This window comes from Scyliorhinus torazame, chromosome 21, assembly GCF_047496885.1.
Source record: "Scyliorhinus torazame isolate Kashiwa2021f chromosome 21, sScyTor2.1, whole genome shotgun sequence".
Taxonomy (NCBI): Eukaryota; Metazoa; Chordata; class Chondrichthyes; order Carcharhiniformes; family Scyliorhinidae; genus Scyliorhinus; species Scyliorhinus torazame.
The window spans coordinates 97,575,401-97,719,579 of NC_092727.1; the positions used below are offsets into that span (position 1 = coordinate 97,575,401).

Sequence of the window (144,179 nt, forward strand, 5' to 3'; positions counted from 1 at the left end):
CAATTTTGCAGGTCATTGGTGGACAGGATGCACCATTGACATCCAGCTGGCTCCCCAGCCGAGAGTCCCGAGGAGCGTGGACCTGGCAGCTTGCAGTCTGAGATAATGAGTGACTGTTTAAATGGTATAAAAGAGTACAGATGAGCATATTTGCACTTTATTAAGGGAAAACTTTAACATAGAATGAATGTCAAATAGGTTTTAAAGGCTGCAGATGGGGAGAGCCTCCCCCCCCCATGAAGGACTCCCCTCGGCACCCTGGAGGGTACTTGCCACCCCTCGGACTGCAAGGTTGCCAAGGGGCAGGGCCTGGCCAGTGATTAGGGTGGAGTGGTGCCTTGCCTGTGATCCGGGTGGGGGGCTCCAATAGCTAATGGAGATCAGAGCACCCCAATTTCAGAGGCACGGGACCTGTCCGAGAGATTAGTTCCCATCCCTCTCAGTTGCAGTGTTGATCCTGGCGTGCCATGAAATGGCACAGAAATCCTGATTTGCAAAAAGTTTTTTCCAAATGTCATGGAATGGCATGTTGGGGACATTCCAGTGCCAGCAGAGACCAGTCTCGACTCTCCACCGGCAGGAGCACTTGAATGGAGTTCCTGAATAGAGAGTCCCGGCGAATGTTTCTGAAATGGCCGCGCCCGTGTCTCTGGACTCCTGCTTTGTTATTGGGAAAATCGCATCGGATTAATCCTCTAGGTGCCTGCTAGTGTTACTTGTCTGTCATTTTACTTTCATCCCAAATTCAGTCAATATCGCTAACTTCCCACATTCTTGACAAAGCCCTTTCACAAGTTCCCCAACTCCCATTGACTTGAATTATACCAGGTTGTCTGGACACCACACTCTGTCAAAGGCCTGCCTTGATAGCATGGACAGTCACACTTGCCCCATCTTTGGAATTCGGGTCTTTAATTTGAGTCTGTAATAAGGTGTGGAGTTGAGTGGCCCTGGCAGAGCCCAAACTGAGCATTAATGAGGAGAAGGTTATTGCTGAGTAAGTGATGCTTGATAGACACTATTGATTACATGGTCCATCATTTTGCTGATAATAGAGAGTAGGCCGATGGGTGGTCATTAGCCGGATTGGATTTGTCCTGCTCTTTGTGGACAGGACATATCAGAATACCTACAGTGCATCTGACCACAGAGTCTGCACCTACCCTTTGAGAGGGCAATCTATCCAGATCCACTGCTCATCCACACCCCCATCCTATCCTATCCCTATAAGCTAACCTGCACATCCCTGAACAATAAGGGGCAGTGTAGTATGGCTAATCATAGAATTTACAGTGCAGGAGGCCATTCGGCCCATCGTGTCTGCACCGGCTCTTGGAAAGAGCACCCTACTTAAGCCCACGCCTCCACCCTATCCCCATAACCCTGTAACCTTTTTGGACACTCAGGGCAATTTAGCATGGCCAATCCACCTAACTGGCACATCTTTGGACTGTAGGAGGAAACTAGAACACACGGAGAAAACCCACGCAGACACAGGGAGAACATGCAGACTCCGCACAGACAGTGACCCAAGCCGGGAATCGAACCTGGGACCGTGAAGCAACTGTGCTAATCACTGTGCTACCGTGCTGCCCTAGTAATCTACCCAGCCGCACATTTTGGGCAATTGTCCCAGTGTTGGGTAGATTCCAGTGTTGTAGCTGCATTGGAACAGATTGGTTAGCAGTGTGGTTAGTTCTGGACCATAAATCTTCACTGCTCCAGCTAGGAAGTTCACAAGGCCCAGATTCTTTGATGTGTTCAATTACTTCAGTCGCTTCTTGATATCACCTAGAGTAAATCAAATTGGCAGAAGGTTGGCATCTGTAATGCTCGGGACTTCAGGAAGAGGCAGAGATTGAAAGTGAGTCTGGGGATTTAATAAGGGAAAACAGGGAGATGACAGATGAATTGAACAGGTAGTTTACATCAGTTCACTATACATGAAACAAGTAACACCCAGAAATAGCTGTAAATCAGAAAATGGGAGGAACTCAGGAGAATTATCTTCAGGGAAGTGGTACTTAAATTGTTGGAGTTGCAGGCTGTGAAGTCCCCAAGTCCTGATAGACTTCAGCCTAGGATCTTAAGTGGCTCGTGAACTGATGTGTTATGTACTCTGGGATAATACAGGCTGCAACTGGATGCACCTTTACCCAAAAGATACTCCAGACCTTGAATTTAGTTCAATCTGATTTATTGAACCAGGAACAGTTCTCTAGGAGTTCGACACTCTGCTAACCGAAGTGTGGTTACTCTGTCTGACTGAACCAGACCAGCTCTTAGCCACGTGCTGGAGGTGTGATACTGTACATACACCCTGACTCACTCTGTAGATGTTCATCAATGGAAAGAGGCGGAGTGTGAGTGCCTCGTGCCTTTTATAGTGAGATACCACTGTCCTGCCTGGTCATGTCCTGTTCTGTGTTCATCAGCTGCCTGTCTGTGCATCATGACTCATCTTTCATTCTCACTCCACAGTATAAATATTTCCCACTTTCTCTGTCTGTTAGCTTTGACAAAGAGTCATCGGACTCGAAACAGCTCTTTTCTCTCTACAGATGCTGCCAGACTTGCTGAGATTTTCCAGCAGTTTCTCTTTCGTGTCTGTGCATCATTATCTGCATGTCTGCATCTCATGAGTGTGAGTTAGTTCGTGTGTTGGTTTTAATTTTTCAAAATTGCATGGATTCAGGCAAGACGCCTTAAATTTCAAAATAACAAATGTAGCTCCTTTATTGAAAAAGGGAGACAAACCAGGAAACTACAGGCCAGTTTACTTAACATCTGTCATAAGATATTATGGCAAGGCACTTTAGAAAAATTCAAGATAAATCAGGCAGAATCTACATGGTTTTGTGCAAGGGAAATTATATGTTTAACAGATTTATTGGAGTTCTTTGAAGGAGTAACATGTGCTGTGGATTAGGAGGAACTAGTGGATGTACTGTTAGAGATTTCCAGAAGGCATTTGATAAGGTGCCACATCAAAGGTTATTGTGGAAAATAAAAGCTCATGGTGTAGGGAGCTATATATTAGCATGGATAGAAGATTAGCTGGCTAGCTAACAGGACAACAGCCGACATAAATGGTTCCTTTTTTTGGTTGGCAGGATGCAACAAGTTGTGTGCATCATGAAATCCACTGATCTGCGTTAAATGAGCAGTCAGGGCGATAGTCACATTTAACCAGAATTGGTTCCTGCCTAGTAACAAGGGTGGGACTCTCTGGGAGTGTTTTGGTAGGTTACAAGATCAGTTCAAAGGTCAGTGAACAATCTCTTCTTGAAGCACAGGAACATAGGAATTAGGAGCAGAAGTAGGCAATTCAGCCGCTCGAGCCTGCTCTGCCATTCAATCAGATCTCTTCCTGGTCTCAAATCCAACTCCCTGCCTGTTCCCCCATATTCCTTTAACCCGTTTTTAAAATCAGAAATCTATCTCCTTCTTGAAACCATTTAAATGATTCAGACTCCACCACACTATTGGGGAACGATTTCCACAAATTCACCACCCTCTGCGAGAAGTAGTTCCTCCTCATCCCCGTTCTAAATCGACCACCTCTCAACCTATATGTGACCTCTCGTTCTAGATTACCCCACAAGGAAGAACATTTGGTCTAATCAATCAGTTTTAATATTTTATATATCTCAACCAGATACCCTCTCATCCTTCTAAACTCCAGCGAGTATAAGCCCAAATTATTTAATCTCTCCTCATACATCAACCATTTCACCCTCGGAATCAAGCTCTGAACTGCCTTGAATACCACATGTTCTTCCTCAAATAAGGAGACCAAAATTGGACACAATACTCCAGATGTGGTCTCACAAGCACTCTATACAATTGCAACATCTACAAGCCAGGACACATCACAGTTAAGTTAACGAGCTAGCTGCTGGGAGCAGGCTTTTAGGTAAAGAATGGTTTGGGACAAAGTTACCCCTTTGGAGCAGAACTGCTTGACACGGCCGTAGATGTGAAATTGCGCCCAAAGCACTCAGGAATCCTGGAAGAAGCAACCTCAAAAGGCGAGATTGAGATCCTGTGAGGTGGGCCATGGTTAATACTGTCCAAGTAGGACCGGCCTTTGGAGAAAACTCCCATGGAGAAATCAAAGGTGAAGCTGAGAATCCCTCAAGAGACAGAAGTTCAACAACAGTTTTTGACTTTATGTTTACTGAAGCCTGGGTGAGTTCTTGTGAAATCCATGGACTCTGTCTTGGCTGAATCTGTCATTTACTCTGAGGTGTGCTCAACGACAATTTGTCTGCTAATTGCCAAGTGCCTCATACTTACCATAAATATTACACTACAAGATACATACTGTAAATTGTTTTTCTTTCTGAACTTTTATAGTAAAGTTTGTTTTAATGTTTGTTCAAAACCCATGGAATCGTGGGGCATTATTCCAAAAGCAGATTCTTGAATCTCAACCTTCATCTACCTTAACCAGATCGCACCCCATGTCCCGAGTCTGGTAAAGGATCATAAGATGTGCTACGGAGATCAGTCCTGGAGCTTCAGCTTTTCACAAATGATCTAAATGTCTTGGATGAAGGTACGGCTGCTAAATTTCCTGATGACACAAGCTACAAAGATATAAATAGATTGAGTCGGCAAAGGACTGGCAAATGTGAAATGTCCATTTTAAGGAAGCATATTATCTAAATGGCAAGCGGTTGCAGAGTTCAGACTCAGTGGGATCTAGGTGTCCTAGTGCATAAACCACAAAAGGCAAATATGCAGGTAGAACAAGTAATTATGAAAGAGAATAGAATTTAATACGAGGGGAATGGAATACAGAAGTAGGGAGGATATGCTTCAGCTTTACAGGGCACGGAGACCACACCCGGAGGACTGTGTACAGTATTGGTCTCCCCGGTATTAGTCCCTTTATTTAAATAAGGATGGAAATTAATTAGCAGTTCAGAGAAAGTTTACCAGGCATTGCCAGGAATGGTCAGGTTGCATTGTCTTACAAGGAAAGGTTGTGGCAAGGGCAGAGATGGAGACATTTTTTCTCCCAAAGGGTAGGGTGTCTTTGGAACCCTCTCCACAAGAGGTAGCGGAAGCAGAGTCACTTTAAGGCAGATAGATTCTTGATAAGCAAGGGCCTGAAAGATTATCACAGGTTGGCAGGAGGTTACAATCAGATCATCCATGATCTTATTGAATCAGAGCAGGCAGGCTTAAGGGGGCGAGTGGCCTACTCCTGTTCATCATTCATATGTTTGAGAATGGATCGTACAGTCTGCACTTCTGGCTGAAGATGCTATACATGCTTCAGCCTTGTCCTTTGTACCGACATGCATGGCTCCTTCATCATTGAATATGGGGATGTTTGTAGAGCCTCTTGTCCACCACCATTCATGACTGGGTGAGACAGGACTTAAATCTTTGGCCTCATCCATTATTTATGGAATCGCTATCTGGACTATGACATGCAATCATGTGTCATAGCTTCACCACCTCAGTATCATTTTTTTTTTAGGAATGCCTGGTGCCGTTCTTATACTTATTGTTGAAGAAATGTTAGTGTAAGGGATATGCTAGGCCACAATTTACAGATCGTTGTACAGTACAATTCTGCTGCTGGGTTGCACAGTCCCTCAGGGACATCTAGTTTTAAGCTGCTAAATCTGATCTGATTCTTTCCCATTTATTCCATTTAAGGTTTCATTGATTCCGGTTTTATTTGCATGCTTATAGGTTATGCTGACTTTGGCTTCTGTTCATCCTCGGGTGCTTTAGACTTCCCAGGTCTGGAGGATTGGAGCTTTATTAGTTCGGTTTATGTTACATTAATGAGCAAAGTCTTTAGTAAATGTCCAGGTCTGAAGTTGAGAGCTTTGAAGAATGAACTTAAGTTTCCAAGCGTTCCAAGAACAGATTCAGTAGCATACATATACAGACAAGCAGCAGAAGCAGAGAAGAGGATAGAGATGCAGGATAAGCAGAAAGAACACTTTGGTGGCAATGATCAGACCATGGACGAGCAAAGCAAATGAGGCCAGTCAATGTTTGCTGGGAAGATGTGAATGTGTTTTGCATAATTGGAGTAAGGATAATGAAGTCATTTCTGAAAGTGGAATTCACTCATCGGTGTTTAATCTGGATCTAACATTTGATGCTAAAGATTGATCACCCCATATAACCTGACAGCTTGCTTGTTATCCATGAAGCACATTACTCTTTTCCCTTAATAACACAGACATAAATTGGAAATTCGTAAACCAAGCTTGGCAAGGCAGGTCTTGGGTTTAAGCCCAGGTATTGAAAACCAGAATGGCTGGAAGTTGCAATAATATGCACACACACTGACCACTAGCTGGTGCTATTACCCTAAATGTCAGTCTATCTAGCAGTGCAATTGCTTTGCAGCTGCAATGGTTTTGAGCTTCAAGACCTAGCAATACAAAAAACTTTAAACTTAAAAGGAGCTGACAGAACAACGGACGGTATTCTCAAAACCGATGTGAACAGGTCAAGTTAACATCATGGTTTGTCATTACGTGCACCTCTGTTAATCTCAAATACATAGAACAGCTGAAGTGACAAACAGAAAATGAGGCAGGCAATGCCCCAGCTGCTAAGTGGAGTATTCGGAAGAACATTTCAGTTATGAAAGCTCCAGTTCACCTTGCCTAAAGGCAAATGGGTCTCCAGCTCAACGAATGTAGAATGGCACTGGAGTCCAGAACAATATCCCTTACAGAAGCAGAAACTACAGAATAAGGAGTCTGGAAAAGTAGTACGGAACAGAATTTGTGACAGGATCAATGAATTTTAATTGCCTGTTAATTTAAGAATTTGGTCCACCAATAAAGGCTCCAAGTATTTCTAAGTCAAAGGAACAAAAATATTTCCAGCAAAATCCATATTTTAATTAATGTCCAAAATCAGCATTCTTTTCTCATTTATACAGCAAAATTTAGCAAAAACCCTCCGGCTTCAACTGAATAATTACAAATTGTAAAGTAGATTAACACTTCAGTTCACTTTACATGCACTAAAAGTATATTTTACAGTAATGCAGGATTCTGTTACAGTATATCTGGCCTCACTTCCAAGCCAGATTTATAATCCAGGAGAAAACATCTCCTCCCTAAATGGAGGTAATATCTGGTCCTAATTGAAGTGATTGCTGTCTCATATTAATCCAATTTCCAGTGGACATGGAAACAGACTTGTAGCTCACAATTATCGGCTGAAGCAGAAACAAAACAAATAAATAATAAACCAGCCTGGATTCAATTCCATGTTTCGCACAGGGCCGTCTAATGAGGCTCTAAAGAGGGGTGAAAAATTCCTCTGGCAGTTCAGCCATCAGGCAATCAAGACCATCTGCAAAAGAGAAGTAAAATTTCAGGCAAATAGATTATTTTAATTTCAGGTTAAAAACATACATAGGAAATAAGCAAAGTATAATTCATAGATTTCTGCAACGACACCAGAATAAAAATATATTTGCCTAATGGCAGAATAGTCAAGGAAAAGTGAATATTTAGGCATGTACAGATGAAACTGGTGTTAACTATTTTATTGATGAATTATATTCATAAATTCCTTAAACCCATACCAGTAAACAACTTTGGACCTTGAGGGAGAATGGTTTGTATTTAGGTGACAAATGGGTGGGGAAGGGCACACTACAATGCAAACTAAAAGTGAAAAGCACAGACAAGATGCCAAAATAATAGCCGGAAGGAGGGCACGGGAAACTATAATGAACTTGGCATGTACATGAACAGAGAACAAGGAGGAGAATACAGGCGAAAGACGGGAGAAACGGCTGAAACGGAGGTGAGCGCGAGACAACAGCAGCGAGATCCGTCTGGGAGAAGCAAGTGACAACACCAACACCAGACCCGTTCGAGTATTGCCCTCTGTAATTGATTCTCCGGCACCCAAATGTATATCTACCTCCCCAGTCTCCACCCCCCCCCCCTCCACAAACAGTTGCCTACTTATGTATTGTAAATAATTTTGCCAGTTGTACAGAGTTGCTGCTGTCTCTGCAAAGGAGGCTTACGTTGGGTTGACACTTGGTCACAAAGAACATAAGCCAGGGGCTATGTTGCTATCTAGGGCAATCATGGACTAATAGAAGTTTTTGTCAAAGGGACAATGAAGCTCAATAGCAGTGTACGTAGCCTGATAATGGATGGCTGAAAGAACGGTGCACCATATACGATCAAGTTTACATCTCAGGGAGAAATAACAAAAGCCATATTAAGAGATTGAGCAAGATGAAGGTAGAAAAGGTTTTTCTGGAATATGGGCATTGAAAAGCAGATGAGGAGTGGCTAAGAGATTAATGGTTGCAGAACATAGAACATTACAGCGCAGTACAGGCCCTTCGGCCCTCGATGTTGCGCCGACCTGTGAAACCGCTCTAAAGCCCATCTACACTACTCCCTTATCGTCCATATGTCTATCCAATGACCATTTGAATGCCTTTAGTGTTGGCGAGTCCACTACTGTTGCAGGCAGGGGATTCCACGCCCTTACTACTCTGAGTAAAGAACCTACCTCTGACATCTGTCTGATGTCTATCTCCCCTCAATTTAAAGCTATGTCCCCTCGTGCTAGACCTCACCATCTGAGGAAAAAGGCTCTCACTGTCCACCCTATCCAATCCTCTGATCATCTTGTATGCCTCAATCAAGTCACCTCTTAACCTTCTCTCTAACGCTTCTTCTTTCCAGTGCTTTCACATCCTTCCAATAATGCGGCGACCAGAATTGCATGCAATACTCCAAATGCGGCCGCACCAGAGTTTTGTACAGCTGCAACATGACCTCATGGCTCCGAAACTCAATCCCTCTACCAATAAAAGCCAACACACTGTACGCCTTCTTAACAACCCTCTCAACCTGGGTGGCAACTTTCAGGGATCTATGCACATGGACACCGAGATCTCTCTGCTCATCCACACTGCCAAGAATCTTACCGTACGAAGTCTTACAACACCAGGTTAAAGTCCAACAGGTTTGTTTCAATGTCACTAGCTTTCGGAGCGCTGCTCCTTCCTCAGGTGAATGAGGTCTGTTCCAGAAACACATATATAGACAAATTCAAAGTTGCCAAACAATGCTAGGAATGCGACCATTAGCAGGTGATTAAATCCTTACAGATCCAGAGATGGGGTAACCCCAGGTTAAAGAGGTGTGAATTGTATCAAGCCAGGACAGTTGGTAGGATTTCGCAGGCCAGATGGCGGGGATGAATGTAATGCGACATGAATCCCAGGTCCCGGTTGAGGCCGCACTCATGTGTGCGGAACTTGGCTATAAGTTTCTGCTCGGCGATTCTGCGTTGTCGCGGGTCCTGAAGGCCGCCTTGGAGAACGCTTACCCGGAGATCAGAGGCTGAATGCCCTTGACTGCTGAAGTGTTCCCCGACTGGAAGGGAACATTCCTGCCTGGTGATTGTTGCGCGATGTCCGTTCATTCGTTGTCGCAGCGTCTGCATGGTCTCGCCAATGTACCACGCTTCGGGACATCCTTTCCTGCAGCGTATGAGGTAGACAACGTTGGCCGAGTCGCACGAGTATGTACCGCGTACCTGGTGGGTGGTGTTCTCACGTGTAATAGTGGTATTCATGTCGATGATCTGGCACGTCTTGCAGAGATTGCCATGACAGGGTTGTGTGCTGTCGTGGTCACTGTTCTGAAGACTGGGTAGTTTGCTGCAAACAATGGTTCGTTTGAGGTTGCGCGGTTGTTTGAAGGTAAGTAGTGGGGGTGTGGGGATGACCTTGGCAAGATGTTCATCGTCATCAATGACGTGTTGAAGGCTGTGAAGAAGATGACGTAGTTTCTCCGCTCCGGGGAAGTACTGGACGACGAAGGGTATTCTGTCGGTTGTGTCCCATGTTTGTCTTCTGAGGAGGTCGGTCCGGTTTTTCGCTGTGGCGCGTTGGAACTGTCGATCGATGAGTCGAGTGCCATATCCCGTTCGTACGAGGGCATCTTTCAACGTCTGTAGATGTCTGTTACGCTCCTCCTCGTCTGAGCAGATCCTGTGTATACGGAGCGCTTGTCCATAGGGGATGGCTTCTTTAATGTGTTTAGGGTGGAAGCTGGAGAAGTGGAGCATCATGAGGTTGGCGAGACCATGCAGACGCTGCGACAACGAATGAACGGACATCGCACAACAATCACCAAGCAGGAATGTTCCCTTCCAGTCGGGGAACACTTCTCCAAGGCGGCCTTCAGGACCCGCGACAACGCAGAATCGCCGAGCAGAAACTTATAGCCAAGTTCCGCACACATGAGTGCGGCCTCAACCGGGACCTGGGATTCATGTCGCATTACATTCATCCCCCGCCATCTGGCCTGCGAAATCCTACCAACTGTCCTGGCTTGATACAATTCACACCTCTTTAACCTGGGGTTACCCCATCTCTGGATCTGTAAGGATTTAATCACCTGCTAATGGTCGCATTCCTAGCATTGTTTGGCATCTTTGAATTTGTCTATATATATGTGTTTCTGGAACAGACCTCTTCAATCACCTGAGGAAGGAGCAGCGCTCCGAAAGCTAGTGACATCGAAACAAACCTGTTGGACTTTAACCTGGTGTTGTAAGACTTCGTACTGTGCTCACCCCAGTCCAACGCCGGCATCTCCACATCAAGAATCTTACCATTAGCCCAGTATTCGGTCTTCCTGTTTTCCTTCCAAAATGAATCACCTCACACTTTTCTGCATTAAACTCCATTTGCCACCTCTCAGCCCAGCGCTGCAGCTTATCTATGTCCCTCTGTAACTTGTAACATCCTTCCGCACTGTCCACAACTCCACCGACATTAGTGTCATCTGCAAATTTACTCACTCGTCCTTCTACGCCCTCCTCCAGGTCATTTATAAAAATGGCAAACAGCAGTGGCCCCAAAACAGATCCTTGTGGCACACCACTAGTAACTGGACTCCAGTCTGAACATTTCCCATCAACCACCACCCTTTGTCTTCTTCCAGCTAGCCAATTTCTGATCCAAACTGCTAAATCACCCCGAATCCCATACCTCCGTATTTTCTGCAGCAGCCTACCGTGGGGAACCTTATCAAATGCTTTACTGAAATCCATATACACCACATCAACTGCTTTACCCTCATCCACCTGTTTGGTCACCTTCTCAAAGAACTCAATAAAGTTTGTGAAGTTCTGTGATAAAGGGAATGCCAAAATGACTATTTTTAAAAAATTCATTTACGGGATGTGGGCGTTGCTGATTCGACCAACATTTATTGCCCATCAGAAGATGGTGGTGAGTTGTCTTCTTGAACCACTGATGTCCTAGAGGTGTAGGTACACCCACAGTGCTGTTAGGGAGGGAGTTCCAGGATGTTGCCTCAACAACAGTGAAGGAGTGGCGATACATTTCCAGCCCCATTCTTGGGCTCTTTAATAAAATTGTGTTGGTGAAATGGTCATCAATTGATGGAGTTGCAAACTCCAAAACACTATAAAGATTCCAGAATCCCATGTAATCACAGAATCATAGGAGGTCATTTGATCCACTGGGCCTGCGCCAGTATTTGTTCCCCACTTGGCCTGCACCAGCATTTGTCCCCCCTGAGCCTGCGCCAGTATTTGTTCCAACAGGGGATAATCACCTGTTTATATCCGCTTGGAACAGGTTTGTCACCCAGCACTAAAAAGAGATATCGTTGCTAACTATGTCAAAATCTTTCAGAACATAATAAACTTAAAGTAGGCCCGTCTTAACCTACTTTATTCAAATATAGACTCAATTTTCCATCTCTTCAGAACTATAATCTCTCATTCAGATAATACCCCAACAAATTCTACGTATACAACTTTATGATTGTGTACCCAGAACTGTATCCAATAAGTTAGTAGCCTGCCCAATGGCTTGTCCAAATTCAACAGTTTCCTTCCTTTTATGGTCATTGACCTCAGAATCGCAGCTGCATTTAATCTTTGTTTTAAATCAGCACTCAACACTTCAAAAGATCAATAAATTAGTACCTCTAGAAATCTTTGCTCCTCCATTTTGTTAAACATCTTAAATTTAAAACGTGTATATATTTTAATATTCTTTTCTCAATTGCACTCATTTATGATAAATACCTTCCAACTAATACCGCCCAATGTTCCTCAGTTCGCTATTCTCAGAAAACAATACGCCTTGTACCCGTAGTCTAAATTATATATAAAATGGAAATGGAAAACAGAGTCCCAGTGCAAACCTCTGGTGCAAACCATACTCTCATCCCTCCTATCTGAATGGAATCCATTAACACTTGTAGCTTTACACTTGTTAGCTGTCCATCTGTGCAGCTACATCCTCCTCAGTACCATCTGCTTACATTTTCTTCACAAGTATTAATGTGGTATCATGTCAAACATTGTGCTCAATAATGATCCAGCTCAATGTAGGTGAGCAATACTCATTTTCTTCAATTTGACAAAAGCACAGTGGACTTAAACTGAGCTACACCGATTTACTGTGATATCCAGTAGGAACACGTTGTACACAAGATGCAAAAACCTGCATCAACCGGAGATTTAATGAGACAGACATGCTCTGGGGAGTGAAGTTCATTATGATTCTCAGAAAGAAGGGTTAAAAGAAAATAGATAGTGTTATGGAGAGATTCACAAGCTCACTTAGAAAATCTTCCCATTTCCCATATGGCCAGTTTGGCCTTGCACGCAGCTGGTAAAGGATTTCAAACAGACTAGAATCACACGGCAAGTAGACAATGGATTTCCAAAGCTATTATTTTTATTGTCAAGTGTTTTGAAATACATGTTCCAGAAAAGAAATTGAGAGCACTTAAATACCAAATGACAGCATATGTTTTCATTCTTAAATGATTTCACTTATTACAGGATTATATGCACATGGGGAACTGAATCTTCAGCATGGTTATTGCCCAAAATAGGCCGGATCAACACAAGATATCTTTTTCAAGCACAGAACCCATCAGATCTACTTGTCGCTGGCAGCAGGGGATGCTGTTTCTCCATTATATTTAATACAGGAAAGAAACCGCATCTTTTGTCTTCTCTTTGATCAATAAACTAATTAATTACACTTTTTCAGTGCCTTTAATTAAAAAATACGTTCAGGATGCTTTACTCAATCAACTTCTAATATTTATAACCAAATATTACATATTGGTGACTCCCTTCACATATAAAAAGAGATAAATGCACATAGGAGCATGAATTGAATATGAATGTAATATTCACAGAATTAGGAACAATGTTTATGGAAAAGGTTCAAACCATTCCAGATAACATGCCAGCTGAGTAACCCCTTCATATGTTCACTCTTGAACAACATGACTAAATTACGCACATTTTTAATACTATCAAGCACAATAAATTATGCAACTGGTTGCGGTGCAGATTCAGGCAATGGCAAGATAAAGTTTTGGTTCTGTTGCCGATTTTGATGAGTGGAATACTATCCCACCAGCATCACTAATAACAGTTGCCAATTCTGCACCGGAGATGCCAATAATGTTGCCCTTCTTAATATTGAGCGGTATTGCTGTTCAGAGTCTCCAGGTATCAGATAATACCACCACAAGGTTCAACTGGATATTGATCAAAGACCCAACAACCAGTCAGTTAGTTCAAGTTCAATAATGGTTTATTTACACACAAGATTAACTCACACATGCAACATAAAAACTCTACAAGCTAAATTACACCTAACACTACATCAATCTGTACTTAACTTTCAGGCACCTGGCTTTGGCAGAGGAACAAGGCCTTTGTTCGGATCTGGAGTGGCTGGGTCTGGAGAAGTAACTTTGGTTCTGCTGGGCTCATCTGTCTGGTAGCGATCGTTGATCTTGAACTTGCTTCTGGTCGTGATGCTGCAGTTGGCTTCAGGTATAGGCCAGGCCGAAGAGTGCCGGTGTGCCAGGGCCAAAAGAGATGGAACACATGGCAGTGTCTCTCTTTATCCTTTGGGGTTTCGTGCACTTTTGGGCGGTCCTTGGCTTTGGATCCAATAATTCGGCAGGCTTCGATTACTGCCTTCGATTTGAGCCAATAAAGGGGCAGGCGCCTTGATGGCTGGGCGTGTCCTGAGTGGTCATTGACCTTGGCTGTTTGAGCTTCCTGGGTGAAGGGAGTGGCGCCAATGTGTCTGGAATTGTATCTGATACCCGAGTACCAGTCCTTTGTCCTGGGGGAATGGGTCATTAGAATGCAAAGCGACTAGGGATTTCGATACTGTCTGGTTCTTGGTTAGCAAATATACATTTAGGCTCTGGGTTTGCCGGAATCCTGTATTGGCCATATTTCCCTCAAGACTTTGCGAGTATTCATGTTTCCTTTGTAAGTGGCCATCCCAGATGGCTACAGTTCTAAATAAGGCAATGCATACAGCACCAGTCACTTAAAATGTTCGAGGAGTTTGTTCCAACCTACTAATACACTAGATCCTCTATTATGCTGGCTCTGGAATGGGCTGGAGAATAGAGAAAGCAACTCCATCTGGTGAAGGGATAAATTCTTCATTCAGCATGAAGCTATTAATAATATATTTTGTATCAGATGTTATTTAATTCTTAATGGAAATGCATTAAACAATCGTCAGATCTTTGCAGTGAAGAGCTAATGAATTAACACAAAATTGATAATGAACACTCATGTCTAGGAAATAAGTAAGTAACCAGCAATTGACTGTAATGTACTCTTAGTACAGCAAGGCAGAAACTATTTATCTGCAGAAACAGCTTAACTTGTTTTATTTTGTATAAGTCGTCAGACTGACTGTAGACGGAGATCGATTATGATGTCATGAAAATACTGTATTCGATTTCAGGTTGCTCTCATCTCTGCATTTCGTATGCTTTGAAAGATGGACTTTTAAAACAAATGAGGACTACCTATTAACCTTTCCTCTTTCAGAATGCCTTTGTTCAGGAAGATTATTCACTTTTCCTTTGAAGTGTTTCACCTAAACATTGGCAAAAGTAAATCTTTATAAATTGGCTGGCTGTTTGGCGGGTGTATGAATGGAAATGAGCAAGGGACAGACAGCATCATTACGTTTAACATACACTCATCTTTCACGAACCTGCATCTTCAGATCTAACTATCTAAGGTGAGCGCAGATTATGTTCCTGCAATTTTCTACCCAAGTAGTTTTGGCACACAAGCCATGATAAAGCATCATCTCACTCTTACACCACAAAACAGGAAATGATTTGGGGAGTGGAGGAAACTTCTATATTAAAAAGAAATGTATATTGGACCTTTATGATTTGAAATGTGTATCTGTAGGTTTGGGGGCGAGTAGCCACTGATTTATAGACATAGCAATACACGTTGAGCGATACTGAATCAATGAATCAGATACCATATATTTTCCATAACAAGTTAGCGTGGAATAATGCTATCTGAAACTGCAGGAGTTCCAACAACTTATCAGCTTGAAAATCATGTTTTCCCACCGTAATGCTGCATTGCTGGCATTTAAAACAATACCCAACTCATCAAAAAGACAGCAAACTGCTGGATCTTAAACACATGCAGCTTAATTCAAAAAAAGATTTTTCATAAACAACGGTTTATTAGGAATCAATGAATTATTTGGCATGATTAATTTTATGGATTTTAGGAGTTCCATTATGGAATTAGTGCTTATGCAAGCATTTTGCTCAAGATCATCTTAGGACAATGCACAATTCTGAAACTTACCCTGAACCAATAACGAGTATTTATGTCATCTGTATGCAAATGATTTAAACACGTTCCAGGAACATCTGACCTACCTGCTTCCCAGTCTTCATTACAATGTTCTGGCAATGCAGCAGCTTTACATACAGATATTTCCATGCTTTCCTTCCCTGTACTGGAAGGGAGTGTCTGAGAATCACATGATGTAGTGGCTGTGCAGAAATTTTGGTTTGTGATCAAAGAATCACATCTAGGTTCAGAAGGAGACTTGGCCAGCCAGTCAAAGGTGTGTGCAATGTGGTTCTGAAAATAAGGAAAATATCTTAAATCAAATTGCCCTCAAGATCAAATTTCTCCTGGAGAAACACTCCACTCACCAAGATGAGGTAGCAACACCAGCTGTTGGGACAACTACCTGAATCATTCAAGACCTCTACATAAAGATATCATGCAAGCAGCTCCAGGGGTTCAGATTTTGGACATGACGGGCTCAAAAGTTGAAAAGTATTCCTCAAAAGGGTCCCCCAGCCAATTTATCTTCGCTGGCCTAATTTGTTAGTTTATCAAAGGGCCTTGGCTCACCACAAAATATATTCACCTTGTTTCTGCTGATAGTTCCATGCAGGTAAATGCTCTGAGAAATATGTTACAAGTCTCTGAAGCATAATCATCAGGTCATTATGATTTGTGTGCAGGGGTCTCAGGTTCGATTCCCTGCTGGGTCACTGTCTGTGCGGAGTCTGCACGTTCTCCCCGTGTCTGCGTGGGTTTCCTCCGGGTGCTCCGGTTTCCTCCCACAGTCCAAAGACGTGCAGGATTGGCCACACTAAATTGCCCTTAGGTGTCCAAAAAGGTTAGGAGTTATTGGGTTAGGGGGGATAGGGTGGAAGGGAAGGCTTAAGTGGGTCAGTGCAGACTCGATGGGCCGAATGGCCTCCTTCTGCACTGTATGTTTTATTATTAGGAATGAGAACAGCATTATAAGATTGGACAACGTCAACACATTTATGTAAGGGAAATAATGTTTAACAAAAGAACCAACTCCCAACCAATTTGAGGTTGTAACCAGCAGGGTAGGAGAGAGAGAGAGAGAATAAGTGAGCATAGTGTGATTGGATTTTCAAAATACATTCAATTGGGTGCCACACAAGACATCACTCAAAATTAGGACTCATGGGATTGGAGGAAATTGTGCACCAACAAGAACAGACAGCAGAAATAAATAGGTTGTTTTGGATGGAGCAGGCTCTATCTCACGGGGCACCGCAAGGATAGTGCTTGGGTCGGCTACTTAGTCGACATCGATATCGACATCAATGACTCAGATGAAGGGATGAATATGTCCAAGTTTTCTGACTATAGAGTTAGGTAGGAAATCAAGCTTGTGGCGAGGATGCAAAAGTTAATATACACGATAATGGCTCAGGATTTGGCGGTAACATGTTAGCATGAATTAAATTGGCTAATAGACAGGTAGTAGCAAATTGGCTTGTGGTAACTGCTGGAGAGCACAAGGATTGGCAGTGGGGTCTCAGCTTTACTATATATTAATGACCTAGATGAAGAGGCTGAGTAATGTAATCCATTTTGCTTATGATTCAATGCTAGTCAGGAATATAAGCGCCAAAGAGGGCGTAGAAGTTGCAAAGAGATAAGCGAGTATGCAACAAGGATGCAGGTGAAGTGTATGTTCAGAAGTGCGAGGTTATTACTTTTGGTAATAAGAATGGAAAAACAGAGCCTTTTAGTTTTAGTCACAAAACTTTGAAAATTGGATATTCAGAGAAACTTATGCCCTAGTTAGCAAGCAATGTACAGCAAGCAATTAGAATGGCAAATAGCAAGTTGGCCTTCACTGCAAAGGGATAGAAGTACAAGAACAAGAAAGTCTCAACATAATTGTACAAGGGCTCTGGTGAGACAACACTGGAATATGGTTTGCGGTTTTGGTCTCCTTACCCAATGAAGGATAAATCTAGCTTGGCGGCAGCTTGGTGTAGATTTACTAGATTGGTTCCAAAGATAATTGGTTCCTGAGATGAGAGGTTGAATAATTGGGTGGAGTTTAGAAAATGAGATGATCTCAGTGAAGCATACAAGATTTTGAAGGGGTTTGACAGGGGAGGCACAGAGGTTGGTTCCCCGAGTTTAGGAATTTCAAACATGGAGGAATCGCAAGATAAGGAGTCAGTCAGTTATTTAGGACTGTGAAGAGGAGCAATTTCCCTACCCGGGAGAGTTGTGGAGGCTCCATCGTTGAGTACATTCAAAGCTGGGATTGATCAATTTTTGAACTCAGGGAATCAAAGGATTGAGGAAACAGGCAGGAAAATGGAGAGATCATATTCGGAAGGGGCCATATGGTACTCTCCTGCACCTATTTATAATGTTATGTTCTAGCCAGCAAAGGGAAATATTACAGATTAAATAAAAGCGCAAGAATGAAGCAGATGGAATAGAATAGGGAGAAAAGTGTGAAGTTGTCAGGTACGATAAAAAACAAAAAGTGTTAAAAAATCTAGTAAAGCAGAACTTTTGTTTTAAATTGGTGGGAGACTGGGAAATGTTAGTATGAGGGATCTGGGTGTCCTTGTACACAAATAATGTTAATATGTGGATATAGCAAGCAAGTCGGCAAGCAAATGGCACATTGGTCTTTGTACGAATTGGAGTAAGAAAAAAGGTCTTACTGCAATTATATAGGCCCTTAATGAGAGCATACATGCAGTACCATGTACATTTCTATTGACTTAAGAATATACTTGTCTCGGGTGGAGTGGAAAGATTTAGTAGCCAGATTTCTGGAATGAGGGAAGATTGGATAGACTGGTAGATGCAAGCACACTACGTTCAACAGGTCAGTACAGGTTACTTTTCTTTTTCTTTTATTAGGATGCCAATTCACGATTATAGTGCAGAATATCATTAAAACTGGGAGAGACAAGTTACACCACAAAATAGTGATTAGTTAACAGCATGGATTTTAACTGCTTTAAGAGTACAAGTGACAGGAGACTTGGCAAACAGGGAGTTTCATAGCAAGAGTTCTGGGGAAAAAAAGGTACGCTCCTGGGGGCAGGTTTGTTAGCAATCTCAATGTAGGTCCACTCATGGATACAGTGCTACTACTGGCCAGTTACCTCTTTCACACAGTACTGCAGTATCTACTCAGTTGCATGAAGTACATACTAATATTCTTACCTGGGGACTCTGTACCAGCTGGTAACGAATGCATTCACTAGCATCTTGTGGATAAATTCTTATCACGTTGCTTGGTGTTATATTCAAATAATGATTTCTAAGTGATGGAGAAAATACACCAACCTAAAACCAGAAGTAAAAATGCTGGTTAGTGTTGAGAAAATGGTCTTTTCAACTTCAGAAATTACATTTAGACTCATTGCAGACAGTCAACTGAGGATTATTTACATCCCATAGAAAGACAAGCCAAATCAAAATTGTTTAAGGTGCATCTTTCAGGTATTTAACTATTTTGGGAGATACACCTGTAAGAATATATTATATTTTACTTAGTTGACAGGCTAAAGCACCACTGATCAAGATTTATATATTGTATAGGTATGTATACCATCTCAACAGCTAACATTAGCATCCACACAGGTGGCAACATCATATTCTAGTGTACTGCTAGTGCACAAGCAGTGTTAAATGCTTTATGATAATTGGAAAGAATCCGCAACATCATGCCACCCAAGTTAGCTGTTTTCTGTGACCAAGCTACACTGCCAATCACAAAGCTCGTGCTCCCAATGTTACTCAGCAATCTTTCTGGAGTTGCAGCACGAGCTAGCCATCTATCCAAGCAAAATGATCCTAATTAGTTGACAGGCAGCATCAGATCACGATTCATCATCTAGCATTATAAGGGCCAACATATGGACAAAGGGAAATTGAAAGACAATGAAGACTCGTCCGATAATTGCCTGAATTTCTATTTTTGCTTCACTAATGTTAATCATTCACGGAACATTAAACTCACATTGGGCACAACTGGCATTATCTGCACAAGCCGCAACACGCCCCAATAACTTTCTACAGTTGGCATTGATAGTAAAATTAATTACCCCATAATTCTAAAGAGTTAAGTATAGAGCTAATAACCTGTTTCAAGAGAAGCACTGTTCCAACCTTTAGATTGTTCAGTTGTTCAACTAGAAGCTGTCTGTGAATGGTGCCTTGCATTTCTCCTGTGCAAGTAAACAGAAAAAACTAAGTTTCAAAGAAACAAATTCCCAGCAGCCATCAACTGCCAAACAAGAGACTTTATAGCCTCCATCATTTATAATGCTCCAATTGTACAGATGCCTCTGGAAGGCCTTTAAGCATGTTTATTCTTTAATTTTTCTAAAGGGGAATAGAAAGCAAGCAGATAGTTCTCAGAGTACTATCAAATTTTGATTACCAATTTCAGGGAAGATACTGCCAAATGAAAGATTTCCATGGTCGATTAACTTGACAGATCCTATGCTAGCTGACTTCTATTAATTTGATCAAGTATCGGATTTGCTTTCCTGTCCTAGATGCTAATCTTGGTGCTTAAATTTGAATACAAAATTCAGGACCAGCTCAGAACTTTGTCTTGCTCCAATCGCATTTGGAATTTTTTAAATTTTGAATGTAAATCCATCTGTGGTGGAATTAAAGCAAATAATTATTTTGAATCTTAAAACTTCAGAATACACTATGTTAAGAAAAAGACACCTGGTAAAGGATGGCGAATATGTAGACAGAAACCACTCCACCCCCACACATCCCTTTCCAAAGGAAAAACACGAACCAAATAATTTGTTCATCTTGATAATCTGTAAACCACTTATCCACAGTATTAGAGATATCTTTTTTTAAAAATGTTTAAAAAAAAAAAAAAAAAAAAAGTGCCCAATTCATTTTTTCCAATTAAGGGGCAATTTAGTGTGGCCAATCCCCCTAGCCTACACATCTTTGGATTGTGGGGACGAAACCCACGCAAACATGGGGAGAATGTGCAAACTCCACACGGACAGTGACCCAGAGCTGGGATCGAACCTGAGACCTCGGCGCCGTGAGGCAGCAGGGCTAACCCACTGCGCCGCCTTATTAGACATTTCTTTTGTCATATATCAGAATTTTATGGCCATTCTTCCAGGAAAAAGAGATATAAAAGTAATTTTCTTCAAGTATCGCCTTTAAATGGTTGATCTGCCTATGTTTAAAAAGGAAATCACGGGCATTTTACATAAGACAATAGGGGAGTCGCATCATCTCAGGAGGTTCCCAGCTGTCGGTGGATGAAACACTTTTCAAATGAAGCTAGTTTCAGTATGGAAAAGCAGATTTTTGCTAGGAGCTTGTGGCCAGGACAATTAAGAGTCAAGAACCAAGGCCCAGCTTGCAGTGCGAGAAAAGCAAATTTTTTTTTACATTAGTAGTCAGGATTTGTTAAAGGCAAGGGCTTTCAATGAGGCAAAGTGGTTAGAAATGCTCAAGGATAGTCAAAAGACACTCGATTAAGTCAAGTAAGAAACCACCGATGTTGGGGGTGGGGGGAGCATGGCAGTTGTACTGATTGCATTAAGTGAAATCTGATCATCATTGTTATACTTTGTATGTTCCCTTGCTGTGAAATGAAACAGCTTAATAATTCACTCAAGCTTCATTTCACCTTGCAGATTGAAATACATATGTGAGACACGAGTAGTGTATTCAGGTTACAAAGGAACATTATTGTTTTATATCCTTGGGTGATGCTATTATACAAGCAGATCTGTGGCAGTGAGATTCAACTTGCAGAAATGCACAGATTGCTGACAGGAGTGACTGATGCTACTGAACCCAAGAATGTTTCAAAAGCAACAGCCAATTTGCACCAAGCAAAGCATCCCAAACAGCAAGATGATAAATGTCCAAAATCTGTTTATAGTAATGTTGATTCGGCAAACGAACACAGGAGAACTTTTTTTTGTTTTGATAAGTGCCTTGTGAGCTTTTATACTGGTAAACAGAACCCAGTGTAAAATCATCAGAAAGACATAACTAACAGAAGAAAACAGTAATATTCTAAAAAGGTATTCTTTTGCAATAGTTAGTGAATTATCTGCTTTGAGGGGCATATTTTTGTCTTTGCATGTTAATTAAACTATAAACTGTGCCACAAAGCAAGTATTTTTACATCTGGCAATATAAAGACCAATGCTGAAAAGGTGCCATGTTGGATGATGCTTAGACCAGATTTGTCTTCAATTATCAGAGTCAAAAAGCCTGCTGACAAATGTTAGCAGATTTGGACTGGTTGTTTGGGAGCTCCCTTGATGGCTGCTAGTTCACCAAGTAACTTTCTGCCTATATTGATAGGCACGTTTCAGCTTTGACCTTTGGTCAGTGCAGAGTTACCCAATTTCTCCGAGGCAGTAAGGATATTACAACTGATCTTAATGCATACTGTAAAAAGGTGGAATTAGTGGAATTCTTAATCACTACCAGTGATCCTGGTGGATGTCAGTCGTGAAGTTCCCTGCAGCCAAAATAGTGTGCAGTCTCGATTGAGCTGAACCCATTAATCACTGCCGATCAGCAAGGTGTGGCGGGTGTTGTGTTCTGTTGTCTTGCTTTTGCAATGATGCTCACAGAACTGATGACGTATTTAGAATGAAGATTTATTGATTAACACATGGAAAGATAACATGCAGAATACAATACAGACAAGGCTGCTCTGGAAGTGCCCAATGTGCAACTGACCTAGTGTGTACGCCTTATCACCAACTGGCGAATCTGCTACATCACGCGACCAAGGTCTGACGCCACTAGCTGTTGAGGTCACATGGCTAACTGCATACAATCTTATACACAGACATATCTCCACATCACTCTACTTTGGAGATGTCAACGTCTATACACAGAAACATCAGTCATATACAGAAACATTATTTGCATTATCTTTCAACACATGGCATGTTACTGTACAGATTTAACTGAGCTTTAATCTAAATGATGTACACCACCAACGGGATCACCCCGCTGATCGTCTGAAGTCATCAGCTTTCTGGAATATGGTATCCATGCCAGTCTTTATGTTTTAGTCTTTTTAGGCTAGGCGCCTTGAAACCAGGTATTCTTGCTGGCCATCCCGGTGTCTTCAGCTTTTCCCATTTCTTTACTCAATATTGTTGGCTGCTGCGTTGCTGTGTGCTGTCGCGATGCTCTCTGCTGCTGCTCTGTCGTGTAGTTACTGGCCTGTCGGCCGCATTGCCGATGTCTTCTTTCTTGGTGTCCTTGGTGGGACTCCGTATCCCCCACCCTCTCTTTATTGTTTATTTTTAGTGCCAATCTACGACCAGTATCCCCCACTCTTTTTTGTTTTTAGGGCAAATTTGCGACGGCTCCTTTTCTCTTTTCTGCAAGCTATCTTTTGAATGCTCTTCATCTTTTGTTTGGCACTGGCAGCACCCACCTTGTCGCTGGCCTGTGCCATGGAATCAGTGTGTTGTGGGTCGTCTGCAGAGACGTCTCGTGTCGGCATGCTTCTGAGGAACTGTGCATTGGTAGTTAAGTCAGCACTTCAGCAACCAGCTGCAGAGCCTCACACTCTGGTGTCTGGGCTGGATTGCCTCACATTCTGGTATCCAGGTAGGATTAGCATCCTCAGCGCTGGGAGCTGCCCCTTCCATCTTGTACTTGAGCCCCAAGTGATGGCACCTCGTCACTCGAGATTACTATGCAACCTCATCTTTTTCAGATAGCCTAGGTAGGGACTCATCCTCATCGTGTGATAGTATGTACTGTGGAACTGCATTCAGATACCGTCATTTGCTCTTTGAACTCCTCCTGCAAGGGTGTGGCCTCAAGTCTCGGGGAGTCCACTACCAGAACGTTTTCATGGGGCTGCGATGTTTCCCCTTTTCCTTCTGGACCTAGCTTCTCTAGAATTGGTACAATGTTTTCTGTTTTCAATTTGTTCAGAGTTACATCAGTTTTGACAGAGGTATCTGCTGCTGCAGCAATCTTGCTATCCATTTCTACGGGCGCCATCTCAAAACATTTGCACTTCTCGGTGTCCAGTTCAGGCTGCGCGTCCCTTGTGATCACCTTGTCATTTCCGTCAAACCACCAACGTAGTGCTGGCCAGGTTCCCTCACTTAGTTTGCCATCTCTCCCGCGAAACAGCTTTATTAGCGTTCCAAATTCGTCCAGCTCTGGCTCATTATCCAAACATTTGATTACTTCATTGTCGTCATAGTCTTTGTAGGATTCATCAAGGTACTCATCTTCGGAGTCTGTCATCAGCAAAGACTTCTCCTGTAAAATAAGACATTGCACATGGAATTGTGTTCACACAGGATTCAACCAATTTCAAAGTCTGCAGCGAGTCTTGCTGCAAAACTTTTATTTAACATTCCATGCTGTGGAGCTTCTGGAAGAAATTAAAGAATGAGTAATTTGGTACAGTTTATGTAACGTTTTGAGAGTGCTCTGACCATTATACTTCGGCTTCATTCTAATGGTCTTCAGTGTTCATGTTTTAATTTCTTCCAGTCGATCTGGCACCAGGTGCATCCCATGATTTCTGGTTCATCACAGAATGAGAATTTCCACTTGTCAGGCTGCGATTCCAGCTGGTATGCTTCTTAATTACCTTGTTTGTAAAATACTCATTTGGCTCAAACGTAAATGCCAGAGTGAAGCTCATAGGCTGTGTACGCTCTCAACATTTGACGCTCACATCTTATAGATGCTTTAATGCTCCTGTATCATACCCATGCTCCTGTATCATGCCACTGAGTATATGCGCTTTATTGAAGACTGTTAACTAGAAGCCTGGAATTCCCTCTGGCTTTTCCAGCGCCTCATTGGATTTGTCCTGTGTGTTTCGCCTGGACTTTTGCTCACTTGCTTCTCATTGAGTGAGTGCACCAGCACATCTTGTTGCGAGTCACAGCAACCATCTGACCATTCGCTGTCTGGACAACACAGCCGCTCACGGCTATTCAGAAGAATTTCTTCACTCATTTCAGTTGGACTGCTCTGGCCATTTTCTGAAATTAGGTCAATAAAGAACTGCTCTTCTAGAGGCATCTCCTCCACTAATTGCTCTGATTTGGTCCATTGAAGGACGCAAGAAACACTTTCGCAAATTGATTTGTTCGGCCGCACCTGGAGCATACCTTTCCATATGCTGGGCATTGTCGTGGGCCATGTCGGTTGCCAGATGTCTGGCATAAGATGGCGGACCCGGTCAGCCCTTAAAATCTGAATTACTTTTTCCAATATCAAATCTTCTTCCCACAGCAACTCACGGAGCTTGTCATTTGATATGCCAAATACCATTTGGTCGCGGATCATTGAAGATTTTAGATTACTGAAATTGCAGGACTGGGCAAGTCAGTGACAAAACTGTCGAAAGATTTGCCTGGTTTCTGGGTACGCGTACGAAAAATCTATTTTTGAAATGTCTCATTCTTTTTGGGAGAGTAATGCCAATTGAAGTATTCTATCACTTGATTGTATCTTTTGCTTTCCTCTTCGCTATCGAAAGCAAACGTATTGTAGATTTTGATTGCTTCTGGACCTGCTACTGAGCAGCAATGCAATGCGCCTCTCGCCAGTCTGTGCCTGCAGGCCAAGGGTTGAAACATAAAGCTTAAACTGCTGTTTGAAAACGTGCCAGTTTTTGTCTACGTTACCAGATACCCGAAGCTGGTAGAGTCCCTTTAAACTCTCCAACTTAAGCTTCACAGGCTTTTATTGCATGGAGTCGCCACAGGCCATAGTTTACCAGGTCGGTTGAAGAATCTTCTTTCTGTTTCATTCTTCGGCTGGTTTTGGATTGGATTGGATTTTGTTTATGGTCACGTGTACTGAGGTACAGCGAGCAGCTCAACAGATTATTAAGTACATGGAAAGAAAAGGAAATAAAATAAAATACATAATAGGGCACCACAAGGTACACAATGGAACTACATAACAACCGGCATCGGGTGAAGCATACAGGAGTGTAGTGTTAATCAGGTTAGTCCATAAGAAGGTCGTTTAGGAGTCTGGTAACAGACTTCCGGTTGCGGCTATGCAGAGTTAAGTTGCATGTTCGGCAGCTCCCGCTTGGAACGGACTTTTGGGCTCTTTACAGGGCCCCCAACGGATTTTTTTTGACATTTCCCGGTGTGGAAAGAAGACTGCAACATTCCCCCGACAGTGTCCCCCAGGAATGATATGTCTCTTGGTTAACAGACCCGGCAGAAACAGTAAAAGATTTGGCTGGAGCTGCAGGAAAGACAAAAGCCTCTTCCAGCATGCAGGTGGGGGAAGGGCAAGCTTAAAGGCTTCAAGCAGTCTTGAGGGCCGTTATTAAAGGTGAATTCTAGCAGCAGAGGGAACAACTGTGAAAAGATCTCACCAAGGCCATTGAAGAAGTGGGGACGAGGCTTCCGGTGGTGGCCATGGAGGAGTAGGTCGCGCATTCGGCAGCTCCCGTCTGGAATGGACTCTCAGACCTTTTTCAGGAGTTTCCACAGACGTTTTGGGGCAGATTGGTGAAGTGAACACTGCCAAAAGGATTCCCTCACGAGACTTCCGGTTGCGGCTATGCGGAGCTAAGTCGCACATTCGACAGCTGCCGCAAAAACTGACTTTTGGGCTCTTTTCAGGGCCCCCAATGGCACTTTTTCGACGTTTCCCGGTGTGGGAAGGAGTTAATAGCAGCTCCCCATCAGTATATGACTTTAACTAGGAGTGGGGTGCCAAAAAAGGTGGTGGTGGACCCGAAGAAGGGAGGGAAGAAGGACAAAATGGCGGCGGGCGGAGACCAGGCAGTGTGGAGGCAGTGGGCGGAGGAGCAACAGGAGGGTATCCAGCGCTGCCTCAGAGAGATTAAAACGGACCTGCTAGAGCCGATGAAGGCTTCTATTGATAAGCTGCTGGAGACACAGACGGCCCAGGGGGTGGCGATCGGAGAGGCTCGACAAAAGATCTCTGACAATGAGGATGAGATCTTAGGCCTGGCGGTAAAGGTGGAGGTGCACGAGGCGCTCCACAAAAAATGGGAGGAGCAGTTCGAGGAGATGGAGAATAGGTCGAGACGGAAGAATCTGCGGATTCTGGGCCTCCCGGAGGGGCTGGACGTGGGGGCCTATGTGGTCACCATGTTGAACTCGCTGATGGGAGCAGGGTCTTTCCAGGGGCCCCTGGAGCTGGAAGGGGCCCATAGAGTGTTGGCGAGGAGGCCCAAGGCTAACGAGCCTCCGCGGGCGGTGCTGGTGCGGTTCCATCGGTTCGTCGATCGGGAGTGTGTGCTCAGGTGGGCTAAGAAGGAGAGGAGCAGCAGGTGGGAGAACGCAGAGGTTCGAATATACCAGGACTGGAGTGCGGAGGTGGCGAAGAGGAGGGCCGGGTACAATTGAGCGAAGGCGGTGCTGCACAGGAAGGGGGTGAAGTCTGGCATGCTGCAGCCGGCGCGACGGTGGGTTACCTACAAGTCCGGCACCATTATTTTGAGTCTCCGGAGGAGGCGTGGGCCTTTGTTCAGGCCGAGAAGCTGGACACAGACTGAGGGTCGGGATGGGCGATTGAGGACAGCGGTGGATATGTTATGCCTATTTTTTGTTCCGGGGGGGGGGGGGGCCTTTGTATGGTTGAGTTTCTTTTTTTCTCTGTGGGGGTATGCCGCTGTGGGGAACGGGCCGGGTGTGGGGTGCGGGCGGGTGGCTGGCCGAGGAGGGGTCATGGCTAGTCGGCGGGGGAGGGGGGTGGGTAGCCCCCTGATCCGGCTGATAACCTGGAATGTAAGGGGACTGAATGGGCCGGTTAAGCGGGCCCGCCTGTTCGCGCACCTGAAGGGGCTCAAGGCGGATGCGGTTATGCTTCAGGAGACACACCTGAAGGTGGCGGACCAGATAAGACGGAGGAAAGGATGGGTAGGTCAGGTGTTTCACTCGGGGCTAGATGCCAAAAATTGAGGGGTGGTGATCTTGGTGGGAAAGAAGGTGTCATTCGAGGCGTCGAGCATTGTGGCAGATAATGGCGGTAGATACATAATGGTAAGTGGTAAGTTGCAGGAAGAGAGGGTGGTACTGGTCAATGCGTATGCTCCGAACTGGGACGATGCGGGTTTTATGTTGGGTATGTTGGGTCGGATCTCAGACTTGGAAGTGGGGGGTCTGATAATGGGGGGAGACTTTAACACGGTGTTGGATCCGGCACTGGATCGCTCCAGGTCTAGGACAGGTAGGTGCTGAGGGGATTTATGAACCAAATGGGAGAGGGGTGGTCCCTTGGAGATTTGCAAGGCCGGGGGCTCGGGAATTTTAATTCTTCTCACATGTCCATAAGGCTTATTCTCGAATCGACTTTTTCATTTTGAGTAGGACGCTGATAGCGAGAGTAGAGGATACCGAGTATTCGGCTATAGCCATTTCGGACCACGCCCCGCATTGGGTGGACCTGGAGATGGGGGAGAAGAGGGACCAGCGCCCGCTGTGGCGCTTGGAGGTGGGGCTGTTGGCGGACGAGGAGGTGAGCGAGCGGGTCCGAGGAAGTATAGAGAGGTACTTGGAGACCAACGACAACGGGGAGGTCCGAGTGGGGATGGTATGGGAGGCACTGAAGGCGGTGGTGAGGGGAGAGCTGATCTCTATTAGGGCCCACAAGGAGCGGAGGGGGAAGAGGGAGAGGCTGGTGGGGGAGATGGTGAGGGTAGACAGGAGGTATGCGGAAGAGCCTGAGGAAGGATTGTTGAGGAAGAGGCGCAGCCTCCAGGCCGAATTCGACCTGGTGACCACCAGGAAGGCAGATGCAGTGGAGGAAGGCCCAGGGGGCGGTCTACGAGTATGGGTAAAAGGCAAGCCGGTTGCTGGCGCATCAGCTTCGGAAGCGGGACGCAGCTTGGGAGATCGGGGGAGTTAAGGACGGGGGAGGGAGCGTGGTGTGGAGTGAGGTTGGCATCAATGGGGTCTTCAGGGACTTCTACGAGGAATTGTACCGATCCGAGCCCCCAGGGGAGGAGGGAGGGTTGGGCCGTTTCCTGGACCAATTGAGGTTTCCAAAGGTGGAAGAGGGACTGGTGGCGGGACTGGGGGCCCCGATTGGGTTGGAGGAGCTGATCAAAGGGATAGGAAGCATGCAGGCGGGGAAGGCACCGGGGTCGGACGGTTTCCCGGTCGAGTTCTATAAAAAATATATAGACTTGTTGGGCCCGCTGTTAGTTAGGACCTTTAATGAGGCAAGGGAGGTGGGGGCTTTACCCCCGACGATGTCCCGGGCACTGATCTCCTTGATCCTGAAGCAGGACAAGGATCCCCTGCAATGTGGGTCTTACAGACCGATTTCCTTGCTAAATGTAGATGCCAAGGTGCTGGCGAAGGTCTTAGCCACGAGGATTGAGGATTGTGTGCCGCAGATCATCCATGAAGACCAGACGGGGTTTGTGAAGGGGAGACAGTTGAACGCGAATGTGCGGACGCTTTTGAATGTTATCATGATGCTGGCGAGGGAGGGGGAGGCGGCGATAGTGGTGGCGATGGACGCTGAGAAAGCCTTCGATAGGGTAGAGTGGGGGTACCTGTGGGAGGTGCTGAAGAGGTTTGGGTTTGGGGAGGGGTTTGTCAGGTGGGCTAGGCTGTTGTATGAGGTCCCGATGGCGAGTGTGGCCATAAATAGGAGGAGGTCCGAGTACTTTCGGTTGCACCGAGGGACGAGACAGGGGTGTCCCCTGTCCCCCCTGCTCTTCGCACTGGCGATTGAACCCCTGGCTATGGCACTGAGGGAGTCGAGAAACTGGAGGGGGTTGGTGCGGGGTGGGGAGGGGCATAGGGTGTCGCTTTATGCGGACGACCTGTTGCTGTATGTGGCGGACCCGGTGGGAGGAATGTCAGAGGTAATGAGGATCCTTCAGGAATTCGGGGACTTTTCAGGGTACAAGCTCAATATGGGGAAGAGCGAGCTGTCGTTTGCCAGACGGCAGGTGGTGGAATTCCCGCGGCTACTGCCACACACAGTACAGGACAGGGTGCTCTCGGGGGGGGTGGGTGGGAGTGGGGAAGATCTCTGAAACTTACCAGGTGATGCAGGAGGCGGCGGCCTCGGTGGTGGAGTTGAAAGGTAAGTGGGAGGAGGAGTTGGGAGAGGAGATCGAAGAGGGAACGTGGGCAGATGCCCTAGGGAGGGTGAACCCTTCCTCTTTGTGTGCGAGGCTCAGCCTCATACAGTTTAAGGTGCTGCACAGGGCACACATGACCGGGACAAGGATGAGCCGGTTCTTTGAGGGTGAGGCCAGGTGTGTTAGGCACTCAGGGAGGTGGGGGGGTTACTTTATTTTTGTTTATGTTATTTACATTGGAGGGTCTGAGGGGGTGTATACACCTGTTGTGTTAAGTCAGGGTGTTAATGTTAATTTATTATTTATGTACAGGGGGGGGGGGGGGGGTTGGGGGTTGGGGTGTTGCTTTTTTAGATTGTGTTTTGTACTTAACCCTGTTGGGTTCTTTTTTCTTTCTCATTTTGTTATTGATATTTTATGAAAACCTTTAATAAAAATTTTTTTTTTTTTTTTTTTTTTTTAAAAAAAGGTGTCTGGTAACAGCAGGGAAGAAGCTGTTTTTGAGTCTGTTCATGCGTGTTCTCAGACTTTTGGATCTCCTGCCCGATGGAAGAAGTTCAAAGAGTGAGTAAGACGGGTGGGAGGGGCTTTGATTATGCTGCCCACTTTCCCAAGGCAGCGGGAGGTGTAGATGGAGTCAACAAATGGGAGGCAGGTTTCTGTCATAGACTGGGCTGTGTTCGTGACTCTGACGTTTCTTGCGGTCTTGGGTCGAGCAGTTGCCATACCAGGCTGTGATGCAGCCAGATAGGATGCTTTCTATGGTTCATCTGTAAAAGTTGATGGTAGCCATGATGTCCAGCCAGCGTTGGACTGGGGTGAGCACAGTAAGGCGTCTTACAACACCAGGTTAAAGTCCAACAGGTTTGTTTTCAATCATGAACCTTCGGAGCACAGCTCCTTCCTCAGATTTTTGGAGATGTGTACCCCTAGGAATTTGAAGCTGCTAATGATCTCCACCTCTGCCCCGGTGATGCTGACGGGTGTGTACAGTACTTTGCTTCCTGAAGCCAATGGCCAGCTCTATGGTTTTGCAGACATTGAGGGATAGATTGTTGCCGCTGCACCACTGGTTTTCCTTTGTCTTTTCTGCTGTTTCTTTAAATGTTCAACACTCTTGGTACCATGCTGTGTTCTGCTGTCTTGCTGTTGCAAAGATGCTCACAGAACTGATGACTTACTTAGAATGAAGATTTATTGATTAACATGTGGAAGAATAACATGCAGAATTCCAGGCTGCTCTGGAACTACCCGATGTGCGACTGTCCTTGTGTACGCCTTACTACCAACTGGTGAGTCTGCCGCATCACGTGACCAAGGTTTGATGCCAACAGTTGGTTGGAGGCTTCACGGCTAACTGCATATAATCTTATTCATATACATACGAGTTGCTTCACAGCTCCAAGGTCCCAGGTTCGATTCCTGGCTTGGGTCACTGTCTGTGTGGAGTCTGCATGTTCTCCCTGTGTTTTCATGGGTTTTCCTCCAAGTGCTCCGGTTTCCTCCCACAGTCCAAAGATGTGCAGGTTAGGTGGATTGGCCGCGCTAAATTGCCCTTAGTGTCCAAAAAGGTTAAGTGGGGTTACTGGGATAGGATGGAGATGTGGGCATGGGGCGGTGCTCTTTCCAAGGGCCGGTGCAGACTCAATGGGCCAAATGGCCTCTTTCTGCACTGTAAATTCTATGATATCACCACAGTGGCAAAGGCCTCAGGCAATCAACAGATGGAGAAAAAGGGTAAAGAATCGGACAGAAAATACATAAAAATAAATGATCAAGAATCAAGACCTTCAAGAGAAGATAAGAAATAGAAAGGAAAAAACAAAGTTAAGTGGATATGCAGCTTTTGGGCCCATAATTTATCACAAAGCTAGTTTCTGATTTTAGTTGGGTGAAGCAGAATTCATATCTTGCTTAGAAAAAAACTTCAATTGTGGAATAGTACCTAGCATAAGTCTTTTGTTTTAAAAAGTAGATCAAGAAGGGCGACCCTGGATTGCGTCTCGGTCACCAAACTAGAATAATCACAACTAAATGCCCGTTAAGCACCAGTAACTTAGGAAAGTGACATTTCAGCAGGATTTTCCAGCCGATCCCACCGATCCCCTGTTGTGGGCTCCACAGCAGCAGAGGGTGCGAACAATAGGACACCCCATTGACAGCAGACCAGAAGTTCCCACTGCCAGCCAATGGCAGGCCACCTCCAACGCCACTACACACACAGGCGGGATTGCCACATCCCCCACATGATCTAATAAAGCTAAAAAGAACCCAAAATAAGAACGGATTCCCAGTAAAACAAAAGGAACATTCCCAACGAAACCATCTCAATCTCTGCCTACAAGGTAGTCCATAGCCTGTTGTACCCATTATACCCTCTTACGGGGAGGCGGTGGCATCATGGAATTGTCACTGGATGAGTAAATCAGAGACCCAGAGTAAGGCTCTGGAGATCCAGGTTCAAATCCCACCACTGCAGATGGCGAAATTTGAATTAAATAAAAATCTGGAATTAAAAGTCTAAATGATGACCTTGAAACCGTTGTCAATTGTTGTATAAACCTATCTGGTTCACTAATGTCCTTTAAGGAAGGAAGTCTGCAGTCCTTACCTGGTCTGGCCTAAATGTGACTCCCGATCCACAGCAACGTGCTCGACTATTAACTACCCCTCAAGGGCAACTAGGGATGGACAATTAATGCTGGCACAGCCTGCGACACCCACATCCGTAAATGAATAAAATGTTTTTACAGAAGGTACCAAACATATTGGCCAGAGCTTAACAGGAGGGTAGAATGGACTATGGGAAATAATCAAAAGAACTGGATTAACAGAGTTCCTAATCAATCTTGGATAAACCCAATGAGATAACTTAAAGGACATATACAATTTTCAAAAACCATATGTATTTTAAGGTCTAGGTTGATCCAAATCAGTAAAAGATATCATTGATTTAGCTTGTTCTAGTTATTGTAGCAGTTCAACGATTAAACTCTCAGTGAAAACTTAAAGAAGCCTCTACCTGATGGATCCTTAAAAACAGCACTAGCATCCGTGTTTGTACGCGTCAGTGACTTTACAAGTACCGCCATATTGGGGACCTTGCCTTTTGGGAGCTGCTTTAAGGCTGCCTATAGAAACAGTGAAGAGTTGGTTAAAATATTGGAGAATCTTCATCTATTACTTTAAATTAGAGAAATAAGTTCAATAGAGCAAATAAGTTCAACAGAACAAAGCCTAGTACAAACTAACAAGTGCACTTATTTAAAGCAGCAAAATACTTGCCACATTTAATTTTAGAGAAACACAATAAATTTTAAAATAATTTATACAGTACTTAATACCTCGAGATGACCCGAAGCAAGTACATTTCTAAGTGTAATGTAGGAAACATAGCAATCAATTTACACACAGCAGGGTCTCTCAAAACAGTCACGTGATAATGGCCGCGATTCTCCCGATCTGCCACTAAATGCTCCTGTCAGCGCGAAAACTAAAGTGATTCCCGCTGGTGCTAGGAGTGCACCCAATATGCCATGGAATGGCACTTTGAATTTCTTTTCCCCTCAAACAGGTTTTCAGTGCCATTCCTTGGCACACCAGGTCTCTTGCTGGAACGGAGCTGGGTGGGATGTAATCTCTGACAGGTCCTGCATCTCAAGAGTGCCATTTTTAATAGGCACCCCGATCTAAAGAAGCTGCTACCGCACCCTGGCCCCCTCGATCACTGGCAGGGCTACCACCCCCACCCCCCAAAACAAAAATCACTGGCAAGGGCGCCTCCATGATGCCGGAGGGAGCCCATCATGGGAGATGGGGTCGGGGAGTCAGGTGTTGGGCTGAAGGGGCTCAGGTCAGGAGTTGTTTGACTAGTCTTCCCATCTGCAACCTTCAAACCTATTAAAGAGTCACTTAGTATCTACAAAGAACAATACAGCATGGGTACAGGCCCTTCGGCCCTCCAAGCCTGCGCCGATCACATGTCCTACCTAAACCAACCACCTGTATCGTTCTATACCCTCTCTGTTCATGTGCCTATCCAGATAAGTCTTAAAGGTCACTAACGTATCTGCCTCAACCACCTCACCTGGCAGTGCATTCCAGGCACCACCACCCTCTATGTGAAAATCTTTCCCCGCACATCTCCACTGAACCTTTACCCCCCTCACCTTGAACTTGTGCCCCCTTTTAATTGTTATTTCCGCCCTGGGAAAAAGCCTCCAACTGTTCACCCTATCTATACCCCTAATAATTTTATAAACAAATTAAAGGTTTTGCCATAAAAAAGTAAAACAGCAGCAGCTGCTCCTTTTAGGAAGCACCTGAGAACAAGAGTCAGTAAAAATAAACTCTGGTTCGGAAAACCCCTGCTCGCTGGAGTTAATTGATTCCTGCAGAGTTATATAAATAAACCATCCAAAATTCTCTCTTTGAAATTGCCTCGACCTGTCAATCAAAAAGCTGTTAGCAGGCAATGGTGTAAAATTGAATGCAAACAATGCAGTTCAAAGCTCCTAGGCATACACCACAGCCTTTTATACTTTTAAAGGATGAAATTGTCTGAGATAACTACTTCAAATGTTTCCACCACTTTCAAAGGGATTCTTTTATTTTCATCTCAGACCGTTAAACTTGGCGGACTAACAGACTGTTTAAAGGATTTAGGTGTACAGATGGGATCACTTTCGCATTGTGAGAAATGTGTATTTCTGAGATACTGTTTAATGGGTTTAAAGGCTGCAGGTGGGGAGAGCAGCCAAACGAGTTACATCCCAGGAAAGACCCCCATCCTGTGCCCCTCCAGCCTAGCACAAAACCCCCTTAATCCCTATCTCCCATGAAGGACCCTATCTATACCCCTAATATACCCCTCGACACCCTGGAGGCAACCTACCCCCTTGCTACTCAGACTGCATTCCTTGCACCAATTAACGCCTGCTGGACTCTAGGTTGGGGGAGGAAGCGGCTGGAGCATTCCAGCTGCAAGCGCCGGCAAGTAGAAGTTAAACAGCTCTGAGCCATTTGCATGTTCCCACCGGGTTGGGAAGTTCAGCGGGGACGCCAGAATATCTTATGGCCATTGAGCCAGGCCAGGAGACTCAACCAGTTTGACGCCTTGCTCGAATCCCAATTTATCCAGGATTTAGCGGGCCATCCCGAATCCGGTGGCTCGCGGGCTGTTCAGGAGAATCCCGGTGAATAATCTGCTTTAGTGTTGTCGGCTACATCACGGAGAACTTCAACTCTTTTCTGCAGGACTACGCAAGTTTAAAATCATGCACTCAAGTCTAGGAATAGGGTTTGAACCTTGGGCCAGCTAACTCAGACGAATGGTATCGATGAACCACAGTTGAAATAGAACTAAAATGAAAATAGTCTTCCATTACAAAATTTCAAAATAAAGGCTAGGAGGAAAATTATCCATGGGAATCAGTCAATGTAGATTGATTTGAAATTAATCAGAATTGGCTCTCTTTTAAATGCAAATTTTATTAATTCATAATATATAGGAGCAGAATTAGGCCACTCTGCCCATCAGGTCGGCCATTCTGCCCATCAGGTTGGCTCTGCCATTCTATCATGGCTGATTTGTTCCTCATCTGCTACCTACAATGTAACAGACCAAGAGCTGGATTGCGTAATCAGCCAGAGCATCTCCTCCCTAGAACACATGACCTAGGATAGGTTTGATTCCCAGCGTGGGTCACTGTCTGTGCAGAGTCTGCACGTTCTCCACATGTCTGTGTGGGTTTCCTCCGGGTGCACCGGTTTCCCCCCACAGTCCAAAGATGTGCAGGTTAGGTGGACTGGCCATGATAAATTGCCCTTAGTGTCCAAAAAGGTTGGTGGGATTACTGGGTTACAGGGAGGTGTGGGTTTAAGTGGGGTGCTCTTTCCAAGGGCTGATGCAGACTCGGTGGGCCGAGTGGCCTCCTTCTGCATTGCAGATTCTATGATTCTGTGATCTGATTCTATGATGGGAGTAGGCAATTTAGCCTCCCAATCCTAACACCCTCAATGTGAACATAGTTGATCTAATCCTGGCCTCAACTCCACAGTCCTGCCCATTCTCCATAGCCCTTCAACCCATTACCAATATATTGTACATAGTGAAAGCATTAAATAGGCACTCATACTTGACGAAAGAGAGTACCTGATCATTAGCATTCTAGGTTTAGTTTTGATCTTTTCAGTGACACAACGTGCAACTCATTCATTCTCACACCGATACCAATGCAAAAGTCAAAGAATATTTTCAGATGACCGATACCAATGCAAAAGTCAAAGAATATTTTCAGATGAGAAATTGCAAGTCAATAGATCATCAATTCCATCTAAGTGCAAATTTGTATACAACTTAAAAGAAGATTGTGTAATGAATTTTTATAAATGATCTAACTGTCTCTACTTTGACCCAGATCATCCAGCTTCCGGGTGATCAGAGGGTGGACATATCCCATAGGATGCACAATAGGACCTCTCAAGTCCCAACACAGACTCCACAGGATTTGCCTGGGAAGTTTCAACTTGGTGGCAATTCCCCAGCTTTCCAGGAATCCTCCAAGAAAGTCTCCAAATCTGAATTAGAGTTGGAGATTTCAGAGTGTTCAGACTGGCTCACCTGAAAAATTATGCGGGAAATGTTAGTCAGAAAAGAAGCCATGGTTAACGGCTGGGGAACTATGCAAAGGACACCCCACTGACCCCCCCCCCCCCCGCGAAGACGTACCAAAATATGGAAGTTAGTGGTTTGGCTTCCCCAAACACCATGGACGAATCAGAAAAGGTGTGCTCTGCATTTCTGAAGAGGGTTGGTTTGGATGCCTAGGTCAGTACTGCAAAGCTCTAGCCTAGTGCAAATAAAGTGGTAATCCTCCAGTGATTGGCACTCAGAAGATTCGGCCCCTTGTTTCAAAACAGATTCCTTGGAATCATGCAGGCATTGCAATTTCTTGCGCATGGTGAAATTCTGAAACTATTTTCAAAATAATTATGAAGTTTTAGCAAAGCTTCAATGACAATGGCCATTTGGTTTAGCAGCTCTCTCAATTAAAACAATCAATAACTACTAGTATTGAAGTGTAAGATAAGTGAATGCAAGGATTCAAAAGAAAATATGAGCTGATTAAAAACTGTTTAGAAGCCCAATCTTCTGCAATGGTTCAATTGGTAAAGGCTGCACTGTAAATTCTATGATAATTCTATGACAGTGTGCAAGTCTGTGGCACTGACTGTAAGACACCAGGTTAGGTTCTCACTGTGTACAAAGTTCCACAGGGTGGCAGTAGCGGAGTAGCAATTGGAACCTGCCAAAACTCTGGACTCAAGAATGGCACTTGGGTGAAATACAGGACAACAGCCACCATCAGCTACATCCCAGCAAGAATCAATGTTTTGGGGAAAGGAGGGGTAAATGACAAGTATTAGAGGTGTTCTAAGGAGCTCAGCAACACCAACTGAATGATACTAGCTCCAGCAGGGAGCAATGAAACTAATAATCACCTCTTAGAAATGCTGGGCTTCTCTGGATACCAATTTTTTTTCCCAAAAATGATTCAGGGTGCAAGTACGGTGAATGTTTGTTGGCAAATGACAGCAATATTGCTAACTAGAACGAGGGAAAAATGAATTGCGTAAGTGTCTCAATTGATGGTGTAACAATGCATTCCATGTAATTACAGCAATATCGTGCTGTTAGATGGGGAGTTCCACGGTTCCCGTTGAAAGGGCACCAATATATTTCAAAATCAGGACAGCGAGGCTTGGAGAACTTGGTGATTATGTTCCCACACCAGGTTACATTGGTCCTGTTTGTGTGGACAGGACATACCTGGGCAATTATGTACATTGCCAGGTTGATGCCAGTGTTGTAGCTGCACTGGAACAACTTGGCTCGGGGTGTGGCTAGTTATGGAGCACAGGTTTTCAGTATTATTGCCAAATGTTGGAAAGGCTCAGCCTCGAGTATCCAGTACCTTCAATCATTTACAAATGAAAAGCAGAGATGTGGGCCTTCAATCATTTACAAATGAAAAGCAGAAAGTATGACTACTCTTCAGAGAGGGACACAGGCAGGATGGGCTGAATGCCCCCCTCTTAAAAACTTATTAGGTAGCAGTTTGATAAAACGGGGTGGCTTGCTAGGTCACCTTGAAGGACAATGAAGAGTCAACTACTGGAGTTAGACTGTGAGTATTATAACATACTGAAGAAAGACCAAATTCAGAATGCACCTGACCCAGCTATTGGCTACCTTTCAAGAGGTAGTTCAGGCAAAGTCGATCTGGAGTCACACATGGACAAGGCCGAGTAAAGGCAGGCAAGATTCCTTCCCGCAAGACCATTGTGAACCATTGTTAGATATTTTTTCCCCAGATTTATTTAATAAATTGAATTATTTATAAACTTCGATAGTGGGATTTGAACACTTGTCTCAGGATTCTTAGTTCAGCCCTCTAGGTTAACAGACTAGGAACATAGTCACAATACCCCCAACAATGAGATTACCAAGGAGAATAAGTTGTGAAATAAAAGGCTGGACAGAATGTCACGACTGCAACTGTTATTGTAAACCATACCTTTCGTAGAACCATGACAATGCTATAGCTGCAAAGGAAACAGTCAGCGTCTTCCTCATCCAGCTTTAACTCTGCTTTCATGGCAGCCCATGGGCCTTTCCCAAAGTCATCTTCAATAGATTGTTGAGAACTAGGAACCCCCTTAATGGAAAATCAAAAATTATGCCCCGCATTGAAAATATTAAATAGCATTTTCCACATTCAATAAGTTAGATGAGAGCACTGAAAAATCAAAACAACATTCTCATCCCAGTTTGTGTTTTCAGCAGTCCTGTTCCGTGCTTTCTTTGTACTCCCTTGCCAGCTCATCCATCTTTAATATTACAGCAAAAATTCACACACTGAACTTGTAGAATATATATTCACCTCAAGGGAAGAAGGGAGTAAAGAGAACGAAGAATGAATGAAAATAAATCAATAATAAAAAAAATGCAGTTTCTCAACCAACACAGAACTATCAGTAACAGTCGCACAAGACAGTGGATGTTGCTTTTAACAGAAAATCAGAATAATAAGGATGATTTGACGCAAAGCAGTCACACTTTTTCCTGGTAAACAATTTTCAGGAATTATGAAGGTCAAATGCCCACGATTAATCAATCATCTACTCCTGTCTAACTTCATTCAAGGTTGCTATCACTGAAGCAAAAATACAGCTTGGCACCACTCATCTCTCTCCTGTGCAGTCTGCAGCCTCAAGTGCTTTCCATTTATTGTTTCACTGATGGGATCAATCAACCATTTGTGCTGAAAACTGCAACTTCGGCCAGCACCAACATGGACGTTTTGCCTATGCAAAGGCAATCTGCAGTCACCCAATGAAAGTATCACAGCTGTTAATCCTAATTGTTAAAGTCAATCCCACATTGGTCAGTCACCCGATGCCTGGATAGTAGTTAGCACTGCAGCCTGCTTATACGAAGTATCCTTTGCAGGCAGAAGATTACAAAATTCAGAATCTACAATCTTCAACATTTAACTCGCATGGTCTATTGCTATAAAGGGTGCAAGGGGGTGATAAGACACTGATAAAACTGGATCTCTGGCTGCATGGCTATTGTTTTAACTTAACCAAGGAGACAGTCAGGTGCTGGAGGATACCTGGGCACGCTAGAGTTGCAAAACATGAGAAATAAACTGACACCACAGTGAGGGCCTGGGAGGTGATTGGTTGGTGAGTATTATTGCTTTGTTTCCCTTTCTATACAGTTAAGGAGTCAATCTAAGGAGCTGGGAACTTAAAAAAGGGTTAAGTGAACATTTAGCTTTGCAATAATTAACAGAAGGGGTCTTATGTTTTGTAGAAAGTATAGAGGAATGGCATAGCAGCTCTGACCTTGGAGTGAATAACTTGCGTACTCTGCAATCCGGAACTGGAGCAGCAGCTGGCACCACGGAGGGGCATCTGTGAAGTTGAGAACTTCATGGATAGCACATTTATGATTATGTTCACACCACAGCTCAAGAGCACACATAGAGAGAAGGAATGGCTGACCAGCAAGCAGCCAAGTTGGCAGGCATGTAGTGCAGGAATCCTGAGCACACCTCAATCTCCATTCAGTTCTAAATACTGATGAAAACGTTGGTTCATCTGGAGAGTTCAGCCTGGGGAAAGTCCATAATACTACAGCTGCCTCAGACGTACAGCAAGGCACAAAGAAGAGCAATGGTGACAGGAGATTTGATAGTGAAGGGAACATATGGGATTTTCTGCAGCTGCAGATATGAATCCAGGGCAGTGAATTGCCCTGCTGGTGCCAGGTCAAGGATGTAATTGAACAGTTGCAGGGTGAACAGCCAGAAGCTGTGGTCCACACCAGTTCCAACAATATAGGTGGGAAAAGTGATGTGGTCCTGCAGTCAGAATTTCAGAAGCTAGGTTGGTAATTAGCAAGCAGGATCGAAGAGTAGTCATCTCCGTATCACTCAAAGTACCACACAAAAAAAAAGTGTATAGAAATAAGAGGTTAAAGCAGATGAATGAATAGCTAGAAAGTTGGTGCAGGAAAGGTGTTAGGTTCCTGGGACATTTGAGACAATTTCTAGGAGAGATGGGACCAGTACAGGCCGATGCACCTAAACAAAGCCAGGATCAATTTCCCTATGAGATGATTTGCTAGTGCTATTGGGGAAGGTGTAGAAGCCAGGTATTTCAAATACAACTAGTATAGGTAAAAGATAGCTGTTTAAGTACTCATTTTTTAAAATGAGAATTTCAGCACACATAAATTCAGGACTTCAATATGATACATGAAACAGCATGAAATTCCATTATAAGATTATAGCAGCACAGTTGCAAGACAATTTGACACTGCTTGTGCTAATTGTCAAGGCCAAGGACTGAGTTCTATGGCAACTAGGTGGCAAGAGTCCAATGCAGTTTGTAAGAGCATTGAATCATATATATATTCTCATAGAATAGAATTTCATAGAATTTACAGTGCAGAAGGAGGCCATTCGGCCCATCGAGTCTGCACCGGCTCTTGGAAAGAGCACCCTACCCAAGGTCAACACCGCCACCCTATCCCCATAACCCCACCCAACACTAAGGGCAATTTTGGACACTAAGGGCAATTTATCATGGCCAATCCACCTAACCTGCACATCTTTGGACTGTGGGAGGAAACCGGAGCACCCGGAGGAAACCCACGCACACACGGGGAGGATGTGCAGACTCCGCACAGACAGTGACCCAAGCCGGAATCGAACCTGGGACCCTGGAGCTGTGAAGCAATTGTGCTATCCACAAGGCTACCGTGCTGCCCCTCGATATGAAGTCTCAATTGTTACATTAGCCAAGCCAGCTAAAAGATTAGCAAAATATCACATTCCATAACATGTAGACATGAAACAATTAAAAAGCTGATGTTGCACATTGAAGATGGACGGCTTGCCATCAAATCAAATGTGTTTGAGTCCAACCCAAACCAATTAGGATTATATTGGGGTGCAATTAGATGACTTAAGACAGATATGAAAGTGTATAACTGAAAAGTTTCCGCCCGCCATTTTAGTGTTGCCTTTGATTCTAGTCTCCATTTTAGAGATGTCTTTTGGGGGAACAATTTACAATATTATCTTATACTCCCAACATTTAGCGTTAATTTTAGATGACAGGCGACAGGCAAACTAGTCAAACGCAGTGTACAATAAATAGCAAATGAAACAAAGGCAGATCCCAGATTTCTCAGAAACCCATCCAAATGTCAGTAAACATGTGAACTAACCAATCTTGTTGAAACTCCATTTATCTCACGAGGGTGTACAAACTTCTGACTTTCAAAGATCAAGCATATGAATTTCCTCAAAGCCGTTCCCGCTCAGACTACCTCAACAACTGCACAACTTCCAGGGTTTCAATCTCGACCCCCAAGACTCCATTCCCTAGGATTTCCGAGTTGGCACTCAAGTCTCTCCTTAAAGGGCACGATTTCAGCAGTGTACCCGAACAGGCGCCAGAATGTGGCGACTTGGGGCTTTTTACAGTAACTTCATTGCAGTGTTAATGCAAGCCTACTTGTGACAATAAAGATTATTATAGTAAGCTATAAATGGCTCCCAGGGTTTCTTGCGAGCTTTAAACTTTCCAGTACGGGGAAGTGACCTTCTGCCACATTCATGGTTCCCCAGTACACACCCTCCATCATTGCCTATCTAAGACAGGCAGGTCTTAGGTGACCAACACAAATTGGTAGATTATTTTCTCTCTCAAACCCAAAGCAACTGGACTGTCACTGCTTTGGACCCTGCCGTGAGTTACAGCTATATTCCGCATCAACTGTAATTATCTTGAAAAGAAGAATTGCTGTTCACACTTTCGGCAAGGTTCACTGTAACAAAGTGAGATTGTGTTTCGGATGGCTGCCATCAGCATCACACTTTGCAAAGTACTTGGTCTCACCTCATTTGCATGTAGTCTTGGCAGTTTCCCGTTATTGTGTACATGGTACAATGACAGGCCTGTACTGCTTCTGAAGGGGGAATTTTCATAACTGCAAATGCGTGATGTGAGCTATATTCTAAAATGCTCTGTGCAGAGCTCAGCCAAGCATAAATTCAATAGTATGTTACCAATACATATTGCTTCTTTTCCCACACCTAGTGATGCACAAGGCAGACATGCTTCCAGAACTAGTTTTTCCTCGGACAGGTCGCTAGACTGCCGCCAGAGGCTTATCGCTGGAGGGGTGCCACTCAACATCAAGCATGGATGAGGAGTGCCTCACTTTTATCGCTTGCAGCTAGTGTATTGGAAGGATTTGCAGGTTGACACTCAACCTGCTGCCTCATTATGAATGCACCGTCCTTGGCCATCAAGCTCTGGGGTGGGACTCGATCCAAGAGTTTATAGCTCAGAGTCCAGGTATCTAGCTACCCACTGTGTCACAAGACCTCCTTGCCAGTACATGTCACACTTTGTGATTTAAAAAACCTTTTGATCAAACTAATTTGCAAGATTTCCAAATTAGTTTGTTTGGTCAACTAGATTTGTGAAAATCTGAATTTGGTAGTTTGCCAAGTAATTCTAATTTTATTTTTAAAAAATGGCTCCCCAGTACTTCTCCTGAGCCCTAATTGCATGGAGCTATCAAACACTTTCTGAGCCCCAACTATACAGAGCCAACTAACAACATTTTTGCTGCCTGGAGCCTGTAAACTGCAACCCTTCTTCAGTATGGTGTTTATCCTTCTGCAGAACACTTTTCTCTGGGAAAACACACATAAATTGAAACTCTTGAATGCTCCACCCATCCTTATGATGTATCCTTACAGGGCTCACTAAAAGCTTTTAAATTAGTTGTCGGTCGAACCATCACCCCCCCCCCCCCCCCCACCCCCCCTCCCCCTCCCCCACCCCAAAAGAAAAAGGAACTCTGTACTGCATTCATTGCAATCAGGATAGACACCTTGTTTCTAACTGTACAGCTATGTAAACCCACCTGAAGTTTTATGATCCTTCCTTTCTAGCTGTTAGCCCCTGAAGCCAATATGGTCCCAACCTTTTAAGTATGATAGTCTTCAAGCTGCTTTAGTTGCATTTATCCTATTTTCTACAGTTAAACCTCGATCTTCCCAGAATTAAAAGTTACCTGTAAAATATTACTATGAACCATGAACTAGATATTTATACTATCTGTACTTAGTGTAATGTCCTCAGATTAACCATCTTCAGTTGCTTGATCCATGATCTTCCCTCCATTATAAGGCAAGTTGTGCTACTAATTGCACAATGTTTTGTACCATTTGGATTTTGTTTTGTGTCACCATACCGAGGTACAGTGAAAAGTATTTTTCTGCGAGCAACTCAACAGATCATTAAGTACACGAAAAGAAAAGGAAATAAAAGAAAATACATAATAGGGCAACACAAGGTACACAATGGAACTACATAACACCGACATCGGGTGAAGCATACAGGAGTGTAATGGTAATGAGGTCAGTCCATAAGAGGGACATTTAGGAGTCTGGCAAGAGCGGGGAAGAAGCTGTTTTTGAGTCTGTTCGTGAGTGTTCTCATACTTTTGTATCTCCCGCCCAATGGAAGAAGTTGGAAGAGCAAGTAAGCCGGGTGAGAGGGATCTTTGATTATGCTGCCCGCTTTCACCAGAGCGGGAGGTGTAGATGGAGTCAATGGATGGGAGGCAGGTTCGTGTGATGAACTGGGCTGTGTTCACGACTCTCTGCAGTCTTGGGCCAAGCAGTTGCCATACCGGGCTGTGATGTAGCCAGATAGGATGCTTTTTATGGTGCATCTGTAAAAGTTGATAAGAGTTAATGTGGACATGCCGCATTTCCTTAGTTTCTGGAGAACATGTAGGTGCTGTTGTGCTTTCTTGGTGGTAGTGTCGACATGGGTGGACCAGGACAGATTTTGAGAGAGGTGTACACCTAGGAATTTTAAGCTGCTAACGATCTCCACCATGGCCCCATTGATGCTGACCGAGGTGTGCACAGTACTTTGCTTCCTGAAGTCAAACCAGCTCTTTAGTTTTGCTGGCATTAAGGGGTAGATTGTTGTCACTGCGCCACTCCACTAGGTTCTTTATTTCCCTCCATCTGACCATTTTCAACTCTTCAGGTGCTGAAGCAGTTGTTGTCCATATGCAACAAAAACCTAGACAGCATTCAGACTTAGGCTAAGTGACAGTAATATTTGCGTCACGAAAGTGCCAGACTTAGTGGCTGGCACTGCTGACTCATGGTGCCGAGGACCTTGGTCCGATCCCAGCACCATGTGGAGTTTGCACATTCTCCCAGTGTCGGCTTGGGCATCACCCCCACAACCCAAAGATACAGCACGGTAGCACAGTTAAGGGGCCCAGGTTCAATTCCCGACTTGGGTCACTGTCTGTGCGGGGGAGTCTGCACTATCTCCCAGCGTCTGCGTGGGTTGCCTCCGGGTGCTCCGGTTTCCTCCCACAGTCCAAAGATGTGCAGGTTAGGTGGATCGGCTATGCTAAATTGCTCTTAGTGTCGGAAAAGGTGGTGTGTGGTTACTGAGTTATGGGGATAGGGTGGAGGTGTGGGCTTGGGTAGGGTGCTCTTTCCACGGACTAAATACTGGACCAGCCATATAAATACTGTGGCCTCAAGAGTAGGTCAGGTGCTGGCAATTCAGCAGCAAATAACTGACCTACTGACTTACAAAAGCGTGACCTTCATTTATACAGCAAAAGTCAGGAGCATGACAGAATAGTCTCCATTTGCCTGGATTAGTGCAATTCCAACAAGATGCAAGAAGTTCGACAACACCTAGCACAAAGGAGCCCGCTTGATTGACTGCCTTAAACATTCATCCTCTACCACCAATGCTCAATGGTAGCAGTGTGTACCTGATAGAAGATGCACTGTGGCTTTCTTTACCAGCACCTTCCAAATCTGCAATCTTTTACTACCTGGAAGGACATGGACAGAAGACCATTGGAACATCCAGTTTACCCCAAGCCACACCCATCCTGACTTTGAACCATATTGTGGTTCCTTCACAATCGGTTTTGGTCAAAATCCTGAAACACCTGTCCTAACAGCCCATACCGCATGGACTGCAGAGATTCAAGATGGTGGCTCACCACCACCTTCTCAAGGGCAATAAGGGATCAGCAATAAATGCCAGCTCAGCCAGCAACACCCCCCACCTCTCAAACGATATGCAGAAATCTCCATTATAAAATTTCTAAAAGACGATAGCATGTACTAAGCTATACACACGCATGTTTGCCTGCAAGCTTACCTGTGACTGCAGCTTTGGCACTGCACCATGTGTTGGCGTCTGTGGAGCTGAAATTAAGACATCATCCAGGTTTTTACCAAGGTGCTGGAAAGCAAGACATCATGGTTTAAAGAGTGATATGCCAATTCACAATTTGGGCATCAGTTTAAAATGCAGCAGCTATTTACTAGTCCACAAGTGAAAAACTTAGGTTTGGCGTTTCTACATTTTACAGTAATAAGAACACGGTCATAAATTAGTGAATTGACATGGTTTCCCCAAGATGGGCAGACATATTAAGGATACACATTTGAGTACTTAAATATAGACCCTGGAATGACATCTTAAGAATTTTCAATTTTGTTCATTATTTTGTTTAAAAGCACATAATTCACGTTTTTCTTTCAGTATTCAAGTCAATGACATTTTAATATCTGGTTTGGCACGGCAAAAGTGACATCAGAATAGCAGCATTATCACATACTAAAACCGTCTAAGCAAATATGTCAATGCCACTCTGTCAAGCAATGCAGGAGAGCTTTGGGAAAGGTGTAGGATGCCATCAGCTTTTGAACACATCCTACATGGCATTTTTCTTGGTATGTAACTTACTAGGATGAGCAGAATACTAAAATACAAGTTAGCCATTTTATTTCCATTTCCTGCATTTTGAGATTTGTGTAAAGTGAATGGTGACTTTCAGATAGTCCTGGATCACAGCCAATTACACACACCGAATATGGTTAAATTTTGCCTTTCTAAACTTGAGTCATAAGACACAATGCTGAAGGGCGGGTGCGGAAACAATGAGATAATGCTTAAAGATGATTTGATACCAAGTATAATCCCAAGGGATATAATAGTAAATATGCCCAATCACAAATGTATTTCTACAGTTTGAGACGGTACTACGGAATATGGAAAATTTACACAGAATTAGCAGTGCGTCACCACGAAAGTAAACACACCAGATTAATGACACTGTTGAAAGAATTAATGAAGTTAACAGAAAGACAAATGATTTCCACCTTGAAGCTCTAGAAGTAATCTTCCACCTGGATAGTCAGGGCAGAGGTCAAATGAAGGCAAAGAACATGAGGTATAGGAGAAATTATCTTAATTTACAAGTGCGCAATTTGCAAGTGTCATGAAAAGAGATTAATAGACTTCTATGAAAGTGAAGAGAATTAATTTATAATACAGGAAGCCTTTGTGCCCACCACACCCAGGCAGCTTGCATCACATTCCATTCCTGTCTTTCAATTTTTGTTCAAATGTTTATCTACCTCACTTTAAAAATGTTTCTGCATCTGAATTTCTGGACGAAATTCTTAACCGCCCCATTATTCTTCTGGCGGCTATGAATACATGCTCCCTAGTCATTCATTTACTGCTCACCACCTACCACAAGCCCATGTCTGGCAGACAGGTCCTTTAGTGAGGCTACAAAGTCACTTGCTCATGGACTTGGAAACCCACTATCCAAGAATACATTCTGCACCCTTGCCACCCTCAGTGCTTCTTCCATATATCGTTCAACATAGAGGAGCACTAATTCACCAGTTGATGGAGGATGGCAATCAGCAGATGGGATTTCTTTGCACATGTTTGACCTGGTAGTCATGTCATCTGGAGTCAATGTGGAAAACTCTGAAGTCCACTCCCGCACACCCGTCCTTAGCAATGGAACAGGACCTGCCCAGGGATATAATGAGTATGACTGTCAGGATTTGACTTGGCTGTGCAGTGGGTCTGTGTCAAATGCATGCCAAACCGGGTAAAGGCAGCAGATTTCCTTTCCTGAAGGGCATTCATAAATCAGATGTTTTTTTAATGACAATCTGATGATCATTAATGAGACTAGCATTTCCCCCCCAATTGCATCTGAAATAAAAGGAAAACATTGCAATGGTGAAATTTGAGCTCATGTCGCAGAGTATTTCTCAATGCCTCTGGATTACTACTGCATTAATTTTACAATTATATCATTCTCTAGAGCAACTAATTCTAAAGGATCAACCAATGATGCTATTTCATCGCTTTCTTCTTATTCAAATGGTATTCATAATTACAATACAGGAATTTTGATTTGGGGGTGATGAGACATAACAACTCAAAAGAACTGATTAATTACTAAAACAGAAGTCTGCCGTCTTACCTGTTGAGGAAGAATTCCAGCAGGTCCAGGAAAGCGTCTTTTTGGTCGTGGCCTGTCCAGTTTCACAGCTTTGGGTGTTCGATTAGCAGCTGATACCAACTGAATCAAGTGATTAGTAACAGGAGTTCCCACGCAACATGAATTGGCTGCTGGTGAATACGGCGTTCCTTCAACAGCTGATGGGCTTTCTATGGCATACATTAATGTTCGAGGTTCACCAGCAGGCATAATTGGTCTTTTGGTGTCTCCATTAGAGTGTCTAGAGGTTATAGAGTTCTGAAGAGGTGCCCTTGGTCTCAGCAGCATTGGATTTGGACAGTTTCTCAAGGCAGTACAGCTTATTTGCTGGTGTGTAGATTGAGACTGCAGATTTGGAGACACAGATTTACATGGGTTTAAAGTATTCCCTACCATGTTTTTAACCAAATGATTCTGTGGCACTTGTGTTAATTCTTTTGCTGATCTAATAGTGTTGGATGGAATTGGACTATATGATCCTGTCCTTGGCACAGTATTCAACAGTGAAGCAGGGTAGCCACAACTTTCAATTATTTGACCAGCAAAGTACTTGGTTCCACGCTTTGCAACTCCATCGGCATTAGAATTGCTCAAAGTTCTTGGACACTGGTTGAATCCAGATGATGGTTGATTAAGGAACTTGAAAGATTTGCTTGCATCCTCATAATTATTTACTCCAATCATTGCTAGACTATTTTTACAAGCAACAGCCACACTGGAATGTTCACGCCTGCCATCATCATCTGCTTTCGCATGTCGTGGCAATTTTGCTGGTATTACTGCATTATCAGCTCTAGAGAATATTGGAGAACCAACAATCCTAGGGGTTAAAACTCCACTCGCACAAGAAGTTGGACTCTTGGTCTCCGAATTCTGTACATTTGCAGCCTCATACCACTCCTCGCAATCAGCCAGAAATAAATCATCGATTTCCTCACTTGAGCCAACCCCAGTGTTCTTCTTCTGCTGGGCATTACTAACAAATGTGAAGTCAGGGGTTGCGTTCTGCTCCTGAATTGGGTTGTTTAACCATGTCAGTGATTTTAAAGAGGCATCTATTGATGCTGCCAGCGTTTTTCTTGTACGGTCATCATTGGTCAGCACATTCTTTGAAATAGAGCCATATTCTGATTGGCAGTACCTCTGATCCAAGGTGCCATGTGACAAGCTTGTGTGTTCATAACATGAGTTTGCTGGTGTCCTGAGGACTGAAGCAATGGGTCTCAATCCAACATAAGGGTTTGTCCCAGATGAGCTGGCAGTTGTGCTTTCAACATCCAACACAGCTGATAATAAATCCTATCCACAGTGGATAAAAACAAAGTTAGTTGCATATGACTGGAGAAGTTTGATACTGAAAATAAATACCCCAAGTTAGTCTTCAAGAAATTTAAATCGTAAAACAATTACACTAATGCATTTAATTCACTGTTCAAAAAAATTAGTATCTCAAGTACTTAGGCTGAAGGTAACTAATTCATCATCATAGAGGATTTTTATTAAACAGCATTTTTAAGAGCCAACTATTGGTTCCAAATGTTTGGGCAATGGACAATAAAACCCAACTGACAAAGTAAACCAGTCTGTGCTCTGGGGACCTGGTTGTACCTACATCACATGGACTTAAATGGGAAATTAAACTTCAACACAAATGTGATCACTTAAAAAAAAGTTAAGATTACAATCAAAAGAAATCAATTGTGAAAACATGAGAGAATTCTAAAACCAGAGAATTCTAAAACTAAAACCACGTCATATTTTATTACTTTCTTCTCCCACCCATCCCTGGTCAGGAATTAGGAGTAAAGATGATAGTCGGGACATTGGTCTTTCACTTCCTTCATGGACTATGGAGAATATCACAGACCATCACCAAAACAGGTCATTCAATTCAATAAATCCATGCTGATGTTAACGCTCTACAAGCCTCCTCCCAATATTTCTTCTGTTTCCATTAACTATTCTTTCATGTGCTTTTCAAGCTTTCCTTTATTCATCTCAACTGCCCCTTGTAGTGGCAACTTCCAAATTCCAGTCACGCAAGAAATTGCTCCCAAATTCCCTGTTGGATTTATATTTATGGCCCTCAGTATTGGTCTCAATGCCTATCCCATCCAACCTTTTCATTAATCTAAATTATCTATGCCGGTTGCCCCAACAGCCCATTCAATCTTTTCAATAATTTTCCCTCGGCAGTGGTATCATTCTAGTAAATCACTTTTGTAGCTCCTCCAGTGCCTGTGTCCTTTTTATCATATGAAGACCAGACTGGCGCTAGAACCATTCTCAGTGTTCCAAGTTTGGTCTAACAAAGTTTAACGTACTTTCCTTGCTTTTCAATTCTACCAATTTAGAAACAAAGGTTTGGACTTGGCCTTTTATTAACCTAGTTTGTTACTCTTGATGATTTGTGCATTGGTAATCCCAAGATGGCCATTCCACTACCCCATTTAAACACTATTTTTCAAGAATTATGTAACCTTCTTCCTAACAAAATATACTCTCATGTTTGTAGTCTTTTTTACATGTTTGTAGTCTTTTTTAAATGTTTATTTGCCACGCACTCATTTTGCAAGTTTATTAATTTCTTTCAGTACCTTACAGCAGTCCTCCTTCGTATTTACTGAATTTGAAGTGATTTTCAATTTCAGACTGCAGCTCATTTTAGTAAATGGACAGAAGTGGCCACATCACTAATTTTTGTGGATCATTACTTTACTTTCCACTTTTTGCCAACTTGAATAACTACCCTTACCCCAACTCTTTTCTGCTTTGTAGCTAGATTGCTATCAATTTTGCTATTTATCTCCTGACCTTTAGACAGGAGTTCATTATGGTGCTCTTGGCAAAAGCATGCAAGTTGCTCTACAGAGTCAACTTCCAGATGGCTTCAACAGAAATCCACTGTTTCAAGTACACCATATGAAGTGTCAGGAAAATAGTGGTGTCATGAAAATTCAATAGTTTGAAATATTTTCTGATTATATATATTTTTTAATTGTGGGAAATGGAAGTTAATTAAGACAGGGACAACTTGGCTTTGTAATGGAACTAGTTAGTGCCTTTGATATGCAAGTTAAGCAACAGTGCTATTAGATGTTTACCCAGGCAAGTTAGCAACAGTTAGGGATCTAACATGAATGGATTTGAATACACTGTTAAAGGTTCAAAGGACAAGGCTGAAGGTGTGAAAGAGAGGTGTGAAGGATTCATAAAGTGAGTGTACTTTACATTTACACTCTAAAATCGAGAAACAAAGCCAGAGTTCTAAAAGAAGTTGTCAGATAAAAGGAAGATTAAAGGGGAAAAGTGTATTTAAAAGGTGATTAAACCTACTCAAGAGTACAGGAATAACAGTAACTCCTAGCAAGTGTCTGCAAAAAAAAGCTCGTCTTGAAAAGCAAGCTGTTGGTTTTACTTCAGAAGCAACCCCAAAGAAATATAACAGCCTGGTGTGGTAACAGTCACTGGACTTAGATTTTAAAATCTATAAAAGGTGTTGTGGAACATTTGGGGAGAGTTAGCTCTCAAGGTAGCTAAGTTAAGCTTGTTTGGAAATGTCTAAAATTAGGGATAGTGTTCATAGACATTCCCTTAGTTAAGCGTACTTTGTTGATGGTTATATTTCTTAATAAATGTTTATTTTATTTAAAGTCATCACAACACGTCAGGGACTTCATAATCACTGGATTCATATTATACTAAATTGCAAAATGAGTTTCATGTCAACCCGGTGTCACAATGCAATTGAAGTTAATAAATATGTCTTAGAAAAACACCAGGGGCGAAATTCTCCGGAAACGGCGCGATATCCGCCGACTGGCGCAAATCAGACGGGCATCGCGCCGTCCCAAAGGTGCGGAATGCTCCGCATCTTTGGGGGCCGAGCCCCAACCTTGAGGGGCTAGGTCGGCGCCGGACAAATTTCCGCCCCGCCAGCTGGCGGAAAGGCCTTTGGTGCCCCGCCAGCTGGCGAGGAAATGACATCTCCGGGCGGCGCATGCGCGGGTGCGTCAGCGGCCGCTGACAGCTTCCCACGCATGCGCAGTGGAAGGAGTCTCTTCTGCCTCCGCCATGGTGCAGACTTAGGCAGGACTGGGTAGAATACGGCCTTCATTGGCCACCAGGCAACCAATCAAACCGAGTCCTACCCCTTCTCTTGGATGCCACAAAGTCTTTGAGTTTTGCTGTCCAAAGCTAGCAGTGTTCTCTTTTGTAACTTTTGAATTTCTCAATTTCCCTGCTCGACTTAAAGGTATATGTTCATTAAGGACCCATGCATCTAAATAATAACAGCAAAAATAAAGGGGCAGAGGTGAATCAAAAGGAAGAGCCCTTACAAACCATTGAGAAGCCAAAACATAGTTAATGTAGAGGGTAAATGAAAGGTGGGGGGGGGGGGGGACACTTACAATACAAGAACAAGTAGAAAACGAGCAGTGTACTGAAAACACATTTTTAGCCTGCAAGATAAAATTGACTTTTAAGACATGCCTTACTGCCAACATGACATCATTTACTGCTGTTGAATTTTACCAGACACCAGTGTATTCTTTTAAAAATAAATTTAAAAGAGTACCCAATTTAGTGTGGCCAATCCACCGAAACTGCACATCTTTGGGTTGTGGGAGTGATACCCACACCGACAGGGGGAGAATGTGCAAACTCCACACAGACAGTGACCTGGGACCAGGATCAAACACGGGTCTTCAGCGCTCTAGGCAGCAGTGCTAACCACTGCGCCACCCTTCCAGGCACAAGTGTTAATGACCAAAATAAATATATTCATGCTAACCCAAAGGGTCATGAATGCGAGTTACCATTTTAAAATTACAAATGTTCACTGGAATTTTACTTAGTTTACAAATACTGTACTCATCCACAATATTTCCTGTAAGCTGCATAACCACACAAGCTAAAAGACAACATGCACATAACTCAAGTCACCTACACACTGAAAATTAGAAGGTACATTGCTCTCCTCTACTCAGACTTAAAGCACAAATCTTAATTGGGCCTATCACAGGTCACACTAACTATTCATCTTGCTTACTCTAATTTAAGTTACATGTCATTTGAACGGTTTCAGTCCTATTATTTGAATATCAGAAATGTAAAATCTCACAAGTTTAGCAAATTTGTTTCTTCAATTTCAATTGTTTTTTTAAAAAATTGTTTTTATTGAAGCTTTTTTCAAACAGAAGTTTTACATAACCAATAACAGAAAAATAAAAGGAAAATATTTAACAAAACTAGGTGGCTGTTATCATTATACAAACAGAGAATATACATTAAATGAACAGTTCCCCACCTAAGCCCCCCCCCAGATTGCTGCTGCTGCTGACATTTTAACGCTCTCTTAGAAAGTCAAGGAACAATTCCCTCCGCCAGGAGAACCCCAGCAAGGACCCTCTCAAGGCAAACTTTATTCGCTCCAGGCTGAGGAACCCAGCCATGTCACCAACCCAGGTCTCTACACACGGGGGTTTCGAGTCTCTCCACATTAACAAGATCCGTCTCCGGGCTACCAGGGAGGCAAAGGCTAACACCTTGGCCTCTTTCGCTTCCTGAACTCCCGGATCCTCTGACACCCCAAAGATCGCTATTGTTGGACTCGGCTTCACCCGCGTGTCCAAAATCCTGGACATGGCCCTCACAAAGCCCTGCCGGAATTCTTTAAGCGCCGGGCATGCCCAGAACATATGGACATTGTTCACTGGACTCCCTGAACATCTCGCACAGCTGTCCTCCACCCCGAAGAACTTGCCCATCCTCGCCGTCGCCATTGTGCCCGATGTACCACCTTAAACTGAATTAGCTGAGCCTGGCACATGGTGAGGAGGAATTTACCCTGCCTAGGGCATCAGCCCACAGGCCCTCATCTAGCTCCTCACCCAGCTCCTCCTCCTACTTGCCCTTCAGTTCCTCCACTGGGGCTTCCTCCGCTTCCTGCAGTTCTTGGTAGATGTCCGTGTCCTTCCCCTCTCCTACCCAGATGCCAGACACCACCCTGTCCTGCATCCTTCGAGGGGGTAGCAATGGAAATGCCCCCACCTGTTTTTTGCGAAAGTCGCAGACTTGGAGGTATCTGAAGGCGTTTCCAGGGGGCAGGCTGAATTTCTCCTCCAGCGCCTTCAAGCTAGGGAAAGTCCCATCTATGAACAGGTCCCCCATTCTTCTAATGCCTGCCCTGTGCCAGCTTTGAAACCCCCCATCTATCTTGCCCGGAACAAATCTATGATTGTTCCGTATCGGGGTCCAAACTGAGGCCCCCTCCTCCTTCCTGTGCCTTGTCCACTGATCCCAGACCCACAGCGCCACTGTCACCACCGGGCTTGTGGTGTATCGTGCCGGCGAGAATGGCAGCGGTGCAGTTACTAGTGCCCCTCAGCTGGTGCCTTTGCATGACACTGCCTCTAGCCGCCCCCACCTCCATTACCCATTTCCTAATCATGGCCACTTTAGCTGCCCAGTAGTAGCTACAGATGTTCGGAAGTGCCAACCCCCCCGACTGCGCTCCAAAAACAGTCTTTTAACTCGCTGGGTCTTGTTTGCCCACACAAATCCCGTGATAATCCTGTTCACCCGCTTGAAGAAGGATTTGGGGATGAAGATGGGAAGACCGTCATTTCCGTCAGGGAAAGCGGGAGCATGTCCCACCTTTGCTTGACAGCCAAGATGGATTGAGCCGGTGTAGTGCACCCCAGTTCCTAGCCGCCAGTATACCTAGGTAACGAAAGTTCCTCTCCACCATCTTGAGCGGGAGCTCTCTCAGTCTCTCCTCCTGACCCCTAGTGTGGATTACAAACAGCTCACTTTTCCACACATTCAACTTGCACCCAGAGAAGCTCCCAAAGTCCCTTAGGATCTGCATGACTGCCCCCATCCCCTCTAGCGGGTCCGAAATATACAATATCAGGACGTCTGCGTAAAGCGAAACCCAGTGCTCCTTCCCCCCCGGACCAGCCCCCTCCAGTTCCTTGAAGTCCTCAGCGCTATGGCCAACGGCTCAATTGCCAGGGCAAATAGTAGCGGGGATAGGGGGCACGCATGCCTCGTCCCTCGGTGCAGCCTAAAATACTCCTATCTCAGCCGGTACATGGACACACTTGCTACGGGGGCCTGATACAATAGCTTGACCCACCCTATGAATTCCTCACCAAAACCAAACTTGCCTAACGCTTCCCACAGGTACGCCCATTCCACCCTGTCAAAGGCTTTCTCTGCATCCATTGCAGCCATTACTTCTGCGTCCCCCTCCTTCTGAGGGCATCATGATAATGTTTAGGAGCCTCCTCACATTTGTGTTCAATTGCCTGCCCTTGACGAAACCTGTCTGATCCTCATCAATCACCCCGGGACACAGTCCTCTATTCTAATAGCCATCAGTTTGGCATCCATGTTCAGGAGCGATATCGGCCTGTAGGACCCACATTGAAGCAGATCCTTCTCTCTCTTCAAAATGAGCGAGATCAAAGCCTGCGACATTGTCGGGGGGAGGGAGGACATTGTCGGGGGGAGGGTTCCCCTCTCCTTTGCCTCGTTAAAGGTTCTTAGCAGGAGTGGGCTCAGCAGCTCCGAGAATTTCTTGTAGAACTCTACAGGGAAGCCGTCCGGACCTGGGGCCTTGCCCAACTGCATACTTTCTAGGCCCTTAACTATCTCCTCCAACTCAATCGGGGCCCCCAGTCCCTCCACCAGATCTTCGCCCACCCTTGGGAACCTCAATTGGTCCATAAATTACTTCATCCCTGCCCCTCCCACCGGGGGCTCTGACTCGTAAAGTTTACAATAAAACTCCTTGAAGACTTTGTTGATCTTCTCTGGGCCCCAAGACCGTGTTACCTGCCTTATCCCCAACTCCCCCAATCTCCCTGGCCACCTCTCTCCTGCGAAGATGGTGCGCCAGCATCCTACTTGCTTTCTCCCCATACTCGTAGACTGCCCCTTCTCACCTTCCTCAGCTGCGCCTCCGTCTTCCCAGTGGTCAGCAGATCAAACTTCGCCTGCAGTCTCCGGCGCTCCTTTAGCAGCCCCTCCTCGGGGGTCTCCGCGTACTTCCTGTCAACTCGGAGTATCTCTCCCACCAGCCTCTCGCTCTACCTCTTCTCTCTATAGGACCGAATAGAAATCAACTCCCCTCTAATAACTGCCTTCATAGCCTCCCAGACCGTTGTTGCCGTTACCTCCCCTGTGTCGTTTGTTGTCAAAGTTTTGATGCTCCTCCTTATCCGCCCACTCACCTCTCCATCCGCTAGCAGTCCCACATCCAGTCTCCAGAAAGGGCGCTGCCCTCCCTCCGCCCCCAGTCGCAGGTCCACCCAGTGCATGGTCTGAGACCGCAATGGAGGAATACTCGACCCCCTCCATCCTTGGGATTAACGCCCTGCTCAACACAAAAAAGTCAATCCGAGAGTACACTTTGTGAACATGGGAGAAAAAGGAGAACTCCTTCGCCCTTGGCCGCGCAAATCTCCATGGTCCATGAACTCCCTCAGGGCCCTGGCCGCCACCGGTCTCTTTCCCAACCTGGACTTAGACCGGTCCAATGCCGGATCCAGGACTGTGTGAAGCCACCCCCCCATAATCAAATTATTTGACTCCCGAGATTTTATCCAGCTTGCGCCTCAGGAATTCCACGTCATCCCAGTTCGGGGCATAGACGCTCACTAACACCACTTGGGCCCCCTGCAGCTTGACACTCACCATAATGTACCTGCCCCCCTTGTCTGCCACAATACTCCCTGCCTAGAATTGCTAACCAGAATTGCCACCCCTCTGGTCTTAGAGTCTAGCCCGAATGGAACACCTGGCCCACCCATCCCCTCCTTAACCTCGTTTGGTCAGCGAGTTTGAAGTGTGTCTCTCGTAGCATGGCCACGTCTGCCTTTAATCCCATTAAATGCAAGAACACGCAGGCCCTCTTGACTGGCCCGTTCAGATCACTCACATTCCACGTGATCAGCCTGGGGGGGTTTGAGCACGCCCCCCCCCCCCCCCGCTGACTAGCCATCTGTCTTTTTTGGCCAGCCACGTGCCCGCGCCCCTCCCCTCACTCCAGCCCTCCCGCCGGAGGCCTCCCAACCAGACTCTCCATCCGTACACAAAGGTTGGCTCCCCTTCAGTCAGCAAAGCACCGGTCCATCCCCCCCCCCCCCCAAACCCCAATCCCCCCTGCCAAGCACCCGCTTAGCACTGATTTCCACCCCCTCCATTACGCTTCCGTAAGTCAGCTGACCCATGCTGACCCCAGCCGCTCCTGTCTCTATCCCCAATCTTACTGTAGTCTCCTCCTTCGGGCCCCCAACCTCCCCTCCCCCACAGGGTAAGAGAGCAAACGCTATCCACATTCTTCCCATGAAACGAGAAACACAACCCGGGCGTTACCCCGCCCCCTGAAAAAAAAAGATAAGCGAACAGCTTAAACTCTACTACCAATCTTACATCAGGCCAACACCCGGTTAAACATCCCCCCCAGGGCATTTCACCCACGTGCAGCTGTCCTTTAGTTCGAGTCCAGCTTGTCATGCGTAATAAATGTCCACGGCTCGTCCAGCGTATCGACGTAGTGGTGCCTGTCCTGGTACGTTACCCAAAGCCTCGTCGGATGCAGCAGCCAGAACTTCACCCCTTTGTTGTGGAGGACCGCCTTAGCCCGGTTGAATCCCGCACGCCTCTTAGCCAATTCAGCTCCCAGGTCCTGATCTATTCGAATCTCGCAGTTCTCCCACTTACTGCTCCGCTTCTTCTTTGCCCAGCGCAAGACACGCTCCCTGTCTGTGAAGCGGTGGAACCTTGAAATGAATGCATGAAAATGAAAATCGCTTGTCACAAGTAGGCTTCAATGAAGTTACTGTGAAAAGCCCCTAGTCGCCACATTCCGGCGTCTGTTCGGGGAGGCTGGTACGGGAATTGAACCGTGCTGCTGGCCAGCCTTGGTCTGCTTTCAAAGCCAGCGATTTAGCCCAGTGTGCTAAACAGTCCCTTATCACCATCGTCTTCGGTGGTTCGTTCGCCCTAGGCTTCCTTGCGAGGACTCTGTCCGCCCCGTCCAGTTCCAAGGGCCACGGGAAGGCCCCCGCGCCCATTAGCGTCACCAGCATTGTAGTCACATACGTGTTCGCGTCCGCCCCCGCCGCACCTTCAGCGAGGCCCAGAATCCGCAGGTTTTGACTCCTAGACCTATATTCGAGGCCATCCAGTCTCTTCTGCCATCTCTTGTGCAGGGCCTCATGCGCCTCCACCCTGACCGCCAAGCCCAGGATCTCATCCTCATTGTCAGATATCTTTCTCTCCACCTCTTTGATCGCCTGCTCCTGTACTTTCTGAGCCTCAACCATCCTTTCCATGGAGGCCTCATATGGGCCAGCATCTCGGTCTTCAGCTCAGTGAAGCAGCTTCTCAGGAACTCTTGCTTTTCTCTCGACCACTGGGCCCACGCTGGCCGCCATTTTGTCTTCCCGGACCCGTTCCGCTCGCTTTCCCGCAATCACTCTCTTGACGGCCCCTCTCCTGGTTCCGTTCATGCAGCAGTGAGGGGAACCTCTCCAGCATCTCTTGTCACGCCGGGAATCACCACCTAAGTGCCGCTACCGCTCCACTGAAGAGCCCAAATGTCCGCTCCCGGCGGGAGCTGCCGTGTGTGCGACCTATTCGGACATGGCCGCTACCGGAAATCGCTCAATTTTAGTTGTTGACAAGTCCACAGTACGATAATTCAAAAATATAGAGAGCTTCTCTCCTTTTTTGTAACCTTTTCTTAGTGGCCTAACCATAAGGCGTAGGAGCAGAAGTACACCATTCGGTTCACTGGCTCTACGCAGCCGTTAAATCAGGGTCAGGTTTCTCCAAATTGAGAAATTCATAGCTAAACATGCAGCGTGATCCATATTTTAGAAATATTTGTTTGTTTTACCAACATAAAAAAGGTTTGCACTTCTGAAACGGCTCCCATGTCCACATTTTGGTCTGTAGGCTTCACAGGAACCATTTTAAAAGAGTACTGATATATCCAAAATGATCGGATGTAGATTGGGCCTGAACTCGTTGGAATTTAGAAGGGTGCAGGTGGTTTTTGGGGGGGGGGGGGGGGGGGGGAATAGATAGTTTTTTGGAGAATAAAGGAATAAAGGGCCCTGGTGTTCGGGCTGGAAAGTGGAGCTGAGTCCACAAAAGATCAGCCATGATCTCATTGAATGGCCGAGCAGGCTCGAAAGGCGAGATGGCCTACTCCTGCTCCTAGTTCTTATGTTCAGGCACTATACTTTGATGAAAGTCCTACAAGACAAATAAAACATACAAAACCAAAGTCAGTGCAGAACATAACATGGCTGCAAAAGACATGATGACAGCATGGTTAAATAGATAACATTTGGCACAAAGTCTGAAAATGTGCATTGGCCAATCGGTATTTCACAGGTTAAGTCCCACTTATTGGTTTAAAAGCAGCATGTTGAGTACACATGGGATCTATCTGGAAAATAGTTATTCTGAAAATAGTGGAAGCGTGTCATCGAGAAAGAATTTCAAAACAGAAATACAATACTTTCATTAATCAATATGTTGCAACTTCAAAGACATGGAACAGCACTTACATCGTCATCAAACTCTTCGCCAACAGAAAACAGCTTCTGGAAACTGCAAGCCTTGAAGGAGAAAAAAAAAAGGGAAATTCAAAAGCTTCAATGCAACTTAGAAGTACATTCTAGTCACAAAATATTCTGCATTAAAATGCCAGCCTTTTTGCTCATCCATCCTGTACAATCCCTGAAAATGACTGGAAACTTGCAAATATAAGTTGAACAAATTTTGAAAGAGTTTTTAAAAGTGACAGAGTATCAATTTTATTTGTTGGTCGAATTAATGATCATGAAGTGGGCCGAGAAACTAAGACTGGCACATTCAATTGATTACCTCAATTAAATAACATCATTCCTTTCACCCAATTTATTGTGTTTATTCCAAAACTAAAGTGATGCTGTTGGATAGAGGTCAACAATTCACATTATTATATTCACATATGACCTGATTGAAGCTTTTGGTTGTATGATTTTACTGCTGCGTATTGATAAGAGAAAGCAAGAAAAATACGTTTTTCATTCAATATATCCAGATTCACATGACACCCCAGGTAAAGAATGCTCATGGATGGATGTCATCTATTATTAACATACAGCAATATCAATTGACCAGCAAGATGTTAAAATTGAGTTAGAAATGGGAGTGTTTGAAATAACACAGCTATGGAGTTAGAAAGGAAGGAATAAACACCCCCACCTAAACAGGAAAATAATGGCAAGCAATGTTCCAGAGATTTGTGTTGGGATGATCAATGCAAGATAATGGCTCCTTTACTGCTGGGAGTGTGGTTAATATCTGCGGAATACAACAAAGTTTAGGTGGAATAAAAGATTGTGGCATTGGACTTTTACCCAAAGGCTTTGCTCAATTTTCTTAGAGCACTAGAGAATATTTCACTTTTGATGTTTGGAATAGCACACTCACCATTTCAGAAATTCCCAAGTCAAGAACATCACAATTCCATCCTACCGCCACCAAAAAAATGAGATGCTATTCCAAATGCCGCAGACACCCTTACCGAAAGCCAACCTGCGATTTCTCGGACTTAAAGTACCTATTTGACCTAATTTAGGCAATTCCTTTCACACAGCACCCTCAAGGCCAGAGATTTCCTTCCTACTGGAAAGATTTGAACCCAGGTCCTGAAAGACCAACTAGTTCCCTCACTCTTCACTTGTTTTGAATGAGAATCATTTGATTTGAACACTTAGGCAACTAACTAATCTATTCAATGTCTACCCAACCCCATTTCTTTCTTGTTCATTGATGGGATGTGGACATTGCTGGCTGGGCCACCATTTATTGCTCATCTCCTAAATGTCCTTGAACTGAATGCATTTCAGACAGCACTTTAAGTCGACCACATTACCAGAGCAGGTAAGGATGACAGATTTCCTTCCCTAAAGGACATTGCTGAACCAGGTGTGTCTTAAAAACCCCTCCAAAAATTTAAGATCATTAGACAAAGTTAATAAAACTTCCACTGGCTTCAGTACCAAGATGCTCACTCTTCCCATCTTCAGATAGTTTCCTCTTGTTCTTAGCTACACATTCCCATCACATGTGACTCAGTTAGATAACATTCTGCAGTTCAAAAGCACTCTCTTGCATTAACTCAGGGTAGTACTGGCAGACCCCAGGAGACAATCTTTCCTACCAATCTAGTCAATTGTATTGAACCATCCCAATGTGGCAATAGAATTGGCACTTCAAATAAATGATAGTCTCCCTTTGACTTTATTTACTTTTAGAGCCTTTAACTTCTAGTTGCTTTCCAAACAGCCATATCATTGAAACTACCTTTCAATCTTTTCACTGGCCTGCATCAATGTTTAATGCTCTAGATTTCTTACATCAATATTTCATTAAAACTGTACACTTCTTGGGGCCATTATAAAAATGAATTGCTGCATTCCAAAAGTGTATGGGAAAGTCAATCTAACATCTGGTCTGCCCTAACTCAATTACTGAAATGATTATATTTAGTCTGTACAATCATCTGTGCTCCAGAAAATGGATTATCACAATAATTAGACATTGGCATCTTAATGTTAACTGCTCCGTTTGCTAGGTAAAATCACAATGGTAACTGAACCCAAATAGGATTAAAGTCCTCATCATAAAACGTCTTACAAATAAGTTAAACCACAAAGTGGTCAAAACTTTATAGAAATAGGCACCATCCAACTTAGAATTTATAAAAATGTAAATGTTTTAAGATCTAATTAAAAATTTAAATCTTCCTTTCAGTACTGAAGAAATCGTTGAAATGGGATGTCCCTTTTTTATTTACTCAATTTAGAATAAGCTGGTATGCACCTTATTTACATTTCAGTGATTGAGTGATTTCAGTGATTGCATAATCTAAAATAACATGCAATCTTTGGCACAAAAGATCCCAACACAATGCTATATCTAAAATTCCCAAATAGATTCATGATGTTATGTTTTGATAAAAAAATAAAATAAATGCACCTTCAAATAATTTATTGTCACTCATTAATCTTTGTGCAAATTAAGAATGCGTTTACAACTACTAAATAGGTCATTAATGCTTATATTAGTTAATTGTCACATTTATCATAAAGGTAATTGGGCATAAAATTATTTCAAACTTCTCTCTCTTCAAGGCAATCTACACAATGGCTCAGTATAAGATTATGGAAATTAATTTAAAATCTCAACTTCAAGTTAGAAAGCAGAGAAAATTTGTAGAAAGGTTTTTGCCTAAAAGTTGAAAACAAAGGTGTGTCAAGCAGACGTGTTGTAGATTAAAATATCTGCAGACTGGAATGCTCCTGATCCATGCCACAATTGCTGTTCTAACAGGTGTGTTTTAGACAGAGTGTGATACTAGGCACTGGGGTCTGCTAGCATCCAGTGATTTTTATGCTGTGTCACACATAACACCCGGTACCAACCTTAATAGAAACATCAAGTGACAAGGGAATAGGTCCCAGAGGGCATTTTGTTTATAAAATAAAAGGTTTCCTTGCAGCTTACGAGAAGCAGGGTGTCCTTCCAAGCTCCAGAAGGAAACCTTGGCTTCTCCTAGCTCAAACAACCCTTGAGTGAGATATCGACTGGCTGCTAGGAAACATTCCCCTGGACATCAGTGCTGCTTTCCTCATCCCACTTTTACTCTTCGGCCTCACACTTATTTTCAGTTCGGGGGTATTGGGCCTGCATTACAGTAATAGGGCCTGGAGTTACAATAGACTCTGGCCTTGTGCTGGTGTTGAGAAGCGGGCGTGCCTCCCTCTTGCTCAACTGGCCCCACAGGCCTCCAGTGCAGAATCAAAATAGAGCATATGTAATTTCTGATCATTGTAATCAAACCAAAAATGTATGCTGTGTCAAATGTACCCAAGTTAAAATGGATGAATTAATTGCGGACCAGATGAAAAATTACAGCTACAAGGCCATACCCACTAGTGAGGGTTTTCTATATTTCTGCTCTCCAAAGGCCTTGCTCCTACCCCTCTCTCTACATTCCTCCAGTCCCACAATAACCATTTATTCCTTTAATTCTAGTCTCTTGTGCCTGATCCACGTCCTTTGCCCCACCATTGGTGACTGTAACTGCAGTCATCTTTGACCCAAGCTCTGCTATTCCTCCCCAAGACTCTTTTCTCCTTCATTGTGATATGATGCACACATATCTTGAAGGGATCTTACCTCAAAATTGCTGTCAAACACTACCAGAGACAGGATGCCAATGTACGGGTCCCATGACTTTGTACTCAGTATGCAGATTACAGAAGTGAAGCATATACACAGCTTCCTGGTAAATACTGCATCTATACAGGCTTATCTCATAAAGAAGCCACATTGTTATGTTAACACTCCCTGCTGTATGTATGATTTTACGAACCCTTGTTGCATGTATGTTTACAGTGAATTGAAGGAAACAACATATTCAGCACACTACTTTTTTGACAGAGCTTTTAGTCACATCTTGCAATTGCTCGTTTAGGTGTAATTTCTTGTCATATTGTGCTCCTGTGAAGCACCATGGGACATCAGACTACCTTTAAAGGGCTATAGAAATACAAGTTGTTTTTAGATATTGATGGAAGAGCTTTTAACTCTAGAACTGAACAGCACATAACTGACAAAATGAAGTATTGCATGCATTGTATTTATTCAAGGTGTTTAGAAATGATTCACTGAAACTGCCGCAGAAATTCTTACTTAAAAACATACTTTTCAGAAGGATTTCTGCAGGAACGGGGCTTTATTTCGCTTTAGGAAATTGCTCTCCCTATTGGTTGGGCCCACTCAGTCACATCATATGAAAAATTGAACAAACGGACCTCACTACTTTTCGTCAATTGTGCCAGACCAACAGTGAAATCAACAAGTTTAACAAAGAAATAATTAGTTGATAGCTATGGCTGTACTAATATGGAGGTATTTTTTTCGCAGTGTCAGGCATCTGATGCCATTGTAGGGTGTGTCAGGAGAAATTTGTGTGGACTCAGAAAATTAGAAGACCTTTAAATGGAATTTGAGAAAATGGAGTAGGCCATTCAATGAGATCATGCTGATTGGAGACCTAACTTTGTATACTCAGTTGTGTCACATATCACCTAATACCTTTGGTTCGCAAAAAACAATCAATCGAAGATTTAAAATTAACCATTGACCTGGCATCAATTGCTATTTGTGGAGGAGAGTTCTACTTGGTGTCCAAAACAGTTAGGTGGGGTTACTGGGTTATAGGGTGGAGGCGTGGGCTTGAGTGCTCTTTCCAAGAGCCGGTGCAGACTCGATGGGCCAAATGGCCTCCTTCTGCATTGTAAATTCAATGATACTACTATGAAGTGTTTCCTAATTTCAACATTGAAAGGTCTGATTCCAATGTTTAGGCTACAGAATCTCATCCTGGACTCCCCAACCAACAGAAATAGGGAAAGCATCTGATCCCCCCAATATCATGAAAACTTCAATCAAGTCACCCCTTAACCTTCTAACTGCGAGGAAATTCCAACATAGTTTATATAATTTCTCCTTTGCATCTAATCTTTGAGAATCCAGATACCATTCTGATAAATTTACACTGCACTCCATCCAAGGGAGCTTCCCATGTTCCCTACATTTCCTACAGTGTGGCTACCATTAGTTTTGTTCGAAAGGATCATTGGAGATGCAGTTTAAATATCTTGTTAAAAGTTAGTTACAGAACCTCTGGAAAGATGGCAATGTCTCAATGAGCCGGTTGAAACTTTAGGATCATAGAACCCCGACAGTGCAGAAGGAGTCCATTTGGCCCATCGGGTCTGCACTGATCCTCCACAAGATCACTATACTCAGGTCCACTCCCCTTTCTACCCCACCCTACCCCTGTAACATAAACTGCACATCCTTGGACACTAAAGGACAATTTAGCATGGCCAATCCATCTAACCTGTAGATCTTTGGACTGTGGGAGCAAACCCACACAGACTCAGGGAGACGTATAAACTCCACATACAGTCACCCAAGGCCAGAGCTGAACCTGGGTCCCTGGTGCTGTGAGGCAGCAGTGCTAACCACCCATAGGGGGCTGTTTAGCACAGGGCTAAATCGCTGGCTTTGAAAGCAGACCAAGGCAGGCCAGCAGCACGGTTCGATTCCCGTAACAGCCTCCCCGAACAGGCGCCGGAATGTGGCGACTAGGGGCTTTTCACAGTAACTTCATTTGAAGCCTACTTGTGACAATAAGCGATTTTCATTTCATTTTCATACTAACAAGATACCACACGACAGGATACAAAAAAACTCAGGGAGCGGCAAGTAGGTCTTGCATAAGATATGGATTATACGCTGCAATGCCATAGGCAGATGGAGGTTTGATATTAATGGCAGACGGTCTGCATGGCAACTAGCATTTTTTCCCAGGGTTCCATTTCCTGCAGTACTGCATATCTGCCTAATTCAGAAATTGGATTAGCAATTCTCCCAGAGGGTAGATTTGGCTTCAACCAGATCTAAAAATGACTCAAATCGCAGATCTGCTTTCTTCCCAACCCTGTTCCACCATCAGGTTCATCATTATTCCTTTGATAATTGACAAGCATATATGTATACCAGCCATAGCTCAGTGGGGGGCAGCACATTCATTCAAGTCACAAGGTTACAGGTTCAACTCCCATACCAGGGCTTGAACACAAGTATCAAGGCAGCAAGCATTTCCCTGCAGTACTGAGGAAATGATGCACTGACAAGGAGTGCCAACTGTTGGATGTTACACAAAGACCTCACACCTGATGGCTTGAGTGGATATTAAAGATCCCATAACATTAAGTTCTCGTGTCCTGGTCAATATTTATTGCTCAGTTATCACAAAATAAATTATCTGAACATTTTTTGTCACATTGCAACATAAAGACAAAATACTGTGGATGCTGGAAATCTGAAATCAAAACAAACATCTGGCAGCATTTGTGGAGAGAGAAACCAAACCTCTCAGAAGGAGCGATCACAATATGGTGGAATTTAAAATACAGGTGGAGGGTGAGAAGGTAAAATCAAACACTCGTGTTTTGTGCTTAAAGAAAGGGGATTACAATGGGATGAGTGAAGAGCTAGCTAAGATAGACTGGGAGCAAAGACTTTATGGTGAAACAGTTGATGAACAGTGGAGAACCTTCCAAGTGATTTTTCACAGTGCTCAGCAAAGGTTTATACCAACAAAAAGGAAGGACTGTAGAAAGAGGGAAAATCGACCATGGATATCTAAGGAAATAAGTTAGAGTATCAAATTGAAGGAAAAAGCACACAAAGTGGCAAAGAACATAGAACATAACAGTGCAGTACAGGCCCGCGATGTTGCGCCGACCTGTGAAACCACTCTAAAGCCCATCTACACTATTCCCTTATCGTCCATATGTTATCCAATGACCATTTGAATGCCCTTAGTGTTGGCGAGTCCACTACTGTTGCAGGCAGGGCATTTCACACCCTTATAATTCTCTGAGTAAAGAACCGACCTCTGACATCTGTCTTATATCTATCTCCCCTCAATTTAAAGCTATGTCCCCCTCGTGCTAGACATCACCATCCGAGGAAAAAGGCTCTCACTGTCCACCCTATCCAATCCTCTGATCATCTTGTATGCCTCAATGAAGTCACCTCTTCACCTTCTTCTCTCTAACGAAAATAGCCTCAAGTCCCTCAGCCTTTCTTCATAAGATCTTCCCTCCAGACCAGGCAACATTCTGGTAAATCTCCTCTGCACCCTTTCCAATGCTTCCACATCCTTCCTATAACGCAGCGACCAGAATTGCACGCAATACTCCAAATGCGGCCGCTTTTGTACAGCTGCAACATGACCTCATAGCTCCGAAACTCAATCCCTCTACCAATAAAAGCTAACACACCGTATGCCTTCTTAACAACCCTCTCAACCTGGGTGGCAACTTTCAGGGTTCTATGTACATGGACACCGAGATCTCGCTGGTCATCCACACTGCCAAGAATCTTACCATTAGCCCAGTGTCTTCCTGTTATGCCTTCCAAAATGAATCACCTCACACTTTTCTGCATTAAACTCCATTTGCCACCTCTCAGCCCAGCACTGCAGCTTATCTATGTCCCTCTGTAACTTGTAACATCCTTCCGCACTGTCCACAACTCCACCGACTTTAGTGTCATCTGCAAATTTACTCACCCATCCTTCTACGCCCTCCTCCAGGTCATTTATAAAAATGACAAACAGCAGTGGCCCCAAAACTGATCCTTGTGGTACACCACTAGTAACTGGACTCCAGTCTGAACATTTCCTATCAACCACCACCCTTTGTCTTCTTCCAGCTAGCCAATTTCTGATCCAAACTGCTAAATCATCCTGAATCCCATGCCTCCGTATTTTCTGCAGTAGCCTACTGTGGGGAACCTGACCAAATGCTTTACTGAAATTCATATACACCACATCAACTGCTTTACCCTCATCCACCCGTTTGGTCACCTTCTCAAATAACTCAATAAGGTTTGTGAGGCACGACCTATCCTTCACAAAACAGTGTTGACTATCTCTAATCAAATTATTCCTTTCCAGATGATTATACATCCTATCTCTTATAAACCTTTCCAAGATTTTGCCCACAACAGAAGTAAGGCTCACTGGTCGAAAGTTAACAGGGTTGTCTCTACTCCCCTTCTTGAACAAGGGGACAACATTTACTATCCTCCAGTCTTCTGGCACTATTCCTGTATACAAAAAGAGGACTTAAAGATCAAAGCCAAAGGCTCAGCAATCGCCTCCCTAGCTTCCCAGAGAATCCTAGGATAAATCCCATCCGGCCCAGGGGACTTACCTATTTTTACACTTTCCAAAATTGCTAACACCTCCTCCTTATGAACCTCAAGCCCTTCTAGTCTAGTAGCCGGAATCTCAGTATTCTCGACAACATTGTCTTTTTCCTGTGTGAATACTGACGAAAAATATTCATTTAGCACCTCTCCTATCTCCTCGGACTCAAAGCTCAACTTCCCACTACTGTCCTGACTGGCTTTACTCTTACCCTAGTCATTGGTTTATTCCTGACATATCTATAGAAAGCTTTAGGGTTATCCTTGATCCTACCTGCCAAAGACTTCTCATGTCCCCTCCTGGCTCTTCTTAGCTCTCTCTTTAGGTCCTTCCTAGCTAACTTGTAACTCTCGAGCGCCCTAACTGAACCTTCATGTCTCATCTTTACACAAGCCTCCTTCTTCCTCTTGACAAGTGTTTAGACTGCTTTAGTAAACCACGGTTTCCTTGCTCAACCACTTCCTCCCTGCCTGACAGGTACATACTTATCAAGGACACGCAGTAGCTGTTCCTTGAACAAGCTCCACATTTCCAGTGTGCCCATCCCCTGCAGTTTTCCTCTCCGTCCGATGCATCCTAAGTCTTGCCTCATCGCATCATAATTGCCTTTCCCCCATATATAACTCTTGCCCTGCAGTAAATACCTATCCCTTTCCATCACTAAAGTAAATGTAATCGAATTGTGGTCACTATCACCAAAGTGCTCACCTACCTCCAAATCTAACACTTGTCCTGGTTCATTACCCAGTACCAAATCCAATATGGCCTCGCCTCTCGTTGGCCTATCTACATACTGTGTCAGGAAACCCTCCTGCACACATTGGACAAAAACAGACCCATCTAAAGTACTCGAACTATAGCATTTCCAGTCAATATTTGGAAAATTAAAGTCCCCCATAACAACTACCCTGTTGCTTTCGCTCCTATCCAGAATCATCTTTGCAATCCTTTCCTCTACATCTCTGGAACTTTTCGGAGGCCTATAGAAAACTCCCAACAGGGTGACCTATCCTTTCCTGTTTCTAACCTCAGCCCATACTACCTCAGTAGACAAGTCCTCATCAAACGTCCTTTCTGCCACTGTAATACTGTCCTTGGCTAACAATGTGGATAGCACAATTGCTTCACAACTCCAGGGTCCCAGGTTCGATTCCGGCTTGGGTCATTGTCTATGCGGAGTCTGCACATCCTCCCAGTGTGTGCGTGGGTTTCCTCCGGTTTCCTCCCACAGTCCAAAGATGTGCAGGTTAGGTGGATTGGGCATAATAAATTGCCCTTAGTGTCCAAAATTGCCCTTAGTGTTGGGTGGGGTTACGGGGATAGGGTGGAGGTGTCGACCGTGGGTGGGGTGCTCTTTCCAAGAGCCGGTGCAGACTCGATGGGCCGAATGGCCTCCTTCTGCACTGTAAATTCTATGAATGCCACCCCTCCCCCTTTTACCACCTTCTCTGAGCTTACTGAAATATCTAAACTTCCGGATGCTCCTGGCATTGAAGACACACTTTAAACCACCTTCCTGCCTGCCGGTACACTCCTGCAACTTTGAAATCTTACTCATGACCTCACTACACTCAACCTCCTGTATACTGGAGCTACAATTCAGGTTCCCAAGCCCCTGCTGAGCTAGTTTAAACCCTCCAGAAGAGCATTAGCAAATTTCCCCCCCAGATATTGGTACCCCTCTGGTCCAGGTGTAGACCATCCCGTTTGTAGTGGTCCCACCAATCCCAGAATAAGCCCCAATTATCCAGAAATCTGAAACCTTCCCTCCTGCACCATCCCTGTAGCCACGTGTTCAACTCCTCTCTCTCCCTATTCCTCGTCTCGCTAGCACGTGGCACGGGTAACAACCCAGAGATAATAACTCAGTTTGTCCTAGATCTAAGTTTCCACCCTAGCTCCCTGATTTCCTGCCTTTCATCCCTATCCCTTTTCCTACCTATGACATTGGTACCTATGTGTGCGTGACTTGAGGCTGCTCCCCCTCAAGGATCCCCAAAACACGATCCGAGACATCACGCATCCTGGCACCTGGGAGGCAACACACCAACCGCGAGTCTCTCTCGTTCCCACAGAATCTCCTATCTATCCCCCTAACTATGGAGTCTCCAATGACTAAGGCTCTACTCCTCTCCCCCCTTCCCTACTGAGCAACAGGGACAGACTCTGTGCCAGAGACCTGTACCCCATGGCTTCCCCTGGTAAGCCCCCCCCCCCCCCCCCCCCCAACAGTATCCAAAGCGGTATACTTGTTACTAAGGGGAATGACCACAGGGGATCCCTGTACTGACTGCTTCCTCCCAGCCCCTCTCACAGTTACCCATCTATCATTATTCTTCGGAGTAACTACATCCCTGAAGCTTCTATCTATGACCACCTCTGCCTCCCGAACGATCCAAAGTTCATCCAGCTTCAGCTCCAGTTCCCTAACGCGGTTTCTGAGGAGCTGGAGATGGGTGCACTTCCCACAGATGAAATCAGCAGAGACACTGACGGCATCCCTCACCTCAAACATTCTGCAGGAGGAACATTGCACTACCTTCCCTGCCATCCCCTCTAGATAAAAAAAGAAAAAGAAAGAAAGAGCTTATCTGTTATTCACTCCCCTTCTCAGCAAGTACTCACTCAGCAACCTGTGCGCCCCGCACGATAACACCCGAGGGAAAATAAAAGAAAAACTACTGACCAGTCACCAGCCAGTCCCTTACCTGCAGGCAAGATTAGTGGGAGACTAGAGGACTGGGAAATCTTTAGGGTGCAACAGAAAGCTACTAAAAAAGCTATAAAGAAGAGTAAGATAGATCATGAGAGTAAACTTGCTCAGATTATAAAAACAGATAGTAAAAGTTTCTGCAAATATATAAAACAAAAAAGAGTGGCTAAGGTAAATATTGGTCCTTTAGAGGATGAGAAGGGAGATTTAATAATGGGAGATGAGGAAATGGCTGAGGAACTGAATAGGTTTTTTAGGTTGGTCTTCACAGTAGAAGACACAAATAACATGCCAGTGACTGATGGAAGTGAGGCTATGACAGGTGAGGACCTTGAGATGATTGTTATCATTCAGGAAGTAGTGATGGGCAAGCTAATGGGGCTAAAGGTAGACAAGTCTCCTGGCCCTGATGGAATGCATCCCAGAGTGCTAAGAGAGATGGCTAGGGAAATCGCAAATGTACTAGTCATAATTTACCAAAATTCACTAGACTCTGGGGTGGTCCCAGCAGATTGGAAATTAGCAAACGTGACACCACTGTTTAAAAAAAAAAGAGCCAGGCAGAAAGCGGGTAATTATAGGCCAATTAGCTTAGCTTCGGTAGTAGGGAAGATGCTGGAATCTATCGTCAAGGAAGAAATAGCAAGGCATCTAGATGGAAATTGTCCCATTGGGCAGACGCAGTGTGGAAGGGAAATTAACTTCGAAGCATGCTGGGAAATGCTGGACTATAGTTCAACACGGCTTTCGAATGAAAATAAGGTCAGGTAACAAATTAAATACTGCTGAAATATTCGGGTTTCGGCCTTATTATGAAAACAGTCCTCCGAAAGATAACAAAACGTGTACTCGAGTTGTTTTTAGCCAAGAGCAAGAACATACGTACTACGTATTTCATCTTGCGTACTGTCCAAGGTAGTCCTCCGAAAGATAACAAAACGTGTACTTGAGTTGTTTTTAGCCAAGGGCAAGAACATACGTACTTTCCAAGGTCTATTTAATATAAAATGCCTGTTTCTTCAAGCTGTTATTTCAGACTATAAAACATGCTGCCTTGAATCGAATCTGAGTGCGCAGTGCACTGGCTTTTGCAACTGGAACACTCTCTCTCCGCCAATATATTTGTGTAAATAAATTTCCTTGAATCGAACCTCGAGGAATTTGACTTTATTATGATTTCCACGACACGCAGCATGGGTTCAGAACGGGCAGGTCGTGCCCAACTAATTTAGTGGAATTTTTTGAGAACATAACCAGCGCGGTAGATAACGGGGAGCCCCTGGATGTGGTATATCTGGATTTCCAGAAAACGTTTGATAAAGTGCCACACAAAAGATTGCTGCATAAGATAAAGATGTCTGGCATTAAGGGTAAAGTAGTAGCATGGATAGAGGATTGGTTAATTAATAGAAAGCAAAGAGTGGGGATTAATGGTTGTTTCTCTGGTTGGCAATCAGTAGCTAGCGGTGTCCCTCAGGGATCAGTGTTGGGCCCACAATTTACATAGATGATTTGGAGTTGGGGAACAAGTGCAATGTGTCCAAGTTTACAGACAACACTAAGATGAGTGGTAAAGCAAAAAGTGCAGAGGATACCGGAAGTCTGCAGAGGGACTTGGATAGGTTAAGTGAATGGGCTAGGGTCTGGCAGATGGAATACAATGTTGACAAATGTGAGGTTATCCATTTTGGGAGGAATAACAGCAAAAGGGACTATTATTTAAATGATAAAATATTAAAACATGCTGCTGTTCAGAGAGACCTGGGTGTGCCAGTGCATGAGTCGCAAAAACTTGGTTTACAGGTGGAACAGGTGATTAGGAAGGCAAATGGAATTTTGTCCTTCATTGCTAGAGGGATGGAGTTTAAACCTAGGGAGGTTATGCTGCAAATGTATACGGTGTTTGTGAGGCCACACCTGGAGTATTGTGTTCAGTTTTGGTCTCCTTACCTGAGAAAGGACGTACTGGCGCTAGAGGGTGTGCAGAGGAGATTCACTAGGTTAATCCCAGACCTGAAGGGGTTGGATTACAAGGAGAGTTTGAGTAGACTGGGACTGTACTCGTTGGAATTTAGAAGGATGTAGGGGGGATCTTATAGAAACATATAAGATTATGAAGGGAATAGATAGGATAGGTGCTGGCAGGTTGTTTCCACTGGCGGGTGAAAGCAGAACTGGGGAGCACAGCCTCAAAATAAGGGGAAGTAGATTTAGGACTGAGCTTAGGAGGAACATCTTCACCCAAAGGGTTGTGAATCTATGGAATTCCTTGCCCACTGAAGCAGTTGAGGCTCTTTCATTAAATGTTTTTAAGATAAAGATAGATAGTTTTTTGAAGAATAAAGGGATTAAGGGTTATGGTGTTCAGGCCGGAAAGTGGAGCTGAGTCCAAAAAAGATCAGCCATGATCTCATTGAATGGTGGAGCAGGCTCGAGGGGCCAGATGGCCTACTCCTAGTTCTTATGCATGGCTTGGAGTCAAATACGATTCTTCATTGGAACTGAAGAGGTAGAAATGCGATTGATTTTATGCTGTTTAAGGGAGGAAGAAAAACATAAGGGAAGGTCTAGGATAGCATATAACAACAAAGATGCTATGGAATAAAAAGACAGTGATGTTTGTACTAAAACCAAAGAAAATGTTAATAGCAGAATAATTAACAGCGCTGATTTTTCTAGTACTGTTTTTAATCACTATGCCGTGTTCATGGGATCTTGCTGTGCACACAGTGGCTTCCGTTCCCTCCATTACAACAGCAATTACACTTCAACACCTCATTGGTTTTGAAATGCTTAGAGACATCCAGTGGTCATGAAACACATGATATAAATGCAAGATGCTCCATTCTCAGCAGGCAGCAGCAACTCAACTGATCAAAGAGAAAGTTCAGGGCTGATGTGTTCCAGTGAAACTACACAATCTCCATCCCGGTGTTAATCATTATCCAGACTCTCCCTTCTCCACACTCATCAAAATCACACAGGCCCATCAGCGAAATGAGCTCCTTCCGCCCGCTCATTCTCCCCCAAATACAATTCCACAGTCCGGCCCGTGGTTACAAGCCACAGTTTCATACCATTCCCGGGTGGACGTCTCTGCCTCTTGGAGTGGGAGCCGCCACTCACGCTCACACCATCTTCCCCTGGTTGAAAATTACCGCTGCCACCACCGTGATGACGTTTCCGCTTTCCCACAATCCACAGCGCGGCGCCCCGCCCATAGCAACCGAGCCGCTCTACCACGTCCATAGCAACCGAGCCGCTCTACCCCGCCCATAGCAACCGAGCCGCCCCGCCCTGAACAACAAGGAAGTCTGGCCTCTGCCTTGCCAACCGGCTCACCCATCAATGCCCTTCGCAACTAGACCGGGTGAGGAAAATCCAAGCAAATGTTCAATAGGGATGAGGAAATACCTTCAAACTCACTTTCGAATAATTTAAAAACAAAGAGGAATTGCAGCCACAGTATCTAAACTCAAACTCAAAGATAAATCCAGATCTTCATGCTTTGCTACCTGGATGCTCATTCCACTTGTTGCCGATCTGTAATGGATTTCTAAAGACACTTTTACAACTACCCTGGATTTAGGACAGTGAACCACTTTCGCTGATCACTCCTAAAGAATATGATTGTCCACCTTAGAAACTCCCTGTTACTGGTCATGGGTTCTCTGGGCCATTGCATGACTGATGAGCCCAATCCTAGAGCCATATCCCCGACCGCACACTTGGCAGGTGTTTCGGGGAGATGGGATCGGTCCTTGGACTCAAAAATCACTGATTTTCTTTCCTCAGGCTCCTTTTCCGGGCCTCCTCTTGCCGTCGGGTGTTCTCGAAAATTGAGTCCCTTCAATCAGAAGGTTCCTCCAAGTAAGTCTCTTCTGAGCAAGGGTCCCCTATGTTGCATTTTGTGTGTCCTTGAAGTACTTCCTTTTTCCTCCTCTTGATCGGAGCCTTCCTTGTGCTGGGCGAAGAAGATTTGCTTTGGCAGTCGAAACTCTGGCATCCTAAGCACATGCCCGGCCCAGCGGAACAACACCAAACTGGCCTCTGTGGTGCTCTCTGATTTTGCTGGAACTGTTTGAGGTTGTTTGAAGAAACAGAGACCCAACTTTTCTGCGGTTCTCCATTTTTCAATTTGTCTTACGCAAGAGACTCGGGTCACACAATTCATATAGGTTATTTAATTCTTCTTTTGAATGTATTGAAAAATATGCAATTCTTGAACTAAAATCTGTGTTTAACCAAATACTAATGGTTATACATATCCATGCTCAACCTGTGTTCCAATTTTCATCACAATGTAATCATGGTGATGTAGCAGAGTCAACAACAGCAAATTGCAAACACCGTTAGCATAACAAAACATCCCAGGGAATAGATGAGCATAATCAAACAAAATTGGCTTGGTATATGTTGAAGAACAAGGAAGGTGATCTCCCAGAGGACCTTGAGATACACAACACCTTACTGCTGATGAAATGTAAGCCAGGTAGATTATATTTCCATAATTGTAGCCAATGGGCCATGATGGCTTGGTGGTCATCAGTTAAAATCTTCAATTATTTGAAGAAATGTGTAGACAAGGGAAATGTAATGGATTTGACTAATATGGATTTTATTATAATCCCAGATCAGACCCCAATGTTGGCTAGAATACCGGACAGAAACCATTTTATTTAATTCATAAGACTTTGAGGAAAGGATACTTTGCTCCAGGAGTGACTCTGTGCCCAAATAAGGATATGGTATGTCAAACCAATCTTTACTATTAACACAGTATTAAACTAACATTAGCATCATACAAAAAATAGCTTACAATTACTAGTTAAGCAATGCAGAACAATAAAATTAAATACTTTAACTCCTAACTGCTATCTTTCAATCTTCAATCAAGTAATACCCATCTCAGATCAAAATCCACTTTTAAATACGGTTAGCAAAAACAGGAATACTTGCTGTATAGAGATGTCTTGGAGAAACTGCTTTGAGAGAGAGAGGTTTTTCAGTCAACAACCTTTCGGTTTTGCCTGTGTTGAACTACTGTTTAACTTCCCTGCATTTTGGCATAAGCTTCTGTTCTGTTCACATCTAAAATTAAACTGCAACTCAAAACCTGACAGCTTCAGCCCCCGGCTCCTTCCATTAATTACATCATCTCTATCCCACTAACTGGGTTATAACCATCTCACTAAGGCTAACCACAACCCCTCAATTATCTAAAGCCCAGGGAACCATATTTCTATAAACAGAATTCCATTAGTCCTATTTAGGTATAACACTATACATGGTTGGAATGGATGATTATCTAATTTTTTTTACGATGCTTTAATTATCCCTTCTGTAGCCGCAATGTTTACCCATCTTTTAAGCCAGTATTTTAAAAAGCCTTATTGCAATAGAGACATACACACACTAACCGAGGCTTTTAACCATTAACGCAGATACATATAATACAATATATATCCAAATCTCCTAAATTCATCACAACTTTCAGAAATTATTCGGTAAGGCGGTACATGAGACTCTAGAGTGGGTATATAAATGGAATACTGATTTTGATATTATAAAGTGTTGGGGTTAATTTTGGTGAGAGAACAAGAAGCCACTTATTCTTTGAAAAATAAGAAACTACAAAGACTAGAGGAGCAGTGTGAACTGGGAACATGGATACATAAATTGCTAAAGTAGCAACACAAGTTAATACGGCCATTCAGATGTTGTGATGTGGAGATGCCAGCATTGGACTGGGGTGGGCACAGTAAGAAGTCTTACAACAGCAGGTTTTGGTCCAACAGGTTTGTTTCGAATCACTAGCTTTCGGAGGGCAGTTTCGCCTGAAGGAGCTGTGCTCCGAAAGCTAGTGATTCGAAACAAACCTATTGGACCAGAACCTGGTGTTGTAAGACTTCTCACTATACAGATGTTGAACATAGTATATTTCGAGTTGAATAAATGATGCGGCTGACAACTATTTTAACCATCCACTGCTGGATTTGGTTGGACCACTTAAAACAGTACCAGGTCCTGCACTCATCTTCAAAAGCTGATCAATATTCCATGATCATACTGCTATCCAAATATAACTTTCGGCTTCTTTCCTCTACTGCAGGCCATCTCCTTAAACCCGTGTTCCTTCTCTTCTCCACCCTCACTTCCACCAACAAGTGCGAGAAGCTCATGGAGTTCTTTGTCACGAAAATTAAGACGAACAATCACTGCCTCTGCAGCGTCACACCCTTCCATTAACCCACATGGCTAAATTTCCTTTTGTGCTAAACCCTGCCCTAACCCTGAACTCACATCTGGTTTCTCCCCTATCTCAATCCTGTCCTTGAGACCCACCTCCTGTTCCCTTGATCCTATTCCCACTAAATTGCTGATCATCCAACTCCCCCCCCCCCCACCTCTCCACACCGCCCAGCCTCATGTTGGCCAATTTTGTAAATGGTTCTCTCTCTTAAGGTCTTCCTTTCTCCATTAACTCTGCCATCATCACCACTATCCTCAAAAAGATAACCCTTGACCCCTCTGTCCTTGCAAACTACAATCTCATCTCCATCCTCCCTTTGTTCTCCAAATTACTGGAACATGTTGTCACTTCTCAAATCCATTCTCATTTTTCCCTGAACTCTATGTTTAAATCCCTCCAGTCAGGTTTTTGCCCTTGCCTGAATATCAAAACGGCTCTGATAAAAGTCACAAATGACAGCTGTGGCTGCAGCTGTGACAAAGGTAAATAAATGTTTCCTCCTTGCCCTTCGTGACCTGTCTACAGAGTTTGACACAATTGACCATAACATACTCCTCTAGTGTCTCCGCTGTCGATCAGCTGGGTGGGAAGGTTTTCATGTGGTTCCATTCTTAATTACCTAATTGTAGCCGGACACTCAGTTACAATGGTTTCCCTTCCTGTTCAATCTCATGTGGCTCAAGTATCTACCCTTGGCCTATTTACTTTTTACATGCTGCCCCTTGGTGACATCTCCCCAATGCACAGTATTGATTAACACATGTATGCTGACGGTAGTCAGCTCTACCTCACCACCACCTCGCCTGACTCCTCCACTGTTGCTAAATTAACTGGCTGTCTCTTCGACATTCAGTACTGGATGAACAGAAATATCCTCCAGTTAAGTATTGGGAAGACTAAAGTTATTGTTTTCAGATGTGCCGCCAAGTCCATCCCCTCGCAACCACCTCCATCCCATTCCCTGACAAAAGTCTAAGATTAAGCCACTCTGTTCACAACCACAGTGCCAAAGATGAGCTTCTGACTTTATATTCACACCATCTCCATGTGACTGTCACATCTTTCCAGAAAAGCTAATTGGAAAGTTAACCTTTTATTTATATAAAAATAACTATCACTGACAGAATATATCTGTTCTCTTACTGCCCAAAATCAGCATGCTGTGTATGGAAAGACATGTGCTCTTTCTTACCCTTGGAGCGTGTTTTCCAATCAATCATTCAGGAGCAAGCTTTTGTGAGTTTAAAATAAAGAAGGTTATTTATTCTCACACGTATCCCAAATTAACACAACATCACATAATTGGTCACACATGCACAAAGAATGGATACAAATAACTCAGACTCTGATTTACAATTTCCAGTCTCCAACTTGGCAGGCCTGTGGTTTCTGGAATGGATTTGATGATTTAATGGTGAAGTGATGGTCTTGTAAAGTGAAGGATTCACAGCAGGTTGCAAGGTTTCTTGTAATTGAACATCTAGGATGTTGAACTTTGAAACTGGAACAGGTAAATACTAAAATAAAATAAACTGGTTGAGTACCTTGGCCATTTGGTGACTTGCAGCAAGTTTCAGAGCCTGGTTCTCAGACTGGCTGACAACTGATGGCTCTGATGAATTCTCTGAAACTAGCTTCAATCACATGGCTGCTGGCTTAATGCACTTCTCAGGCCCCCACCCTTGGGATTGGGGAGGCCATTGTGATGCAATGGGACGTTAATCATGGTCATTGAGTTTCGATCTTCCCTTTTGTCCAGTATGAAACATGGAAGCAGACAGTCTGGAAACTCCATTGTCTTTAGATATTAGGTGTTCAAATTACACAAATCGCTGTAAATCAATTTAATAGAATAGGAGTCGGAGGGAGCAACCTTGGATGAGTTGTCAGAGGTGGGTGGAGTGTGGGTTGGCAATCTAGGGCACGGAGAAAAAGTGGACCTTCGGAAAGGTCCATTGGAGAGGTAGGTTGTCAATGGTGAAGTTCCTGTGCCTCAGAGGTGACATCATTGCCTTGTCAGTGAGTGTCCAAACTGTAAATATTGTCCAGTTGTTAGCTGATCCTGGAATGCATGCCATTCATGAGCTTTCCCTGTGGAAAAATTGTCATTGTTGCTGCCTTGTGAAAGTGAATAACTCAAATCATGGAGTGGAGTCTCTAAACACAGCCATGAAGATTGCATCATCTTTCCAACAGTACCTGGTATAGATGTTATACAGTCATGTAGTTAGCTGCCAAGACTCATGGATGAATGAATGATGAATACCATCATGCATTTACTAAAGTTTTCAACAAGCATTTTGATATAGCAACAAAGAACAAAGAACAAAGAAATGTACAGCACAGGAACAGGCCCTTCGGCCCTCCAAGCCCGTGCCAACCATGCTGCCCGACTAAACTACAATCTTCTACACTTCCTGGGTCCGTATCCCTCTATTCCCATCCTATTCATGTATTTGTCAAGATGCCCCTTAAATGTCACTATCGTCCCTGCTTCCACCACCTCCTCCGGTAGCGAGTTCCAGGCACCCACTACCCTCTGCATAAAAAACTTGCCTCGTACATCTACTCTAAACCTTGCCCCTCTCACCTTAAACCTATGCCCCCTAGTAATTGACCCCTCTACCCTGGGGAAAAGCCTCCGACTATCCACTCTGTCTATGCCCCTCATAATTTTGTCGACCTCTATCAGGTCTCCCCTCAACCTCCTTTGTTCCACTTGGGGTTAAGGGGATCAAATGATTTGCGGGGGGGGTGGGGATCAGGCTATTGAGTTGGATGATCAGCAATGATCATAATGAATGGCAGAGCAGGCTTGAAAGGCTGAATGGCCTCCTGCTCCTATCTTCTGTGTTTCTATGCTCATTATCCCATCCACTTGCACTCTTGCAACCCATCTATCAGGATCCGCCCTTGGCCAGGTCCTTCACAGCTGCACACTGTGACAGCATAACAATAGACGAAGAGGGAGGAAACCAGTAGGGCCGACAGTGGTCTTAGAACACAGCACAGAGAAGTGCATTACCTTGGACTCACAGCTACAAATACATGCATCAAGCATTTGCAGAGAGACAATTTTTCAACCACACCTTAACAGTAATCATTGATGATATGACGAACATAGTTTGTGCATGTAGGCACTCAAAAGTGAATGAGAGAATTGCAGTCTGAATGACTCACAACCCTTTTCACCTTAAGTTTTCACTCATGGAATGTCACACAGAGGAGACGTAGGGAAAGATGGGCCCTGCTGCCCCATGTTTTTCTGACAAGAGATTTCATTTTTTGATCAAAGAGATCCAGAAGAGAAGACCCGTCCTCTACCTTGCTGGCTGCTGTAATGCCCATCAGCAGCCCAGAAGGTCTGGATTCAAATAGAGGCTGCAGTGAGTGCATCAGGCGATCTCAGTGCTCATGGGTTCAGTTAAGGAAAAGTTTCAATGGCCTGCTATGCTCCATCAAGGTGTGTGACTTGGCTTATCCACACAAAGCTCCAAGGGAAGGGTCATATCTGCATACTGCAGCTGAGGTGTGAGACGTGGCACATACCTCTGCTTCAGTATTGAGGCTTGTATGTGTACACAATTTGTGTAGATATTACAACACCAGTTTTTGTTATAACTGGATGGGAAGATCCCAGAATGGAGCCCTGCCGCAAAAGACCATAACTTAAAAAAAAAACATGGAGGAATAAAGTCTCAGGACTGCTAACTAGTTTGAACAACAGAAAACAACATTTATTAAACATGATAAAAATGGATTATGATGTAATACGCCTTTATTCCCCCCTTACCTTACACAAGATGACTATGGGCAAATACACTCTCCACTCAGAGCCGCGACTTAATGTTTCTCAATGTCTCCTCAGAGTCTCCCTAGGTAACTGTCACAAGAGTTTCCAAACTCCATTCCCAAAAACGCACTTTAAAATTTTCTCTCATAAGTATGCTTTACTTCAGAGGTTTGCACACTGAAATACAAACCAGGCTTTCCAAATGACACTTTTAAGCAAAGCTTCCACTCCACTTTTAACTGCAAATTCAGTCCAGGATTTTACACCACCCTGTTTTAGGTTTCCTTTGTCTCGACTGCATTTCCACATACTCCAAGATCCAGACACCGATTGCCATTTTTCATTCAACTCACGTTGTACAGGCTGTAGTAAAATCTCAGAAACCTGAAAATCACTTAAGATATCTTCTTCTTCTCAGCTTTGTCTGTGTTTACTGAACAGTGCTCTGTTCTCATACCTTTAATCTCTAACTTCTTGGAAACGTATCTTCATTTTGCTAGTTTCCTTAATTAACTGCCCTTCAGATCTCTGCACTTGTTTCCTTATCCATTACTCTATGGTATGGCTTTTTCTCTAGCAAAGATGAGAGAGATATTCCCTCTCTAGCCTTCCGAATCAACTGCTTCTAGCAGAGCTGTGACAGCTACCTCCTCTCTCACTATCTATCTTCATCTCAATCAAATTAGCTAAATGAAAACTTAAAAGCTTATCTACGTTACAAGGACCCAGTTGGTAAGCAACCACAGCTGATTTATTTAATTTTCACACCAAAGCCCTCTCTAAGCTCAATAGAATCACAGTTGGAACTTAACCAACACCTGCACATACAGCACCTTTGTACAGCTTAGAGGAATCTACCTAGGTTTTACCCTTCCAGGCATAGAAACATTACATTTTTCACAGTAACTTCATTGAAACCTACTTGTGACAATAAGTGATTATTATTATTATTGAAACTATACCTTATTTTTTATGTTTACCAATACAAATGTAAATCCCTTAAAACTACCTTTATTTGCAAAACAATATAGGCATGCACAGAACACATGAATGAGCATTATGATCCACAAATGCAGTGAGGAGCAATATCCCTCCATGCACGATATATGAGGCTAACATAAATTCATGTCATTGCAGTCGAAAAAGGTGATGGCCCAGACTGGGGTTGGATCATCCTGGCTGGAGCACATCTGTCTCATAGAACAGATGTTCATGGAGATTTCTAGGGTACCTGCACCTTTGTCTGTTGGTGATCGTGAATCGCCATTTGAGAGTGATAAAGGCAATGTTGAAATCGCGTTGCTACATGGTGGCAATGATGGAATTCATGATGTCAACTCACTGAGCACAAGAGTACATTGCCCTAAGAGAGAGTGCAAGGATGGCGTAACGTTACACAGAAGCATGGTCACAGGCAATGAAATGCATCAACGCATGCTTTAATGACAAAAAGGGCTATACCTAAAGAACTCCTTTTGTGTCCCACACAGATCCCAACTCTGCTCCCCACTCCCAGAGCCAAATAATCCCTCGGCTGTCAAGAGGAGGAAGAGATGTCCAAGAAGGCATGTCACAACTCGCTAGTCCACATTTCACCAACTCAGATGCAAGCACTTTGGAACAATGTGGCACACAAGTAGAGTCAGTGACACAGTGTAAAAGTCATCGTACAAGAGTGCAGGCAGAGGTGTCAGAGTCAGAGACATCTGTGCACAGTCCCCAGAGGAGGGAGGAAAATCACAATGATACTTCTGTGGACAAGAACGTGTAGCCTCGAGAGTCACCTTTTGGAGCACAGTATTTAGATATTCAGCAGCAGATACCAAGATATCTGGTGGTGTTCCCTGAGGCAGTGGGAACTCTTGGACTGAGAATGGAGAGCCCATTGCGTTTGAGCTCCACAATGTCCTGGGGGTTCAACCGCATGAGCTTTGACCATGAGAGATTGGCCAATCTCATGGCTAGACACATTCAGTGGCACTTACAGTCGCTGCATGAGCAGCATCTTAGCACTGGAGCACCCGAAGGAAACCCACACCGACATGGGGAGAACATGCAAACTCCACACAGACATTTACCCAAGGCAAGAATCGAACCCGGGTCCCTGGCGCTGTGAGACAGCAGTGCTAACCAGGAAATGATGCACATCGCCATTAGGTGGGGTTACTGGGTTATGGGGATAGGGTGGGGGCGTGGGCCTTGATAGGGTGCTATTTCCAAGGGAGGTGCGGGAGCGGCTGTGTTTTCACAAGCTCCGGCACTGCTTGTCTTTTAACCTATATTTTCATCCGTCTGCTCATTTTTTAAATGTCTTTTCTTGGCACAGATAGTTTTTACTATGTCCCGAGATTTGTTGGTCATTGGGCACTATTGAGTCAAGTTAAAATGTTTACATCTTCGTTGATTTGAAGCTGCTGGGATGAGTTGGGATGGGCCTTCTCATTAGTGGTGCAGCTACTTCTGGGAGGCTCCCTGTCCTGACAGTGCAGTGTGTTCTCTCGGATAATGGCTGCTAGTGATAATGGTGATCCATCCCAATGTCTCAGCTCTGTCAAAGCCGGATGTCAAAGCCCAATTTCATGAGTTGCAAGGTGTTTTATGGAGGCCTTGGAGGCGCATGAGGAGGTTCGTGTAGTAGAGAGAGAATGGACCTTCATGGAATTCTGCTGCTGCACGGTTGAGTTCCTGCTGCTTGGTCTATCATCCAACCTGAGGGATTTCGATGAGGTCACAAGGAAACAGATGAGGAATACTGTCGAGCCTGGTTTTTGGGGTGAGATGGTTCCCGGTTGAACTTGAGATCTGGCTGCCGTGTTTCGGGAATCTTGATCTGGAAACTGGGCAGCTTAAGTTCGAGGGAGCACATTCAATCTTGTCACCAACGCCTGGGGTTGGGTTGGCCTCCCCACCCCTGGTCCTGTGTTGTCCTGTTCCTGATGTTGGTCAAGAGGGGTTCGGGTTGGCTGAGCTGACCGGGTCACCCCTTTTGCTGGAGCCTGGGTTGTGGGCCTCCTGGGTTCGGGTGAGATGGCGTGTTGAAAGCAATGAGGTTTCCCGTTTTGATCATTAGAATTCTTGGAAGATCCTGAAGAGCGCTTACCGTCTTTGATCCAGTTGTATCCTTGATTTCTTCTTCCTTCATGCGCCCGTGGAGAACTTTTTATCCTGATAACAGCCTCGTTTCTCAGTTGTTAACCTGGATTTTCTCCCTGATAATTATGTTGTTGTCTGTTTACACGGTCAATTTCTTGCGTGGAAGTGAATAATTTGGGTGTGATGTCCTGCACCGCCGGTTATCCTGACTTTATAAGTTATATCACGTTAAGCTGAATATTGAATTTGTGATTTGTGCACAATTTCTTTACCCTAATTTATCCTGGGAGAAATACGAGCAGAACCGGAGCAGGAGGGGCGTGGATAGTTAGTGTTAGTAGGATTAGTTCTGCCCTCGCTATGTTTGGGAAAGGTCCCCTGTCGTGTTGGGTGTTCCGATATACAAACGAACCATCACGGTTGTAGATGGTACAACTCGGTTTTATTATTCTGTACAATAACAACTGTTAACTTCTGGCTGTGGTTCGTACTTCACCAGTTAACCTGTGGACCCAGCCCTAGCACTAACTGAGAGAGGCACTCAGCACATGGTGTATGTCTGAGTAGCACGCTGTGAGCTCTGTGCTCTGAGCTATCTCCTGGTGGAAACTCCGGGACTGTGGTGTTCCCTGTTTTATAGTGCGTGTGCTCTCACTGGTGATTGGCTGTGATGTTGCATGTGTGTTGATTGGTCCGTCTACCTGTCCATCAGTGTGTGTGTGTGATTGCACCATGATATGTTAATATGGATATCATGACATTCCCCCCTTTTCACAAGAATATGTGCCTACATGGTAATAAATATTAGTTTGTACTGAGTGCGGCTGAGTATGTGTGTGCAATATTTACAACATGTACATGAAGCTAAACTATATACATAGGAAGGTGTCAGGTGCAACATAGCAACGAGGTTGTACCACAAACAAAACAAGTGCAATCATCAAATATCGAAAGATAACTCCTGGAACGACAAAAAGAGAAACACTTTAACATTGTTGCACAACAATTCAGTGAGTCCAATGTGCAAACAGGCTCATAAGTCCAGTCTAGTAGGTGGGCAACGAATTCGGGTTGACCGCCTCAAGGGTGGGTCAGGTTCCACCAGCTGAGGAATGGACCTGGCCATGGGCGATAGAGGAATAGGCAGAGAGGCAGGAAGCTCCACGAAGTCGACATCAGGGACAACAGGAGGGCGTGACACTGGTGCATGATCACGTAGCGAGCGCGGAAGCAGCCGAAGGACCCGCCGATTACGCCGGCGAATGAAGCCATCAGGCATGCGAACCAGGAATGAGCGGGGAGCCACGCGGCGGAGAACCTCGGCAGTTGCCGACCTGCCACCCTCTGGTAGGTGTATGCGGACGTTGTCTCCAGGCGCCAGGGCAGGAAGATCAGTTGCTGGCAAGTTTCCAATCCTGGTATCATGTCGTGTTGGGTGTTCCGATATACAAACAAACCAACACGGTTGTAGATGGTACAACTCTGTTTTATTATTCTGTATAATAACAACTGTTAACTTCTGGCTGTGGTTCGTACTTCACCAGTTAACCTGTGGACCCAGCCCTAGCACTAACTTAGAGAGGCACTCAGCACATGGTTTATGTCTGAGTGGCACGCTGTGAGCTCTGTGCTCTGAGCTATCTCCTGTTGGAAACTCCAGGAACTGTGGTGTTCCCTGTTTTATAGTGCATGTGCTCTCACTGGTGATTGGCTGTGATGTTGCGTGTGTGTTGATTGGTCCGTCTACCTGTCCATCAGTGTGTGTGTGTGATTGCACCATGATATATTAATATGGATATCATGACATCCCCCAGTGAGAACTAATCTCTGATATTTTTGTTTAGCGCCCTTTCCTTTTTCAGGCCCAGGCACACTGTGTTATCTTGTTGAGGACTGGGATTTGTTTGGCTTCCCCTTAGGGATGAGTCAGTCTTTTCTCCTGATACGGGTCTCCCTCTTTGACTGTTTTTATTACTGTTGGATCTTTATTAAGACTGAGGCTGGCCTGAGTGCACTTCTTTTAGTGGTGGGTGATGTATTGTGTTGGGAGACCCCTCCCAGGAGGTTTTTATATTTTCTCTTCTCCTGTTTGGGAGTGGGTGATCCTGATATGGTTATGTATATACATATTGTTGGTTTTGGGGAGGGCCATGGTGTCCTGTGTGGGACCGAACTGGCACAGCTTTGAAAGGCGTAAGAGTTGGGGTTTGATGTTAATCCTTGGGACTTGGTTCTCCTGAATTTCTAGTTTTTGCCGGTTCTTGGCTTGGCCAGGCTCTGTTCCATGATCAGTATCGGGGATACCTATAGAAGTGCTAGTGGAAGAATCGGGTGTGGGTGGTTACTCATTTGGATGGGTGAAGTGTCAGAGATGGATCGGGCATTGTGCCCAGTAATTATTCTATTCTTTTCGTCTTTGGAGTAGGAGGGGGCCGTTTGGGTGGTTGGTTGGCTGGCTCTCACCTCGTGGTAATATTTTGGGTGATGGCCTGTGAAGTCTTGTTCTCCAAGTGTTTAGTTTTCACAGTTCTCGCTCTTTCTTTTTATTCTTCTTCTTTAGTTAGAGAGATTTTGGGGCATTGCTTCTGCCTCTCCTAGTTCTGGTTCCTCCTTCGAGTGGATGGTGGTAAGGCTAGATGGCAGATCACGGTCCTCCGCCCTCCCTCCTAGGGCTCTCCCTATTTTTTGGGGGGTGGGTTGCCCTGACGGCCCTGGCACCCTGGGGTAGAGTTCTCCCCTGTTTCTCGACTGGGACTCTCCATATTCCTGTTGACCTTTGGCCCCATGTTATTCTGTTGTCTTCTTTGGGCAGTGTTGACTTCTGGGTGCGGCGATGACCAGCTGAGTCGCACGTTTCGGCAGCTCCCTGTGAAACGGACTTTTGGGCTCTTGATAGGAGCCCCAACGGCAATTTTGACGGCTAAAAACACTGTGCGGTAAACCAGAAGGGAATCCCCCCTGGATACGGATGGAAAAAGGAGGAGAGAGTGGCCAGATTGCAGTGGATCCTTTAGAACAGCGGCAAGGAAGGCAAGCAAAAACCAAGATGGCGTCGGAAGGTGGCAGTTTAACATGGGGCCCTGAACAACAAGAGTTCTTGAAATGCTGTGTGGAAGAGATCAAAAAGGAAATGAAGGAAGAGCTGTTGGCCCCGATACTACAGGCGATCGAAGGGCTAAAGGAGGAACAAAAGACCCAGGAGCGGGAGCTTCGGGTCGTGAAGGCAAAGGCAGCCGAGAATGAGGACGATATACAGGGCCTGGTGGTGAAGACGGAGACGCAGGAGGCACATCAGAAACGATGTGTGGAAAGGTTGGAGGCACTGGAAAACAACGCAAGGAGGAACAACCTGAGGATTCTTGGTCTTCCTGAAGGTGTGGAGGGAGCGGACGTCGGGGCATATGTGAGCACGATGCTGCACTCGTTAATGTGAGCGGAGGCCCCGGCGGGTCCGTTGGAGGTGGAGGGAGCATACCGAGTGATGGCGCGAGGACCGAGAGCAGGAGAAATTCCCAGAGCCATAGTGGTGAGATTCCTCCGTTTTAAGGATAGAGAAATGGTCCTTAGATGGGCGAAGAAAACTCGGAGCAGTAAATGGGAGAACGCGGTGATTCGCGTTTATCAAGACTGGAGTGCGGAGGTGGCGAGAAGGAGGGCGAGCTTTAATCGGGCCAAGGCGGTGCTTCATAAAAAGAAGATAAAATTTGGAATGCTGCAACCGGCAAGACTGTGGGTCACATATCGAGGGAGGCACCACTACTTTGAGACGGCGGATGAAGCGTGGACTTTTATTGTGGAAGAAAAACTGGAATGAGCGGGTTATTAAAAAGAACGTTCGAACAAAGTGGTGGGGCGAATGTGGGGGGCAAAGAGGGGTTTTATGTACTAATCCTGCGATGTGGTAACTTTTCTCTCTCCCACAGGTGGTGATGGGGGGAGGTGGAGGAGATGGGGCGTTGGCCATTGGGGGCGGGGCCAAGGGAGAAGCGCGGGCTTGGTTCCCGCGCTATGATAATCATGGCGGGAATAGAGAAGCAGGAAGGAGGGGGCGTCGCACGGTGCGAGCCGAGGTCACGGGGGGAAGCCGAGGTCAGCCAGAGTTTGCTGACTTCTGGGAGCAACATGGGGGGAGTAATTACGCTAGCGGGGGATCTAGCGGGGGGGGTGGGAGGGGGGAATTACTGGGTTGCTGCTGCTGGGGAGAGGGGGGAGCTGGTATGGGAGAGGATGGGCGGGGGGGCACCGCCTGGGGGAGATACAGCTGCGTAGGAACCGGGTGAGGAGCTGGAAAAAGGTGATGGCTAATCGACAAGGGGGGGGGGTAGGAAGCCCCCCAACTCGGCTGATCACGTGGAACGTGAGAGGGCTGAACGGGCCGATAAAGAGGGCACGGGTACTCGCACACCTTAAGAAACTTAAGGCAGATGTGGTTATGTTACAGGAAACGCACCTGAAACTGATAGACCAGGTTAGGCTACGCAAAGGATGGGTGGGGCAGGTGTTCCATTCGGGGCTAGATGCGAAAAACAGGGGGGTGGCTATATTAGTGGGGAAGCGGGTAATGTTCGAGGCAAAGACTATAGTGGCGGATAGCGGGGGCAGATACGTGATGGTGAGTGGCAAACTACAGGGGGAGACGGTGGTTTTGGTAAACGTATATGCCCCGAACTGGGATGATGCCAATTTTATGAGGCGGATGCTAGGACGCATTCCGGACCTAGAGATGGGAAAGCTGATAATGGGGGGAGATTTTAATACGGTGTTGGAACCAGGGCTGGATAGGTCGAAGTCCAGGACTGGAAGGAGGCCGGCAGCAGCCAAGGTACTTAAAGATTTTATGGAGCAGATGGGAGGTGTAGACCCGTGGAGATTTAGCAGACCTAGGAGTAAGGAGTTCTCGTTTTTCTCCTATGTCCATAAAGTCTACTCGCGAATAGACTTTTTTGTGCTGGGTAGGGCATTGATCCCGAAGGTGAGGGGAACGGAGTATACGGCTATAGCCATTTCGGATCACGCTCCACACTGGGTGGACTTGGAGATAGGGGAGGAAACAGGAGGGCGCCCACCCTGGAGAATGGACATGGGACTAATGGCAGATGAGGGGGTGTGTCTAAGGGTGAGGGGGTGCATTGAAAAGTACTTGGAACTCAATGATAATGGGGAGGTCCAGGTGGGAGTGGTCTGGGAGGCGTTGAAGGCGGTGGTTAGAGGGGAGCTGATATCAATAAGGGCACATAAAGGGAAGCAGGAGAGTAAGGAACGGGAGCGGTTGCTGCAAGAACTTTTGAGGGTGGACAGACAATATGCGGAAGCACCGGAGGAGGGACTGTACAGGGAAAGGCAAAGGCTACATGTAGATTTTGACTTGCTGACTACAGGCACTGCAGAGGCACAATGGAGGAAGGCACAGGGTGTACAGTACGAATATGGGGAGAAGGCGAGCAGGTTGCTGGCACACCAATTGAGGAAAAGGGGAGCAGCGAGGGAAATAGGGGGAGTGAGGGATGAGGAAGGAGAGATGGAGCAGGGAGCGGAGAGAGTGAATGGAGTGTTCAAGACATTTTATAAAAAATTATATGAAGCTCAACCCCCGGATGGGAGGGAGAGAATGATGGGCTTCTTGGATCGGCTGGAATTTCCCAAGGTGGAAGAGCAGGAAAGGGTGGGACTGGGAGCACAGATCGAGGTAGAAGAAGTGGTGAAAGGAATTAGGAGCATGCAGGCGGGAAAGGCCCCGGGACCGGATGGATTCCCAGTCGAATTCTATAGAAAATATGTGGACTTGCTCGCCCCGGTACTGACGAGGACCTTCAATGAGGCAAAGGAAAGGGGACAACTGCCCCCGACTATGTCTGAAGCAACGATATCGCTTCTCTTAAAGAAGGAAAAGGACCCGCTACAATGCGGGTCCTATAGACCTATTTCCCTCCTAAATGTAGATGCCAAGGTCCTGGCCAAGGTAATGGCAATGAGAATAGAGGAAGGTGTCCCGGGGGTGGTCCACGAGGACCAAACTGGGTTTGTGAAGGGGAGACAGCTGAACACGAATATACGGAGGTTGTTAGGGGTAATGATGATGGCCCCACCAGAGGGAGAAACGGAGATAGTAGTGGCGATGGATGCCGAGAAAGCATTTGATAGAGTGGAGTGGGATTATTTGTGGGAGATGTTGAGGAGATTTGGTTTTGGAGAGGGGTATGTTAGATGGGTGCAGCTGTTGTATAGGGCCCCAGTGGCGAGCGTGGTCACGAATGGACGGGGATCTGCATATTTTCGGCTCCATAGAGGGACAAGGCAGGGATGCCCTCTGTCCCCATTATTGTTTGCACTGGCGATTGAGCCCCTGGCGATAGCGTTGAGGGGTTCCAAGAAGTGGAGGGGAGTACTTAGGGGAGGAGAAGAGCAGCGGGTATCTTTGTATGCGGACGATTTGCTACTATACGTGGTGGACCCGGCGGAGGGGATGCCAGAAATAATGCGGATACTTGGGGAGTTTGGGGATTTTTCAGGGTATAAATTGAACATGGGGAAAAGTGAGTTGTTTGTGGTGCATCCAGGGGAGCAGAGTAGAGAAATAGAGGACCTAGGGACTTTCGTTACCTGGGGATCCAGATAGCTAAGAATTGGGGCACATTGCATAGGTTAAATTTAACGCGGTTGGTGGAACAGATGGAGGAGGATTTCAAGAGATGGGATATGGTATCCCTGTCAATGGCAGGGAGGGTGCACGCGGTTAAGATGGTGGTCCTCCCGAGATTCCTCTTTGTGTTTCAGTGCCTCCCGGTGGTGATCACGAAGGCTTTTTTTAAAAGGATTGAAAAGAGCATCATGGGTTTTGTGTGGGCCGGGAAGACCCCGAGAGTGAGGAAGGGATTCTTACAGCGTAGCAGGGATAGGGGGGGGCTGGCACTACCGAGCCTAAGTGAGTATTATTGGGCCGCTAATATTTCAATGGTGAGTAAGTGGATGGGAGAGGAGGAGGGAGCGGCGTGGAAGAGATTAGAGAGGGCGTCCTGTAGGGGGACTAGCCTACAGGCTATGGTGACAGCCCCATTGCCGTTCTCACCGAGGAACTACACCACAAGCCCGGTGGTGGTGGCTACACTGAAGATTTGGGCAGTGTTGGCGCTGATAATCTGGTGGCCTGTTTTGTTTTCTGATCTATGATAGGGAGATGGGGTTATGGCGGCTCGGGTTCTTGCTCTTGGCTCTTTGCCGGACCTCCTGGGTTGAGAATTGGTGCTTGGTGGTGCCCATCCTCTCCTTGTCATTCTGTAGTTAAATTATCGGCATCTGTTCTGGCTTAGGCCAGAAGAAGAGTTTAATTTGTGCAATGATTGTTAGTCGATTTCCCCTTTAGTTCTGGGGTTCTCATGATATTGTTTTCTTCCTTCAATCATTTTGTTTTGAAGCTAGGGGTTTGATGTAGGTCTGTGATGTTGTCTGGATCCTGTTTTGGTACAGACGGGTCCTATATCCATGAAAGTAATATGTTGACGATTTTGTCCCTGATTCATCTGGTCTTATTTGTTCCCATTTTTGTGATGACTACTTTTTTACACTATTGTACATTGATACTTATTGCTTTCTTTCTTTCCTCTTTTCTTTCTTTTGATGCAATTTTCACAAATATTGAAAAGTCCAATAAAAATATTTAAAAAAAAAGATTCCAGAATTCAAAGGCTCTCGGGTTGAGATGCTCCTTGTATCTTTTATTGTCCATCCAAGCTTGTTTTTAAGGGAAGTTTGATGGTCAGACTCCACGACAGACGCTGGGTAGCAACTACAACTCAAGCATGAGTGCAGGACATTCATCTGCACTGCAGTGTTACACAAGGTTAGCACAGTTGCTTCACAGCACCTGGGTCCCAGGTTTGATTTCCGGCTTGGGTCACTGTCTGTGCAGAGTCCGCACGTTCTTCCTGTGTCTGCGTAGGTTTCCTCCGGGAGCTCCGATTTCCTCCCACAAGTCCCAAAAGATGTGCTGTTAGGTGAATTCGACACTCTGAATTCTCGCTCTGTGTACCCGAACAGGCACCAGAGTTTGGCAACTAGGGGCTTTACACAGTAACTTCATTGCAGTGTTAATGTAAGCCTACTTATGACAATAAAGATTATTATTATGATTATTATTATTAACATAGATGTAGGCATTGCAGCTTGAGAGGCCATGTATCGCGCAGTAAGATTGGTCATCTACTGTGCCCATTACTTTGGCTGCATTTACCTTCCAGGTGTCACAGGATGTGCTTTGTGTGGTAAACAAAGGTAAGTGAATGCTCGGAATATTGGATGCATGGCCCAAGTCAGAAACTGAAATGGATGGTGTGCAAATCTTTCAAAGTTCTATTGTTCCACTGCAATGGGCTCCTCATGTGTGAGATGCCTGAATTGCATGTATGCCACAACATACAATCCTATCTGCATGTATTCTGACTTGCCACTCAGCATTGTGAGTGTGGTTTAATTATGGAACATTGGTAGCAGGGGTTCCTCATTTACAGTCATTGGCACTCGTGTGAAGGGGTCAGGTTGTGAATGACTTATTGCCATCTTTGTTTGCAAAATGATGAGGCTATGGTCTTGATGATGCAGATTCCAGCCATATGAATGTAACTGCATCCAATTTATCTATTGTTCCCTGTTGATGATGGAGCATCCCTTACTTAATTGTGTCATCAATGTACAAGTCTCTTCGGGTGGAAGTGTGTAACCACGGACTGGCTGATGGTAATTATAATATTGGAGGACCTTATGAAAACCATTTTGCACAAGAACTCGCCTGGCAATGATCCCGTCCTATACAGCCACCCTGACTACACGGCTATGCCTCCCAGCTGCTCATTGGCGGATTCCTCATCTTCATCCGAGTTGGAATCTTCTAATGGTTGATTTAGGAACTTTAGGTTGCCACAAAACTTAACTTCTATGAAATTTCAATGAAACTCCTCATTTTGGTCTCGTACATAACCCATTTTGATATACCTGGCTCTCAGTAATATTTTAAATGGTGTTGCAATTCTTTTCACTCCTTTTGATCATACGGTTCACTTTTAGCATTTTCCTGTGTTAACAGTCCTGGAAATGTTTAATGTATTCTGTTTCATACAAAATGTTTGATTTATTTAAACTACGCTTTGTGCAATTCACTTGTTTGCAATAACCCCCAATCGTAGATCAAACCAGGTTCTATAGATTTAACCATAAGACAAGAAGAATACTTCAAATGGTGAATACGGAAAGTTTATTAACCATTAAGAAGGTATCAAGTCAGAAAGATAAAATGCAAAGTGTCAATTAACAGGAATTAGCAGCAGATTTAGGTAAATGGTAACTTAATTGGTAGCTTATTTTACTTTATATGTCATCCTATCATTGTAGCACAATCAATCACTCACGAGATGAGAAGGAGTCAATCGATGGCTTTATTACGCAGACTTGTTCCCCAGCAGCACAGTTACAGAATGCGGCTGCTAGGAGAACCCGGGCTCTTATACTCCTCCTTACTGGGTGGAGCCAGTAGGCGACTGATCCAATCGGGACCCGGCGTCTATCCACCAATAGCCTCTCGGCACCACAGGGTACCGTAATACCCTTAATGCATACCACCACATTCACCCCTTGTTAAAAAAGAACCCGGCGGGGGTAGTGGGCCGTATGGTGGTAGGGGTTTATAGAATCGGTACCTGGGATGCCACTAACACAGCGGCTATGCTCCGATATCAAACTACTAGCACTATTTATAATGCCGCTTTTACTGGGCAACTGAATTATTTACAGAGGCATTTCTTGCTTTGTTATAATGATTCGATGAGTCGTATGGGTGCCCGGGTCGTCTTCCCCGATCGTCTCAGCCCCGGCGGTGATGCAGGCGCTGGCTCATGCACCATCGTCTCTGGGAGCGGAGCGAGGTCTCTTCCTGCTTCACTACTCCTGCTTCACTAGGTGGGGCCGGGGGAAGGACCGATCCACCCGGGAAGGGGGCGGCTGTGGGGCGTGCCGGTGGGAGGTTGGGGGTGATTGGTGTTGGGGGAGTGTGTGTAGATCCGGCGGGCGCCAGGTCCCGCAGAGCGACCGTGTCCTGTCGGCCGTCGGGGTACGCCACCATCTCGACCAACGGGTCCAATTTGTGTACCCACTGATGTTTTCGGAGCAGGATGGGTCCCGGGGCTGCCAGCCAGGTCGGGAGTGACGTTCCGGAGGAGGACGTCCTAGGGAAGACAAGGAGGCGTTTGTGACGTGTTTGATTTGTTGTGGTACACAGCAGCGACCGGATGGAGTGAAGGGTGTCCGGGAGGACTTCCTGCCAGCGGGGGACTGGGAGATTTCTGGACCGTAGGGCCAGTAGGACGGTCTTCCAGACCGTTCCGTTCTCCCTCTCTACCTGTCCGTTACCTCGGGGGTTGTAACTGGTCGTCCTGCTCGAGGCAATGCCCTTGCTGAGCAGTAATTGACGCAGTTCGTCGCTCATGAAGCAGGACCCCCTATCGCTATGTATGTAGGCGGGGAAACCGAACAGTGTAAAGATGGTGCAGAGGGCTTTAATGACCGTGGCCGCGGTCATGTTGGGGCAGGGGATGGCGAATGGGAAACGGGAGTACTCGTCAACCATGTTCAGGAAGTACGTGTTGCGGTCGGTGTAGGGGAGGGGGCCTTTGAAGTCCAGACTGAGGCGTTCAAAGGGACGGGAAGCCTTTATCAGGTGCGCTTTATCTGGCCTGTAGAAGTGCGGCTTGCACTCTACGCAGATTTGGCAGTTCCTGGTGGCTGTTCTGACCTCCTCGATGTAGTAGGGCAGGTTGCGGGATTTCATGAAGTGATAAAACCGAGTGACCCCCGGGTGGCAGAATTCCTCGTGGAGGGTTCGGAGGCGGTCCACTTGTGCGTTGGCACATGTGCCGCGGGATAGGGCATCAGGAGGCTCGTTTAGCTTCCCGGGACGATACAAGATCTCATAGTTATAGGTGGAGAGTTTGATCCTCCACCGCAAGATCTTGTCGTTCTTGATCTTGCCCCGCTGTGCATTATCGAACATGAAAGCAACCGACCGTTGGTCAGTGAGGAGAGTGAATCTCCTGCCGGCCAGGTAATGCCTCCAATGTCGCACAGCTTCTACTATGGCCTGGGCCTCCTTTTCCACTGAGGAGTGGCGGATTTCTGAGGCGTGGAGGGTGCGTGAGAAAAAGGCCACGGGTCTGCCCGCTTGCTTGAGGGTGGCTGCCAGAGCTACGTCGGACAAGTCGCTCTCGACTTGGAAGGGGAGGGACTCGTCAATGGCATGCATCATGGCCTTTGCGATATCCGCTTTGATGCGGCTGAAGTCCTGGCGGACCTCTGTCGGCAGGGGAAAGACAGTGGACTGAATTAGCGGACGGGCCTTGTCCGCGTAGTTGGGGACCCACTGGGCGTAATAAGGGAAAAAGCCCAGGCAGCGTTTCAGGGCCTTGGAGCAGTGAGGGAGGGGGAACTCCATGAGGTTCGGGTCTGGGCCTATAACTCCTTTTCGCACTACGTAGCCGAGGATGGCTAGACGGTTGGTGCTAAACACACATTTCTCCCTGTTGTATGTGAGGTTCAGGGTGTTTGCGGTCTGGAGGAATTTTCCGAGGTTGGCGTCGTGGTCCTGCTGGTCGTGGCCGCAGATGGTGACATTATCGAGATACGGAAACGTGGCCCGCAAACCGTACCAGTCAACCATTCGGTCCATCTCCCGTTGGAAGACCGAGACCCCTTAAGTGACACCGAATGGAACTCTTAAAAAGTGATAGAGCCGCCCATCTGCTTCAAAAGCAGTGTATTTGCGGTCGCTCGGGCGGATGGGGAGCTGGTGATAGGCGGACTTAAGGTCCACCGTGGAAAAGACCTTGTACTGTGCAATCCGATTGACCATGTCGGATATGCGGGGGAGAGGGTACGCATCCAGCTGAGTGTACCTATTGATGGTTTGACTATAGTCTATGACCATCCTCTGTTTCTCACCGGTCTTTACAACTACCACTTGAGCTCTCCAGGGACTATTGCTGGCCTGGATTGTGCCTTCCCTCAGCAGCAGTTGGACTTCTGACCGGATAAAGGTTCTGTCCTGGGCGCTGTACCGTCTGCTCCTAGTGGCGACGGGTTTGCAATCCGGGGTGAGGTTCGCAAACAGGGAAGGCGGGTCGACCTTGAGGGTCGCAAGGCTGCAGACAGTGAGGGGGGGTATAGGGCCGCCGAATTGAAACGTTAAACTCTGGAGGTTGCACTGGAAACCCAACCCCAGGAGTGTGGCAGCGCAGAGGTGGGGAAGAACGTAAAGCCGATAGTTCTTGAACTCCCTCCCCTGCACCGTGAGGTTCGCGATGCAGAACCCTTTGATCTCTACAGAATGGGATCCTGCTGCCAGGAAAATCTTTTGATTACTCGGGTGGATCGGAAGGGAACAGCATCTTACCGTATCGGGATGTATAAAACTCTCCGTGCTCCCAGAGTCGATCAGGCAGGGCGTCTCGTACCCGTTTATGAATACCGTCGTTGTTGCCATTTGGAGCGTTTGGGGCCGCGACTGGTCCAAGGTCATTGCAGCCAGTCGCTGTTGCTGCATCGGGGCATTTTCCTCAGGCCCTGTGGGCCGTCCATCCCGGGGTCCTCAGCCGTCAGCCAAGATGGCGGCATCCACGGGTCGCACACGGTCGGGGGTGGACAAGATGGCGCCGCCCATTGATCGCATGTGGCTGGAGGCGCCCATCCCTTCCGCATGGAGTCCGGGACCCAAGATGGCAGCGCACGGTGGCCACACATGGATCGTTGTGGGGGGGGTTGAGGTTGGGGTCCTGGTTCCCCCCCGGAGATTGCGGCGACCCCCAGGGCCTGGCACACTGCTACAAAGTGCCCCTTTTTGCCACACCCTTTACAGAGGGCAGAGCGGGCCGGGCAGCGCAGTCGGGGGTGTTTCACTTGCCCACAAAAGTAGCAGCGGGGCCCACCCGGGTGATCATAAATTATCATCGAATTTACAGTGCAGAAGGAGGCCATTCGGCCCATCGAATCCGCACCGGCTCTTGGAAAGGGCACCCTACCCAAGGTCAACACCTCCACCCTATCCCCATAACCCAGCAACCCCACCCAACACTAAGGGCAATTTTGGACACTAAGGGCAATTTATCATGGCCAATCAACCTAACCTGCACATCTTTGGACTGTGGGAGGAAACCGGAGCACCCGGAGGAAACCCACGCACATACGGGGAGGATGTGCAGACTCCGCACAGAAAGTGACCCAAGCCAGAATCAAACCTGGGACCCTGGAGCTGTGAAGCAATTGTGCTATCCACAATGCTACCGTGCTGCCCCACGGTAGCAGCACAGGCCTGCGGGGAAGCGGGGGTGCTGGGGGTTCGGTCTCGGCAGGTGTCCACGGTGCCCAAGGGGCTGCCGCGCGGTCGGGGGCGTAGGCACGGGCGTTCTGCGATGCCACATCAAACGAGACCGCGAGGGCCCGTGCCTCCTTGAGGCCTAGTGAGTCTCTTTCCAGCAATCGCTGGCGAATTTGGGACGATAGCATCCCGAATCAGTAGCTCTGTATGTTCATTAGCCGGAACCGGTTGGCAGTTGCAATTTCAAGTCAGTGAGTCCCTCCCGTTCCCCAGCAGCAGTTACAGAATGCAGCTGCTGGGAGAACCCGGGCTCTTATACTCCGCCTTACTGGGTGGAGCCAGTAGGCGGCTGATCCAATCGGGACCTGGCGTCTATCCACCAATAGCCTCTCGGCATCACAGGGTACCGTAATACCCCTAATGCATACCACCACAATCATTAATTTTAATTTTATCCCTTTTCATGAAAATGCCAGGCTATAGACCTATAGGTACAGTCGTCACAAAGGGTCCTCTGATGGGGCTGGATTAGCTCACTTGGCTAGACAGCGGGTTCATGATGTACAGTACTGCCAGCAGCCCGGGTTCAATTCCTGTACTGGCTGAGGTTATTCCTGCCTTCTCAACATTACCCCTTGCCTGAGGTGTGGTGATGCTCAGGTTAAATCACCACCAGTCAGCTCTCCCCCTCAAAGGGTAAAGCAGCCTATGGTCATCTGGGACAATGGCTACTTTACTAAAGTAGCTTTATCTAATTTCAACAGTACAATAATTATTCAACAATGGAAGTTTCTCATCACAATTAATCCTGTTCTTTTCTGTACAATAGATCTGCAATACTTTCCAGCAGAGGTTGCTGTTGTGTGATTAAGTGCAAAATCTGTACTTAATAATTTCCCTCCTTAACTCCAAGATACTGGAGCCCATTTTAACATGCCCCCATTCAGTGTGCTCACATTTTCACCAGCAGAGAAAACAAATTAATCTGTTATTAGTCACTTGTAGACACACAAGGCTTAACTAGCTGAAGAAAACCACTTTACCTGTGCAAAAACTATTGTGTCTTTACTCTACCAAGGTTGAAAATGTCATAAAATACTCTGGTGTAATTGGAGGACAAAAATATATTTTTAGAAAGTCTCATTTAATTCACAGTTTGTTAACCAGAGGGTCATTATGATAATTGATTTTATTACACCAAGCTCCCTGGACAAATAAGCTTCAATTAGCCTAACACCATCAAAGGTGACTATGCTCTAATGATGTGAGCAGGTCAAACTTAACATCTGTTCTCTGTTGGCTCAAATTATCAGCCTTTTGGATCAATTAGTACTCGGCCATTTCGTGATCAGATTTTTACTGCGTGGGCCCCAGTTGTAGGTTGAACAATAACGGACAAAGTCCTAACCACTGACATCTGAAATTAGGTAAGAAAGTTAACAACGTTTCAAAATTTAATAGAGCATCGTAAGGTTGTGAGAAGTACATTGACAGTTTATTGGGGAATGCTGAAAGTCTGCGGCTTACTGCCCTGTCGTAAAGGCTTTCTCACACGAGGAGATGACGATGTTCACTGAGCTACTTCTCTGGAATCCCCGGCTACAGTCAATTAAGAGCAAAGAGAATTGAGCCAATGCTGTGAAAGGCACCAGAGCTGAGAATTTGTTAGATCCCTACTGTCATGATGAATGAAAATCTGCACTCAGCTTTGATTTATTTAAGTTCTCTGAGATGGTTCAAACACATGAAGTGGTTCTGCCTGATTTTTGTTTGTGTTTGAATAGAGCTGTTAATAACTGCAAGGTTTCAAAACCCTCACCAGGCACCTTCATCGAATGACTTGAACCATCTCTCGGAAATTTCCTCTGTTTCACTCCATTCCATGTATATTTGTTACAGTTGTGTTCTCTTCACTTTCTCGCCGTCGTACTCTTTCTTCTGGGGTACCAAGTTGTACTTCAGTACAATGCTCAATATTTTAGGACCTTTCTTGGGATCTTAATTTAGCTTCAGCTAAATTAACTGTGTATTTAACATGAACTGTTTATTCATTTTGTGACTAGGATGATATGTGCATTGCCAGAGGTTACACCTGCTGTTTAATCATTTGAGGGGGGGCTACTTTTTAACGTTTACCCGTAGTGTCCATAAGGGTTGGGAGGGGTTATTGGGTTGCGGGGATAAGGTGGAAGTGAGGGATTAATGTGGGTCGGTGCAGACTCGATGGGCCGAATGGCCTCCTTCTGCACTGTATGTTCTATGTAATCTATGTAATCTATGTTTAACTATTTCTCCTCAGCATTTACCCTTGATCACCTTGTGTGTAAGGGGTGAACATACCCCTTACACAGCTCTTGAACAGCTCTTAGTGAATCTGTTCCTATTTGTAACAGAACATTTTATACACAGCTCATGGATTTGTAAGTTTTAAGGAGGATTTCTCATTGTATGCTGATGTTCCAAGTAGATACCTGGGTGACAGTAGACAATGAACATAAGCCACTGTTTTGCTTGAAATCTTCAACGACGGGGCACTGCAGGATATTGATTGTTTTATTGAAACTATTAATCGCTCAAAGTCTTTCCTCTTGAAACCTTATTACATTTGTATTTCTCTCTTCATTCCAAGCAATGCAATTTTCGACTTCAAAATCCGTAAAAATCCTTTTGCCAATTCCCCTTCAGCAAGGTGTGAGCCTCTCTCCCCTCCAAATCAGTTTGAATAAATTAATCCATTTCTGTTTTGTGGCAATAATTAGTTTCCTTTCTGGCTATGTGCAGATCATCCTTCTTTTAGCACTGGAAGTCCTCTATCTGTCTTCAGCAGGTTTCATTTACAGCCAGGATTTTGTTGACCCCTCATAGGGCTACATTTAATAGGATCTTTAAATGCCTGCCAGACTAATTGGTATTGCTGTCGATGTGTCATAATTTTATGACTGTTTTACACTGCATTGATTTCTATGATACCTTTCGGCCATTTGGAGATGGATGACCTTTGGTTAAGTTAACTGACAAAATCAACATTCTCCATTTGACTTGAGACATGCAGGGTTGATGACTTGCAGTTAAAACCAATAGAAACCCAGAATTGCATAATTATAAGTATTATGGTAACTTTCAAAATTTGTCCATGACACTATGGGCGAAATTCTCCCAGCCTCGCGCCGGGCTGGAGAATCGCTGCAACCGCGCCACGCTGCCCCGGCGCCGGTGTGCGATTCTCCGAGGTGCACCCCTAGTCGCTGCCGTGGGAACTCTGCTTGAAGGGTCGGGGGGCAGCCTGTGGGGCGGGGAAAAGCGGGGGGCCTCCAATGGGGTCTGGCCCGCGATCGGGGCTCACTGATCGGCGGGCCGGCCTCTTTTCCCCCCACCCCTGGGCCTACTTTATTCCGCTGCCAGCCCCAGAACCCCCGCAACATGTTGCATTCCGCGAGTCTACTACGCATGAGTCGGTTGGCGCTGCCCCCAGTCCGTGCCAGGATGTAAGGCTGGAGCGGCTGTGAACCCCCTGTGGGGGCCAGAATCGGTTGTCCCTGCGCCCGTTTTGCGCCATCGTGAAACACGACGGCGTTCATGACTGCGCGAACACTTAGTCTCCATTTCGGAGAATCGCACCCCCTATATTCTGGAATGTTTATCAAATTTCTAAAGTGTCAAGAGACTTTTTAAAGAAAAGCCAAAACAAAGTTGTTTCATGCTAAGGCTAATTAAAGGTCAATGTTGCACAAAATACCAACATGCTTACAAGTATAGAAAAAAAGAAAGCCAGTTATTCACCTTTGATAGACCCCAGAATATATTTATCAGAAATCACATATATGTTTGCCCTTGGAATGTAATATTCACGTTGCAGGGAAAAGGAAAGACTGACTTTGGATTAGATCATGACTTTGTGCAATACTGGGAAATGGGTGATAGTAATTCAGCAGCCTGTTCTTTACTGCACCAGATTTACATTGCTTCCAATGTAAAATGGACTGCTGGCTTACTATAACCCGTCTTATCGCCAAAGTTTTGTGTCTGGGAAATGTTAGAAATGTAATAGGTTTTGTGCACAGATATGGTTGCACAGTGGTTCGTACTGCTTCCTCACAGAGCCAGGGACCCGGGTTCAATTCTGGCCTTGGTGACTGTCTGTGTGGAGTCTGCACATATTCCCCGTGTCTGTGTGAGTTTACTCTGGGTGCTCCGGTTTTCTCCCACAGTCCAAAGATGTGCAGGTTAGGTGGATTGGGCATTATAAGTTGTGTCTTAGTGTCCAGGGATGTGCAAGTTAGGTGGGGTTATGGGGATAGTTTTGGGCAGGGAATGGGGTTGGGTCTCTTTCAGAGGTTCGGTGCTGACTCTATGGGCCTAATGGCCTCCTCCTGCACTGCATGGAAATGGTGGGAAAAATAAACAAAAAGGAATTTCTGTAATGGGGCGGAGGCCAGGAGAGATAAATGACAAAAGCTGTGGAGCAAGCCCAAAGGAAGTGATGATAGGACAAGTAAAGAAACAAAAGTTGAATCCAAAGGAAGTATGATGGCAAACGTGCTTCAAAAGGGCAAATTAAAGTAACAAGAGAAACTAGCAAAGTGAAAGATAATTGGGTGGGGGTGAAGGTCATGATCTAAAATTGTTCAATTCAATGTGGAGTCCATTGGCTGTAAAACTCTCAGTTGAAATATGAGGTACTGTTCTTCAAGCTTTCAGTCTTCATTGAAATACAATAGGAGGCCAAGGACAGAAGTTCAGAGTGGGAGGGAGGTGGAGAATTAAAATGACAGGTAACTGGAAGCTTGGGGTCACACTTGCCAACTGAGTGGATGGTGTTGTGGAAAGCCGTCACCTGGTTTGCAATTGCTTTTGTCACTGTGGAGGAGGCTACATTGTATGGAGTGAATTTGGTATTTTAACCTGAAAGAAGTACATGCCAATTGCTGTTTTACCTGGAAGGAGTGTTTGGGGCCTAGAACTGTGAGGAGGAAGGAGGTAAAAGGGCACATGCGCATCTGCCATGCTTGCAGGGAAAGGTGTCATGGAAAGGATAGGAGATGTTCAAGGTGACCCAGGGGTACACCAGCATACCACGGAGGGAATGATCCCTTTGGAATGCTGAAAGGAGAGAGAGGGGGTAGTTGCTTTTGGTACTTATCTATTTATCATGGTCACTAACCGGGAAGCTCATCTCCATCTCCCACAATCTAACTTAGCTCTTTTTTCCACCAGAAAAATAATAAAACAATCCAGTAATTTACAGTGAAACAAGAGATGTTTACTATGCAGTGTCAAGCAGTTTGACCTCAATAAACCAAATCCTTAATAGCATCCAGAGCAGAACAGAATGGCAGACATGTTTTACACAAACATATAATGGACTTCTTTTATAAATAAATTGCATCAGTTTTTTCCACTAGATTTTATTATTTTTATTTTGGAAAATCAGACACTTCCATTCCGTGACTGATGAGAGAATCTAATTATAGAATCTGGTAGTGGTTGTTCTCAAGGTCAAGTAGGGATGGCAATAAATGCTGACCTAGCCAGTGGCGCCCACAATGTACATCGGTTAAAAAATGCCTTTCTTTCACGTCTAATTGGCCATTTTCTGTTTACATGCCCATAAGCACAGATAGTTATGATAATCAACATGTTTATTCAGATGACAAGTTAGGATATGATGTAACTGCCTTTCAGGTCAATCCAAAATCTTGATGTGTCAAAACTGGAGCTGAGCTGGTCCTTGACATACAACCATGTCGAAGTCTGTCTGTACCTGCAGTTCAAAGAGTGGGTTGCTTTGAATTTCCAAGCAGAATTCTCTTTTCCCCTAATTTGAAAAGCGCCCATGGGAAAACCTGCATAAAGTACGACCTACAATACATAGGAATCCATAGAATCAGGGCGAACGGTGGCGCAGTGGTTAGCACTGCTGCCTCACGGCGCTGAGGACCCGGATTCGATCCTGGCCCTGGATCACTGTCCATGTGGAGTTTGCACATTCTACCCATGTCTGCGTGGGTCTCACCCCCATAACCCAAAGATGTGCAGGGTAGGTGGATTGGCCTCGATAAATTGTCCCTTAATTGGAAACATTGGAAAAAAAATTAAATAATAAAAAAAGGAATCTATAGAATTCCTACAGAGCAGAAGGAGGCCATTCGGCCAATCAAGTCTGCACCAACAAGCACTCTACCTAGGCCCATTCCCCACCCTATTCCCATAACTACGCGCATTGAACATGGCCAATCCACTTCAACTGCACATCTTTGGACACTATGGGTGTAATTTAGCATGGTCAATCCGCCTAACATGCACACCTTTGGACTGTGGGAGGAAACTGGAGCACCTGGAGGAAACACACAAAGACACATGGAGAACATGCAAACTGCACACAGACAGTCACCCAAGGCCGGAATCAAACCTGGATCCCTGGTGCTGTGAGACAGCAGTGGTAACCACTGTGCCACCTGAGGAGCATAAAATACCAGGAAGCCACCAAATACCATTAACCGGAAGGTTTTGGTAACAGTAAAGTTGACTTCACAATTAACAGTGGAAACATATAGCCGACATTCCAGGTTTTGAGAATGGTGGATTGGAGGTTCTGCTGGAGGAAGCTGATCCTTGGTTGACGGCCACTCTCAACCAATAACACAAGTGCAAGTTTCAGGTTGTCTGAAGCTAAGGATGGCTAAGGATTGTGACCCGGTTCAGGATTTGCACTCCCAGCGTGAGCACAAATCTGGAGCGATTGAACTCCGGCGGGAGAACATTGGGTGCATTCGTGGAGTGTTTCTTGGTGGCTGCAGTGCCGAAAAAGCATCCCACTATCCAACGGCACTTTGCCATTTTTTTTGGCCTCGGGGCGATTCTCTCCGCAAGGCCATGCTTAGAGGGATTTCTCTAAGGCTCCTCACAGGGAGCCCTGATCTGTCACTCCACTCTTTTGAACCCCCTCACCCTTGGAACACCCCCACTGCCTGGCAAGGAGCTCAATTTGGGGATCACGCGCGAATCAGCCGTCACACCCGGATCTGCGTCCGGGGTCGCTGAATCGCGCCCATGTTCTCCCAACCAGAGAATCCCTGTTGTAATTTCTATACGCCTTGGTCGGTATCTCTGCCTCCCCTCTGTAAAGGGTCTTTGAGCATGTGGGTGGACAGGAATACGTTTTGTTTCAACCTTCCTAATGAAGCTGCTTTGTCACTTCCTTTATTTTTGTAGATTGCTTCCAGAGGATTGACTCCCTGGCTGTTCAATATATCAGATGTATTATCCATAGAAAAGCAGTCCTAAAACTCCTGTGACTTTATCTGTCCTCGTGATAAGCTGTTCAGTGTCCTTCATCATGCAGCGATGATCAGGGAAAATGTGTCTGAGTTGAACTGAGCTCAGTCAACCAAACTGATCAGATTGCCACATCACCATGGCAACAGGATTAAAGCCGCTCTGGAAATCACAATTCAGAACACTAATAGTCATTTGGACCTGAGATACAAATATCATAATCCTTGATGCCAGTCAGTTTCAAAAATTTTGGTAATTCCCTGAACACAAGGCAATATTTCTGTTTTATTGTGCTAATTGTGGAGAAAAATATATAACTTCTCTATAAGTAGAGAAAATCTCAATTAATTTGAGTTAAAAGTTGCTCATTATCGGCGAATGCGTTGCCTTGTTTTGTTGTCTCAGTGAAACACCCATCCTTCATGTGGGGCGAAGGTGGACTAGTGGTAAGGCCACTGGGCTCGTAATCCAAAGGTTCAGGCTAATGTCCTGGGGAAAGGGGGTTCATTTCCCATCATTGCAGCTGGAGATTGAAGTTCAATTGATTAAAAAAAAATCTGGAATTGAAGGCGAGGCTCGGTTTTATGGCACCATTGCTATCATTGATTGTATTTTCAAGGCACTTTCGGTGATGGCGCTGTGCTGAGTGGATGCACGAAAGGTGGCTCTCCTCACTTTAAGCCCAAAATAACACGCTAAAGTACAGAGAAGACAACCCTCACCCTCCGCCAACACCATCAGGACAAGACAGGACAAGCGCCAGCAGCTCCGCGGGCCAAAAGGACGGAAAAGGCAACAAAAGCCTGGAGAGAAGGAATGAGCACATGGGGTGGCGAGGCCCTGGCCACACCTGAACGAGATGGACAGCTAGGTTGCACACGGAGCCCCCCTCCCAATGGATGGAGGGGGGTCCTCACACAGGAACTCCAGGAGCTCAAGGAGGGCATTAAGATGGGGATCAGGGCAGCGGTCAAAGTGGCGGTGACAGAGACGCTGATCACCCTTCAGGCGGCTCCGGGAAAGGCGGCTGGAGACCCACGACGCAAGGATAATGGAGCTAGAGAAGGCCTCGATAGACCAGAGCAACTGGATCGCCTCATTAAAGATGTAGATAACAAGGTTGGTGGTGACACAAGGATGCTAAGGGGAAATGTCGAGGATCAGGAAGATCGATCATGGCGCCAGAACCTCCGTATAGTGGGCCTACAGGAGGGAACTGAGGGCAGGAACCCTACAGAATATGTGGCCCAAATGCTGGGAAACCTGTTGGGAAGAGACAACTCCCTCAAGCCAACAGAAATAGCCAGAGCTCACACTTCAGCCCGGCCAAAGCCCAGGCCAGGGAAACACTGAGGGCTATCATCGCGAAGCTGCACCCGGGACCGGGAAAGAATCCTGAACTGGGCCAGATAGTATCCTGCAACTGGAAGGGACACTTGATCAGGATGTATCAGGACATTGACACAGACATGGCCGAGCGCCAGGCAGAATTCAACAAAGCTAAGGTAGCCCTCTCTAAGAATAATGTGAAGTTCGGAATGCCAAGCTCTGGGTCACCATTTAGGGCAGAGAACATTACTGCACCGGCGGGCAAGGGGAAATTTGTCTGCAAACATGAGCCGGGAAGGCATAAACAGAACTAGTGATGAAACGGACACCGTAACATACTGGGACATTGAATGTAAATCTTCTGGTGGAGAGGAAAAAGTTACAAATGGACTTCGACCTGCTCTCATGAGGAAAGAAGTGCACCAACTCCACCAGACATGGAGGACCTTTTACGATCATAGAGACAAAGCCAACTGCCTGCTGGCTCACCATTTGAGAAAGCAGGCAGCCACTAGGGAAATAGCGCAGGTTAAGGGCAACAACGGTAGGCTGGTAGATTAACTAGGCCTTTGAGGCCTTCTTCCAGCGGCTGTACACTCCGGGCCCCCGAGGGGCACTCAACAGACTGGACATGATAGTTGTGGGGGAAGATAGAAGACTGGGGCCTGAAGCACCATTAAGACTGGGGGAAGTCGGACTTCCGGTGGCGGCTATCTATGAGGGAGTACGTCGCATACTTGGTGGCTCCCACTCTGGCCGGGCTTTTGAACCTTTTCCCCCGACTTTTTCGTGGCTTTGATTTCTGATTTTGAAAGTGTGGGCATTTAAGCACTGGATCCACACAGTGGTGCATGGAACGGAGAACCCCAAGGGATCGTAAGGGAAGAAATAGAAAGATAAGCAAGGGCTGGGTAGAAGTGGCTGCTGAAACTAACATGGCCGAGATTCGGACCCCTGCTGCGACGGCCTAGCCATCGATGGAGGAGCTGATGCAGGTCATCCAAGAGTGCTTCGCCAGACAGAAATGAGATTGTCCCGACCCAATAAAGGAGTCGGTCGATCGGATGGAACGTAGGCTGGATGCCCAGGGTCGGACGATCCAGAAGTTGGAGATAGCGCTGGCGGGCCAGGAGGAGCACCAAACAGTGGTGGAGCTGGAGGTGGGGATGCTGCAGGATCAGCAGAAAAGGCTGTTAGAAAAGCTGGAAGATCTGGAGAACAGCACGCGCCGGCAGAACTTAAGAATTGTCGGTCTCCCTGAGGGGGCTGAAGCTGGCGCTTTTGTGGTAAATATGTTCCAGAGGCTTTCGGGGAAGGGGCCTTTTCCCTGGCCGATGGCGATGGCGAGGAAGCTACGGCCGGGGGACCCCCCAAGGGCGATGGTGGTTCGGTTCCACAGATTTATGGATAAAGAGTGTGTCCTCCAGTGGGCCAAAGGTACCAGGAGCTGCAAGTGGGACGCATATTGCGCGTCTATCAGGACCTGAGTGTGGAGGTGGCCAGAAGGAGGGCAGGCTTCAGGCAAGTGAAGAAGATCCTGTTCAAGAAGAAAGTGAAGTTTGGGCTCCTCTACCCGGTGCGCCTCTGGGTCATTCATGAGGACCAGCACCATTACTTCGAGTCGCCCGAAGAGAAGATGAATTTTCCCAAGAAGAAGGGTCTGGCGCAGAACTGAGAACTTTTTGGACTTAAGCAGCGGTATCGTTCTCTCTTTTTGAACGATGTATATATGGCTTGATTGTTGCCTTTTTTTTTGTCTTTGAAGTTTGGGTGTTACGGGTCCGGGTTTACAGAACCCCAAAGTATTTCATGGAGTTCAACCAACCCACAACTTTTAATAGATTGTGGTGTGGGAAGCACACGGCGTACTCTCCAGGTGTGATATAGCAGAAATTGACAAGTGTTTTTTAAAACAAAACAATGTTTATTCTATGAACTCAAGTCAACCCTTTTAAAAGAAACATTGAATATCTTAACACGCATTACTTCAAAGATCACCCCAAAAGACTACACACTAAATAATCATTCAAACTGTTCCTTTAATCATCCAAAAGACTTCAAACGTTCACAAATAAGAGCACATTAGGTTACATTGAATATATTTATAGTCTTTGGATTGCAGAAATCAACAGACCAGCTCTGTTTATTCCTGCAGCTCGCAGCAAAACACACAGTCACTCCCAGCTGCGTTCTCAAACTGAAACTCAAAAAGCAGAAGTGATCTCAGCTCCCCCCACCCTCTGACATCACTTCAGTAATATGATCAGCTCCATTTCTTAAAGGTACATTGCTTAAACATCCATTTCTTAAAAGTATTCTCACATGACAAGGGTGAAGATGGGAGGGTGAAGATGGGAAGGTAAAAGATACTCGTTTTTTGTTGGGTTTTCGGTGTTTTGATGGGGATGGTTGGTGGTTTTTTAAAAAAATGTTGTATTACTTTAAATTGTACTATTGAGGGGTTTTCTTGTGGGGGCCTCTGTCTCTCTTGGGCAGTCTCTTATGGTAATTAGGAGATTGTTCGGTTTTGGTTTGATGCGGGAAGCGGTTTCGATGGGCGGCGGGAGAGGGCAGGAGGGAACAATAGGTGGGAGGCTTTGTGGCGCTGGAGGCGAGGGTCACCAGGCTAGCTGGGTGAGCTAGTCCACGGAAGCACAGTGGGGGGGGGGTGTAGTTGGTTCAATACGGGGCAGGGGTTGGGTTATAGGGTGATGTTGCTGGTGGGGAGGGGGCAGTTACTCTGCTGACGAGGGAGGGACCTGGGTTCGGGGACGGAGAGGAGGTTGGGGTGGGGGCCACCTGGAGGTGGGCAGATGGCTGCGTGGCGCATGGGCAGAGGGCAGGCCCAGAAAGGGGGATGGCTGATCGGTCGGGGGGGGAGAGCATGGTGCCCCCCATCCAGGCTGATCACCTGGAACGTTAGAGGGCTGAATGGGCCAGTCAAGAGGGCCTGTGTGTTCGTGCACGGCGGACGTGGTAATGTTACAGGAGACACATCTGAGAGTGGCGGATCAAATTAGGCTGAGGAAGGGCTGGGTCAGTCAGGGCTTCCATTCGCGGCTGGATACCAAGATGAGTGGGGTGGCGAACTTAATTAAAAAGCGGGTGCAATTCCAGGCAGGCAGAATAGTTTCGGACGGGGGGTGCCGTTATGTTATGGTGAACGGTAAGCTGGAGGGGAGGAAGGTGGTATTGGTATGCGCCGAACTGGGACGATGTTGAATTCATCAAGAGGCTGCTGGGGAAGATACCGGATCTGGACTCGCACAAGCTGGTGATGGGAAGGAATTTTAATACAGTCATCGACCCCGGCCTGGACTGGTCGTGCTCGAAAACAGGGAGGGTGCCAGCGATGGCAAAGGAGCTGATAGGGTTCATGGAGCAGATGGGGGGGATTGACCCATGGAGGTTTAGGCAGCCGACGGCTAGGGAGTTCTCCTTCTACTCGCATGTACATAAAGTGTATTCCCGGATCGACTTTTTACATTTTGAGTAGGGATCTGCTGGCGGGGGTGGAGGACACTGGGTGCTCGGCCATCACTATTTCGGGCCATGCCCCACACTGGGTGGAACTGCAGGCCAGTGAGGTGAACATCCAGCGCCCGCAGTTGCGATTGGATGTGGGCTTGTTGGTGGACGAGGGTGTGTGTGCGAGAGTAGGGAAGTGCATGCGGGACTACCTGCAGGTCAACGACACAGGGGAAGTCTCAGCAGCGGTGGTCTGGGAGGCGCTGAAGGCAGTGGTGAGAGGGGAGGTGATTTCAACCCGAGCTCATAGGGACAGGGCGGCCAGGGCAGAGACGGACCGACTGATCAAGGAGATCCTACGGGTAGACAGGAGGTATGCGGTGACCCCAGGGGCGGAACTGTTAAGGGAGCATCGGAGGCTGCAGGCTGAGTTTGGGGTCCTGTCCTGGCAAGGCAGTGGAGCAGCTTAGAAAGGCGAGGGGGACGCTGTATGAATATGGAGAGAAGGCCAGCAGAATGCTGGCACAGCAGTTGAGGAAGAGTGAGGTGGCCAGGGGAATTGATAAGGTGGTCGACGGAGATGGGAACCTGGTAGGAGACTCGGCTGGGCTAAACAGGGCATTTAGGGACTTTTATAGCGGACTCTATCGCTCGGAACCCCCCACGGGGCCCGAAGAGATGAAACGGTTTCTGGATGGGTTGACTTTCCCAAGGGTGGGTAGGGAGCTGGTGGGTGAATTGGGGGTTCCGATTAAGGCTAAAGAAATAGCTGAGGGCTTGACGGCGATGCAGTCGGGTAAAGCTCCGGGGCCAGATGGGTTCCCGGTGGAATTTTACAAGAAATGTTCGGGGATATTAGGGCCGTTGCTGGCTGAGGTTTTTAAAGAGGTGAGGGATAGAGGGGTGCTGCCCCCATCAATGTCATAGGCCACCATCTCGTTAATATTGAAGCGGGACAAGAACCCGAAGCTATGTGGGTCCTATAGGCCGATCTCGTTGCTTAATGTGAACGCTAAGTTGCTAGCCAAGGTGTTGGCCTCCAGGATTGAAGATTGTGTGCCGGAGGTGGTTAGGGAGGACCAAACCAGATTTGTCAAGGGTAGGCAGTTGGTAGCTAATATAAGGCTGCTTAATGTGATTATGATGCTCCCAGAGCGAAGGGAAGTTGAGGTAGTTGTGGCCATGGACACGGAGAAGGCGTTTGACTGGGTAGAGTGGGACCATCTATGGGAGGTGCTGGGATGGTTTGTGTTTGGTAAGGGCTTTATTGACGGGGTCAGCCTATTGTACCAAGACCGGAAGCCAGTGTAAGGACGAATGAGGCGACCTCGACTATTTTAGGCTGCACCAGGGGACAAGACAGAGATGTCCCCTCTCCCCACCGCTGTTTGCGTTAGCGGGGGGGGGGGGGGGGGGGGGGGCGGGGGGGGGGGAGGGTGTGGAGCATAGGGTATCGCTGTATGTGGATGACTTAATCCTATATGTAGCAGGTCCAGGGGCAGTGATGAGGCAGATTATGGCGATTCTGGGGGAATTCGGCCGGTTTTCGGGATACAAATTGAATATGACGAAGAGTGAGATGTTTGTAGTCCAGGCAATAGGTCAGGTGGGCCGGCTGGGGGAGTTACCATTCAGGTTAGTGGGAGACAATTTTAGATATCTGAGGATACAAGTGGCGCGTGACTGGGGCCGGTTTCACAAGTTGAACTTGTCCCGGCTGGTTCAGTAGATGAGGGGCGAGTTTCAGAGATGGGATGCGCTCCCACTGTCACTGGCAGGGAGGGTGCAGTCGGTTAAGATGACGATATTGCCGAGATTTTTATTTGTGTTCCAATGCCTCCCGATTTTCATCCCGCGGTCCTTTTTTAAGAGGATCAACAAAATTATTTTGGGCTTTGTTTGGGCGCGTAAGTTCCCACGGGTGAAAAAAGTGATGCTCGAGAGTAATCGGGGGGAGGGGTGGGGGCTGACCCTGCCAAATTTTAGTAATTATTACTGGGCGGCCAATATTACGATGGTAAGGAAGTGGGTAGTGGGGATGGGGGCGGCTTGGGAGCGGATGGAGGCAGCCTCCTGCAGGGCACCAGCTTGGGGGCGCTGATAACGGCACCGTTGCCGTTCCCGCCGGTGCGAGATTCTACCAGTCCCGTGGTGGTGGCGGCCCTGAGGATCTGGGGTCAGTGGAGGAGGTACGCTGGTGCAGTGCGTGCATCGGTCTGGTCCCCAATATGTGACAACCATCGGTTCGCTCCTGGGAGCCTAGGTGGGGGATTTTGGGTATGGCAAAGGGCGGGAATTGAGAAGATGGGGGACCTGTTCCTGGAAGGGAACTTCCCCAGCTTGAGGGCACTGGAGGAGAAGTTTGGGTTGGCAGCAGGGAATGATATTAGATATCTTCAGGTGTGGGACTTTCTGTGCAGGCAGGAATCATCCTTCCCACTCCTGCCACTAAGAGGGATTCAAGATAGGGTAGTGTCTAGAGAATGGGTGGGGGAGGGGAGTGTCTCGGACATCTACAAGGAATTAATGGGGGCGGAGGAGACGCATATAGAAGAGCTGATGTGTAAGTGGGAGGAGGAACTGGGGGGTGAGATGGAAAATGGCCTATGGGCGGAGGCGCTGAGCAGGGTCAACGCGACCGCTACATGCGCAAGGCTCAGCTTGATCCAATTTAAGTTGGTGCACTGGGCGCACATGACAGCGGCCCGGATGAGTAGCTTTTTTGGGGTGGAAGACAAGTGTGTCAGGTGTGCGGGCGGACCAGTGCACCATGTCCACATGTTCTGGGCATGCCCAAAAATTGGGGGATATTGCTGTTTCGCGGATGTCATGTCCAGGGTATTGAAGACAAGGGTGGAAACGAGTCCAGGGGTAGCGAGCTTTGGGGTGACGGAAGTCCCGGGTGTCCAGGAGGAGAGAGAGGCGGATGTTCTGGCCTTTTCCTCCTTGGTAGCCCGACGGATATTACTAGCTTGGAGGGAGTCTGGAAAAGATCAAGTTCGACTTGAGAGGGTCGGTGTCAGGGTTCGCCCGGAGGTGGCAACCATTCATTGACTTCTTTGCAGAGAATTAATCGTCAGTGGGGGCAGGGGGGCGGAGGGCGGGGAGGGGGGTTAGGGTAAAATAGAGCAGGGGGTTAAATAGGCGGGCCTTGGAGGGACGGATGTCGGCGGTTGCTTTTTACTCTATTGTTTTTGTACTGTGGTGTTTGTTATGCCAAAAATACCTCATTAAAAATTGTTTGTTTAAAAAAAAAAGACTGGGGAAAGTCATGGGGGGTGGTTGGGGGTGGGTGGGGGTGGGTGGGGGGGGGATGGGGCGGGGGGGGGGGGGTGGGGGGGGGGGTTCAGGGCAGCACTTGCACCATTTTCAGGGCTGGACTGTCAGTCAGACAAAGTTCAAAATCTGCCCCAAAGTTCTTCAATTCAGAGCAAAATGTATTCTTAAAAATTGTTGCTAACTATATCATTCATCATAAGCTATACTGAGTTTTTGGATGCATTTTTATACTTCCAACAACCCGTTTGTATAATTCAGCCTTTGCTCAGAGGGTGGGGTGGGGATCACCAGACATGAAGGATAGTTCAAGGAGGAGTAATCCTGATTGTCGTTCAGTGTGCAACCACCCAACTGTCAGTTAACATCATCTGCCTTAAAATGCTACAGTGCACTGTGACACTTCAGTCATTTTATATTAGCTTGAGAACAAGCCAATATTTTGCTCAAACCCGTTTTAGAAAATATTTATTTTCCTCAGCCTGCCAACTACATTTAAAATAAGCTTTGAACCATAATAAACTTTAAAAATTGGACATGCCAACTGGACATGCCAACATTACATAAAGTTATATTTTGTGACTGAATAATTTAACTGATCTATTTGAAGGCCTTAAAAACGCGATGGAAAAGTAGAATTGTGTCTTTTGTGTAGAGCACATGTGTACTTTTAAAGAAATGTTTGGAGTGCAAACGGTGAACTTATGTTTTTCAAGCGAAGGCCTGAGCTCTTGATTCCTCTACCCAGCACTACCAGACCCCAAGGCCCTTGATGTCTCCATCAACTGGGATTCCTTATCTCAGAATTCCCCTCTTATGCTTTTACCTGGAGAACTCACTCCAATGCTTAAAAAGCCCAGGACACTTCTCCGTCTTTGTGATCTCCAGCTGCCAAACTCTACCATTTCAGCTAATTCCCAAGTATCTTCCATTCCTTAATATCTTGCTGTGTTCTGGTACATCTTTTCAACCACCTTCTTTTGTAGCCTTTGCCATAAAGATCAGAGATAAATCTGAGCACGTAAAGGAACGTTGGCCGGAATTATCTGCTCCTACTGGCAGCACACCTCCACCCGTGGGTTTCCCGACGGTGTGGGGTGGCTTGAAGGGCAAATCCCATTAACAAGTGGTGGGGATAGAGAATCACTTCACCAACAAACATGCACTGCCGGAAAAACACAGCTGAGGGACAGGAGAATCCTGCCCATTATAATAAGCAAGACCACTACTTTATATTGTTTATGGAAAATAGACATGATCATGTAATTTGATCCTTTTTCATCATTGACAAATCTCCCACAATTTAAAAAAAAACGTTTTTCATTACTCAGTTGGCAGAAGTCTCCGCTTCCCGCCACCGGCAGCGAGAATTTGGGGGACCAAAAAGGTAAGAAAACTCGCTAAAGCTCTCAAACATTGTCGAGCTTTCTGTGTGTGTGTGAGACTGCATCAGCCGATAGGAGTAGCAGGGCATGACTTGGTGCCAGGTCCGTGCACTTGGGATACTCCCCTTGGGATCGGGATGACCTGCCTCGGACCACCATTGCCGCAATATGTTCCTTAAACACACCCCTTTTGTACTACATCCAGGTTCTTGGCTGCTCACACTGCTAATTGCTCACTGTATCCTGTAAATGCTCAGAGAGCCTCTGGCCATGTGGTAACACACCTATCCAGACCCTCTGGAAACCCTCAGACCCCAGCAGTATCATTAACGGGATGAGCGTGGCTGTGCTTAATCACCAGCACACCAGGTGTAGCACTCCTCAGTGAACTAATCAGAAGTGCAGCCCCTCTGCAGGGGAAGCAGGGAAATAGCAGAGTTCACCACAAACAAAGGACACATGCATCGTGGCCTTTGGCACCCTCCCTGGCACAATGCCTCACCAGTGAAATGATCAGCTAGCCTACGTCTCCGATCCACGAGCTGTCTCCAAACCCTACCTGTGTACCGTGCCCCTGCTCCCATCCATCCTGTCCCCGACCAGGAAACCTGACGAGCTCTCTGTCACAACCTGCTACATCCAAGCCCCACAATCTCACTGCAGATGCACACTTCCCTCGCTCACCACTATCTATAGGACCTGCCCCCACACAAGCCTCTAAGCTTGGAGGCTATTGGTGGCACACAATGACCTTCTCCACTGAGGTTGGGGGGGATATGTTGAGGGTGGCGCTGCAGTACAACTCAGGGTCACCATGTAATCTGGTGGCTATGGGTGGTCAAGGAATATCCACCTTGCTAACATTCTCTGTCTCTTTTCCACCCCCTGCAGAGAATGAATTTCGGAGTCCAGCCAGCTGTACTCGCTAGCTACCTGGTGTCATGATATCCAGATCAGCATATCATGGTGCAATCACACACTCACTGATGGACAGGCAGTTGGACCAACCAGCACATACATAACATCGCAGCCAATCACCAGTGAGAGCACACGCCCTATAAAACAGGGAACACCACAGTTCCCGCTCATTCTACCAGGAGATAGCTCCGAGCACAGAGCTCAGAGCGCGCCACTCAGACATAGTCCATGTGCTGAGTGCCTCACTAAGATAGTGATAGGGCTGGGTCCACAGGTTAGCTGGTGAAGCACGTACCCAAGCCAGTAGTTAGTTGTTACCGTTGATTAGACAATAAAACAGAGTTGTACCATCTACAGCCATGTTGGATCATTTGTGCATCAGAACACCCAACACGACACCTGGTACTGCTGCTGTTGTGGACACAAGTTGGCTGGAGGAGCAGGGCCTGCTCAGGGAGGACACTGCACAAGAGGAACTTGCCACAGAAGAGCAGAGGCCAACCGGTGAGGCTCAAGCGCCGGCTGTTCAACAGACTGAGGAGGAAGTGCGAAGGAGGCTCCGCATCAGGGTACATATATACAAGCGCCTGTCCTTCGTGAAGCTGCCAGACCACCTCTGCCAACTCTAGCTCACCAGGGAGACCCTGCACCACCTGTGCCAGATGGTAGTGCATCTGGCGCCGTAGGCTTTTGGAGGTGGACAGCCACTCCCGGTGGCCGGCATGTTGATGGTCGCCCTGAACTTTAATGCCTCTGGATCATTCCAGGGCTCAAGTCGGGATTTGTGTAGGATCTTGCAAACATTCGCAAATCTAAGAGCTTGTCCGCTCCCTCCAAATTCCTTTGGCTTGTGATCCCTTCAACCTCATTCTCTGTCACCGCGGAGGGGTCTGTTGGCCCATCGGTGGAAAGCCAAAGTCAGCTGGGGCTCTCTAGGCCTCAGATGTCCAAGTCATCAAAAGCAACAGGGCTGGTAACTTCACAGGCTGTCTCTACCCCTGTTGTGGATGCCCGGCAGCATTTGGATGAACAATTAGGGTGAGAAAAATTAGATGCATGGGTGAACATTTTCACTGTTCTATCTGCAAATATATTCCCAATGACTAAGGAAGATAATTGGTCCCAAATTGTTTTCTTTACCTGAGATATTTTCTGAGAAGCATCATTGGATTGTTGGGGACTTTATTAATGTTGTTTGGACCTTCTGAGACCGTGAGAAAAGGGAACTGGATTAGGCCATTTAGCCTTTCAAGTTGCTCTGTCATTCAAGAAGATCATGGCTGATCTTCTACCTCAACCCCATCTTCCCATACTATCGTGATATGCCGTTATTTCCTTTGTACTCCAAATATGTACTGATTTTTAACATTTTTATTTTTATTTTTTCTAATTGAGGGGTAAATTTATCGTGGCCAGTCCACCTACCCTGTACATCTTTGGGTTGTGGGGATGAGACTCACACAGACATGGATAGAATGTGCAAACCCCACACGGACAGTGACCCAGGGCCGGGATCGAACCTGCGTCCATCAGTGACGTGAAGCAGCAGTGCTAACCACTGCACCACAGTCCCGCCGAATTTTTGCTTTGAATATCCAGAATTACATATTTACTGCTACTTGTGCTGTGAATCCGAGCTAGCCCCACACCATGCACAAAATGAAATTCTATGCATGCATTTATTTAGCACTGGCAACTATAATCAAACACAACAATTAAATAATTTTTAAGCTCCCTATTACCAACAGTAAGATAAAATTGAGCAATCGCCTCAGTTCAGTAATTCTTCTAAAATTCGATCAGGCACCAGTTAGAGGTCCATTACATTAATTTTGATCTAAAAGAGAAGTCTGGCCCTTGCAACAAATATTTCTTTATGCAAGGTGACCATTTCGAGGGTTTTCACTGTTACGTTAATCAGATACAAAAGGTTAACTGGACGAACAAAAGACTAATCTCAACATACTAACGTTTGGATGCAGCCAGGAGGTAGCCTGTAAAAGATACAGTCCTTAAGCTTGCAGAAGGCTGACATTCAATTCCTTGTTCTTTCATTGCAGCTTTTGTACTGCTGACAAGCAGAGTATTAATAAAAACATGAATTTCTGTCCATAATTTATTAGATTTCTTTCATCATCCCTTTAGTTCAAAAAATGCTTGTGCAGGAAACTGCTGGAGGTGCAAGTGAACATGGAAACTAGGAACATAGACACAGGTGTTGGCCACTCAGTCCCTTGAGCCTGTTGCACCATTTGCTGAGATTGTGGCTAGCTGGTTATAGAATCCCGACAGTGCAGAAACAGGCCATTCGGCCCATCGAGTCTGCACTGACACTTTGAAGGAGCATCCTACCTAGGCCCAATCCCCTGTCTTGTAACCCCACCTTATGGGGCAATTTAGCATTGCCTATCCACCTAACCTGCACAAATTTGGACTGTGGGAGGAAACCGGAACAGCCGGAGGAAACCCATGCAGACATCGGGAGAATGTGCAAACTCCACACGGACAGTGGACAGTTACCCAAGGGCGGAATTGAATCCGTGTCCCTGACACTGTGAGGCAGCAGTGCTAACCACTGTGCCACTCTGCCGCCCTCATCTGTAACATAACTCCATCCATCTTGGCTCCATAACCTTTTATATCCTTGTCTGTAAAGAAAACAAATACCAATTTCAAATTTAAATCTATTAAGTTAGGTAACATCTATTGTTATTTTTTAGCAAAGAAGTCCACGTTTACACCACAGTTTACATGAAGAACTGTTTCCTAATTTCTCCAAAAAGGCCCAACTGATTTTAAGGTTATGTCCACTTGTTCCGGACACCCACAAGGGGGAAGAAATTCTCTCCACCTACCCTGATAATTCCTTTCAAGATTCTAAAAAGATCAATCAATTCACTCTTTAAAATTCCATATTACAGGAATATAAGTCTGGAATCTGTCTTCAAAAGTAGCCCTGGAGACCTGGCAACATTCTGGTGAATCTGCACAGCTCTCCTTTTAGGGCTAGTATATTGTATCTATGGTACTGTGGTGAATATATAATTACTGATAATCCACGAGTGCACTGTGTTATGTTATTAACCCTGTGGGCACTACCTATGGGCCATGGTGTGGCTTCACCCACAGGGGATATGTTGGGGCCTGTATGGGCTCCACCCATGGCTCCACCCCCTTTACAGAAAGTATACAAGCTGCTGACCTGCGGGGCCGCCTTCAGTGTTGTACCGGTCACAGGCAGGCTCAGTTCTAAGCTGATTAAAACCACGGTTTACTTCTCCACGTGTCTTCGAGTGAATTGATGGTCGCATCAGGTACAATGTCCAATGCCATACTTGAGATGTAGTCTAGGCAAAGCTTTTTGCAGGTATAGCAAAACGTTCATCCCTTTGTATTCTAACCATCTGGTTATAAAGGCTAACATTCCAATATGTTCTTGAATATTTTGTACCTGAAGGGAAAAAGATGCAGATCTGTGGGGAATGGGTCATCAGACGGTCTAGCCTGATCTAGTATAGAGCCACTATTGGGTTGAGGGATCGAATGGTTGTCTTCTGTGCATTAACCATTCTATGATTATACCTGACAACTGTATTTTAGTGATTTGTATACATGGAGCTCCTAAATCTCTTTGAACCTCTGTTCTTCCAAGCATTTTCGTCCAAAAGCTTTTTTTAAACATTTAAATAATGCTCAGATGTATCCTTTATAGGACCATGGACATTGAAATTCACCTCGCACAATGTCATCCCTTTACTTATTCTCTCTGTCTCTGTAATGTTTTTCCTAGATTACTCAACTTACTATTGTGGTAAATGTGAGGAATTGTTATATATATTTCATATTTGTTGAAGCAATGTTATTGAAAACCTTGGTTTAAAATTCAGGGGGCAGGATTCTCCGGCTGCGCCCGCCCGGTGACCGGAAATTCCCACCCGATGTCAATGGCCATTTACATGGTCCGCGTCCCGCCCGTGGCGATCTTGCAGCGGGCAGCGCAGAAGAATCCAGCCCAGAGTGTCTGCTAAAGCTGTAATTAAGGTGTTACTTGTTGACTTCTAGATGGCTAATGGAATAGTGTTTATGTTTGGATGGTTCCCTGGGGTGTATGTAATTCATGAGGGATTGTGTATAGTCCTTGGAAAGCAGGCCAGGGGACATCTTAGTGGCAGGATGACTTATGCTTTGGATATAGGTGATGTAATTAACGGGAGGAGCTAGGTCTGTCTGAAGTTTTGGTAGTTTTGCCACGGGGATTTGAATGGAACAGAAGTGTACTGTGTCTGCTCTTGAAAGGGTCTCTCTCCAAAAGGTCTTTACACAGAGAACAACAAGTAAACCTGAATTGTTAACTTTATTTATAAATGGCACTTGAACTATGTTGGATTGCTTGATTTGAATATATATAGTGAAGGTGTAGGGCATAAGTTAAAGTATTTCCTATTATCTAAGAACTGTTAAACTAGAAATTGAAAAACTATTTGATGTTCATGTGGTTAATTCTGTGTTTAAATTAAGTTTGTTTTAACGTTAAAAACACGTAAAGGTCAACGTTATCACTCCAGGGATGAAGTATCCTTCCCTCACTGTTTTATAACTCACAAATTGTTTGGAGTTCTTCTCCAGTATCCTAACAACAATTGGGGTCTTTTCTGGCATCCTAACACAATAACAGCATTTTCTTTGTCATTGGAAAACTTTGACTTATGGATTGCTTTTAGTCAAATCATTAATAAAATATAATGAATAGTTGAAGCCCTTGCATAAATCCTTGTGGGGCACCATTAGACACCCTTCCAATTTGTGTGCCTACCCATTATCCTTACCCTGTGTCTTCTGCTGATGAACTAGATCAATAGTCTTCCTTGAGCTTTAATTCTAGCTAACGCTCTTATATGAGGAACCTTACTGAATGCCTTGTTGAAGTCCATATAATCTAGATCTTTAGGCATTATCCTTCTATGATTTCAGTTACTTCATTGAATAATTCTGCTAGGTTCATCGAATATGACCTTTGCAAATCAAATTTGTCACTCTCTAATTAGTTCAAATTTCTCTTAATTGTTCAGTTACACTGTTCTTAATTATAGATTCCAATAACTGTTCCACAACAGATGTTAGACTAACAGGTTTATAATTTTCCAATCTCTCTCTTTCTTTTTTTCTATTTCTCTCTCTCTCACACACACACACAACTTACTTAAATAATTAAGTTACATTTGCATTTTTCAAACCTAAAAGGAACAATTCATGAATCAAGAGCACTTGGGTTACATCTGCAATTTCTTCCATCTTTCTTGAAAATCCTAGGTTGGAAACCTTCCGACCTTGGGGCTTGGTAATTCTTTAATGTCACTATTACCCCCCACAACTTTCTCGCTTCTCTTAACCTTGAGCAGGATTTTCCGTTTGGCAGACTAAATTATCCTGCCGGAGAAGAATCAATCCTGGTCTGGGCTGGCGCTAGGAGTGGCAACCTGAAAGCGATTCACTTTCCACTACGATGCACATTTACATTTGGCGGGAAGCTCACAGGATTCCGTTTGGAATCTCACTATTGGGCCGCCATATTGAGCCTGATGCAGAGGTTCGGCGGTTGCTTCCCTCCCCCACAATGCAAACCCACCCCCCCCCCCCGCCCCCCCGTTGATAAGTAGGGGCATCCACCACCCCTCAACTATGGGAATTATGGGTCACCCCCCCCCCCCCACAGAATGCATGCTTGAGGGTGACCCAACCACCCTTACAGAACCCCCCCCCCCATCACATCCCTCCTATCAAATCCCACATCGGGCACCTCCCATGCCAGAGAACCTGATCAGAAATGCCCCCATATCAAAGAGCCCCCATATAAGAGACCCCACTATCAGAGATGCCCCCCATATCAGAGGCCCCAAATCAGAGAACCCACCCACCTATCCGTCACGCCTACCTGAAAGCTAAAGAGAAGTACAGAATTTTTATAAACACCTAGGAAATACGTGCTTTCACTTCCTGTTTTCCTCAGCAGAAAGCACTTAACAGCTTTTGATGTGATGAGGGTCTGTGAATTATAGCTAGACACTTATAAACATTGTGGTTAGCTTCACAGCGGTTACTTGTGATGCATTCATGCATGAACAGAAATGACAATAAACAATCCAAACACCTGGCTGTCTGGAACCTCTTACCCTGTCAATTAGAGTCATTTAAAAGCTATTTCCCTTTGAACGGGAATAGAAGCCTCACAGATCAAAGGATCTGAGCGGATCCAACACTTTGCGATGTGTTTTGGTTTTCTATGAAGTAGAAGCTGCTGCTTTCAACACTTCTGTCTGAGGTGGCTGATGCAAGGGACTGGAAAGTTTAAAATCTGCAATTTCTCACTTTTTCCTGCCTGGAATGTTCTTTAGGTTACAGGCAAGAGTGACTGATGGGGAGGGGGGGGGGGGGGGTTGCGGTCTCTGATATGTGGGTCTCTGATATGGGGGGTCTTTTACTTGCAGGTATTTGATATGGGATCTCCATATGGGGGATTCTTTGATATGTGGGTCTCTGATGGGGGGTCTGATATCGGGGGGTCTCTTATATGGAGGAGTCTCTGATATGTGAGTCTCTGATGGTGGGGTCTGATGGGGATTCTGTTGGGTGGGTAGGATTTACATTATGGGGGGGAAGGCCCCTCCGGTGGACTTTTGGGGCACCTGCGTTACGTACCTACCCACTTAACCCACTGAGGGGTGCACTTCACCAGGGCCACGCTGGAAAACAGTGGCTCCAATCTACGCCGAGAGGGCTGGAGCGATACGGAGGGGTGGAGAAACAGGCTTCCAGCCTATTAATTGGATGCAAATGGATTCAAATAATCCATTTGCATCCTTTCTCCGGGGCAGGCATGTAGCTTGCTGCCACTGCCAGCGAGGGACCGGAGCATTGGAACGGGATCAGTTTAGCCTGATGCTCGACTCTCCACCGCCTGGGTAACCCCATTAGTGGCAGCGGGCAGTGGGGAATCTACCCCCTTAAATCAGTTCCAGTTCTTGATTCATTCCTAATTTCTCTGGAATGCCAGGCATATCATCCACTTCCTCCGCTGTAATAATTGACACCAAGTAATTATTCATCAAGTCTGCCATTCCCTTATTTTCATTTGCACTCTGTTATTAACTTATCAACTAAGAGGGTATTTTCATCTCAGTAAGCTTACAGACTTTCAGACTTTTTTAAGCTCAGCTGTCTCAGCACAGGTGCTGCAAAAAAAAAAATACAGTCATGGAAGTCGTGTGTTAGGATTATGGGAATTGCAAAACAACATATCTTCGCAGTGAAAAAGCCACAAGAGATCTGACATATTAAAGTCTTGAGTGAATATATGGTGCACACTTCTCGCAAGTGTCAGATTTGAGTTTTGAAGCACATTCCTGTCAAACATTTTTCCCATCACACTTGGTTGATTTGATAGGACAAAATTTGACTTAGTCATAGTAAATCCGTGGCCCTGATACTAATACACTGTGGATTACATGGTTTAACATCCCCATTGTTACAGAACAATGCATCCTCAAACCCAGCTTGAAAACACCACCCGACAATCATGGTTTATTGAATACTGAATAGCAGAGGGAGGAGGGCTTTGGAAAGGGCCTTTTATGAATAATCATTGAGTGGCACTGGAACATACGAGCTAACACAGCTTTTTATGGTCTGAGGCAGAGAATCTTTGAAAGGACTACCGAAGCCTTTTAAGTTCTACAATGAAAGTTTGGATTTTTTTTATTGGAATAGTATATAATTTCACATATGAGGTTATACGTTTTGAGAAAAGGAAGGGGAAAAGTGAAAGACTACATTTTAAATTCAACCCCTCTTAGAACCTCTGCCTAGGCTGTGTGACCGATATCTTGCTGCTATTGCTGCTGCTTGGATGAAACTGTTTGTCGTTACAATAAGCGATCAGTGGAAATCTATGCAGACAAAATCTATAAATGCAAATATGCAAGCATAACATTCTGATCACTTAGCCGACACATAAATGTTTAATGAACCATGAACTTGTCACAATGGCCAGTTTTATTGAAATTTCGAGCGCAGCTTTCAAACACCAACAAGAAGCAGCATGCAAATTCCATTTCAAGAATTTTGTGAATTATGTTTTGATACAGTGTTTTCCACCAATTATGTAATTTTTGATTTTAACTGTAACTGAATGACAATCAAGATGGGTAATTACCTTGGATAGATTCTGGCACATTTATGTCATAAATCATTATTGGGGGTAAAAATAAATGTTTTGCTTTTAATAAACTCATTTATTTTGTGACTTGACATACAGATTTTGCAAAAATGCTTCCAGTTTCATCGTATTCTGTTAATATGCTTTAATAACTGTACAATGAGGTATTAAATTGTGAATCGACTGAAGAGCAATTAGATAAACATGTCTATCACAAATACCGAGTGGATCATTCAGTGTATGCAAGACTATCTAAAACTGAGACTTGTCTTGAGAGAGGAATATTAAATGAAGGCGTTCAAAGTAAGACAGGCAGAAGTAGTACAGGAGAGATTAGTCAGAGTAAGAATTATATTTTTTACTGCCCCAATATCAAGGACTATATACAACGATTATTCCAATATCATTAACATCAAGACAGGGCTGTACGGTGGTGCAGTGGTTAGCACTGCTGCCTACAGCGCTGAGGACCCAGGTTCGATCCCAGCTCCTGTCGGGTCACTGTCTGTGTGGAGTTTGAACATTTTCCCTGTGTCTGTGAGTTTCACCCCCACAACCCAAAGATGTGCAGGATAGGTGGATTGGCCACGCTAAATTGCCCCTTAATTGGAAACGCTAAATTTATTAAAAAGAACATTAACATCAAGACTGTATCCAATGTGAGACATGATTAGATCAGTACCCAATTTGAAGACTGAATCTAAGCAGAATTATGATTTTAGCAGTTGAATCAATGGCAATAAGAATGTCAGCGTTTGACATCATTGCAATTTCTGATATCCACACATGCACAATCAAATGTGGAAATCCAGAGGTTGCTGTCAGTAATCCGCTGCTACATGTGTTGCTGCTGAAGTCCCCACAGACAGCACTCTTTAAAAATCACTAAATGGACATTTTTAACATTGGTGCAACAGCATAAAACCCCAACAAAGGGGGCGATTCTCCCAAATGGAGCCCAAGTGTTCGCACCGTCGTGAACATCAAAGTGCGCATGCGCGGGGGACCTCTTTAGCGCGCCGGCCCCGACTCAACATGGCGTCGATGTTCATGGGCTAGCCGCGCAGGGAGGTGGGCCCAGGGGGGGGGGGGGGTAGAGGCCGGACCACTGATCGGTGGGCCCCGATCGCGGGCCAGACCCCATTGGAGGTCCCCCCCCCCCCCCAGTGAAGGAGCCCCCCCGCCCCCCACCGGCAGGCCGCGCCCCCCCCCCGACTGTTTGCGCAGAGTTCCCGCCGGCAGCGACCAGGTGTGAAAGGCGTCGGCGGGACTATCGTATCAGCGCGGCCGCTCGGCGCATTCGGGCCGGAGAATCGGCGACCCCGCCAATTCCAGCGGCCCAAAACGCGCCGGTGCAAATGGCGCTGATTCTCCGCACCTTGGAGAATCATGCGTCGGGGCTTCGTGGCACGGTTGCGGCGATTCTCTGGCGCGGGGCTCGGAGAATAACCCCCAGTTCTTATTTGGTGATGAGGTATAATTGGCTTTTAGTAGCATTTAATGCCATAATTACTGCTCAACAACCTCTGTGACTCACTGGAAAACTTATTTTATATTTGTACAATAGCAGAAATCACATTGTTTATTGTTTCCCCCCCCCCACCCCCCCCAATTTTTTCCCCCCAAAGTTTGATATTTCACCATTTGAGTTGTAGTGAGTAAATTCTTGGAGCTGCGAGCTGACAAGTGCCCAGGTTCTGATGGACTTCATCCTAAGGTCTTAAAAGAAGAGGCTAGTGAGAAGATTGATGCATTGGTTTTAATTTTTGGTAACTCCTAGATTTTGGGGAGGTCCCATTGGATTGGAAGACCGCAAATGTAACTCCGTTGTTCAAATGGAGGGAGACAGAAAGCGGGAAACAGGTCAGTTAATTTAACATCTGTCATAAGAAAAATGTTAGAAGCTACTAATAAAGAAATTGTAGCAGGGCACTTGGATAAGTTCAAGGTAATCAGGCAGCATCAACATAGTATTGCTGAAGGGAACTCATGTTTAACCAACTTAGTAGAATTCTTTGAGGAAGTAACAAGTGCTTAAAAAAAGAGAACCTGGTGGTGGATGTACGGTACTTAAATTTCCTGAAGATTATATGATAAAGTGCCACACCAAATGTTATCTTAGAAAATAAAATCTCGTGGTACAGCAGGTAACATTTGGCATGGATATGATTATTTTTCATATTAACAAGATGTAACAAATGAACTACCACGGGGATCAGTGCTGGAACTGTTTACAATTTATATAAATAACTTGGATCTCACGGCGCCGAGGTCCCAGGTTCGATCCCGCTCTGCGTCGCCGTCCGTGTGGAGTTTGCCCATTCTCCCCGTATTTACGTGGGTTTCGCCCCCACGACCCAACGATGTGCAGGGTAGGTGGATTGGACATGCTAAATTACCCCTTAATTGGAAAATATGAATTGGGTACTCTAAATTTTTTTTTAAAAAATTAAATAAATAACTTGGATGAAGGACTGGAGTGGATGATTGCTGATGACTCAAAGATGGGTAGGAAAGTAAGTTGTGAAGAGGACATAAGGAGGCTGCAAAATGATACAAATAGGTTGACTGAGTGGGCAAAGATCTAGCAATGTGGGAAAATTAGGTTTTCCATTTTGGCAGGAAGAATAAAACAGCAGCATATTATCTAAATGAAAGATTGCAGAGCTCTAAGATGCAGAGGAATCGAGGTGTGTTATGCATGAATTGTAAAAGACTATGCAGGTACAGCAAGTAATTAGCAAAACTAATGGAATATTATCATTTATTGTGAAGGGAATAGAATAGAAAAGTAGGGAGATTATGCTTTAGTTGTACAATGTGGGAATGGTGGGAGAGGCTCGGCTTGTGTACGCTGGAGTTTAGAAGAGTAAGAGGCGATTTGATTGAAACGTATAAGATCCTGAGGGGCCTTGACCAGGTGGATTTGGAGAGGATGTTCCTTCTTTGTGGAGAATCTAGAACTCGGGGCCACCATTTATAAATATGGGGTGGGACCTTCTGTACTTCCCGCTGTGTGTTTCATGGTGACGGAGGCTGCCCACCATTGGCCAGCGGCGGGATCTTCTAGTTCCACCACTGTCAATCAGGTTTAGCGTTTCATGTGCCCCACCCTCCTCCCCCGCCACTGGGAAACCCGCAATGGGGTTTGCCATCGGCAGGACTGTAAGATTCCGCCGGTGGGAATGGCTGGAAAATTCTGGCCAAAGAGTTCCCATTTAAAATAGTGATGATACAGTTTTTTCTCTCAGAGAGTTGAGTCCCTGGACCTCCCCTCCTGAGAAGGCGTTGGGATGGGCAGGATGCAGATTTGAGTTTACTATCAGATCAGCCATGATCTTATTAATTGGCAAAGCAGGCTCGAGGGGCTGAATGGCCTACTCCTGCTCCTTGTTCTTGTGTTTAGTTACTTTTCCCTCACTATAAAAAGTGAAGAATAATCAGTGCATTTTACTTTCCAGTTTGCTGTCTTGTGAGAATTATTAAACGTGATTGGCTGTTTACCCTGCTTGATTGTGCCTGAAGATTCCCTTGACTTGTTACTAGACACAAATTAATGTTGAGAAGGGGAGACCTATGCCACAGAGATCTTTATATTGTAGTGGGCAGTTTGTGTGGAGGCCAATGACAAGCATCTTTGCTTCATTGCTGACTGGTCCAGGTCTTTATGTATAGATAATGCAAATGTTATGTACTCAAGTTTGTTTAATATACAAAAAAGTCAACTGAGGACATTGTGAGGAAGAGCTCTTGTAGTGGAGGATCACCAATAGCCCCCTTCAGGCAATTTTTTAGAAACTCGTTTACGGGACTGGGCGTCACTGGCTAGGCCAGAATTTAGTTGCCCTTCGGAAGGTGATGGTGAGCTGCCTTCTTGAACCGCTGCAGTCCCTGAGGTATAGGTACACCCACAGTGCTGTCAGAGAGGGAATTCCAGGATTTCGACCCGGCGATGGTGACTCAAAATGGCGGTGCGATACTGAGATTCTGACGGAATCTGTCGAGCTCTCCGAATATATAAATTAGCATGTTAAAGGAGAGGGACTCGCACTTGGGGGCTGCTCCTAGCGGCAGTGGAGACCAGTAGCGATTCTCCGCTGCTGAGAGCACTTAGATTCCAGAACCGAGAATCCAGGCTGTGGTCTCACCAATACTCTGTAACTGTAGCTAAACATCCCTAGTTTCATATTCCATTCCCCTTGCAATAAACTGCAACAGTCCTTCACAATCATTTGTTGCATTTGTATCCCAAGCTAATTGACCTGTTATTTTGTGCTTTTTGTTGCTCTTCTTTCTTGAGGAATGGAGTCACATTCACTGTTTTCCAATATGATGGGATCTTCCCAGAATCTAGGGCTTAAATTTCACACACATATGATTATGGTTGGCGAGCCAGAAGCAGCCGAAATTTTCGCTTCCAAGCGCAATCATAACTGACATACGATTTAGCGTTGGCTGGCCCATACACTTGGAGGCAGAAATGATCTGGCATAATGATGTGATGGTCCCTAGGGAGGCAGAGCCTTCTGGGACACTGGTCATCGAACACGTTGAGGTAGCTGGATCATTGCCTGTACACCCTGGTGGCATCTTCTGCGGTGCCATCCGCTTTGCTCTCCCTGCTGGCCATGCACATCCTGTCCCTGCATCTCTCCTCCAACGGGTCTTTCTCTGCGACGCTGCCAGCAGACAACTGGCCTCTTCTCCCCTCGGCCGCTCTCTTTCTTCTCCGAGGACATGCACCCAGCGGAGTACACGAACCCCATCTGCTGAAATGCAGATGGCACTGAAGGCTACAATGGGCAGAAATGCTCCAACATAGTTGACAAAATAATAGAGTCTTCAGGACTAGGCTACCAAAGCAAATACTTCAGAAATAACCACAGGGAGAGGTCTGAAATCTTAAGAATATAGCAACTGAAAATGCTCACCTGAACTCCGAACAACTAACACAGCCAATGATCCAGCCCCCTTTTATCCTGCCCTTCAAGAATAAAAGAAAAAAAAAAGAGATGACTGTCTGCCCGTGTTGCCAATGCGTGACCTAAATATTGTCCAGGCAATGTAAAATTCCAGCTAATTGTTCCCTTCATCGTCTTAACTGGCTGATTAATTATCAGCGGCGGGCTGCCGACTCCCACACACGTCCGCTGAAATAAATCTTGCCGAGTGTGCGATGACATTGGGACACATGACCAGTGTTGTCTTGTGTTATTTCACATGCTTCTGGTTTGGCTGCGTGCCTGAAAATAATGCATAAAATTCTGGTCTGGGAATTTTGGAAAATTAAAACCAATGCATCGACTGTCTAAGAGGTCTTGCTGGAATTGAATGGAGACTTGATGAGGCTGCACCTAGAGTATTGTGTACAGTTTTGGTCTCCTTACTAAAAAAGGATATACTTGCCATAGAGGGAGTGCAACGACTAATCCCTGGGATGGCAGGGATCAACAGTGTAGATGCAGGAAGGACGTTTCTCCTGGTGAGTGGGCATCTAGAACCAGAGGAGACAGTCTAAGAATAAGGGGTAGGCTATTTAGGACTGAGCTGATGAGGAATTTCTTCAGTTAGAGGGTGGTGAATCTTTGAATTCTCTCTTCCAAGGGGCTGTGGAGGCAAGACAGAGATTGATAGATTTCTAGATATTAAAGACATCAAAGGATATGGGGCTAGTGTGGGAAAATAACGTTGAGGCACAACATCAACTATGATCCAGTTGAATGGCAGAGCATGCTTGAGAGGTCGAATAGTCTACCTATTTCCTATGTTCCAATCCTCAAATCCCTCCACAGCCTCTCTCCAGCCCACCTCTGTAACCTTTTCTGGACTTGTTTCATTCATCTCCTCAGCCTTTGAACTTCTAATTTTTATCTTCTGACTATTTTCCCTCCCCCTTCACCCCACATTTGGCAGAGCTTTCAGACTTTTGGGCCATGGCCTCTGGAGCTTCTCTCTCCACCTTTCTACTTCTCTCAAAAAGCTTGTTGAAGCCAATAACTTTGTCTATACCTTTAATCAAAATTAGGAAAGTTTTTTGAGAAAGCTGATTCATTGCTCTAATTATTACCAAAGTACCTTGAGAGATTATGCATTGTTAAGAGCTTTTGTAAATGCTTCCTGTTGTTATGTTCATCTAAATTGATAATGATAAATTGCTCCAATTCTTGATATGTTTTGCATTTCAGTTGGATTCTGATCGGCGTTCACCCAACCCCTTTCATCTGGACTTTAGAAAGAATTTGTTTGGCTTCCGCTGATAAATTGAGTGGTATGGTGCCATGATTTACTGGTGTTCTTCTCCAATGCTATCAAATGCACGTTTAACCTCATAATTCCTCACATATAGGGCGGGATTCTCCGACCCCCCGCCGGGTTGGAGAATCGCTGGGGGCTGGCGTGAATCCCGCCCCCGCCGGTTGCCGAATTCTCCGGCACCGGATATTCGGCGGGGGCGGGAATTGCGCCACGCCGGTTGGCGGCCCCCCCCCCCCCCCCGGCGATTCTCCGGCCCGTGATGGGCCGAAGTCCCACCGCTGTCAACCCTTGCCAGCCGGCGCGGATTGAACCACCTTCGGGACGGCGGGACACGGCGGCGCGGGTGGGCTCCGGGGTCCTGGGGGAGGCGCGGGGCGATCTGGCCCCGGGGGGTGCCCCCACGGTAGCCTGGCCCACAATCGGGGCCCACCGATCCGCGGTGTGCCGTGGGGGCACTCTTTTCCTTCCACCTCCGCCATGGTCTCCACCATGGCGGAGGCGGAAGAGACCCCCTCCACTGCGCATGTGCGGGGATGCTGTGAGCGGCCGCTGACGCTCCCGCGCATGCGCCGCCCAGCAAAGTCAGTTTCGCGCCAGCTGGCGGGGCACCAAAGGCCTTTCCCGCCAGCTGGCGCGGCGGAAATCAGTCCGGCTCGGGCCTAGCCCCTCAAGGTGAGGGCTCGGCCGCTCAAGATGCGGAGACCTCCGCACCTTTGGGGTGGCGCGATGCCGGACTGATTTGCGCCGTTTTTGGCGGCGGTCGGCGGACATCGCCCCGATATCGGAGAATCCCGCCCAATGTGTTCAGTGGGAAGCCCGAGATTAGGGACTCTCCATACAAATTCCGGGCTCATTTTGTGCATCTCCTAATGGCTGACACAAAATGACCTCAGCAAGGCAGAGAGCTTTATAGACTCCTTACAGTGCAGGAGGAGGCCATTTGGCCCATAAAGTCTGCACCGACCCTCTGAAAAAGCACCCTACCTAGACCCAATCTTACAGCCTATCCCCATAACCCTACCTAGGAGCAATTTAGCATAGCAAATCCACCTAACCTGCACATCTTTGGATTGTGGGAGGAAACTGGAACACCCGGAGGAAATCCATGCAGAAACAGAAACTCGACGCAGGCAGTCGCCCAAGGTCACAATTGAACCCCTGACTATGGTGTTGTGAGACACCTGTGCCACCATTCCATCCCATCAGTCTGTCTGCCTTAGCTGATATGTAACCAGAAGTCCATATAAGGAAAGGAGATAAACATATTTAAATATAATAAATGGGAAATTTTAACAAAATGAATTAAATAGTGGGGTTCCTGATGGAAGATTGTATTTCATTATCCATTGACCATTGAGGACATACATTGAGATAAGTTGCAGAAATATGGTCATTAAGGTGAGTCATTGGTAACATGCATGCATTACGAGCTGTTTCTGTTCTACAGGTTCTCTGACTTATGGCAAATTATTCAAGAGCAATCATTTTTTCCAGATAATTCATAATGACAGCACTGTCTTTACTAAAAGACACAAAAGGGAATTGTAATAATTGAAAGTCCCTTGGGCTCTTTAAAAGCATCTTATTCTCCAAAATGTGACAATGATGTTATTAAATCTATTTAAATCCAAATAAGTCAAAGGTGAAGTAACGAGGTTCAAAATAATGTAATTATTTGGGACAATACATATGCAGAACACATTGGTTCACTCATGTACTGTAGGGAAGGAAATGTTCCCTCCTTACCTGGTCTATGTGTGACTTCAGACCCACAGCAATGTGGTTGACTCTTTAAAAAAAAAATTTTTTTTTAAATAAATAAATTTTTAAAAATTGCTTATTGTCACAAGTAGGCTTCAAATGAAGTTACTGTGAAAAGCCCCTAGTCGCCACATTATAGCCTGTTCAGGGAGGCTGTTACGGGAATTGAACCGTGCTGCTGGCCTGCCTTGGTCTGCTTTCAAAGCCAGCGATTTTAGCCCTGTGCTAAACAGCCCCTTAAATGGCCTAGCAAGCCACTCAGTTCAAGGGCAATTAAGGACGGACAATAAATGCTGGCCCAGCCAGCGATGCCCACATCCCATGAATGAATAACAAAGTCAGATTGTTTTCACAGTGCAGAGGTTTTACACAGTTGTATCATTTAAGAAATAATGCAGTGATGGAAGTAATATATGACTCTTACATGGGCATTTTCCCTCCCCTATATGTTGACAATTCTGCTAAGTGAAACTATCTGAAGCCCTTTGTCTAAAGCTGTTCCATTTTTGTCACAATGGAGGTGACCTTCATGACATTTGCGGTGTACCTGCTGTTCCCATTCATCACCAGTGCGAGGTGTGCTCATGGCATTCTGAGTCCCATTGGCATGCCACCAGTCAGTTGCAGCTTGCCAGCTCGGGGAAAGCAGGAAGTAGGCTGGCATATTGGCGCAGGGTGGTAAATAAGGGGGAGAGGTAGAGGGGTAAAGAGGCAAATCCCCTGCAGTTAAAAGTGCAGACGAGGGGGACCCTTTCACCCCATCAGCCTCCGCATTCATCGGATCCTCCTCCGCCAGTTCCGCTAACTCCAGCATATGATGCCATAACCAAACTCATCTTCCCTTCACTCCTCCTGTCAGATTGCCACAGGGACCATTCCCTCTGGGGTACCCTGTCCACTCCTCTGTCACCCCCAACACCTTACCATCTTCCCTTGGCACCTTCCTATGCAATCGTAGAAGGTGCAACACCTGCCCCTTTACCTCCTCCCTCATCATCCAAAGGCCAAATCATCCTTCAGGTGAGTCATTGCTTCATGTGCCCCTCCTTCAATCTAATCTATTGTATTTGCTGCTCCCAATGTGGTCTACTCTATATTGGAGGCACTAAACTAAATGCTGTAGTTAGCGGAACTGGCGGAGGAGGATCCTTTGAATGCCCCTCCCCCTTATTTACTACCATGCCCCGATATGCCAGCCTATTTACTGCTTCCCTGCCTTCCAATCACATGCCTGGCCTATACCTAGGGCCTGCCTGACTGGCCTTGGATAAGTCATCAGAATAAGACCAAATGTCCTAGGAGCAGGACTAGGCCATTTTAAAGTAATTATAGCACACAGGTGGGGAGGGGGGGTGGGGGGGGTCATTTGGCCCATCAAGTCTATGCTGATTCTCTCGAGAGCAATCCAGTCAGTTCCATTTCCCCACTCTATCTCTGTAGCCCTGCAAGTTTATTTCCCTCAAGTGCCCATATGATTTCCTTTTGAAATTATTCATCTGCTCCGTGTCCGCCACCCTCGTAGACAGTGGGTTCCATGTCATTACCACGTTCTACATAGAGTCATAGATGTTTACAGCTTGGAAACAGGCCCTTCAGCCCAACTTGTCCATGTCGCCCAGTTTTTAACACTAAGCTAGTCCCAATTACCTGCATTTGGCCCATATCCCTCTGTACCCATCTTACCTATATAACAGTCTAAATGCTTTTTAAAAGACAAAATTTTATCTGCCTCTGCTACTGCGTCTGGCAGCTCGTTCTAGACACTCACCACCCTCTGTGTGAAAAAATTGCCTCCTGGGCCATTTTGTATCGCTCCATTCTCACCTTAAAACCACACGCTCCAGTTTTAGACTACCCGACTTTTGGGAAAAGAAGTTGACTATCTATCTTATCTATGCCCCTCATTATTTCATAGACCTCTATAACATCACCCCTAAGCATGCTACGCTCCTGGGAAAAATGGCCCAGTCTATCCAGCCTCTCCTTATAACTCAACCCACCCTATTTTTCTTGCAACTATCTGTAATTTCCTTACATATTTGCCCCTCAATTTCCCGTTCTTGACTTCCGGTGGCGTTTGCGAACGGAGCAACCGCAGCAAAGAGGCTTCCACAGATCCACAAAATCGCGGCTTTTTTCGGGGGTTCTCCCGGCGGGTTCTTAAAAAGAATTAAAGCCCTGCGAAATCGGCCCTGCCTCCCTCGCCCTGCTCAGGTGCCAAAGCTCCGTTCCACGGAGCTGAAGAGAAAAAGACGAGGAGAGACTGGTCCTCGTCAGCGGAGCAGCTGCACGTGGAAGAGGAGTGGGGATCGCAACAAGAAACTGCCTGAAAGTCAGAGCACGGAGAGGATAAGACAAAAACAAAATAATAATTTTTTTTATTGAACTTTTTTTCCCCCTCTCCTGAAAATGTAAAAAACTTTTTTCAAAAAAAACTCTTTAAAAATTTTTTTAAAATAAAACATTAATTCCTTTTTATGACAAAAAAAATGTTTTTTCTTTGGGGGGAAAAAAAGAATCTCTTTTTCGCACCAAAACCCAGGGAAAAAAAGAGAAAGTCACATAACAGGAATATGCCTGCAAATAGTAATAAATTGGGGGACGGCGAGATGTAGGAAGGAGCAGCAGCGATGGCGAAGGTAAAAACGAGGAGCTGCGACCCCACGGGGCGAGGCGGAGGTTCAGGCGAACCAGGAAGCGGAAAAGCTGGCGAGCCAAGCAGCGGAGCAGGAACAGCGTGCTGAAAACAGAGATAAACGCCATAAAGGAGGAGATAAAAATGGAGATAAACGCCATGAGGGAGGCGCTCAGGATGGACTCCACACAATGATGAAGGAGATGCTGGCGGAGACAACAGACAAAATGCAGTGAACCATCGATGGCCTGGAAAGGAAGGTCGAGGCGCAGGAGAAAACAATTCTGGAGGTGGAGAGGGCCGCCTCGGTCCAGAGCGACAGGATGGTAACTCAGGAAACCAAGGTGAAAAGGCTGGTAATGACTCAGGGGTGCCTAAGAGGGAAAGTGGAGGACCAGGAAAATAGGTCCAGACGGCAGAATGTTAAAATAATGGGTCTGCCAGAGGGGATGGAGGGCAAAGACCCAATAGGCTACGTCGCCCAAATACTGGGCAAGCTAGTGGGAAGGGAGAAATTTCCAAACCTCCCAGAAATCGACAGGGCGCACGGGTCGCTCTGACCCAGGCCCAAAGCTGGGGAGCAGCCCAGAGCGATTATCGTGAAGCTGCACAGAACATAGGACATAGAACATTACAGCGCAGTACAGGCCCTTCGGCCCTCGATGTTGCGCCGACCTGTGAAACCACTCTAAAGCCCATCTACACTATTCCCTTATCGTCCATATGTCTATCCAATGACCATTTGAATGCCCTTAATGTTGGCGAGTCCACTACTGTTGCAGGCAGGGCATTCCACGCCCTTACTACTCTCTGAGTAAAGAACCTACCTCTGACATCTGTCTTATATCTATCTCCCCTCAATTTAAAGCTCTGTCCCCTCGTGCTAGACATCACCATCCGAGGAAAAAGGCTCTCACTGTCCACCCTATCCAATCCTCTGATCATCTTGTATGCCTCAATGAAGTCACCTCGTAACCTTCCAAGACATGAAAAAAATCCTAAAGTGGGCCCAGCAGGCAAGACCGTGCATGTGGGAAGGGAAGATCACAAGGGTGTACCAGGACATTGGGGCGGACCTGGCCAAAAGAAGGGCTGAATTTAACAGGGCCAAATCAGCACTCTCCAAAAGTAATGTGAAATTTGGGATGTTATTCACGGTCAAACTCTGGGTAACATTTAAGGGGAAGGAGCTGTATTTTAACAGCCCAGCAGCAGCGGAGGAGTTCGTTAGAGCACACAAACTGGGGAAGGGACAGCCGCAACGGCCATCATGAAAGCGACGGGGATGGAAAAGAAAGGAAGAATCGGAAAAAAGAGCGGAGGGCAGACCGCAAACAGAGACAATAAGATCACAAACTGTACTCACGTGTTTGTTGTACTGCGCGGGACTGTGCTGACTCGTTCCCAGGCTCGCTCCATCTCTCAATGCAGTGCGGGGGGGAGCGGAGCAAGGTGAACGAGGGTGAGAAAGGCGGGCAGGAGGGCGAGACAAGGGCTAGCACAGGACCAGAGCAGGGCAAGTACTGGGAGGTTGCCACCGTGCTAGTGAGGACGGCCAACATGGGAGAGCAGGAAGAAAGGGGGGCCACGGTGCGCCTCTCAGGAGAGAGGGAGCGCCTGGCACAAAGAGGGGGGGGAGAACAGGGCAGAAGGGGGGAAGAACACAGGGGGGGGGGGACAGAGGGACAGGGACTATGGGGGGGGGGGAGAGGAGTCGGGGGGGAGAGCACGGAACAAAAGTGAAGCAAAGAGAAGGGTGAGGTAGATAAACAGCACGAACATGGGTCTCGGCAGGCATGGAGCAGGGCGAGGAACCAAGATGGCGCCACAAACAGCCACTCTGGAGGGCTTCAGGGCGAAGGGAAACCCTGGAGTGCAGGGGCGCAGCCACGTGGCGTACACATAGCTGGCGGCCATGTTGGGTGTCCCCTGGACAAAAGGAAACCCCGGAGCCCTGGAGCCCGATTTCAGGGCCAGAGCGGCAACCGTGGCCATTTGGGACGGCCCCTTAACAAAGGGAAACCCCGGAGTGCAGGGGCGTGTCCACCAGGTAAGTATGGGTGATCCCGCAGGACCGGGGGGTTGAAAACCCCCCACTAGGATTGTTACTAGGAATGTAAGGGGACTCAACGGCCCGATGAAAAGATCCAGAGTCTTCACCCACCTAAGAAGCCTAAAAGCAGACATAATCTACCTACAAGAGATGCACCTGAGGGAGAAGGACCGACTGCTGGTAATAAAGGGCTGAGTGGGACATATCACTCATGCTACGGGACGAGGGCTAGGAGAGTAGCAATATTAATTAGTAAGAGAACGAGGTTTACGGAAACCAAGACAGTTACGGACCCAGGGGACGGTACGTTATGGTCAGCGGAGTCCTGGAAGGGGCACCGTGTAAATGCATACGCTCACAACTGGGACGACAAAGAATTCATAAAGAAGACCATGGCAGAATTCCCCGACCTTGACACACACTTACTGATCATGGGGGGCGACTTCAACTGTGTACAGGACCCACTGACCGACCGATCAAACCCCAGAGCAGGGAAAAAGACTGGCATGGCTAGGGAACTAGGAGCATTTATGGAGCAGATGGGGGCGGTGGACTCATGGAGGTTCCTGCACCCGGGAGAGAAGGAATTTTCAAACTTCTCACAAGTACACAAGGTATACACCCGTATCGACTTCTTTGCAGTGGGGAAATCGGTGCTTCCAGGGATCACGGGAATGGAGTACTCCGCGATTGTTATCTTGACCACGCTCCATACTATATGGATGTGAAGTTGGAGACAGGCCAGGCCCAGCGCCCCACATGAAGGCTGGACACTGACCTCCTGGCCGACAAGGCCTTCTGTCAAAAAACATCGCGGGCCATAGGCAACTACGTTAGTAACAACCAAAACGGGGAGGTCTCACCCTCCACGTTCCGGGAGGCACTGAAGGCCTTGATTAGAGGAGAGATCATAGCCTACAAGGCAGGCAGAGATAGGGAAGAGAGGATGACCAGGCAGCAACTGGTGGATTCCATCCTGGAAGTCAACAGGAAATACTCCGAGGCCCCGACTGTAGAGTTGCTGGTGGAGAGAAAAAAGCTGCAAATGAACTTTAACCTGCTATCCACTAGGAAAGCAGTGTACCAACTCCGCCAGACACGGGGGACCTTCTATGAACACGGAGACAAGGCTGGCCGCCTATTGGCTCACCAGCTGAGAAAGCAGGCAGCCACAAGGGAAATAGCGCAGGTAAAGGATAGCCGAGGCAGACTGGTAACAGAACCAAAGGAGGTCAATCGGGCATTTGAGACCTTCTAACGGGGACTGTACGCCTCCGAGCCCCCCAACGGGGGCGCGGGGATAAAACAGTTCCCAGATGGACTGGAACTCCCAGTTGTGGGGGAAGACAGACGGGGGGAGCTGGAAGCACTAATAGGCCCGGGAGAAATCATGGAGAGCATCAGCAGGCGGCGAAGGCACCGGGACCCGACAGGTTCCCGACGGACTTCTACAAATAACTCCTGGCCCCACACTTATGGGACATGTTCGCAGACTCACTGGCAAGGGACACCCTGCCCCCACGTTAGCGCAGGCCACAATTTCACTGATATCCAAAAAAGATAAAGACCTGATGGAATGTGGATCATACAGACCCATTTCACTGCTGAACGTGGATGCGAAAATACTCGCAAAGGTCCTGGCCAAAAGGCTGGAGGGCTGTGTACCAGAGGTGGTCGCAGAGGACCAAATGGGCTTTGTCGAGGGTAGACAGCTCATAGCGAACATCAGGCGGCTGCTGAACGTAATAATGATCCCCTCTGGGGAGAGAACACCAGAGGTGATCGTCTCCCTGAACGCAGAAAAGGCCTTCGACAGAGTCGAATTGAAATACCTCCTCGAGTACTGGAACGGTTTGGACTAGGAGCGGGGTTCACCGCCTGGGTGAGGCTCCTGTACAACGCTTTCAAAGCGAGCGTCTGCACTAATACCACCAGCTCTGAATACTTCCAGCTGCAGAGGGGAACAAGACAGGGCTGCCCACTGTCCCCACTCTTATTCGCCCTAGCGATCAAACCCCTGGAGATAGACCTGCGGGACACGAAAAGCTGGAAGGGAATCCGGAGAGGAGACAGAGAGCTAAGTCTCACTCTATGCAGATGACCTGCACCTCTATGTCTCGAAGCCACAGGAGGGACTGAAGGCAATACTGCAAATGCTGAAAGAGTTTGGAACCTTCTCGGGCCACAAACTTAACCTGGGCAAAAGCGAGGCATTCCCAGTGAACCCAAACGTGGGAGAGAGAGCTGGAGGGGCTCCCGTTCAAAACAGCCCAGAACAGATTCCGCTACCTGGGGATCCAGATAGCCAGAGACTGGACACAGATCCACAAGTGGAACCTGACCAGCCTGGTGGAGGAAGTAAGAAGAGACCTTCAAAGGTGGGGCTCACTCCCACTCTCCCTGGCGGGGAGAGTGCAGGCGATCACGATGAACGTACTGCCAAGGTTCCTCTTCCTGCTTAGATCCATTCCGATCTTCATCCCCAAGGCCTTTTTCCAAAACGTAGACCGTCTAATCATGGCGTTTGTGGAGGGGTAAGAACCCGAGAATTCCCAAACAGACACTGCAAAGAAGGAAAATCAATGGGGGATTGGTCTTACCAAACCTACAATACTACCACTGGGCAGCAACGGCAGAAAGAGTGAGGGAATGGGTACAAGAACCTGACACAGATTGGGTACAAATGGAGGAGGCATCCTGTAAAGGAACGACCCTCCGGGCCCTGGCCACAGCAGCACTCCCATCCTCCTCAACAAGATACACAACGAGCCCAGTGGTAGCGGCCACGCTGAGACAACACTTCGGGATAGCCAAAATGTCCCGCATGGCTCCCATATGCGGCAATCACAGATTCCCCCCAGCCATGCTGGATACCACCTTCAAAAGATGGAGGCGGGACGGGGGCACATTGACGGTCGGGGAATTCTACGTAGGGCACAGACTGACGGCTATAGACGAACTGACGAGGAAGTGGAGGCTAGCAAATGGACAGGAAATGAGACACCTCCAAATAAAACACTTGCTCTGCAAAGAGACAGTGGGGTACCCTGGGGCCCCAGAAAGCACACTACTAGAGGACCTGATAGGCACAAGCAACGAGAAAGGGGGCTATGTGGGAAAATATACGGACAGCTACTGGACAGAGCCCAGACTCCACTGGACGGGACCAGACAAAAATGGAGGACGAACTGGGGAGAGAGGTAGAATGGAGACTCTGGAGCGAAGCACTGAGCAGGGTGAACTCCACCTCCTCCTGTGCAAGGCTAAGCCTAATGCAGCTCAAAGTGGTGCACAGAGCGCACCTGACCAGAACCCGAATGAGCAGGTTCTTCCCGGAGGTGGAGGACAAATGTGAATGGTGCCAGAGGGGCCCGGCCAACCACACCCACATGTTTTGGGCTTGCCCCAAGCTTGCTGGGTTCTGGGCAGCCCTCTCCGAGGCAATGTCCAGGGTTGTGGGGGTGAGGGTGAAGCCATGCCCAATAGTGGCAATCTTCGGGGTATCGGAGCAGCCCGAGTTACACATGGGGAAGGGGGCCAACGCCCTTGCTTTCGCTTCCCTGATCGCACGCTGGAGAATCCTGCTCGGCTGGCGATCGGCAGCACCACCCACAGCTGCAGACTGGCTCGCTGACCTCTCGGAATTTCTCCACCTGGAGAAGATTAAGTACGCCACCCGAGGGTCAGAGGAAGGCTTCCTGGATACTTGGGGGCAGTTTGTCAGGCTGTTCCAAAACCTGTTCGAGGCCAGCAATGAGGAGTAACCTAATAAGAATTATTTTAAAACACCAAGATAGACGAGGTACCAAAAGACTGTGCAACACGGGGGGGGGGGGGGGGGGGGGGGTGCGTAAGGAAGGTGGGGAGACCACAAGAAATTAGGGGGGCTACTCCCCCCTTTTTTCTTTTTTTTTTTCTCCATTCTGTCCGGAAAATAAAATAAAAGCACAGCCAAAGCCAAGGGGGGAGGGGGGCAATGGGTGGGGGTGGGGGTGGGGGGTGGGGGGGGGGGGGGCGGTGGGGGGCGGGGGGGGAAATCATAGACCGATCCAGAGGACAACGAAATGCACATAGGGTCAGTGAAACGAAGGACAAACTAAACCTCTCTGTATAATAAAGGAAATTAGCACAGACGAGAAAAATGTGATGTGTGTGTAAACTTCTCATAGGTCCTTTCCTCTTCAAACACCTCACCTTGTCCAAACACAGGAAGATGGTTGTGGTGGTTAGTGGTCAATCATCTCAGTTCCTGGACATCACTGCAGGAGGTTTTCAGGGTAGTGTCTTAGGCCCAACCATCATCAACTGCTTCATCAATAACTGTCCTTCCATCTTAAGTTCAGAAGTACGGATTTTCATTGACTATTGCACAATGTTCAGATACTGAAGCAGTCCATGTCCAAATGCAGCAAAATCCGGACAATATTCAGACTTGGGCTGACAAGCGGCAAGTAACGTTAATGCCACACAAGTGCCCGGCAATGTCCATCTCCGAAAAGAGAAAATCTAACCATTTCCCTTTGATGTTCACTGGCATTGCCAATACTGAATCCCCAACTATCAACATCCTGGGGGTTACCATTAATCAGAAATTGAACTGGGCTAGCCCTATAAATACTGTAGCTACAAGAGCAGGTCAGAGGAGAGGAATCCTGTGGCCGGTATCTCACCTGACTCCCCAAAGTCTGTCCACCACCTACAAGGCACAAGTCAGGAGTGTGATAGAATCCTTTCCACTTGCCTGGATGAGTGCCGCTCCAATAACACTCGAGAAGCTCAACACCATCCAGGACAAAGCAAACCACTTGATTGGCACCCCATCTACAAACATTCACTCCCTCCACCACTGATGTACAGTGGCATCCCCCCCCCCCCCACCGCCCCCCCCCCCCACCCCCACCCATTGCCCCCCTCCCCCCTTGGCTTTGGCTGTGCTTTTATTTTATTTTCCGGACAGAATGGAGAAAAAAAAAGAAAAAAGGGGGGAGTAGCCCCCCCTAATACAGTGTGTATCACCTCCAAGATACACTGCAGTAACTCACCAAGGCTCTTTAGACAGTACCTTCCAACTGCGACTGCTACCATTTTGAAGGACAAAGTCAACAGACACATGGGAACACCACCACCTGGATGTTCCCCTGCAAGCCTCGCACCATCCTGACTTGGAAATACATCACCGTTCCTTCAGAATCCTGGAACTCCCTCCCTAACAGCATTGTGGATGTACCTACACCACACAGATTGTAGAGGTTCACGAAAGCCGCTCACTAACACCTTCTCAAGGACAACTAAGAATGGTTAATAAATGCTGGCCTAGCCAGCGATGTCCATTTTTCATGAATAAATATTTTTTTTAAACTTGGTGTCCCTCACAAATTCCTCTCTCTCCCCTTTGTGTATTTCCCTTTCATTACCACCTTTTCTTACCATTCATAGTCATCTATTGTTCACCTCATTAGTATTCCCTCCCTTTGTTGCTCTTAATGACTGGGATCAAGGTCCATTGTTCCTCAGCACTGTTAATGACATCCTACAGTTTAAGAGAGAAATTTTGTCCTTGGAGAGTTGCTACCTATGGTCTTTGCTGGTTAATGACACTGAAGAGAAAGAAGTTGAAGCTGTGCTTGTGTGAGGCCCATGGGAGAGGTAGGAGGGAGAGGAAAGGAGGGCATGATTTATACTGAACTTTGTCAGTCTAGTAGTCATGGAGGAGTCCGGAAAGGAGAGTTCAAAAGAAGATTTATTTCCAAAGGAAAGTACCTGCAAGTAACAGTCCAAGTCCCTGTCAGGACTACTCTGCAGCTCGGCTTGTACCTGGGTCTGCTTTGGATTGACAAGCTCGCTGATGGTCCTCCGCCCCTCCATGGCGGAGTTGGTCCTCCACGAGGCTCGCGGGGAGATTAATCTGATCATTCCGTGGATTTTGTGGGGATTATATCAGTCAGTAAATGCCAATAAACTGGTTAAGTTGGATACAGGTGGTTTGTCTAGATAGGACATGTGATCGGCGCAGGCTTGGAGGGCCGAAGGGCCTGTTCCTGTGCTGTATTGTTCTTTGTTCTTTGTTCTTGTTCTTAAAATATTGATAATCAGTGTGAAATGCTAATATTTGATGTGTATGGTGAAATCCTCAATAAAATAAAAATACCGCTCCTTAAACTGAGGCTTGAGTTCAGAACTTGTAGTCACCAACCCCACCCCCAACACACTTATTATTCAGCCTTACAGCAAGGAATTACACTTCAGGCTACATAATTGCCTTAAATACAACTCTAATGGCAGGAATTTATTCTCCAGACACCTCTCCTTATAATACGATTTCAATCATAAAGACTCGATTTGAACTTGTTAACCACATCAAAAGCTTGTAGAATAGGCACGGTAAATCCCTCCAGATTTCATATCAGACTGGAAATATTGAGCAATGTTACAATAATACTTCAGGTAAAATCCACAAACAAGACGCAAAACTATTAGTCTGTCTGTCTGTCAGCCTTGAGCAATTGCTATATTTGATGTAATATGACCTCTGCTTACCATCGAGTAATAAACTACGCTGGTTTATTTTGGCCTGTGCCTCTGGGTTTTCGTGGCCTCTGCCTCCCAGGGGGGAATAGACCACATTGATTTCCCCTATTTTGACCTTAAGCAGGATCAAATAATAGAAACCAGGAACTGCATTTTTAGGCCCAGATGGGGATGGGCGCGGAGGTGAGAGGGTGCAGAAAAGCACGCCACAATCCGCCATGCTCGTTCACCGACTCCATCCCGCCGCCAGTCCATTTTCCCAGAGGCAGGGGTGGTTGGGGGAGGTGTGGAGCGGACTAAGCCAAATTAATGTTAAGGCCTATTGTCAGAAGTTGACTGGAATTTTCCACTCTGCCTGCAGGCTCCCAGAGGCGGTGGACGGGTGCTAGTTTAACTGCCTGGAGGCAGCCTCTTGGCAGCAGATGGGAGATTGTGGGAGGGGTAAGCTTGGAGGCCCTGCCTGCCTGGCTCCAGTGGCAACCAGAATTGTAGCCCAGCTGCTCAGTCTATTTTTAAAAATCTTAAGCCTTCAAAGATCTTGAAGGACCGACTTCAGCTGCTTCAATGTTTGGATGGTCTTCTTTTGACCCTTCAGCTTTGAGGGCTCATCTATCAAAACCCCAATAAAAAACATTTATAAAAAAGAAATGAAAGCGGCGAATTCCGCGCTTGTGAAAGTCATGCCATTGTCTGACACTAACATATCGGGAAGCCCATGGGTGCTGAAAGTTTGTTAGTGCATCTCAATTGTAGCCCACAATGTCAGCATGGACATGCGGTGGACCTCTATTCACTTTGAATGGGCATCTACGATGAGTAAGTATGTGGTTCCTTGGAAAGGGCCTGCAAAATCCACGTGGAGTCAGGACGTTAGGCCTGGCCATTTCCATCCTCGTCGCTAGTGTAAGATTCCAGGCGAGTGGCCACACGGAAACATTGATTGTTAGAAAACTCAATATTTATTTAACCTACTAGATCCAACTCCTATTGTTCGAAGGGTCTCCCATGCCTGGGGTACTGATGTCCCATGGAACCCTTGCTTAAGGGTGTAATTCAGCCCCCTCATCTGGGAAGATCATATTCAGGTGAGGCCACGGGGACTCTGATGTTGCAGACTCCGTGGCCTCTGGTCGGGTTGTAACACCTCCCAAATGGCACAGCGATTTACTTGGCATAAGAATGTGAAAAGAGAATATTAAAAGGAGAGAGACGGCAGAATGCTGTAGTACAGGGATATCTGGGTGACCTTGTACATGAATCACAGGTAGGGCCTATACTCACTGGAATTTAGAAGACTGAGAGGTGCAACATAATGATTCTGAGGGGGGTGCTTGCCAGTGTAGACACTTAGAGAATGTTTCAAGTTGAAGAGGAATATATAACTAGGGGGCACAGTTTAAAAATGGTTGGGCTGGATTCTCCATTGCCCGACGCCGATATCGTAATCGACGATCGGGCGGAGAATCCCTTCTGATGTCCAGATCAGGGCGTCGCCGGTTTGACACTGGTTTCTGAGTCTCCGCCCCCTGCAAAATGGCGTCATTGCGTCGCACGCTGCACTCCGTTGGAATGGCGTTGGCACGTCATCGGAAGGTCCTCCCCCGATGGTCCACCCCTGATGGGCCGAGTTCCCAACCGTGCGGTCTGAGTGGTTGGGAACCTAGCGTGGCGGCCGTGGATTGTGGCCACACAGACAGTCCAGCGACACCACAGTCGGCTGGGAGCGGTGCTGCTGGTTGGGTGGCTTCTGCGAGGGCTGGGGGGACTGGTGGGGGATGGCCAGTGGTTGTCATGTGGGGCCATATTTGGCAGGTCGGGTCCGCGCACGGCCAGCACCATGTTGTACGGCGTGACCGCTGCAGGTCATTGCCGTTGCATGCGCAACCACAGACCCGGCCATTCTCTGGCCGTTTTTGGCATGGAGCTGGGAGTTTTACTTGGCGCTGCTGCTAGCTCCTCGCCCATCCTGGAATCGGTGAGGGTTCGGCGCCGATTTTGGCGGTGTAAAACGCCACAGTTCCCACGCCGGAGTCGGCACTTAGCTGCAGAATCGGAGAATCCAGCCCAAGGTGTCTCCCATTGAAGATGGAGATGAGGAGGAATTTCTTCTTGTGAGGGTCTTTAATCTTTGGAATTTCCTATTCCAAAGTGTTGTGGAGGCTGAACCATTGAATATATTCAGAACTGAGTTAGACAGAGTTTTTGATCATGGTGTTATGGAGGGAGGCAAATAGGTTGTACAAAGTGGAGTTAAGGCCACAATCAGATCAACCATGATC

At 46.0% G+C, this 144,179-nt stretch overlaps 1 protein-coding gene, 1 long non-coding RNA gene and 1 other non-coding gene across 6 annotated transcripts; 2 read left to right on the forward strand and 1 right to left on the reverse strand.

Annotated features, from left to right (window-relative positions):
* Positions 1-6,865: 6,865 nt before the first annotated feature.
* Positions 6,866-73,506, reverse strand: hrob (homologous recombination factor with OB-fold). Of its 3 annotated transcripts, none has more exons than XM_072487121.1 (11): positions 73,393-73,484; positions 59,321-59,371; positions 55,970-56,112; positions 47,709-49,025; positions 45,572-45,655; positions 38,341-38,481; positions 32,784-32,892; positions 19,801-19,886; positions 18,880-19,002; positions 15,774-15,981; positions 6,866-7,347 (listed from the first exon to the last, which is right to left on the reverse strand). In XM_072487121.1, the coding sequence occupies exons 3-11, from the start codon at positions 56,054-56,056 to the stop codon at positions 7,292-7,294; spliced, it is 2,211 nt and encodes a 736-aa protein (XP_072343222.1). In that variant the 5' UTR covers positions 56,057-56,112; positions 59,321-59,371; positions 73,393-73,484; the 3' UTR covers positions 6,866-7,291. The 3 variants fall into 3 exon arrangements, with proteins under 3 accessions (XP_072343222.1, XP_072343224.1, XP_072343225.1); XM_072487124.1 differs by lacking the exon at positions 6,866-7,347 and adding an exon at positions 12,433-14,360 and having other exon boundaries at positions 73,393-73,485; XM_072487123.1 differs by lacking the exon at positions 55,970-56,112 and having other exon boundaries at positions 73,393-73,506.
* Positions 41,987-42,104, forward strand: LOC140398776 (small nucleolar RNA SNORA26). The gene has a single exon (XR_011937557.1). It is a non-coding gene; the product is annotated as a small nucleolar RNA SNORA26 (small nucleolar RNA).
* Positions 73,507-74,000: 494 nt separating the features above from the next.
* LOC140398437 (uncharacterized) lies at positions 74,001-84,273 on the forward strand. Of its 2 annotated transcripts, none has more exons than XR_011937484.1 (3): positions 74,001-74,185; positions 74,949-75,063; positions 81,852-84,273. It is a non-coding gene; the product is annotated as an uncharacterized lncRNA (long non-coding RNA). The 2 variants fall into 2 exon arrangements; XR_011937485.1 differs by lacking the exon at positions 74,001-74,185 and adding an exon at positions 74,618-74,798.
* The last annotated feature ends 59,906 nt before the right edge of the window (positions 84,274-144,179 follow it).

Coding starts and splice junctions, on each gene's coding strand:
- hrob (XM_072487121.1), bottom strand. CDS start 56,056: ATGCACTGGGTGGACCTGCGACTGGGGGCGGAGGGAGGGCAGCGCCCT. Junction 49,026..55,969: donor GACTGCTAGCGGATGGAGAG/GTGAGTGGGCGG, acceptor CACTGTGGATAG/GATTTATTATCAGCTGTGTT. Junction 19,887..32,783: donor TGTTTTTAAGGATCCATCAG/GTAGAGGCTTCT, acceptor TTACTTGCACAG/GAGAAATGCAAGGCACCATT.